The sequence below is a fragment of the Myodes glareolus genome, chromosome 8 (assembly GCF_982192425.1).
Source record: "Myodes glareolus chromosome 8, mMyoGla1.1, whole genome shotgun sequence".
Taxonomy (NCBI): Eukaryota; Metazoa; Chordata; class Mammalia; order Rodentia; family Cricetidae; genus Myodes; species Myodes glareolus.
In genome coordinates this window covers 110,179,368-110,323,546 of record NC_142033.1, presented here as the reverse complement: position 1 = coordinate 110,323,546, position 144,179 = coordinate 110,179,368, and the positions used below count along the sequence as shown (strand labels likewise).

Genomic DNA, 144,179 nt, shown 5'->3' with positions numbered 1-144,179 from the left:
TAGAGCTCCTCAGCCCTCTCTGGGAAGAACTGCTCAGCAGGGCAACAGGGCTAGCTGGTCTTCCCAGGACTCAGGAGACAAAGGGCCCGCAGCAGTGGGGGGAGGGGAGGAGTCCCTTGGAACACCAAAGACCCTGCTGCAGATGCTGGGGGGGGGCTGTGCTCTCTTCCTGGGCAGTGGTGAGCACCCACTCACCTCTCTGGGAAGAACTGCTCAGCAGGGCAACAGGGCTAGCTGGTCTTCCCAGGACTCAGGAGACAAAGGGCCCGCAGCAGTGGGGGGAGGGGAGGGGTCCCTTGGAACACCGAAGACCCTGCTGCAGAAGCTGAGGGGGGGAGGGCTGTGCTCCCTTCCCAGACAGGCAGGCAGGCTGCCCAGGCTAGCACCCACTCACCTCTCTGGGAAGAACTCCCACTAGAACTTTTATAAAGGAAAAAACTCTCAATTGAAGCTAGATTACAATTTCAGTGTTTTAATCCATTGTCTTCATGGTAGAATAAATGGTAGCATTCAGGCATGCTTGGTGCTGGAGAGGGAGTTGTGACTTCTATGTCTTTACCTGCAGGAAACAGGAAGTGAATGGTCTACCACACTGAGCATAACCTGATCATAGGAAGCCTAAAAGCCATCCCAGTGGTAAGACAGTTCTGCCGACAAGGCCAGAACTACTCTAACAATATCACACCACCTAATAGTGCTATTCATTTTGAGGGCCATTTCATTCAAGACAACAATAACACAGAGAACTGGAAGTAGAATAAATTGCATGATTTAATGTGGTTTCTGGGATCTGAATAGGTGTCTTCTAGAAGAGACGTCAATGTTCTTATTTGCTGAACAATTTCTTTCACCATCTCCAGAAAATGTTTATCTTTAATGCATAGATCTTTTACATCCAAAAACAATGTATTTCCTTCGGAAAACATTCTCTTTCCAGCAAACATAGTAAATGGATAATTCTCCATCATAAGATCTGGGAACACTCAGCGATGAGGGTGTGGACATCTCCCTGGAGTAATCAGAATTTCTGAAGTACTACTGCAGGACATGTGCATTGATATGATGCTTGACAATTACAGCAATCTAGTTTTTGTTGTTAATAATTCTCTTCTTGAGGAATTTCTGCTTCATCCACAGTGTTTACCTGCTTTGTAAACCATCTATAGACTATTAGAAATGAGGGAAATTCTGGTAATAAACATAACTTTTTAATGCTTTCTCCAAACACTTTTCTTTGCTCTCTGAAAAAGCAACCAATACTATTACGAAATGACCTGTGTAGTCCTCTTACACAGCATTTAATGAGAACTTCAAATTTCAGTGAATGTTAAACATTCAGAGCAAGCAGTTGCATGGTACTGTACTTTGTAACTGGAGTGGATTGATACTAATATCAGTTTAATCTTTACTTATGTCTGAAATTTAAGAAATGTAGAGATTTTACATAGAGAAAAATGGTTCTGATGAGCCTTTTTCTTGCTTTTGTTCATTTCATTTATGTATTTTTGAGGTGTATTCTCTACATTTTATTCCGGCAGCACAGGACAGCATGGCTTTAATCTTAGGACTAAGGAGGATAAGATTAGAAGATTGTTAATTTTTTGGCCAGCCTGGATTTGCATAATGTTTTATTAGATGAACAAATCTGTAAACTGTGGGTCTCTCTAAAACACAGTAAGGAAATTTTAAAAAGTCCACTTATTCTATAAATGATGCTATAGAGAGGTTTTTTTGTCGTGATTCATTGTTGCCCAATCATCTATTTTTCCCAACTTCTACAAGATTTTCAGTTGATATAAAAATGAGAAACTTACTACCATTCCTCAGTGTTAGATGACAGTTAGATTGCTACTAAGACCACATGTAACAATCGTGGAAGACAAACAGCCTCTGCAGAGAGCTCTGTTTTCAAGAATTCCTAGGTATCTCATAGAACTTAAGGAGACATCAGTTTTTAAACATCTAAATATGTTTCAATACCCATAGGTCATATTTTTTTGTTCTCATTTTCAGAGAAATATCATATATTGGGGAAATACATAAACATTGTAAATCAAGGATCGCAGGACATCATCTACCACTGAGTGAATATCCAAGAGAAGTCTTAAACTGAATGAGACTGACAAAATGGCCAATGGAAAGTGCTTTTATCTCTTATATCAGGCTAAAAACAATAATAAAACCCGTAGTGGACAGGTACCGTACAAGTGTAGTAAATGTGATAAGTGTTTTTTCCAGAAAGACCAACTTGTGACACATCAGAGAATTCATACAGAACAGAAACGTTTCAAATGTAGTCATTGTGAGAAATGCTTCGTATATGTCTCTCGTCTTAGAGTACATCAGAGAACTCATACAGGAGAAAAACCTTTCAAATGTACTGACTGCGGGAAATCCTATACAGGTCCAAACGGTCTCAGAGTACATAAGAAAACTCATAAGGCAGAGAAACCTTTCAAATGTACTGACTGTGGGAAATCCTTCACACGTGCCTTTTGTCTTAGAGGACACCAGAGAATGCACACAGGAGAAAAACCTTACAAATGTAGTAAATGTGAGAAATCCTTTGCACGGGCTTCATACGTTACACAACATAAGGTTATTCATGCAGGAGAGAAACCATACAAATGCAATAAATGTGAGAAATCTTTTGCACGTGTCCTATCTCTTAAAAATCATCAGATAGTTCATACAGGAGAGAAACCTTACATATGTAGTATATGTCAGAAATCTTTTGCACGTGACATAACTCTTAAAATACATCAGATAGTTCATACAGGAGAGAAACCTTACAAATGTAGTGTATGTGAGAAATCTTTTGCACATGCCTCAAATCTTAAAAAACACCAGAAAATACATACAAGAGAGAAACCTTACACATGTAGTGTATGTGAGAAATCTTTCACACATGACTCAAGTTTTAGAGAACATCAAAGAATTCATACTGAACATTAATGTTTCAAATGTTTGAGGAATACTTTTGACAGGTTTCAATTTTAAAAACATCAGATCACTCATGCAGGAGAAAAACCTTTCAAGTCTTTGACAAGATCAGATCATTCATATAGGAGAGAATATTGTGTGTGTAGTTAACGTGGCAAAGTCTCTGTCTGCCTCTCACTTCTAAAAATACTTGAAAAACTTCATACTGGAGAGAAAAGTTCCCATAGTAAATAATGTGACATGTGAGTTATCCAAATCTCTGTTTTTAGAGACCTTCATATCTCCTCTCCCTATAAGAGAAACTTTATGATCTTGAGATATTTATGAAATTGTAAATAATTTACTAATCTTAGAAAACATTGAATTTATGTTGAGAAAAAAATTTAAATTGTGACAGTGTGGGACAATTTTCATTAAAATATTTTACCTTTTCAACTTCAAAAATTGCATGAGTCAGAATGAAAGATGAAGAAGCCTCCACACTGCGCTGTGTTGTGCCAGCTCCCTGGAGACTGAAACCTTCCATCCTGAGTAGATGCTGACTCATCTGAGACTGAAACCTTCCATCCTGAGTAGATGCTGACTAATCAGAAAATAAGCACCTCTAACTCATTTCCAGAAGACCAAAAAACTGAAAATTCACTATTCTAAACTCTTCTGAAGAAATGGAGACAACCATGCTGGTTAGAGGAGGCACTGATGGACTAAGTCTCCAACGAAGGATGCCCTGCAATCTTTAGATACTCCTGAATGCTTGCAGTATATTCTGGGTGTCTAGCATTCATAAGCTCTTTCAAATGCAGGGTTGGAATTTCATAATGACAAGTATTTTTTGTCTGATTTCTTCCTGTAACCAACTTGCTTCCATGTGCCTTAAGGTAACCCCAATAGACTTACAGATTTAAGAAGACACACTTCACTGTATCCATCCTCAGTTCCGTTTTCATCCCACAGTTTGAGTGAGTAGATGCATATGAGCTTCACATCAGTTCATGAAGTTTCTATCAAATAAAACGAGTGGACTTCAGTAATAGTTCCTTTCAAACTGGGATACTTCAGAAAATTGATGTCAGAGAGAAAGCATTGAAACGTTTACCATGGTAGATATGTGCTTCCCTGTACCTTATAATTCTAGAAGTGAATTGATGTTGTAAACATCTATTGATAAAAAGGTAAAAGCCTCTGAAAATTGATCCTGAAATAAACCATCTCCACGATGATAAAAACTTACTGGTACCCACTTCACAGTGTTGATTCTGATAAGAATACTTACAAGGAGGTTATGAGGATTTTAGCATTCTATCCTGTAAGCTTGACAATGTTCACATGCATATGTATCTACAATATATTCAAGAGTGTGAAGGAAATTATTTTCTTAGTGCTCATTTCAGAAAACTAAATGAACCTAATGTGGAAAGTACAAAGAAATACAAAGACAAACAGATTTAGATATTATACAGTTAAGAATCCAATGCAGCATATGAAACTGTGACACATTTCAGTGAATGAGAATTCTTCTTTTTCAGTGACTGAAACAGTGTTTTGGGGCTATGTTCGTATTGTCAGTATTGGATTTGTTCATATGTCAGAATAGTTGTATAGTTAACCTATGTAGAACCTCTTTTAGTTTTTGATCTTTGATTTTCTTGATTGTAGCTTTTAATTCTCAGGGTTTTTTTTTAATCTGTAAATTCTCCTTTGAAATATCAATAATGGCCCTTATTACAGAATTCGTATTTTAGTTTAATTTTTATAATTTTTAAATGGTTTCCACTGAAATAGATTTACATAGCATCTCCCCTCACCTTCTTTCTCCCTGCCCCTCTCATATATCAACCCTTAATCCCAATTCATGTCCCCTACACACTGAAGTTGATAGAATTTTTTTCTATCATTATATTTAAAATGTTTTACTGTGAGTCTGATTTTTTTTGCCAGTTGCATATATATGGTATCAAGAAGACAAGTCTGTTTTTACTGGAAAACCATGTAAAAAGGCCCATCACTGTGAGATTCTAATTGTTGGAAGTCATGTAAGGAACAACAAGCAACCTTGGAACTCAAAACACAGACTGGCAGCCAGAAAAACCATGCCAAGAGAGCATGGAGAGACAGATCACTGAGGATATGTGTCCTGTTGACCTTCTGCTGTACACCTGAGAATAATCTCTGAATTGTATGAAAGCTCTAAGGGTATGTCATGCCTTTCATTGAATGGTGTTACTGGTACTTAAAAATTATTGAATGATTCAACCATCACTCTTAGAACTGAAGACATGTAGGTTGTTAATATAGTTACGTTGCTTTTATTAATGACTTCAGTGTGGAAACTACTGGGGAACAATTTAATAGTCAGAAAATGGTTTTTAAGACAGGGATTCCCTGTAGCTATGAAGCCTGTCCTAGAACTTGCTCTTGTAGACCAGACTGGACTTGAACTCAGATATTTACCTTCCTCTGCCTCCCCAGTATTGGGATTGAAATTTTTAAAAAGCGTAAAAGTTAGAACGTGATGCTTTCAGTGGTTTGACAAGAGAGGTGATTAATAAATGTACCCATTTTGCTCTCAACTTCCTGATACGATTTAATAAAAGTCTGTTCATGAGTGTATATGTAACCTAAAAATTCAAAAGTGAGACGGTTGACTGCTTTACATTTATAAAGATTAGGATTGTAATTTTTTCAGATTTTTTATAAGATTACCTTTTGAGATAAAAATAAAGTAATTAATGTTTTCTTTGTAACCATGAAATGAAGCCTGCCGGTAAAACAAAAACTGGCTAAGAACGAGACCTTGCTTACACTTTGTTAGTCTATAACAAGATGCTTAGACATGAATGTATGTGGGTCTGGAAGAATAATTTTTTTCACTAGCAATATGTAAAGCCCTGAATCATGTCAGCAAAATGAGAAATACGTTATTACTTGTATTCCTTCTATTCATTCACTTAAAAAATGCAATAACTCAACACTGTAGTTTTTATATTGCTTGAAAGGTTTTGCTGGGTTATGTAAGCAATCAGGGAAAAATTAAATAGTGAGGGGAGAAAAATACCAGGAAAGAATTAGAAGGAAGTCAGCAGGGAAAACAGGAAAGCAAGGCAACAGGAAGTGGTAAGGGTCTGAAGACAGACCCTGACATGTTGCAGATGTGTATGTGTGTGTCTATGCGTTACCCTTTTCAAAGTACCCAGAAAATTAAGTTCTGCATCCTCGGATATAGATCTCAATTGTGTGATTTGCTTCCTGAGCTGCTGAAAGGTGGACCTCACACCAGCAGCTCCTTCTCTGCCCATTCAGTAGCTGCTGGTCGTGCTTGACTTTGGTGGCAGGAACACGTGATATGGAAAATACCCTTAATGTCCCTGAATGAAGGAATAATGAATGAATGGATAAAATCACTATGTAATATTTTTTAGTTGTAAAGAAAATAAAATCTTGAAATTTACAGTTCAACGAGTAGAGTTGCATTAAAGTCAAATTGAATGTAGTAACCACGACCCAAAGGAACAGAGATCAAAAGTTCTTCTAGTTCTAAATCTTGAACACATATTCTGTAGTAACTGCAAAAACCAGAAAAGTAAAAAGAACTTCTGTGTGTCAGGTAAAACTACAGAGAGAACTAACAGGCTCTAAATGATGTGATCTAGGGGACGGGAAAGAGGAGCTCTATGTATGAAGAGGTATTGAAAGGAAATACCAAAAGGAGGGATCAGCAGGGATGTCTGTAAATCATAAGGAATTACACTATTTACTAATTCCCTCCTAAGAAACATAATATATGTAAGTCAGGGTATACATCCATATCTATAATTTAAACGACATTTTCTCATTTGTACTAACAATCTTCCACCCATGATTTAAGGGCCATTTAGTAAAAGTCACAATGTAAGTCAAAATAGATGCTTTTCTGAGTTTTTCGTCATGGCTGTCCAAGAGACTACGAAAATATTACAAAATATTGCTATTGCCTTGCTGGTCTCCAAGTGAAAGTATGAAGATGCCATGTACTTGAGGGGGATGGGACTTGAGGGCTCTGAGCTTGAATTGTCCTAAACATTTCCTTCTTGAAGACAAGGTTTAATAATTCCAGATGTAATATACAAATTTCAAAGGAGGTAAGCGAAAAGTCTCATCAATAAAACATAGCAACCATGGCACAACAACACAAAGGGTTTAGTGGTGGCTAACATAGCAGCTCTGTCACTGCACCTCAGACATTTTAAAGATGGGTAGCACCATGTCTGGGGCTAGTAAGAAGCCACCCACCAGGATTTGTAAGTCTTTATTCTTAAAGAAATACATGTAATTGCTTTTAAAGCAGCACAATCCCTAACTATATTGTAAAATAAAATATTTATATCCATAGAAAAGTGTATTCCATATCAAGCAAACTTCACATTGTAACACATGGAGACCATTAAATGAAAACAAAGCCAATGAAAATGTAGAGTTTTTGAAGCCAATCCAAATGGTTACGTCTCCCAATCAACTCCCACAGCTGGTGCTCAGGGATATTGCAGAAATTGTGTAGTAAGATTGTAAGAAGCAAAGTAATGAGAAGATTGCTGTGATATTGTTCCTTAGGGTAATTTGAAAGCGATTATTTATATAGTCCTATTAAATACTGGGTAAATGTGACATAAAAAAGGAAATAACAAAATCTATGCCGAGGTGAACTGGGAAGACAAGATGGCCTTGTCTCTTCAAAAACAACTGAGTTACTTTTCCTAAATGTTTTGTGTCCAAAAAGAAAATTAAGAAATAATCTCTCAAACGGAAAGTCCCTCCAGTTAGTCAATCCTATATGAAGATTAAGCGGGAAAATACACATACAAAAAACATTACATCAATTCAATTGCCCATATTTAGGAATATATTTGTAAGAATATTTATGGATACACGCGTAGCACAAATTAGTGATAAACAGTGCAGTTTGGAGTGAATTTAGGAAATGAATAAATGATACATAACTGCAAAAATATGAAAAATAACTTTTTTTAAAAAAACAATTTTCAGTCCCTGTTTCTGTGCTGAGATCAAATCAGACTGGTGAGTATGTGCCATCCCTGGACGGACAGTCAGGGAAGGGATCACAGGGCACCGCCAGCTCCTGCTGCAGTGGCTTCTTTGCTTCACACAACTCTGCCTCCCCCAAGCCTGCTCTATTGTCTGTGAGATCCTTGGCCCAGGAACAGCTCCGGCTCCTGCACTGAAGTTTTCCACCTAGAGGAGTGAGTTTCTGCCCGCTGGGCCACCTCCTGCTCCCGCTGCAGAGGATTCTTTGTTCCACACAACCCTGCCCCTTCCCCCAAGTTCGCCCTTTTGTCTGCAGGGTCCACAGACCACAAGGTGTCCCTGTTCCTGCACTGAGAAGATCCACCCAGAAGGTCAGTGACAGCATAGATTGGACCAAGATGCCAAGACTCTCCTGGCTGCATTTGAAGGAAGAGATGGGCTGTAGGGGTCGCCGTTTGTGCCACCCACCTCCCACGAGTTCCCTATTGTCCTAGGGGTTGAAACACAAGACGCACACACACAGATACAGAGTTCCAGTCATCCTCAAGAAGAGAATGCCCCATTTTATTCAACTTGATCCAGGGTTAAATACCTTTGGCCCTAGTAAAGGAAAACTCCTCCCACCCAGAGGGGGCTGGGGAAACCGGCCTCAGGCAGGTGGTGAGGGTGCAAGGCAATGTCAGACAGGTTAGATGGACCTTGAAGCCTGAGCTTCTTTCAGGCAGGTTGAGAAATTACCATTTTAAAGTAAAATGGATCCCTCAGGCTATTGCACCAGGCTGTAGCAGAAGCAAGGATGGAACTTAGCAGGAAGCTTAGCTGGTTAGCGTAAACATTACTTGCATCCTGTGTTTTGGCCTCAAGGAACAGGGAGGACAGGGCCTCACAATGGGCAGGTGCCAATACAAGAATTCCTCCAACATCATGAAAGGCAACATGACAACACCAAAATCCAGGGATCACACAACAAGAAGACTTCACCACCTTATTGCAGAAAAGTAGAAGATATCAACTTTACATGTAACATGAAAATAATAGAGGACCTTAAACAGGGTGTGAAAAACTGCTTTAAAGAAACGGAGAAGACAAACAAAAAGGTAGAAGAAATGAATAAATCTCTCAAAGATATCCAAGAAAACCAAGAAAAAGTGATCAAACAGGTAAGGTAAACAGGTCAAGACTTGAAAAATGAAATAGAGGCAATAAAGAAAGCACAAACCAAGGGAAGGCTGGATATGGAAAATCTGGGTAAATGAACAGGTACAGAGACAAGTATAACCAACAGAATACAAGAGATAGAAGAAACAATCTCAGACACTGAAGATACTATAGAGGAAATAAACTCATTGATTAAAGAACACAGAAAATGCAACAAATTCTTCACACAAAATATGCAGGAAATCTGGGACACCGTGAAAAGACCAAACCTAAAAATAATAGGTGTAGAAGAAGGAGAAGAATTACAGCTCAAAGGCCCAGAAAATATATTCAACAAAATTATAGAACAAAACTTTCCCAACCTAAAGAAGGATATTCCTATGAAGGTACAAGAAGCATACAGAACACCAAATAGACTGGATTAAAAAAAACCCTCACCATATAATAATCAAAACACAAAACATACAGAATAAAGAACAAATATTAAAAGCTGCAAGGGAGAAAGGTAAAGTAACATATAAAGGGAAACCTATCAGAATTAAACCTGACTTCTCAAGGGAAACTATGAAAGCCAGAAGGTCTTAGATAGATGTGCTGCAGAAACTAAGAAACCATGTATACTAGCCCAGACTACTATACCCAGCAAACCTTGCATTCACCATTGATGGAGAAAAGAAAATATTCCAGGACAAAAACAGATTTAAACAATACGGAGCCACAAACCTAGCCTTACAAAAACTGCTAGAAGGAAAAATCACAAGCCAAGGAAGCCAACAACACCCATAATAACACAAGGGTCTGACAACCCTCCAAAAGAACAACTCGAAGAAGGGAAACACAAACACTACCACCAGGAAAAATATCCGTAGTTAACAACCACTGGTTATTAATATCACTTAATTTCAATGTATTCAAATCACCTATAAAAAGGTACAGGTTAAGAGAAGGGATATGAAAACAGGATCCAACATTCTGCTGTTTACAAGAAACACACCTCAACCTCAAAGACAGACACTACCATAAAGTATAGGGTTGGAAAAAGGTTTCCCAATCAAATGGACAAAAGAAATAAGTGAGTGTGGCTATACTAATATCTAACAAAATTGATTTCAAACTAAAAGCAATCAGAAGAGATGGAGAAGGACACTTCAGATTCATAACAGGAACAATTTATCAGGAGGATTTTTCAATCCTGAATATTTATGCCCTGAATATAAAAGCATCCACATATGTAACAGAAACATTACTAGAACTCAAAGCATACATCAAACCCCAACCTCTAATAGTAGGAGATTTCAACACTCCTTTCTCACCAATGGACAGGTCAACCAAACAGAAACTTAACAGAGAAATAAGAGTACTAACATATGTAATGAATCAAATGGACTTAACAGACATCTATAGAATATTCCACCCAAACAGAAGAATATACCTTCTTCTCAGCATCTCATGGAACCTTCTTAAAAACTGATCATATAATTGGTAACAAAGCAAACATTCACAGATACAAAGAAATTGTAGTAACCATCTGTGTACTATTGAATCACCGTGGAACAAAGTTATAATTCAACAACAATTCTAACCCCAGAAAGCCTACAAACTCATGGAAACTGAACATTCAACTACTGAACCACCCCTGGGTCAAGAAAGAAATAAAGAAAATAAAGTCTTCCTTGAGTTCACCGAAAATAAAGACACAACATACCCAAACCTATGGGACGCTATGAAAGCAGTGCTAAGAGGAAAGTTCAGAGCACTAAGTGCCCACAGAAAGAAAACAAAGAAAGCTCACATAAGAGTCATAACAGCACACCTGAAACCTCTAGAAAAAAAAAAGCAGCAGATTCACCCAGGAGGAGTAGAAGACTGGAAATAATCAAACTGAGGGCTGAAATCAACAAAAAGAAACCCAGAAAACAATCCAAAGAATCAATGAAACAAAAAGCTGGTTCCTGGGGAAAATCAACAAGATTGACAAACCCCTATCCAAACTAATCAAATGCCAGAGAGAGAACATGGAAATTAACAAGATCAGAAATGAAAAGGGAGACATAACCTCAGAAATTCAAAGAATCATTAGATTTTACTACAAAAGCCTGTATGCCACAAAATTGGAAAATGTGAAAGAAATGGGCATTTTTAGATAAGTACCATTTACCAAAGTTAAATCAAGACCAGGCGAACAATCTAAATAGACTTGTTAGCTGCGAAGAATTAGAAGCTCTTATCAAAAACCTCCCTACCAAAAAAAGCCCAGGACCAGATGGTTTCAATGCAGAATTCTACCAGAACTTCCAAGAAGAGCTAATACCTATACTCCTTAATGTGTTTCACAAAATAGAAACAAAAGAGTCATTGTCTAACTCCTTTCATGAAGCTACAGTCACCCTGATACCAAAACCACACAAAGATTAACCAGGAAAGAGAATTACAGACCAATCTCACTCATGTTTTGCATGAACATTGATGTAAAAATTCTCAATAAAATACTGACAAACCGAGTCCAGGAACACATCAAAGAAATTATCCATTATGATCAAGTAGTAGTCATCCCAGAGAGGCATGGCTGCTTCAACATATGAAAATCTATCAATGTAATCCATCATATAAATAAACTGAAAGAAAAAATCATATGATCATTTCATTAGATGCTAAAAAAGCATTTGACAAAATTCAACACCCCTTTATGATAAAGGTCTTGGAGAGATTAGTGTTACAAGGTTCACTTCTAAATATAATAAAAAGCAATATACAGCAAGCTGACAGCTAACATTAAATTAAATGGAGAGAAACTCAAAGCCATCCCACTAAAATCAGGAACAACGCATGGCTGTCCACTCTCTTTATAGCTCTTCAATATAGTACTTGAAGTTCTAGCAATAGCAATAAGACAGTATAAGGAGATCAAGGGGATTCAAATTAGAAAGGAAGAAGTCAAACCTTCGTTATTTGCAGATGATATGATAGTGTACATAAGTGACCTCAAAAATTCTACCAAAGAACTCCTACAGCTGATAAACACTTGATTTTCGACAAGAGAGCTAAAATTATACAACGGAAGAAAGAAAGCATCTTTAACAAATGGTGCTGGCATAACTGGATGTCAACCTGTAGAAGAATGAAAATAGATCCATATCTATCACCATGCACAAAACTCAAGTCCAAATGGATTAAAGACCTCAATGTAAATCTGAACACACTGAACCTGATAGAAGAGAAAGTGAGAAGTAGTCTTCAACACATGGGCACAGGAGACCACTTCCTATGTATAATCCCAGTAGCACAGTCAATAAGAGCAACAATGAATAAATGGGACCTCCTGAAACTGAGAAGCTTCTGTAAAGCAAAGGACACTGTCATTAAGACAAAAAGGCCATCTACTGAATGGGAGAAGATCTTCACCAACTCCACATCAGACAAAGGTCTGATCTCCAAAATATATAAAGAACTCAAGAAACTAGACCTAAAACTCTAATTAACCTAATTTAAAAATGGGGTACCGAACTGAAAAGAGAATATTCAACAGAAGACATTCAAATGGCCAAAAGACACTGAAGGTCATGTTCAGTCTCCTTAGCGATCAGAGAAATGTAAATCAAAACAACTCTAAGATATCATATTACACAGTCATAATAGCTAAAATCAAAAACCCCAATGATAGCCTATGCTGGAGAGGATGTGAAGTAAGGGGAAGACTCATCCATTGTTTCTGGGAATGTAAACTTGTGCAACCACTTTGGAAATCAGTGTAGCGCTTTCCCAGGAAACTGGGAGTCAACCTACCTCAGGGCCCAGCAATTCCACTCTTGGGAATATACCCAAGAGATGCCCAATCATACTACAAAAGCATTTGTTCAACTATGTTCATAGCAGCACTATTTGTAATAGCCAGAACCTGGAAACAACCTAGATGCCCCTTAATAGAAGAATGGATTAAAAAGGTGTGGAACATATATACATTAGAGTTCTACTCAGCGGTAAAAAACATTGACATCTTGAATTTTGCATGCAAATGGATAGAAATAGAAAACACTTTACTGAGTGAGATAACCCAGACACAAAAAGAGGAATATGGTATGTACTCACTCCTAAGTGGATTCTAGCCATAAACAAAGGACATTGACTATAGTTAGTCATCCTAGAGAAGCTAAATAAGAAGGTGAACCCAAAGAAAAACATATATTTATCCTCCTGGATATTGGAAGTGGACAATATCACTGGGCAAAAGTTGAGAGCATCTGGGTGGGTGTGGGGTGGGTGTAAGGGGAGATGGGGATATAGAGGGGAGGATTGGGGGAATGGGATGTTTGAGATGGAGGAAGGGTGGATATGGCAACAGGGAAGTAGATATCTTAATTAAGGAAGCCATTTTAGGGTTGTCAAGAGACTTGGTCCAAGGAGAGGTCCCCAGATTGTTCCTTGGGCAGCAGAGGAGAGGGTGCCTGAACTGACCTTCTCCCATAGCCACATTGATGAATATCGTGCATATCACCATAGAACCTTCATCTGGTGACGGATGGAGATAGAGACAGAGACCCACAATGGAGCACTAGACTGAGCTCCCAGTGTCCAAATGAGGAGCAGAAGGACGGAAAACATGAGCAAGAAAGTTCGGACCACAAGGGGTGTGTTCACCCACTGAGATGGTGGGACTGATCTATTAGGAGCTCACCAAGACCAGCTGGACTGGGACTGATGGAGCATGTGCTCAAACCGGACTCTCTGAATGTGGCTGACAATGAAGGCTGACTGAGAAGCCAAGGACAATGGCACTGGGTTTTGATTCTACTGCATGGACTGACTTTGTGGGAGCCTGGTTTGTTTGGATGCTCACCTTTATAGACCTGCATGGAGTGGGGGAGGACCTTGGACTTCACATGGGGCAGGGAATCTTGACCTCTCTTGGGATTGGAGAAAGAGGGGGAGTGGGGAGAGTAGGAGGGTCATGGGAGGTGGGGAGGAGGTGGAAATTTTTAATAAACAAATAAATAAAAAGAAAAAGAATATAGACAGTTATAAAAAGAAGTACCTTGTCTATTAAAAAAACAGTCTTTAAAAAGACAGAGTACAGACTGTCATAGTTTAAAGGAATAAATATAATAAAATAAATACTAAAAATCAATAGATTTAAAACAAATAAGCTACAGAAAGACAGAAAATTCACAAAGAGTCTTGATTATGTATATTGTGGGGGGTTTTTTCACTTTTTTTTTACTGTGCAGGAACTAAACCAACATATATACTATAAAGGTATCTTGGCTTCAGAATTTGAGTCTAAAGTTATGTTGCTTTGAAAAGAGGTTCTTCTTTTGTTTTCCACAAAGGATGAGAACCTATGAATTCCACACTAATGTGGTTTGATGGACCAAAACCTCCAGAAAGGTCACCAAAACCATCCCCCAAAATTGCTTAACCCAACAAAAAGCAGGAAGCAGTTTGGATAGAACTATGCCCATATTCCCAAATATTGTTTATAAATGTTTCTTTACATTTAAAAGGGGATATGATTGAGATATGAATAATTTGCTTTGGTATGGATCTTGGTTTATTTTACATTTAAAAGGGGATATGATTGAGATATGAATAATTTGCTTTGGTATGGATCTTGGTTTATTTTACATTTAAAAGGGGATATGATTGAGATATGAATAATTTGCTTTGGTATGGATCTTGGTTTATTGACACAAATTTAACATCAATTTTGTTATATGTATATTTCTGCTCTTAATTAAGGTATTATGTTTATACTGCTCATTTCAAATTTAATGTATAATTAAGAAATATAAGTTAATAGATAATAATCTGTAATAGACAAGCTTGTAGTAATGTTAGTTAGATTTTTTTAGATAGATAGAGATATATTTTAGTTAGACAGGCATTCTTTAAACCTTTCAAAGACCTATGGAATATGGCATTTAAATATTTTAAGAAGTTAGGACTTTTTATGACTGTGAGACACATCTGCTTCTGGCAGTACCAAGCTACTTCAAGAGGATGATGGGCACCAAAGAGGCTCCTCATGGAGTCCGTTAGCCATTTGGGAAAGAAACTGCTCTTGCTTAGACTGCTTCATGATGTGGACATGCAGGACCCACAGAGAAATGACTGCTGAACTTGCTTAATGGTAAGATTATTCTTTGGGGTTCCTGATTCATGAAAGAGTGGGCCAGACATTCTGCAGGGTACAGAAGAAAATGACTGACAAAATGCCAGTATACATGGAACTGTCTTTGAAATTTCCTACTTAATGGAAAAGTCTGCTGGATACTATGGGCGTGTAGGTTGAAGATGGATGCCCCAACAGTACAAAAGAACTTTGTGTGAGTGTCCAGGCAGTGAGATGTTTCTGTCAATTCTAGAGTTTTGGAAGTTGCTTACAATGAAATTATTGCTTACTTAGGTAATATTATATCCTTCTGTAGTCTTTGATGGAGTGGAAGAATTGATAGTTATAGTTTTCCTTAGTTATGATAAAAGATAAAGTAGATATAAATATTGTAACTATAATTATTGCTTGATACTTGTTTGGTTATATGCAATTTTACTATGTTAAAGATAAAGCCTTCCCTTTTATTTAAACAGAAAAGGATACGTGATATGGGATTCCCCTCTGTATGATATAAATATCATTGGTTAATAAAGGAACTGCTTTGAGCCTATAGCAAAGCTATAAAAGACAGAACTAGGTGGGGAAACTAGACTGAATGCTGGGAGAAAGAAGGCGGAGTCAGGGAGAAGCCATGGGACTGTCACTGGAGACAGATGCTGAAACTTTAGCCGATAAGCCACAGCCACATGACGATACACAGATTGAGAGAAATGGGTTAAATTAAAATTTAAGTGTTAGCCAATAAGAAGCTAGAGTTAAGGGGCCAAGCAGTTATTTAAATAATATAGTTTCTGTGTGGTTTTTTGGGGACTGAACAGCCAGGAACCAACAGGTGGCCTCCTTCCAACAACATAATGATATTTTTCTAGAGTTCCTGGAGCATCAGCCCTTGTCTAGGGCTGTTTTCTTTAGATGAAAGTAGGGATTAACATTATGCATATATGTAGTGAATTCCAACGCAGATCTCTGCATACTTGAGAGCAGAGAAGGTCCTAGACATAGGCAGATGTATTTCTAGATGTCAATCTGATAATCATTCACTACTAATTATGTACTAGAAGCTTAGAAGTCTATATAAAACAATTCCTTTATTCTATATAAAATATCAGTTTTAAAAGAGGATGGGCTATTTTTACGTACTTTCCTAGAAAGAGTCTTATCATTTATCAGATCATGGGAAGACACACATGCATATATCAATATGTATAGTTGATGCAATCAAAAGGTGATTAAATGAAAATGGTAACTGTGATCATATGATCTGATATTATGATTTAATTGATTTCAGTGTTTTTCTTCTTAGTTTTATCAAGTCAGGAATAGTAGATTTCTTTTAATCCTGCTACTCAGAAGACATTAACAAGCAGAGCTGTGTGAGTTTGATGCCAGCCTGGTTTACTCAGGGAATTCTAGTTCAGGGACTCTTCAAAATCAGTCCTTGTTTCTAAACAAAGCCAAATGAACAATCCAGGAGCCATCTGACCAAGATTACAGACATTTGTGTAGACATGGAAGGCTGGCATTGGCTTTTATTATTTCAGCTGTACTTGAGGTCATTATGGGAAAGGTATGGATGCTTTACCCCTTTTCCTTAGAAGGCTTGTTAGAGTCTTGTGTGGCTCTATGACCTCCACCCATGGCAGACTACAGGCAAAACATCAATCACTTTGGCATGTACCTAGAAAGGCAATCTTATAAGGATTTTAATGGAATCACATATGTAATCATTTATATATGAAAACAGTGAACTGTATTTTAATTCTTCAGGGTGCATACCCTTTCATCAACCATTTTTTATAACAGGAAATTGAGGGCAGAAATGTATATAGGAATTAATCTTCTCTGATCACCAACCAATCCTAGCAAGAAAGTATATCAGCTAATAATAAGTGGGCTGCTTTGTTTTTGATCACTAACCTAACTAATCTACACCTCAGTTACGTGTCCTTGTGAACTACAAATTGTTTTCAAAGGCTTTTTATCTCAAAACTATTATCAAAACATCTTAATCTAACCCAAAGTCATTTTAAGGCTTTTGTTTAAGGGGTGATGCACACCAGAATCTGTGAATGCCTCTTTCCACATTAAGATTAAAGGAATTCCAGACAATCCAGCCCCTGGGACTCAGTTGTTTTCTTTCATCATTAACCTGAACTGTGATATATATAGCCTTTTACTTAATACTCATAGGCTCTAGCTATGTGACACTTCACTTATATTTTTAACCATTAAAAATCTACATATGAACTATCTCATAAGTGATTTTTAAATGTAAAGCAAAGAAAACTAGCCTACAAATCACAATCCCGGAGAACCTTGACAACAATGAGGAGGGGAGCCTGAGGGAGAGAAGGAGGTGACAGTAGTAATATGAAAGCTGGCCATGGCCAAAGGTCTACCCAAGTGTTTTCACCCTTCCTCCTTTCCTGCCTACAGCAAATACTTGGCCCACTTTTTACTGAGTAACCATCATGTGATGGGGGAAGCTCTGTTTACCAATCACCTTTAAGGAGTGCAACCTAGTTAAGGTGTGGCTACCTGGAACCCAGAAAGAAACACCGGAACAGACCAGGTCGTGCTCTCTCTGGATGATTCCATCAGGAGACAGCGGAACTTGGACTTCCCATTCTTATTCCCACTCTTGTGAGATTCCCCTTAAAACAATTAAAAATATAATTGTTTATCTTTAAGCTGGCCTGGTTATTTCCCAATTCGAGCGAACAGCTACAGTTGGCGCCGGGTTTGTGGAGCAACTTGAGTCTCCGGCAGTTCTGGCCAATGGTGGCTACGCCACACTCCTTTAGGCATAGAATTCCTGCACAGCGGCCCTGATCTGCCGCTACCGGCTGACTTCTGCGCTCATGGAAACCCAGGCAGTGCAGGTGCAGAGATGCAGGAGGCCAAGGCAGAAAAAACTGAGGACCTCGCCAGCCTCTGCCGGCAGTGGCAGCTGAGGAACTTGCACCCAGCTCCACCGCTGCAGCTGCAGACAACGCACCCTCTGTCCTGAACCGTATTTGTCCACTGACTGTCCCGTGGGGCTGTTGAACAGTCAAGGACCTTCACGGAGCACAGTCTGTGATTTATACTAAACAATTTCTTGATTTAAGCATATTTTTCAACATTTAGCCTAAATCAGAGCTAAACCAAGCACGTGGCTCCAAGTGCACTGTGACACCTACTGGCAGGTAATGGTTATTGCACCTACTCCAGCTAATTAAACCACAGGTGAGATTTATTATTCTAAATATAATTCATAAGTTATTGATTTTAAAAGGAAAATATGTCAGACAATCTAACCGTCCAGGGTTTCAATACCTTTTCACTTCCACCATGTGTGAGGTCTTACAAGATGCATGTGATGCCTCTTCCAATTCACTATTCTTGTTTCTAGGGCTTAGTTTTGTCCTCCATATTTTTTTTCTTAAAAATATGGTTTGACAATAAGAAAATGATGCAGTCTTTACAATCTGAAGCCAGGCTTCTTAGGAAAGAAGTTGGAAATCTGAAGAAGGACACGACCACCTTAACTAACAATTTTCAGTCAGCTAAGGAACTTTTAAACATGGTACAGACTGGTACAAAAATTCTTGAAAAGGAAGACTTGTATTATCTGAAAGAGAATACAAACACTTCGAATAAAAAAACTCTGTCGAATGAGGTGCTTTAAGAATTGGTACAGAAGGATAACAAGATTTTCAAAAAAGAGATTGCACATCTAAAGGAGGCTACTAAGACTTTCCTTAATAAGACTCGTTCGACAGAGATGCTTTGGAAAAGGTACAGATTAATAGTAATTTATCTAAAGAGAGATGCAGCATTCTGTAGGAGGAAACAGCTGACTTGACACATAAAACCAAGTCCATGACAGTGGGTGCTGAAACATTATTTGAGAGAATTCACACTGTTGAATATATTTATCATACTCTGTAGAAAGGGTATGACAGATTGACTGATAGACTGTCTCCCCAAGAAGGTAAAATGCATGCCATAAAGATTATATCCAAGGATGAGACATTATCCCTACTGTACAGACTTCATACCTTGGAATCCTCAATGAGGGCATTAGAGCAGAATACTGGACAGGAGGTCCAGACTTTACAAAAGGCAGTGGTAAAAGATTTGAAAAGATTGAGGAAATTATCGAATAGGTTTACAGAAAATTAGAACAGAAAAGGCACAAATTAGGAGAGACTGGTTATGGACTCTTAATGACTTTCAAAGATTGTTAGGAGACATTTCCAATCTATGACTGGCTGTTGGGATAACACCTGATCTAATAGTTCATTTAAACAAAACCTTACATGGTGATAAAGACTTGAATAGTCCCAGAGAATTAACAGCTGAAGCAGAAATGTAACTGACAATGGTTGAGGAAAAATTACAGGAGGCACATGTGGATAGGGTGATTCCAAATCTTAGTTGTATTCTAGTCGTATTGTCTTCCAGAATTTCTCCTATGGGAATTTTAATGCAGAGGGATGATACTATTTTAGAATGGATCTTTTAACTACATAAACCAAGTAAAAAACTAAAAACTCTGGAAAAAGTCTCTGAATTAATTATAAAAGGCAAATTGAGACTTCGTCAACTAGCATGTATACACTCAGCAGAAATTATAGTGCCTCTCACTACTGATGAAATAAAAAAGTTATGGGAAGACAATGAAGCATGGCAAAGAGCTTGTGCTATGTTTTGGGAGAAATTAATAGCAACTGCCCCAAAAGCGATAGACTTAACCTTATAAAGAGAACTTCATGGATTCTTCCTTGAATTGTACATGATCCTCCAATAACTGGAGCCTGTACATTTTATACTGATGCTAATAAATCAGGGAAGGCAGCCTACACATCAGAATAACTGAGTAAAGTAGAACAAAGCCCTTATAATTCTGTCCAGAAGACAGAATTATTTTCCATTTTTATGGTGCTAAGGGATTTTAAAGAACCTCTTAATATTGTTACTGATTCACAATATGCAGAAAGAGTTGTCTTGCATATTGACACTGCTGAATTTATACCACATGATACAGAATTGACTTCATTGTTTATCCAGATACAAGAAATGATCAGGAATAGCCTTTGTCCTATGTACATAACACACATCCAATCCCATACAGGTCTGCCAGGTACTCTAGCACAAAGTAATGCAGAAAATGATCAATTACTGATTGAAAGTGTGTTTCAGGCCTCTGAATTTCATAAAAAACTACATCAATAGCAAAGGTTTAAAGAAAGTGTTTTCTATTACATGGCAACAAGCTAAGGAGATTATAAAGAGATGTCCTTCTTGCTCTTTAAATAGCCAAACACGGTTACCTTCAAGGACTAACCCGAAGGGTGCTCAAAGGAATGAGATCTTGCAGATGAATGTATTCCACTTTGAAGAATTTGGAAAATTAAAACATGTACATCACATCATTGACACTTATTCAGGTTTTCAATGGGCAACTACTTTAAGCTCAGCAAAAGCTGATTCAGTGATCACATATTTATTAGAAGTTATGGCCATCATGGGTATACCTGTACAAATAAAAACAGATAACGACCCAGCTTATGTCTCTAGGAAAATGAAACGGTTTTTTGCTTATTATAATATTAAGCATGTTACAGGTATATCACACAATCCTACAGATCAAGCAGTTATGGAAAGATCAAATTGAACTATACAGGATATGTTAAACAAACAGAAAGGGGTGGAACATGCTCTCAGAAATAGATTGCATAATGCTTTATTAATTTGGATTTTCTTAATGCTAATGAGAAAGGGTCAATAGCAACAGAAAGACATTGGATAATGGAAAAGTCTGCTGAATTAAATCAACTGTTTTATTTCAATGATGGCGCAATGGAAGCCAGGAGATGTGCTGCTTGTAGAAGGGGTTTTGTTCTTGTTTCCACAGGAGAAGAAAAATTGTGGATACCATCAAAATTAATAAACATTCTGCTTAAAGAGGAGAAATCTCTTGGAAAGGAGAAATGACAGCTCATCCACAACGATGAAAATCATACAGGTGGTAAGAAAAGCATATAGGATGGGGGCAGCGTTCTGTTCTTATCTTTGCAGGAAAACACTCATCTTCAAAGAATTCAAGGGACCCTGGATGTTTGACTACTGACAGTTGGAAAAATAACTACCTAAAAAGGATCATCAAGAAAACCAAATATGTTCTGTAAGCATAAATATTGAGAATATGTGTGTGTGTACTTATGTTTATAAATATGTAGAGCTGGTTTTGGAGTTAAACACTGGCTCAGTCCCTCTGTAATTCCAAACTAGTTGTTAAGAGAAAAGCCCAGAATTTCTGTCTCATGTCAGGAGCCATGATATGGGGCAGAAAGAAAAAAGAATTTAGAAAAATATCTTTACTTTTGTTCATGTCTATTTCTGTCTTTATCATGCCCTTCATTGAATATATATGTTTGTATAGTCTATATAAATAATGCTTAAGTTTTCCACAATGAACAATTAATTTTCCTGCAGTAAGAAGATAGGGCCCCACAACAACAACTCCTCCTGATTGATATGATGTCATGATACTGATAGCACTACTACAAGTCTGTTTTGGGTAACAGCTGCACAAGATGGTTCTAACTTGGTTAGCTGAAATGGTGCACATCTTTTATAACGTTCTGGCCAGACCTTCACAAAATACTCAGAGACTATTTGTAATCTTACCACACATTATTCTTGAAACTTAACCATTGTTTTACTTTCACAGGATCCCGTAGAAAGAATGTTGCCCCAATGAAAGTTGGGAGTAATTCTAGAAGACAATGTCCCCTCTTCCAGCAAAGTTTGTCCTCAGGGTTAGGGACATCATCATTTAGGGGTTGATTATAATTGGTATATTGTTGAGGGTTGGGGAAATTTTATAAGCTCAGGGATCTTTTTGAAAAAAAAAAAAGAAAAAAGAAAAAAGGAAAATTGGATGATGGGATAGTAGATTCGTTTGTGAGTTATTATTTATGAACAATTATATTGGTTTAGAATCTTATATATTGATACAAATCTAAATAATATTGAATATTGTATGCATGCATGCTTCTACCTCTGTTTAAAACATTTTTATATATTGATCTAGATTTACAATATTACAGTGTACATTTCTACCTCTGATCAAGATACTTATACACTGTTTGCATTTGGAGGTCATTGTCTTCATTTATTGCACAGTCGTTTATTGTCTTAGTCGTTAAGTTATATAGGTTTTAAGAATTATAGATCAATAGTCATCTATGTTTGTCATACTTATAGTAGACTAATCAGGTCTCTAGATACATAGAGATTATATTCTGCATGGATAGATAATCTTCAACCACTTCAAAGAACTGCAGAAAATGGCATTTAAATAACCTAGAGTTCTGTTGACGTGAGACATAATTGCTCCTAGCAGCACCGATCTTTTCCCAAGAGAATGTTGAGCACCGAAGACACTCCACATGGAGCTTGTTTTCTTCTTGGCAGAACTGGCCTTTGGGCAAAGAAAGGCTCATGCCTCAACCACTGACAAAGATACATAGTATCCATAAGTGGATAAACCAGGACTGGCAAATCCTGCAAAGACAGGGTAAGATAGTTTTGAAAAGTTTCTTGCCTTTGAAAATGCTTTGTCAGTTATTTTAGGCCTTAGCCAAAGTTGGTTGCTTCAACGTTGCAAATGAGACTTTGGGTGATTGCCCAGATAGCCAGTTGTCTCTGTCATTTGTTGCACATTTTCGAAGTTGCTTGATTGCACTTCCTGCTTACATAAGTAATATTGTTTCCCTTCTCAGATCTTTCATGGGGTTGAAGATTAAATAGTCATAGTTACCTTCCTCATGATTTAGCTAAGCTTAATTCTGATGCAAGATTTAGACTCCTTGAAATAGAATATTTAGAAAAACTTTTGTTATGTGTTCCTTGCTTAATATTGCTTATGTTGTTTGTAATTTTCTATTTGGTATCTGTTCCTATTGTATATAGTTGTATTGGGTTTGGATTGATCTTGTTCAGACAAAAGGGGGAGGTGATAAGGGAAGCTCTGTTAGCCAATCACCTTTAAGAAGTGGAACTTAGTTAAGGCATGGCTACCTGGACCTCAGGAAGAAAAACTGGGACGGACCAGGTGCGCACTCTCTCTGGGTGATTCCTGCAGGAAACAGCGGAACTTGGACTTCCCATTTTTATTCCCACTCTTGTGAGTTTCCCCTTATAACACAATTAAAAATATAATTGTTTATCTTTAAGCTGGCCTGGTTATTTCCCAAATCAAATAAACAGCTACAATCATCCATAGTCCAGATAGAATTTTTATCCAAGTTGTTCCAAGGCAGTTAGTCAGATCTAGTCCATTTATCCCTAGCTGTTTTTTGTCCAACTTGATGTGGGAAAATATCAAGACTAGAATTCCTCATCACAACAGACTGGTTGTTCCTAGTTAACAAGTCTTGTCACCCTAAACCCCATCAAACATATTTCTGCACTACACAAAATTTCCCTTGGTGCTATACCTAGATGATTATTTCTTATCAGGTGCCACTAGGCCTGTGCAGGCTGAGGAATGGCCTTCTTGACTCCTGGGTAGGGCAGCAGTTCAATATGCCATAATGTCTCCTTTTTGCTTCCCTCCCTTGAAATGGGTGACTTACAGTTGCTGGAAGAATGACAAAACCTGATTCTTCCTGTCTTTCTTTTCTGGCGAGGCGGGTAGCTTAGCCTTAGAAACCTACTCCCTATCTCCCCAGCAGCTTTAACTTTATATCTGAGATAGAGATTACCTGGAAATAAATTGGGAGCATAAGGTAGCAGGGTGTGATCGAGCTGTCCAGAAGGCCCCTCTCCTATCTTCACTGTGCCCAATGACTACCCAGCCAAGACCTTCCATCAGGCCAGCCATGGTACTCCCACCTCCAGAATCCTGGCTTCCTCTGCCAACCCCTCATTTCCTGGACCAAAGTCCGTCTTACTGTATCTATTAGAGTAGGTAGCCGGAAATTTATGCATTCATTCACATCACACTACTCCATCGTAACTTCTTGGTCCTGAGCTGTGATGCATTACTTCTCCTGTTCAAGACTGTGACACATAGAAGTAATTGATGATATCCATTCTATTCTCCTAGTCTCCTCGTATTTTGCCTAAGGAAATTATGTACATTTATATCAAACTTTGAGAAGATTCTAGAGAAAGAAAAAAGCTATGTTTAGATACCTGTTTGTGACTGGTCTGTAACCCAGGCAATAAAATAAATACTAAAAAGTAATACAGTAAAAAAAATAAGCCACATAAAGATGGAGAATACACAGAGAGTCTGGATTATGTATATTATTGTGTTTTCTTTGAATTTTTTGACTGTGAAAGAGCTAATTAATCAACATATATACTTTAAAAGGTATCTTGATTTCAGAATTTGGGTTTAAAGTTATGTTGTTTTGGAAAAAACGTTCTTTTGTTCCCACAGAGGATAAAATATTTCATATCCATTCTCTTACCCTGTGTCTTTTTATAGGTGAATGAGTGCATTGATATTAAGTGATATTAATGACCAGTGGTTGTTAACTCCGGTTATCTTATGGTAGTAGTGTTTGTGTGTTTCCCTTCTTTGGGCTATGCTGGGGGGGGGGGGCTATCAGATGTCTGTGTTATTGTGGATGTAGTTAGCTTCCTTGGTTTGAGGTTTCCCTTCTGGTACTTTCTGTATGACTGGGTTTGTGGCTACGTATTGTTTAAATCTGTTTTTGTCATTGAATATCTTGTTTTCTCCATCAATGATGAATGAAAGCTTTGCTGGGTATAGTAGTCTGGGTTTGCATTCATGGTCTCTTAGTGTTTGCAGCACATCTATATAAGACCTTCTGGCTTTCATGGTTTCATTGAAAAGTCAGGTGTAATTCTCATAGGTTTACCTTTATATGTTACTTGATATTTTTCCTTTGCACCTCTTAATATTCTTTCTTTGTTCTGTATGTTTTGTGTTTTGATTATTATATGGTGAGGGGATTTTTTTTATTCAGTCTATTTGGTGTTCTGTAGGCTTCTTGTACCTTCATAGGGATATCCTTCTGCAGGCTGGGAAAGTTCTCTCCTATAATTTTGTTGAATATGTTTCCTGTGTATTTGAGCTGGAGCTCTTCTCCTTCTTCTACCCATGTTATTCTTAGGTTTGGTCTTTTCATTGTCTCCCAGATTTCCTGAATGTTTTATGTTAAGAATTTGTTGGATTTAGTAGGGTTTTTTTTGACCAGTGACTCTTTTTCATCAATAGTATCTTCAGCACTTCAGAGTCTTTCTTCTATCTCTTATATTCTGTTGGTTAGACTTGTCTCTGTAGTTCTCGTTCATTTACCCAGATTTTCCACTTCCTGAGTTCCCTCAGTTTGTGTTTTCTTTATTACCTCTATTTCAATCTTCAGGTCTTGAGCTGTTTCCTTCACCTGTTTGATTGCTTTTTCTTGGTTTTTTTTTTTTGAGGGTTTTATTAATTTTATTTCAGCTTTCTGTTTTTCCTCTATTACTTTAAGGGAGTTTTTCAATTCCTTTTTAAAGGCCTCCATAATTTTCATAAAGTTATATTTAAAGTCGTTTTCTTCTACTTCTTCTGAGTTAGGGTAATCAAGTCTTCCTGTTGTGTTTCCGCTGGGTTCTGGTGTTACCATGTTGTTTTTTAGGATGTTGGAAAAATTCTTACATTGGCACCTACCCATTTCTTCCTTTAAATGAGGCCAGCAGTATCTTGGCTTCTTGGTCTAATCCTTGCTGTGGCTCTCTCTTAGGTCCACTCAGTATTGGCACAGGCTGTGTTTTGCAGGGTTCCATGGAACTCACAGGGAAAGGCAGGTTGGGGGCGGGGTGGATTGAGAGCTAGCAGGGAAGCTCCCTACTGGCAGCTCTTATGTCCCCCAAGTATGGGTGTAAGATGTGTGGCAGGGTTCCATGAAGCTGACAGGGAAAGATGGGTTGAGGGTGGGACGGATTGAGGGTTAGCCTGCAAGCTCCCTGCTGGCAGCTAGAAATGCCTAGGGACCCGGGGAGGAGCCCCTGACTTTTCTCCCACATGGAGGTCTTAGGGAGTTGGTGGTTTGGGGCCACAGCCGCTGCCAACTCACTTCCTATATCCCCCAAGTTTGGGCGCAGGATGTATGCCAGGGTTCCACAGAGCTCGCAGGCAACCCAATTTGCCTGCGCACAACACTGGAGAGAAGACTTTCAGCAGTCTTACTATAAAGTAACAATTTCTTCCCAAATGAAAACTCTTAACAGGAAATCCCTGAAACTTACCACAAACACTAGAACCCTCCATATCCAAGTACATACAAGCCAGAAGGACAACTAACAGACAGACTAAGACAAGAGAAGCTACCTTTAAAAAGAAGAGATAAACCAAGATTCCTCAGACATTATGCAACCTGTGAGGTTTCCTTCATGTTGTTTCCCAAGTTTCCAGGTTTTGTGAATCAGCACCGTTACTTGACACAGACTTTGAAATGATGGAGTTTTATTTTATTTTACAAAAGAAAACAAAATATCATTTTTTCATTTTATATACCAAACCCCATTCCCACTCCCTCCCCTCCTCCCATTCCCACCACTTACCACTCCTTTTCCACTCCTCAGAGAGGATAAGGCATATTGCTTTGGGGAAGGTTCAAGACTCTCCCTACTATATCTAGGCTGAGAACGTTATCCATCCAAAGAGAATAGATTCCCAAAAAGCCAGTGCAAGCAGTAGGGATAAATCCCAGTGCCACTTCCAGTAGCCCTTCAGTCTGTCCCAGCCACACAACTGTCAACTGTCACCACATTCAGAGGGACTAGTTTAGACCTATGCTGCTTCCTTCCCTGTCCATTTGGAGTTGGTGAGCTCCGGTTAGCTCAGGTAAACTGTTTCAGTGGGTGTCCCCATAATGATCTTGACCTCCTTGCTCATATTGTCATTCCTCCCACACTTCAACTGGATTATAGAGCTCATCCCAGTGCTCCAGTGCAGTTCTGTAACATGAGGGCCTGCTTGTTGGGGTTTCTGTCCTGCCCATTTCCCACAGTCGGTGAATCCCAAAGAAAATACACAGAAGTCTATATTAATGAAAAAACTGATTGGCCCATTATCTCAGGCTTTGTATTAACTCTTATAACTTATATTAACCCATTATTCTTATCTGTGTTAGCCACATGGCTTGTTTACCTTTTTCAGCAGGACAGGTCACATCTTGCTTCTTTTGTGGTCTGGGCAGGACTGGGGAAAGAGTTTCCTTCTTCCCAGAATACTCCTGTTCTCATTGTTCTACATCTACGTCCTGTCTGGTTTTCCTACCTATACTTCCTGCCTGGCTACTGACCAAACAGAGTTTATTTAAAATGTAATTGACAGAATACAGACAATTCTCCCACATCATTTCCCCCTCTTATATTTAAAAAAAAACAAAGGAAAATATTCTATAACATGAGGAACAGGCTTGTTAGGGTTTCAGTCATGCCCAGTTCCCATAGCCAGCAAGTTCCAAAGAAAATCTCACGGAGGTCTGCATAACTTATAAACTGATTGGCCCATTAGCTCAGGCTTCTTATTAGCTCTTGTATCTTATATTAACCCATTATTCTTATCTATGTTAGCCACATGGCTCAGCACCTTTTTTCAGCGGGGCAGCTCACATCCTGCTTTTTTGGTGATCTGGGCAGGACAGAAGCCCCAGCAAGCCCGCTCCTCATGTTACAGAATCACGTCCACGTGGACAACTGTATCCACATAAAGCCTGACAGAGCTTGGGAAGTAATTCTGGGCAGAAAAGAATAAAGTGTGGCTCCTTGGTAGCAGCAATTTCTTGGGTCTGCTCTGCTTGCTAGAGGCAAACAAGCACTCTCATCTAAGAGAGGCTTCCTGACTCAGCTTTAACTTCAAAACCCTGCCGCTCTTTAAGAGCTTCTGCCACGAAACACTTAAATGGTGTTGATAAAAATTGACTGCATGCTTTTTGGTTTTCAGCTGTAGCAGGAAAAAAAGCCACACTGTTTTAAAATGCCGGCTTTCTGGGCCATCCTCTAGGGCAAACCCTAATTCTTTCAGGCAGGCAGTCTGACTATGGAACATTTGAGTGTGGTTTGTGAGTAGACTGCTGCAGCTTGCTTGTTGGCAGAGACCTTGAAATGCCATAGAGTTGTGGCAATAAACGTGGTTACAGCCAGGACCTCTGCCATGAGGCTGAAATCTCAAAAAGCTAAGAAATGGGCTGAATCTAGCCATCACAGCTTTAATTCTCTCCATATTCTGACATGGCCAGAAAAAGAAAGAGATATATAGTAAAGAGAGATTCAAAGACAAAAAAAAAACCCCTAAAACCTCTAAATGGTTTACACTGTGTTAAAAATATATGCAAGCAAAAGGTTAAAGTCCCTTAAAATAAGAGAGTAGTTGTGTTTGGCGGCACACACCTTTAATCCTAATGCCTGGGAGGCAGGGGCAGACTGATCTCTGAGTTCAAGGTGTGGTAGCACACACCTTTAATCCCAACACTTGGGAGGCAGAAACAGATGGATCTCTGTGAGTTCAAAGACAGCTTGGTCTACAGAGCAAGTTCCAGGACAGCCAAAGATATACAGAGAACCTATCCCTAAAAGTAAAAATAAAAGAAATAGAGGCTAAAAATAAAGCCACATAAAGATGAAAAATACCCAGAGAATTTTGATACTGTCTGTTATTACCTCTTTGAATTGTTTGAATGCTGAGGAAGGAGCAACAGCTGCTAAAAGATATTTGCTTATAAATGCTGCTGAATTAATCCAAGAAAGGTATTTTGAAAATACCTTGACTTGAAAATTGAAGTCAAAAGGTATGTTACGTTGGAGAAGAGATTTTGCTTTTGTTTCCACAGGAAATGAGAGGCTGTGGATTCATTCTGAGTTAAGAAAAATCAGGTTTGATCAAGGAAGACCACCTGAGAAATCTCCAGTAGGAACAGATGGCCCAGATGTCTGAGTTCTACATCCAGAACAGATTCAAGATGCTGCCTGAGATGATAAGGCCTCACAGAATACTCCAGTCAGGACTTGATCATAACTCTAAATTTTCTTTAGGTCCCCATAAGATTATCAGCTCCCCCAACCAGCCAGAAGTAGCCTGGAATACTATGCCCACATTCCCAAAAAATTGGACTATGGATATTTTCCTTTGTTTAAAAAAAGGGGGGGGGGGAAGTGGTGCAGGAGAAGTCTGTATTCTGTCAATCATGTTTTAAATAAATGCTGATTGACCAGACAGAAAGTATAGGCAGGTCAACCAGACAAGAAGCAGAGGTGGGGCAATGAGAACAGGAGAATTCTAGGAAAAAGAAAGCCCTTTCCTCCCAGTCCTGGCCAGATCACAGAAGAAGCAAGATATGACCTGCCCCGCTGAAAAGGGTACTGGGCCATGTGGCTATCATAGATAAGAATAATGGGTTACTATATAAGAGCTAACATGAAGCCTGAGCTAATGGGTCAATCAGTTTATCATTAATATAGACTTTCTGCGTGATTTTCTTTGGGGCCAAACAGCTGTGTGACCTGGTGGGAGGACAGAAACCCCAACAAGCAGGCCCTCATGTTACATAGGTCTCTGCTTCTGTTTCCATTGGTTACTGGATGAAGGTTCAATGGTGACATTTAAGATATTTATCAATCTGATCTCAGGGAAATGCAAATCAAAATGATTCTGAGACACTACCTCACACCCGTCAGAATGGCTAATATCAAAAATACCAATGATAGCTTATGCTGGAGAGGACTAAGGGGAACACTTATGTGTTGCTGGTGGGAGTGCAAATTTGTACAACCTCTCTGGAAATCAGTATGGCAGTTTCTCAGAAAAGTTAGGAATCAACCTACCTCAGGACCCAGCAATACCTCTCTTGGGCATATACCCAAAAGATGCTCAATCACACTACAGGGACATATGTTCAACTATGTTCATTGCAGCATTATTTGTAATAGCCATTACCTGAAAACAACCTAGATGCTCCTCCACAGAAGAACAGATAAAGAAAATGTGGCACATTTACACAATGGAGTACTACTCACCAGAAAAAAATAATGACATATTGAAATTTGCATGCAAGCGGATGGAACTAGAAAACACCATCCTGAGTGAGGTAATCCAGATTCAGAAAGATGAACATGGTATGTAGTCTCTCATAAGTGGATACTAACTAAAAAAGAAAAGGATATTGAGCCCATAGTTCATGATCCTAGAGAAGTTAAGTAACAAGTGAACCTTAAGAAAAGCATACATAGATCTACCAGGAAAGGGAAAATAGACAGGATCACTTGACAAAATTGGAAGCATGGGGGAGGGGAGAAGGGAGGGTGAAAGGGGAAGAGGAGGGGTAAAGAGAACTTGATGGAATGTGGTAGTCAAGATGGAGGAAGCACAGAGATGAGAGCAAGAAAAATGATATTTGGATTGAGGGAGCCATTAAGGAGCTAACAAGAAACTTGGCACTAGAGAAATTCCCAGAAATCCATAAGGATGACCCCAGGCTGAGATGCCAAGCAAGATGGGAGAGGGGCCTGAAATGGCCTTGCCCTGTAGTCAGATTGACAGAGCTTTTTGAAACTTGTCTTTGTCACTTTTTTAGTGCTGTTACAACAGACCATTTCCAAGGGAAGTTATAAAATAACGACTTCAAATTTGAGTTCTTGGTTCCGGAGGGGAGTAGCGTTCACAAACCCATGGCAGGAAGCCTTGCATTGCAGCTGGAATGGTGCTGGAGACATAGCCAAGACCTGACATCCGACTTCTAGCCATGAGGGAAAAAGAGAGACAGATACAGAGAGACAGAGAGATAAGGATGCATGGGGTAGTTTTTTGAAAATGCAAAGACCACCCCTAGTAACATACCTCCTCCACCAGTGTGCCATCTCATAAACCCAAATAATTTCAGCAGCTGCAGAAGGAAAATTCAGATATATGTGCCTATAGAGGCCATTCTCATTCAAACCATCATAAGTCATATCTTCTTCTGTAATTATTCTTGTGAGTGACCTCAGTAAAGTTCACTGGTTCAACAACTTAAGATTTTGGCGTTTTACTTTGCTTTGCTGTAAGTTCCTTACCTGGAGTGAGTAGACATTTGTTCATGTTTCCCTAGGAACAATGTCTCATATGCTTACCTATCTTTGAATCCTTTGAGCTTAAATAATGACTCGTACTGGAGAATATGCGCACTGATATCTAAATGCACTGATATCTAAATGCTATAGGAGCAACTAACCACACTCTTATTGCATTTAAAACCCACTCTACAAGAAACAAATTATGTCTGGTACTATTAAAAGTACCCAAAACTCATCGTTGGCTAGGTTCTAGGTCCTAGGGAGGAATGCAATAACATAATTTTGTTACATGAACATATTAATAATATTCTTGTTAAATTGTTATCTTTATACCCAAAGATTTGTACAACTCTCAACTTTCTTTGGAGATGGCCCAGTAAGGACAAAATGCTGACAAAGATATGGAAGTAATGCCCAGTTAACACTATGACAGGTATATGCATTCATATAGTTATTGAGAGGAGCATAGAATCTCCACAAACTGAAGGTATGGTTACCTTATCACAGCACAAGTATTTTTTTTCCCTTGGGAGACAAAACAGTCTACCCCCTCCTTACAAGGTAACAATAATAAACCAAAGTAAGACTTAACCAAAGTTCACCATGAGAACCAATAAATTTATTGCATGAAGGTTATTTACAAACATGTAGGTGACCTCAGAGTAGCAGCACTGGAGATACTTCGCCCAGAATGGATGGTTGCTTCCCCATACTTGCATCAATGAGTCTTTCTCAACCTTAATGCAGCCTATATACTAAAGCAACTCTGGAGACACCAAGGCCAGAATATTAGGGCTGAACTATGAGCAAACGCTTGAGAATTATGGCTTCTTTCACAGGTGAGTATCCAATCCCATCCCTGCTCTGTGACAGTCAAGAAGCTTGCAAGCAGTCATGGTTGATCTTAGGAAGACGACACTTTTTTTCTCAGGGAACTGTGTCCTACCACAGCATAGTTGAATTTATTGAGGTGCTATTCACTACAGCCATGATGTGGAGTCTGCCTTGTGTCCCTCAAAGAATAAAGAAAATGTGCTTTATATAACCCATGGCATATTTTTCTATTTTTAAAATAGAATAAAATCCTATTGTTTGCAAGAACATAGATGGCATTAAAAGAAGACATGTTATAATAATTAAGTGAGATGTAGCAAGAGAAATATTAGAATTTTCCATTGTGTTGAAAATTAATTATTGTGTACAGGAAAAGTGACTGAGTAAAGAGGGTCAGGTGAGGACAAGGGGAAAGAGGTGGACGTGGTCAAAGCTGCATGTCTATATGTATGTATGAAAAATTCCCAGTAAAATGCATCACATGTGCAATTCCTGTGCATTAGCAACCATAGCACGATTATTTTCAAAATGTCAATTGACATGGAAAAACAGGTGAGATGAGCCTAGTCCATGTGTGGCCACACGGCAGTGATGGTCCTTGGTTACGAAGTGGGAACTCAAGTTGTGAGCACTCTCTGTGAGTCAGTTCTGCTGATTTCCAACTTCCTCCTATAATAGATAGACATTTAGAGGTAAGCAGAAATTCATTCCTCAGAAAGTAAAGCTCTAGATCGTGTTGGGATGACAAGCTAAGACTTTCGGTAAGGTCTAAAGCTTAGAAAATTCATCCTAGTATCTGACTCTGGAATCTCTTGTCACTCCCACATCTGCAAATTTTATCTTACTTTATCTTTGCACATGGCAGTAGATTTACTGGGGTCCCTCGATCTTACTAGGTAGCATCATACATGTCATCCTTTAATCTTTGTGGTGAGATTGATATTATCTTTGTCTTACAGACAGGGACTGTGAAACAAAGACACATTAAATGTTTTGACCAGAGCACATATGCTAAAGGTGGGTGCTTGAACTTATGTGTTTGACACCATTTAAATATAACAATGGCAGGTCATTTAGATGCAACAGAAAATTTACTAGGATTATAAGGGTTGATATGGACCTTTTATACCAAAACATAAGATCTAACATAAGGGCTTCTGACTAGTTTTTTGGATCATTTTTATGTAGTTGGTTTCTGAAATTCGACATTAAACTATGCAGCAGTGACAGCATATTACAACAGAGCACAGTGTTCCCAGGATGTTACTCTGATTCTCACTTAATTACATTTTTATGATGAATTGATCAACGTTCAGACAGACTAACCAGTGTCTTGTCTTGAACGAGAATGGTACCCATATGTTCACATATTTGAATTATCGGGCCTAAACTGGTAGTAGTATTGAGAAGAATTAGGAAGTGTGATCTTGTTGAGGGAGATTTGTAACTGTCAGGAGGGCTGTGAGGTTTCAAAAGCCTATGCCATCTCCAGTGTCTTGTGCTTGTGGATCGGGATGCGATTTCTCAGCTACTCCTCCAGTGCTAAGCCTGCTCCCTGTCTGCATGCTTATGGCCATGCTCAATTCCAGAATAAGCATGGATTCCTCCTGTGAAACTGGAAGCTTCCAAACAAGCTCTTTCTTCTATCAGTTGCCTTGGTCATGATGTCTTATCACAACTATAGAAAACTAAGATACCTAATAGCCACAGGGACACAACGGTGGTCTTAGCAGATTCATCACTAAAACATCACTGATATACCTGTCTGAGCATGCTCAGTGTTCCATTAGTCACTATACCTATGATATAGAATCTACAGAAATGCTTACTGTCAGATGAACAATGAAAATATGGTTGGCATACACATTGAGTATTATACAGCCACAAACATTTCTCCCATATTTAGATAAAAAGACAGAAAGGATGCAGAGATGATTCAGCAGTTAGGAACAATAGATGCTCTTCAGAAAACCAGAGTTGGATTTATTACACCACGTGGTGGTTCATAACTGTCTGTAACTCCCGTTCCAAGTTATATGATTCCATTTTCTTACCTCTGAACACCCAGTACAAAGACAAAACCACCAATTTACATAAAATAAATTATGATTTTTCTTTCTTTTTTGAGACAAAGTTTTTCTGTGTAAGTCCTGGTTGTCCTGAAACACACTCTAGCCTCCAACTCACAGAGATCCATGAGCCTCTGCCTTCCAAATTCTGGGATTAAAGGAATGCAATACCACTGCCTGATTATAAATAACTCAGTGAAAGAAAACATGAATGAAGACGGAGGACATTAATTTCAGTGAAACGTATTATATACAGAGAAATTAACACAAGATAAAGAAAAGATGTGTATTTGAATGTTAAATGCCACTTAAACATTAACATAGAATAGAAACAGCTGGGGCAAGAGACACATTAAATAGCTGTATTTAATTTTAAAATGTTACCTGTATGATAGAAATATAACAGTGAAACTTATTGTTATTTACAATTGATCTGTTCAACAGTGAAAGCTGGGAAAGTGAGAAGTAACTAGAGAGAGGAAGGTTTGTTTTGGTTCACGGTTTAGGGCATAGTGTATTATGGAATGAAAGCTATGGTGGTAGGACCATTTTCATGTATGACAGTGTGAAGCTGACTCTCACATCTAGAAAGTCAGGAAAGGAGAAAGGGGATTGTTCACGCTCAGATAGTTCTCTTTTTCCATTTTTATTTGGTCTAATACCCTGTCCCACCAGTAGGTGTCACCTATGTTCAGTAGGTCTTCCCGACCCAATGATATCGCTTTGGAAACACTCAAACATAGAAGAACCAGATGTAACTCATTTGGGTGATCTTAAATTCAGGTAAGTTGACAGTGATTGTTAACCAGAAAATGGTAAAGAAAAGAGAGGCAAGGAGAGGTGAGAAGAGAGGGGAAGAGTAGGAAAGGCAAGAAAATGGAGGGAAAGGAAAGGAAAGGCAGAGGAAATAATCTCTGCAGAACAGTGCGTATTCCTCTGACCTGTCTGTTCTGATGGATCTCTCTAGCCTTTTGAATGAATTTGGGCACCTTTTTACACCTTCTTTAATGGAAGATTGAAACCACAACCATTGGCTTTTATTGTCATTTGCCAATGCTGCACATTGTCCTTCGCCCTCATTTGTCTTTTGTACATGCTGTATGGATTGTGTGTGTATGCGTTCATGAGTGTGGGTACAAGTGAACACATCTCTGTCTTCCACATGGATATCAGTGAACAGCCTCAGGCCTCCTGTCTTGATTGAGACGAGGTCTCGTGTTTGCTACTGTGTTTATCAAATAGTGCCTCTGAACATTTAGATATTCTCCTGGCTCTGTGTTCCATCTTGATGCATTAGCAATGGGATTAAAAATTGAGTTACTGTATTAACTTTACCTGGACCTTTGGGACATGAACCCAAGCTCCCACTTGTGCATAACAGATGCTTTATTTACTCACGAAGCCACTTCCCCACCCTTCTACTCTCAAATAGATTATCTGCACTAAGAGATCCAGTCCTCTCCTCTCAAATAGACTATCGTGCATATTAGCAGATCCATGAACACAGCACCTCACCATGGCCACACAGAGAGAAGAGTCCAGCAGCAAGACTCTCATCACCCAAGAGTCTATGGTTTCTCAATACATTGCTCTGTATAATCAGTTCACTTCAAACACAAATGCCAACAGATAATTTTATCACGTAGCACCTTGAGGTCTTTATAAATGTATACCTCTTATGGAGACTCATTGAGGTACTTTAGAAGTAAATTTTATGGGAACTAGATGGTACAAACATAAGGCAAATTACAGAATGTGGTGAAAACTGACAACTACATAGCAGTAGTTAAAGTGATTTAAATTTCATGTGTGTACACCAAGCGTTTGTATAGGTGCATATATTCATGGATCTGCACACAAATGAAGGTCACAGGATATCTACAAGTGTAGAATACATTCTTTTTTCAGAGGGTCTGCAACTGGTCAAGGGCTCACCTATTCATCTAGACCAGCTGTCCAGGGAGTTCAAGGGATGCTTTGACTCTGTCTACTCAGTGCTGAGGTTACAGGCATGTACCACCATGCCTTGTTTTTTTCTGTAGATACCAGGAATAGAAATTGATCTTCATGTTGGCAGGGCAAACACTATATGTACTATATCCCAAATTTTACAGACCTTAGTGCTTTTGGGTATGGTAGAGAGCTGGGTCTGAGTATGACTCTTCCTGTACAGAAAGTTAGCACAAGATAAGAACTCAATTCTATGGCTCATAAGAGCCCTATCAAACCAGAAAGAAGAACCATCTTCAGAAGTGCCCTATTTTTATTGGCCAGATTTTTCAGAGGATCATAATACTTGGAAAAATCTTGATTCACAGAGTCTATGGACAAACTCTCACAAATACAGAGACACAGATAATTACATAAGAAACTAATATATACGGAGGGATGGAAACACAGAAAGTCCATGTTCTGATACAGAATGAAGGGCATAGCAGAGCATGGTCTGGGCCTTAGTAAAAAGAAGGAAATTTATTTATATGTCTTTTCTCAAAGAAAAAAGGTTGGAGAGTGTCGAGGAAAAGCATGACAAATCTCCCAATTCTCAACTCCACCAGCTTCAGCAGCATATATTCTAAATTCGGAAGGATTCGGGGAAGATTAGCATGGCCTCTGTACAAGGATGACATGCAAATACTTGAGGTGTCACTGATGGTACCAGAGGCTGAGGCATCCTGTGCTGCTTACAGAGCTTTCATTGACTGTGTCTAATAGCACTGAGATGAGTCTTCTGAGGGGAATATATACCTACTCATGATAGTGAACAGAAAAGATAGAAGAGAGGAGGAGAGGGAGGAGGAATACAGGAAGAAATACTGAAGAGTAAAGACATGTGAGCGGGGTAGAGAGAGAAGATAGCATCAAGAAAAGAAGTAATGAATCGAGAAAGGCAAGGAGAAATAAGAGAATGAAAGCATGAATTTAGGTACCAAATCTAGAAGCTGTGGCTGTATACAGTATGTCATTTATTTATTTATTTTTCAAGGACTACAGAGAGGAAATCTGTTTGCACGACAAACAAGATGAGGTCACATAAAGCCTTTCTGGGGAGCTGAGCTTACCGTTTTAGTGTGGGTAGTAGAGTAAGACATCTCAGTGCTTTCAGTCTCCACCCCTTTGTGCATCTTACGAAACCACTTCTTATATTCCATTCGCACCTGAAAGTTTGAAAGAATGATTAAAAGGATGGCTCATATCCAGAACTTGGTGCAAGGTAAGGGAATCTACTTTACATGGGATACAAAAGACACAAATGTCAAATCCTACTCTCTATGACTCATTGTTTTTCTGTATGTATTTGACCATAATTGAATTTATTAATTTTATTTAAATTCAATTTCTTCCATTATAAATAGGAACTTATACAAGAAGAATTGATAATGCTGAGAGTGTGCTAGTAGTGGTGGTGATGGTAATGAAATGGTGATGATTGCTGTAACTGCATGGCTGTGATACTGCTGAGTGTGAGAGGAGTGATGGTAACGAAATGGTGATGATTGGTGTAACTGCATGGCTGTGATACTGCTGAGTGTGAGAGGAGTGATGGTTACAGTGAAGATGAGGACAGTCATGATGCCCGTAAAGCTAATTATTAGAACGCTGATGATAATAAAGGCAATGATAATGATCAGATAATGATCAGAGTAGTCCCAGTAGGGTTGATAAGGATGAATATGATGACTATGTGATATGGTCACAGTGACCAAAGTGGTAAAGATAGTGATATTGATGTGATGGTAGCAACTATAATGGTGATCATCATGATAATTATGGTGATGTTAATACTGAAAACTAAGATGATTGGCGGCAATGGTGGTTGGAATGGAATGATAGATATGATGGTGACTGTGATAATTATGGTGGTGGTGGTGGTAATAAGTACAACGAAGGGTGCATTAGTGATAGCAGTGACAGGAGTGGCAGTGTTGATGGTGGTGGTGATGATGGTGAGAATGAAGATAGTGATGAAGAGGATTGTGATAGTTAGAGTGGTGATAAGATGACTATGACGATGGATATGATAGTGATGATAAGAAGGACAATGATTGGTGATGATGATGATGATGATGATGATGATGATGATGATGATGATGATGGTGAAGATGATGAAAAAGCAGAGGGGGATGAAAGTGTGATGATTGTGGCCAAAATTAACTAAACAATAGATATATGCGAGGCACTTGATAAGCAGCATAATATTTACCTTTCACATAAACTGAAAATAAAACATATGTTTTTAATCTCTAATTCAGGTGACAGAATCTAAATACTGATAAAGTAACATTTAACAGTGCACAGCTTTACCACAAAAGGAAAGAAGAACCCTTTGGTCTATAAAACATCACACAAGCCTCATATCACCAGAGAAAACTTTTATTTCCCTATGATCATCTCCCAGCAGGGAAGAAGGAATCATTTGATCTTTAAAACACCTGATAAGTATCTTTCATCAGAAGAAGGGAGAAACTGTTTAATAACAAGGCTTCAGAGGGGAGGAGGTATGAGGTCAAAGTAACCTAACTTTTCCTAAGCCATTTCACTGTGAGGGAGAAGAACCAAACACAGAGGGGGCACACAATTAGGGAAGAGGAATTAATGAGCTATTATAATCATGGTCCATTTGTATTAGCAGTTTAACTGCTGCTATTTACATCCAACAGCAAACAAACAGGCAAACAAAAAGTTCACCAAAGACTGACATAAGTAGAGATTAAAGTATAATTACAGTAAGATGCACAAAAAAGCATGTGCACCAGACAGTGGTGCACACCTTTAATACTAGCACTCAGAAGGCAGAGGCAGGTGAGTCTCTGTGAGTTCAAGACCAGCATGGTCTACAGAGTGAGTTTCAGGACAGGTTCCAAACCTTGTCACAGAAAAACCTTCTCTCTCTCTCTCTCTCTCTCTCTCTCTCTCTCTCTCTCTCTCTCACACACACACACACACACACACACACACACACACACACACAAAATGTGTGCTACTGGATTATATTGTACTGTCTTATAGAATCCTAACTCTTCAAAATAAGGCACTGTAACACTTACATATGATAAAGTAGACTCAGAGAGAATTGGCATCCTCTTTGAGGTCACAAAACAAACTAATAAACACAAGAATAGAGTGAGGCAGATTGTGCCAAATATCCTAGTGTTATCCTGTTCAATATGAATCACAACAACCAATCATATCCCCGGTAAACTCAAATTTGGTCATTAAGTTTGTTTTGAATAATCAGAAGAGTGCAGAAATGTTATTTGTAACAGTTATGCATAAACTTTAAGACCTAATGTGAGATTTCCATAAAACCTCCTTTCCATTTGATACAAGACAAATATATCTATCCCCCATATGTCCATGATGCCAGGATAATTTACTGTCAAGTGAAGATCTTTTCATTTTATAAAGGCTAATTCAACCAAGTGACAATTGTACATCATGAACAAGAAAGAAATTCTGTTTTAAGCCACCATGTTTGAAAAACTGGAAAGAAAGTCATTTGATAATGCAGTATAATCCACCTTATCTTGCATGCCCTTAAGAGGTACACTTAGATGCTGAATAGATGCAAATCACAATGTGTGAAATATCTAGGAAAAACTTCAAAATATCGTAAACAAATGAACATTTGAAAATTGAAACGTGAAACTCCAAGAATATGAGCAACAGCTCTAAGAGAATTTTGGTGTTAGGTTGGTAAGAAACGAGACAGCCTTACCTGGCGATTAAGCAGACAGTGTACCACAAATATCAAAACCCCCTGTAGGACATTGATGATGGTGAATAGGTAGGCAATGATCAATTTCACTGTCTTCCCGAGTTCAATGACCATAAATAAGCCAATGCCCCAAGAACATCCCAACACAAATAGTTGAACAATGGCTTTAAATGTCATGATCCTGGATAAAAACAATGACAACAAAGTCATAAACTGTTCCTCAGGCTCTTACTATTTGTTAAGTTAGCATTGGTGTAAGCAATATTTTTATGTGTTATGATACTGCATTTTTGAAGCATTTTGTTAATTAAAAAATGTATCTGTCCTGTCCACAAGATGCACTGGGGCAATGTCAGTGCAGATCTTGTGGGAGTGGCCAATAAATTACTAGTACAACTTAAGGTCCACACCACAAGAGGGAGCCTATGTGTAATCTCGCCTGAATGTTCAGGAGCCAGAGGCAAGATAGCCCAGAACCCCCTGATAGAAACAAATACAACTAGAAAAAAAATTAGTCAATGAAATGATTCCTAATAATATCCTGCTGTACTCATAGACTGGTGCCTAGCCCAAATGTCATTGAAGGGGTATCATGCAGCAGATATAGAGACTCACATTCACAAAGTAGAGCCAGGAAAACCCTGCAGAAATGGAGAGGGAGGTTTGTAGGAGTCAGAGGGGTAGAGGATACCATAAGAATATGACACAAAGAATCAACTATGTGAAGCTCATTGGGGCCTCAGAGACTGAAGCAGCAACCACAGACCCTGTATGGGTCTAAGCTAGATTCTCTGTGTATACCTTACGGTTGCATAGCTTGGTGTTCTTGCAGCAGTCCCAACAGTGGGAGGGGCATGTCTCTGACCCTTTCACTTGCTCTTGGGACCCACTTTCTCCTAGTGAGTTGCCTCCCCTCACTTTGATGTGAGGTTTTCTGCCTAGTCATATGGTAGCTTGCTGACCGTGTCCAGTGGAAAGCCCTTGGAGTCCTACTCTTTTTTTTTCTGGAAGGGGAAGGAAGAGGAATGAATCTGAGAAAGCAGGGAAGGGGAGGGACTGGAAGGAGTGGTAAGAGGGGAAAATTCAGTAAATATAATATATGAAATAAGAATAAAAGAAAAATTATAGCAGCTCACACTTGAGGAATTTTAAGATGTTGAAAATGTTAATGCCCCCGTATGGCTTTGATTTAGACTACATGGATTTTCAATTATGAGATGGCTGTGAGCTTGTAAAAACAAGGAAAATAATGTAATGGTTAAAAAGTAAAGTGTTTGGGTATCAAGTTAATAAGGGATGGAGTGTGATACATTAATTTTTTCATTAGTAGGAGTTAAAGTCACCTAAATAGCCTGATTCTGAACACATCTATGAGGGAGAATTAAAATTAAGGTTGACCTCTGGGAATTTCTGTGAAGGATTGTTTTGATCACAGTAATTGAGGAAGGAAGCAGTGCCCAACATGGGCAGCAGCATTCCCTGAGTTGGGATGCTGGATTATATAAAGGGATCTGCATAATCGCGTGCATTCACCACTATCTTCTTTCCATTTATGAATGAAGTAGGGCCAGGTACCTCTAGATCTATTTGCCTTGACCTTCCTGTGACTGTGACTATACACAGTTCAAGACCTGTAAAGTAAAATAGATCCTTTCTCCCTTAATATGGATTGGTCAAAAACTAATTAATAAAAATTTCCTTAGTACATAATTGAAGAAGTATTTTTGTTTATCGGAAATAGAGAATTTTCTTACTTCTATTTAATGTTCCTGATTACAACCAGGTGGTAGATATGGAGAATTTTATTTTCTGCATTTGTATGTTTTTATGTTTTTGCTTGTTGGTCTTGGTATGGGAGCCAGGTCTTCCAACATTCTAACCAAGAATTCTATCTATGCACCACAGTCAGACCCATTGCCATATTTTTCATCAAGTGTTTCTCCCCTAGAAAATGTTGCAATGGAAAAAGCTAATTCTGTTACATTCTTACTTGGTGTCCTTAAGTGTAGAAACTTCTTTATTGAGGGAAGAAAGTTTGCTTCTCAAAATCCATATTGTTTGAAAGTAGAACACCAGGTTGATCTGTGGAGAGCCATGAAAAAATGAGTAAATGAGCTGGAGTTTTCTTTTATGACCCTTTCTTCATAAAATACAACTTTGATTGGCTCTGAGACTCATTCCACAGCCAATTCAGGCCCCACATAGATTCCATGCGTATTCTCTGAACAATATATGTGCAGTTGCCCCCACTTCTTATTTAGTTTCCTATATGTCTTTCACTCAAAATAGGACATTTTGAAAGTAGAAAGATTTCATTCCTGACTTAGGCAAAAGGCATTAATTATGAAGTTTCTAGAAAATAGGAAAACATCGTGTACAGAGTAGCTGAATGTTCGTTCAATGTTTCTGCATGTACAAATCAACTAATGAACCAACTAATCTAGAACTTTAAAAACAACCCATGGTGGGCTGCTATATTATATAATTTAAATTGCGATAAAGAGACCAGAAAGTATGTAAGAGATGAAGGATGGGGGAGGTGCTGGGAAATGTTGTCATCTGTGTACGACTTCCTTATCGTATTCATGGACTCACAGCCGTTGCCGTTATTCACACAAAATCAAGCCTCCAAAAGCTCTAGCATGGGTGAGAAAGAAACTGTGGCAACTAAGGAATGAGAGGCCTTGATAGATAGGATAGGAAAGAAACCCAATACTCCTTTTTGTGTATAGCCACTGATAGGCTTTGCCCTACAACCATGCACACATGGGCTCTCTTAGTTAGACTTATTTGGATCTGTAAATAAAAGAAGAGGATGTAAACTTGGGAAGAGAATTGGATGATAGAAATAGGGGATAAATAGAACCATAGTTCCTTGCATACTTGCATAAAATCCTCAACAATAAATTTGAAAAACCAGCTAAGGGAGATGAGCAAACGAGGGATGTGTGAGTGATGACACTACATTTGGGACACGGGCCTTCAGCCTGCGCTCTGGGCTCACACCTTCACTCAGTTCCACTTCAATAGCTAGGAATGCATTCTATCATTGACCGAGTAGAGGCACACCCACTAACAACAGAAACCTACCAAGATAATGGCTGCTACTGGCCCCAAGAAGCTCCAGATGAACGCTTTATGAAGGCTGAGCCAGCAGCTGTGGATAGGAAGTGAGAATTAGTTGTCTCTCTCACTATACGAGTTGAACACATGCCCTGAAAGTATGATCTAGCACTGTGCAAAACCATTATCTCCAGCCTGGATTTCAGAAGTTCTTGTCTGACGTGAACTGGGTGCAAAAACCATGAGCTTTCTCAAGTCTGAAGTAGGAAGTGATTAAATCTTTGGAAAGATTAAATGACTGGAGAAACAACAGGGTATTTAAAACTCAGTAACTGTCATTTCTTCATAGTTTTGGGTTATTAATTCAAGATCTTATTTCTTCTCCATTAGACTTTTGGTAATTTCTCCAGTATATACAAGATAACTCTCTAGGAATTCTGAATGTCAAATATTTAAAACAATTTTTGCAAATCATTTATCTTAGTAAGATTGACTCCATCTGTAAACATCTCTCTACAGTTCTCCATTTGGTCTGAACTTTTTTCCTGGACATTCCTGAATTTTCTCATCTACAAACTGAGAAGTAAGGGTTAAGTGGGATGAAACACATGGAAATTTGAGGGTAAAAGTCAAGACTCTATAGGTGTAGTTTTTATAATGACACTGGTAGCTATATTGAGGCAGGCAAATCAATAGTTAACTCTAGGCTAAATCAACTAGACAAAATTAAATACATTTCATATACAAAAATACAGTAAACATCCACTCTAAAGTTGTCTTCTTGGTTTGAAAATTACAACTATGTAGCAAATGCAGCCATCAACTACTCATATTTTGTATGTAGAATCTTACTGGGACTCAGTTGCACTCTTTCACATATCAATGACCGCTTTCACCAAAGCAGTGTAACATGAAGTGATTTCTCCAGAGACACTTTGGTCTATAGACCTAAGATATTTAGCATTTGGCCCTTTATGCAAAGAATTTGACTGCTCCAAATCTTGTACACCATTTAGTTGCCAAGATTATTCTGATTGTAGGGTTCTTCATGGAGTTATAGGAGAGACACACAAGCAGTAAACCAGCCTTTAGTACTTGGCATTTTTCTTCTCATTGTTATGGTCATTCAGGGGATTTCTGTTAATATCTACCTACTGTTTAAGGTTCTTGGAGAATATAATCCATGGGAATTTAGTGTGAGACTGTGGAATTACTTTAACCATTCCTTAATTTCATGAAGTTGGGTTCATTTTTTTATGTCTGTAGGTTCATTTGTTAAAGGAGCTCTCATTTTACCAAAATTCCTAATGTGATCAGACACCAGAGCTGCTGAGGATTTCCACTAGATTATGTTTTTAAGTACAGAAAATATGGGACAAAGGATATGGACCAGTTATGAAAGTGCTCTTGTTGCATACACAAAGAACCCAGGTCTTTGCAGAAACTTGGTGTACGGCTGAAAACCTGTGATTTCTTCACCCAGGAGATGGAGCCAGGAAGATGGGGAGCTCAAAGACATCCTTGACTACATAGTGAGTTCCAGGCCAACCTGGGATGCATGAGACCATGTTTCAAACAAACCAATCAAAAATAAGTAAATAAAACAGCATCTACTATTTATTTTGTCATATATGTTGGAATATATGTATATATATATATATATATGGCAAAAATTGTATCTATGAATGGACAACTTTCTATGTTATAGCCATGATAAATGTGAACTCAACCAACAATAACAAAACAAGACACTCAAAACCAACACTGCTGATGCTTGCAAAAGGCAGTAATATGCAGACAGACCGGTTTGAAGAACAATATAAAAAGAGAAGGTTAGTTGTCCAACAAAAAGTTTGATGTTTAAGTTACATTTACACATTTCCACCTTGCACACACGCTATACTTACTGGCTATGTGTTCCATAATTTTTGTGTCTGGCTATTGCAGACACAGCAACAATAAAGGCGGGGATTCCATAGCCTACAGGATACATGAACCTCTTCTTGAATCTTCCTGAGCTGCTGTAGTTGGCTACTTTGAGATTCCTCACAGTGAGAAAAAGGTGTAGCCCTTCCAAAAGCATCCACATGAACGAAGCCAAGTAGAGGTAGTGCAACATTCCTGCAATGAGGGAGCACAGCACCTAAGAGGAAAAAATGAGAGTGTGGGACAGATGCAGGCTGTACCTGTTCCAGTTCTCAGTACTGACTATTCACTGTGTGTTGACCTGAGATCTCAACAGGACTCTGTAACACTTTTCTTGAAGATAGTGCACATTGAGGCAGCCCTTTCTGTTCATTGAAATTTACTTTCCACATAAATCAATTATCAAGTCAGAAAATGCCAAGGAATAGATACTGTCAGAACATGCCTTAAATTGGTTTTGTAAATCCATACTCCTTTGCCCTGGAACTTTAACCAAAACTCTATGGCATGCGCTCTGTGATGCTTCCTGGAGGTCTTCAGGGGAATATACCTGCAATTGTTTATGCTGGGCACTTTCTTGAAAATAGACATAAAGCAAAGAAAACCAGCCTACACATCACAATCCCAGAGAACTTAGACAACAATGGCAAACCTAAGAGAGACATACATAGATCTAATTTACATGGGAAGTAGAAAAAGTCAAGATCTCCTGAGTAAATTGGGAGCATGGGGACCTTGGGTGAAGACTGAAGGGGAGGGGAAAGGCAGAGAGGAGAGTAGAGAAAAATGTAGAGCTCAATAAAAAACAATAAAAAAAGAAGATAGCCATTCATTGACTCTCCGTCCGTATTGGTATTATTTTCCTTGCTAGCTGAATATGTCTTACATAAAAGGCAAAAAAAAGTTAATCAACTCTTTGTTGCGGGATCTATATTTAGGGAAAATGAGCCCTCAGAACAACATTTACTATTTATTAGTGCTACATAATACAATAAATGTTCTCTCTGGATGAGATTTAATCATTTTCAATAGATGGATACCCAAGCTTACATGTCATAACTAAGATTATAATAGAAATAAATATTAGGAAATTGAGTTTTAAAATATATGCCTATTTGTGGTTCATAGGTATCACAAATACTTTGCAGTTGGAACTGTAACATTACTCCCCTGATCACTGTATGAATTCAGATCCTAAAATCAAAAACTGTCAAATACTATTTGCAAAAGGAAACATGAAATCTTCATCCTTATGGGGAAATATTAACAAGATATATAAAGAAAATAAATAAAAGCAAATACATATAAGAAACAAAACACTTCTTTACTAAGAAATTTTTATCATTACTGTGCAAGTGGAGACAGAGTTTTTACCTATTTTGTTTTATTTTATCTCATTTTTTGCTTTCTGGGTTTTCTTGTTGTTTGTGTATGTTTGCTTTGGGGTTTTGGAGAGCCTTAAACAGGTGAGGCAACTTCTCTATCAGTTTGCATCATATCCATCATTCAGAAACTGCTAAGGGTAGATTTCAAGTGTCCTTGTCTCAGAAGATGATAATCTTTAGAAAAATGAATATGCTAATTAGCTTGACCTGACCTCTGTTTATTCAGTGATGCAAAGAACCTTACCGAAGACCAGATATTTACTAATAGACAAATGTTTCTAGCTTCCTTCAACAGGAAGGAAGTCAAAGTTCAAAGGGCCACTTCTGGGAAGACTTCATTTTCTACATCAGCCTATGACAGAAAAGCACATACAATGAGAGTGAAACCCTTGTCCTTCTATACAGAAACAATATCAAAAATGAACAGTTGATGAGGACCACAACTTTTCTATATTGTTATTTATTTTGAGCTAGAGTCTCACTCTGTTGCCAGGGCTGGCCTCTGACTCACAATCTTCCTGTAGCTTCCAAAGTAGCTGATTACATGAACAAGCCCTTGCATGATTATTTTAATGGATGCCTATTAATTGAATATGGTCCTGTGGCATGTTACAGCACTTTAACATGTGTACACGCACGGGATGATCAAGTTAAGGTCATTAATATATTTATCACCCAGACATTTACCGTTTCGTTGTGCTGATGATTGAAATAGTAAAATGCATTGTTTCTGACTACTTTGAAGTATCCACTTAATATTCTGTCCCTCTATATTTTTGGGAACAACCCTTGTCATTATTATATTTGAGGTTAAGTCATTAACAAGTGAGGTTTGTGGTGCACATTCAAATACATGACCCATAACATAACTACCCTAAATTGTATATTTTTTATTACAGAATGTTCTAAAAACATATTGTTTATACAATCAGTTTGAACAAAATTATCCATGAAAACGGTGCAACAATTATATTTTCCTGCATTATAAAAGTGAGAAGTCACTTCAACAAGTTCAAACAGCAACCAGGATGAAAAATTCAGAATCACCCGCAAAGTGGGGAAAATCAACTGTCAGTCACTTCAAACCTCTAATCATAACCCTGATTCTGGAGTCTGGTGAGCTGTGAAAGAACTTCCCAACCAAGGGCTACATTACCCAGCATGCCATGTAGTTTGCTGTGGCCAAGTGGCAGGATTCTAACAAGCAGAGTATGAAAGGAAATTGTATGCATCCCTGGTTTGATGCATGTATGCTTCCCCTCTTAGCGGATATTTTATTTTAACCGTTTTCTATTGGGACTAAAGGGTGACTTCAAAGTTGCATATAAATAATGACAGAGGTATCACCGGAACACTTCAGATCTGTTTACCTGTACTCACAGATATTATGAAACTTAGCTGTGGCCTGGGGAGTGGCTCAGTGAGTAAGAGCACTTGATTTGCAATCATAAGGACATGAGTTCAAATTTCTAACAAACACATAAAAGTTGGACATAACCATAGATGCCAACAATCCCAACATAATGGGATTGGGGAGGCATGCACATCCCCAAAACTCTCTGGTCAGCCACCCCTGTCAAAATGGCAAGCTCCTGATTTAGTGAGAGACTGTATCTCACGGTAATAAGGGGATGCAATAGAGATAGGTGTCTGACAACCTGCTCTGGCTGCCATCACACCTGCTCACTCGGGTCCATGCACTACACATGTCCATGGTATTCTGGAGGGATGGTGCAGAAGAAAGGTGACAGACACCAGGAATAAGAACCACAGACACCAAGAACATTGTCAGGTAACATTGATGTTCGAAATGCTTTCAGTTCTGAAATGATCAAACATCCAAACTCCTTCAATTCTACACAGATAGAGAGCTGAAATTTTCATCATGCATTGGTATGGGAAGTCCTTCCGTATATATGTTGCTTTTGTTGGTTAATGAATGAAGAAGCTGCTTTCAGCCAATGGCTTAACAGGCAGGAATATGTATATATGTGTGTGTACATACATATACATGTACACACACATATATACATGTATATATACACATATATGCAGCACACACATATGCATATATTATATGGAAAGAGAGAGAGAGAGAGAGAGAGAGAGAGAGAGAGAGAGAGAGAGAGAGAGAGAGAGAAGGCAGAATCAGGAGAAGCCATGGAGCCGCCAGAGGAGAAAGACACAAGCCACCAGACAGAACCTTGCCGGTAGGCCACAAACCTTGTGATAAAATATAAAATAATAGAAATGGGTTAACCAAAGATATAAGAGCTAGCTAGCAATATGCTTAGGTGATTGGCAAATCAATGATTTAAATAATATAGTTTCCGTGTCATTATTTCGAGTCAGGACAACCGGAAATGAACAAGCAGCCTCCCTCAACAGTGCATTTCTTCCCAGGATCTCTACTGAAGAATCCCTCTTTCTTCGTGCTTGCCCAGGACAAGGCAGCTAAAACTCATAGGACAATGAAGTAGCTTGATTCAATCACCAACCTTAGGCTCGGTTCTGTTGATGCCGGTGAGAAAGAGGAGATCGGCCAGGAACAGGCAGATGGAGAGCTGCAGGTGCAGGGTCGTACTGGTATTCTGGATGGGCTGGCACAGGAGGAAGGTCACAGCCGCCAGGAACAGGCACAAGAGGGAGAGACTCAGTCCCACGTAGGTTATCACAGACAGGGCAGAAAGCACAGAGTCCTCCTGCAAGCCACAGAAGAACGCATCAGATTCTCCCTGTCTACATGACAGCATGAACATTGGGATACGCTCAGAAGCCTGGGTCTTGCCTTGTCTTGTTATCTCTTGTACCATCAAGGCTGAGATTAATGCTTAGCACATGCTATGCACTTAATAAATATTAACTAATTGGAGCATGCATGTGGAAGGACACGGCATGATGGACAGTGAATAATAAAATAGTTAGTAAGCACAGCCTAAAGTAAAACAGGGTAGAGGAAACTTAAATTATAGATTAAAAGCCACAAGTTTTAAACATTTTACAAGGCTGAGTTACTGACTGAAACCTGTGACTATGGAGAATTGGAACACTGCAGAATGGCTGTAACATTATGATAGCTGTCTTTAGCCTGTGTGTTGCTTGGCATCCTTCTGTATCTTCTGTACATCCTTTGGAAACACACACGCAGACCCCTAACTTCCACTAACCTAAGGTTCAAGATGTCATCAGCATCTCAGGTTGTAGCAGATTTCCACCTCTCTGATGTTCCACAACTGTGTTTGAATTGACTTTATCTATTATTTCCTTCGTTCTCTTACTATAAAAACATGATACTTAGAGTAATTCGAATTTGTTTCCCTGAGTCATTGCCAGCCCCAAAATAAGTATTTTTATTTCCTATGAAGTAGAAGCCTTGGTAGTTTTATTTCATGTTGATAGGAAGCCATTAGGTGAGGTTCCTTCACCTTACATTACCTGACACTTAGTTTACATCTAAAAGTCCTAGGGGCCGTGTGAACCTTTGATGATAACCAATTGCCTTAGTTAGGTTCAACCAGGGACATTTGGATATAACTATCTTGCAAGTGAAATGATGGTTCCAGTTCCAGATCCTCTAGGCCCCTACTATTTTGGGGTAGGCAAACTCCACTTCCCAACATTTGTTGGCTTTCCTTGATGGGATGTATTTACTCCAGACACACTTACGGAAGAGTCAGGATTTGCCCAGGTTTGCTTAACCCACCTACCTGATGTTTCCACTACTGTATTTCTTAAAATGATGATTTTGTGATGAGTGATGATTTTGCTTTCCTGTTGCTATGAAATCTTCAGGAAATATTATCACTGCACACAGCTGAAGTAAAATCACTGAAAAAGGCCATGTGTCGTATCCAAGTTCCACCATCCTTTAGTCATAGTAACTCTGAACCGTGTGTTCTGCAGTGATTCCAAGCATTTTCCAGGGGTGCTATAAGCCCCATATGCCCAAAATAGTAATTAACTTGCAAATACTGCCACCCAGACTGTCCCCATTTAACATTCAAAATCCAACACTGGTATTTATTGAGAATTTTTTTTGGCAATTCTATCAGGGGAGTGAAGCTACCCATGTACCTTTGTGGGGGATCCAAAGTAAAATGACCGCATTGGCTTGTGTATTTCATTATTCATTCCCCGGTTGATGGTGTACTTTGGGGATATTACAGAGCTTTTTGGAGGTACAATCTTTCCAGTTGATATATGTCACTCTGTAAAGGCGCTGAGGGTTTATAACTGTACTCCATTCCCCCTTCTTCCTTTTCTTTTTCTACTTCTTGTGTGTGAACAAAGTGTGAAGTCTCAGCTTCCTGATTCTGCTGTGGTGCCACACATTCTGTGCCATGATGGACTCCATCCCTTTGGAACCAGATGGCCAAATGAGCCTTCATCTTTAGATTGCTTTCAGTCACAGTATTTTATGACAGTCAGTAACGTAACTAATAAAACATTTGACAAAAATATGGCTCTCCTCTTTCATGGATGGACAGCATCTTAGACCAAGCACACAGTTTCAGGAGGGATGTACGTGGAAGAGTGAGGGACAAGGAGGGTGGAGGACACATTCCTAGACTGTTAGATCAGCTGACTAAGCATTGGAATCAGTCTTTCAACAGGACATCAGTAAGATAAGAGAGGTGGCAACAAGACCACACTCATTTTCTTAACATGGGTGTTTCTTGGAATCATCTCTCACCAAACTTATAGCCATTTAACTCCTTTTTCCAGATATCTTTTATAGACATATACTTAAGTGAAAATCACTTTCATGGTCAAGTTCTGTAAGACTTGATACCTCAAGGGACAGAGCCATGAGCACAGCAAAACTGGACAGGTGGAAGCACTTGCAGGTGGTGTAGGAGGTATTGGTGTGCACGTGAGAACAGCCCTGAGTAGACCAGCTGCCTCCGTCCTCTGATCCTTCCCAGTGGACACAAAGATGTTCTGCTCTTGGGTCAATGGGCTGCAAAGAAAACAGAATGAATTTGTTTCATAATTCAAACTTTATCTTTAATCAGGATATGTGACATTGACTTGCACATGTGATTTAATAGTTTTCTTTCTAATCTTCTTCTATAAACGTTCTCACTCCTCACCTTTCCTGTACCCTCTGTCTTTGCGGCACCTCCAAATTATAACTGCTCCACATAGGTTAATCTGACAAACACCAGGATGAGAAAACACAGCCGAGGACTTGTCACATAGATCTTGTTTCACCATTCACTTTCTGCCTCTATCTCGGAGCCCCGTGCATCGACTTAGAACTGATTTATCAGTTTCCTGTCAGTGACAAAATGACTGAGGGGCAAGAGTGAGAGATCACTGCTTGTAGAGAGATGTCAGGTGTCTTTTCTCAATCTCTCTTTCTGCTCCAGGCTCCTCCTGGAAAAGGCATGTCCCTCTTTCCTACCTCTGCCTCTCAGTGTTCACAGTTCCCATGACCCCATTGCCTACATAAGTTACAGCAGGATAATAGTTTCCCTTTAGGGAAGCACCCAGGCAGCTTAAAATTTTATTCCCCTCTTTCTTGAGGTACCATTCACAAAACATGAATATCTTTAAGTTGCAGGATGTCCCTGTAGATGCAGACAGTATGAAAGGAATATTAGAGCTGGTTATATTGACTGGTTTTGTGTGTCAACCTGACAGAGCTAGAGTCAGCGGAGAAGAAGGAGGTCCAGTGGACGACCTGCCTCCATGAGATCCAGCTGTAATGAATTTTTTAAATTAGTGATCAATTGAGGAGGGCCCAGCCCACAATAGGTGGTACCACCTCTGGCTGGTAGTTCTGGATTCTATAATAAAGAAAGCTGAGCAAGTCGTATGGAAGCAAGTCAGTAAATATCACTCATCCATGGTCTCCGCGTCAGTTCCTGACTCCAGGATCCTGGCCTGACTTCTTTTGGTGATGAACAGTGCTGTGGAAGTGTAAGCCAAATTTTATCACAGCAATTGAACCCTTACCTAAAATAAGAACCAAGCTATTAAGCATATCCTTCACATCCCACTTTAAATTTAGTGGCAATCTTGGAGATCTATTGTGTTTGAAATTAAAGAAAAAGAAACAAGGAATATGAGAAAGAGCAAAGATGGGATGTTTGGGGGGGTGTTGGAGTTATTAAAGAAGGAGGGAAATGAGGTAATTATATTTTATTTGAAAAAATGACATAGAGTGAGGATATTTTATGCTAATATCTTCTGAGTTGAAGCATTTCGTCCTTGAGATTCAGGAAGTATACAACTCAGAAGCCTCAGGAAATTCCTGAATCACAAGGCCCCATCCTTCCTTAAGGTTATAAAAGCTGTGAGGACTGTTGAGTAAAGGAGATTTTCACCTTTAGAACTGCCTAGAAGACATCTGGAGATCTCAGGCCTTCCAGGTTTCATGAATCCTCATCCATGCCCAGTTGGTCCTTTAGGTGAGGAACTTGTCTTTTAGACATCTACGCTCCTATGAGAAGCCACTCACCCTGATCCTAACAATTCATTGCTTCACTAAATTAGAATTTGGTGGTATAATTACTTTGCTCTGTTGTGTGTTTCCTATATAGGATAAATAGATGTTTATATTCATCTCTCTAGGAAATATGTCACACAACAGAATAATCAAAATACATTAACGTGGGGGCCTGATTGTAATCTTAATACATTATATAAATGCAAGAAATGCAAAAAAATTAACCTATTATCTTATATAGTTAATTTGTCTTAACAAAAACATTTAACCATCTCAAGATTCACTCCTATTATGCTAAGTCACATTAAGTATCCAAAATGTTATAACTTAAATTTTGTTTTTTGTGGTCCATGTTTTCCCATTTTCCACAAAAACACATCTCCTAGTAGGCTCTACTGTACAGAAACCATGATTTCTACTGTTTAGGCTTCCAGTGTGAGTGAGATCGTAAAGGGTTTATCAGAGCAGCCTTCAGGGCTGGCACTGAAAGGCAAGGTTATTTTCTTTTCTGCTTTTATGACTACTTTTGGAAGAATATTATAATCACACCATTTCGCCTGTGTTGACTTTCACCTTGATAAAACCCAAGCACTTGGGCATATGTATGAGGGTTTTTTCTTGATTGCGTTATTTAAAGTTTGAGGTCACGCCCTACATCAAATTTATTTGATGTCAGAAGACTTCCTCCTAAATCGGAACCACACCTTCTTGTGGCAGCCAACATCAAAAGGACATGAGAAAGGAAGACACTGCTTTCTGGTCGTTTACCTTCACTCCTGCTCATAATTTCACAATTTCATCTACCCCTTGCTGGTGTTATACAACTTCTTTATGATTCTGATGTAGACCGCAGACCACCAGCTCTTCAGGAAACTCCTGGGACTCTATCACAAACTGGGACTGCTGAGGCATCCAGTCTCATGGACTGAACAAGTAATTGAACAACTCCTTAGCCTTCCTATCATTCTATCATTTCTGTTCTGTTAAAGAACTCTGACTAATGCGTACCCTTCTCCTTTCCTCCCTCCAAACACTCCCGCTTCACCTTCCTTGCTACTTTTTGAATTCCTTTCCTTTATTAATATTGCCATCTCACGTCTGTATATATGTTTTACTAAATACAGCCTGTCAGTTTACATAATGCTGCTTGTTCGGTTATTTTCAAATCTGACCATATGATACTATATAACCCAAAGTAACTTGATATTTTATTAAATTTTTAAAATTTTATTTATGTGTCCTTCACTAAGGGGATGGAAGTATTTTACCCCTGATTGGCTACTGTGGCTAAGGTTACTGGAATCATTGAAGTACAGTTGTTTTCCGGAACATTGGTTTACATCCTTTGAATGCATGGAATAGGGGGGTTTATGGATTTCATTGCCATTTCTTTTCTTGTTTTCTCACGGGTTCAATATTGCTACACTAAATAGTTATATATTCCCAACTACTTTATGCAATGATTCTCTTTTTTCTACATTCCCATCAATACACACACTAGAAATCATAAAAATGTGTAACACATGAAATGTCCTCTTCACAATTCCATATGTGTGTAAAGTATATTCTTATTAGTGTGTTCCCTCACACGCTTTAATCTCACTCACGGCCCACAGACCCTAGCGTGTAATAATTCCTTTTCCAACTTTAATGTCTCTTGTTTTGTTTCAATTACCACTGAATTTAAACAGGAGCATCTGTGTGACCAAAGGCTTGAAGTACCCATTTGAACCAAGGGCCTAGTGAAAACATTGTCTTCTTTAATCGAGTCCTTCCACATTGGAAGATGGGCTGTGGGCCCTTTCTCAACAATGACTGATCAACTGTTGCTATGGAAATACAGATAACAGCAGCAGTGCAGTTACAAAGAATTGAAATTTCTCAACAGTTTGCAATTTCTTTTATTTTTTGAAGATTGCAGTTAGATCCCATCCCTTTATAGACATTTAATTAAATCACCTGTCACTTTGTATACTCCATAGACAGGATGATCTCCTAGAATTTAAGAGAATTAATTGCTATTACAGAGGACCCAGGTTTTATTCTCAGCCCCTACATTGTGTCCCATAACTGTCTCGAAGTCTAGTTATAGGAGAACTGATAATAATCTGTCTTCTTAGGGAACTATATGGCCTTGTACACAGACATCCGTGCAGGCAAAATATTCACACACATGCAATAAAAATAAACTTTTAAATTGTTTTTAAAGGATACTTTGAGAGTAAGCTCACCTGAGTATTTTGTAAGGTCAGGACTACAGGTTCAGATAGGACAGGTTTGACATCTGAACGAATGGCAGCACTCACAATAAGAGAGTTCAGTTTTACTTCCGTGACCCCTTCTTTGTTACTAAAATATGATCCATTCAGAAACTTCCCGAGGGATTGATATGCAATAAGAGCAACTGCGGTCTCATCTGAGAGAAAAAAAAATTACATTAGAGATTTTTTTTTACTATACAAAGAAAAAGGTATTTATTTTGTTTCCTGATTTTGTAAGGGAAAGACTTCGAATATGACCGCGGTGATGATTTCCCTGCTGTGGAGTCCTGAAAGTAAGGAGAGCATTGCATGTTAAAGATTTTTTACACAAATGTCTTACATGAAGTAAACACAACATGTTTTTGTAAAATTACCCATGGGCATCCATTAAATTCACATATAACACATTCTAAACAGTTTTAGGCATGGAATTTCACACAGATGATAGGGGTTTTAGCCAATCACATTCTGTTTGTGGGGCATGTCACCCTTAGGCTAAAGCTTGCCTATAAACCTGGCAAGTGCGCTCCCGTTAGCTCTCTCTCGCCTGGTTCCTGCTTCAGGACGGATCGTTTGGATTCTGGTGTAAACTGGTGTAAGTCTTACTTCTGATTATTAAAGCTGTATATTTTGTTTTAAGATAGTCTGGGGAATTTTCATTACCAATCGCCCTGCGGCATCACACAGAGACACACACAAATGTATATATGCACATATCTGTACACCCAGAGTAGGAGGGATTGTGAGGGGTGACACCATGTCCTGGCTAATGTTATGACAACTCGACACAAGCTACAGTGACTGAAGAGGTGGGAGCCTCAGATGAGAGAATGCCTCCAAAGCTGGACTGTAGGAAAGCCTGTGGGGCATTTTCTTAGTGATCTCTGTGGGAGGATCCAGCCCTTGATGGGTGGTGGATACTTGGGCTGATAATTCTAGGTTCTATAACAAAGCAGGCTGAACAAGTTGTGGGTTAGAAGCCAGTAAGCATCACCCTCCTTGGCCTCTGCATTAGCCTCTGCCTCTATGTTTCTTCCCTGTTTGAGTTCCTGCTCTGACTTCTCTCGGTAATAAATGGGCTGTTAACTGAAGTGGAAGTGAAACAAATCCTTTCCTCCCCAAGGTTCCTTTGGTCATGGTGGTTCATCACAGCATTAGAAACTTAGCTAAGACGATGTATGTGCATATAAAATCATTGTATGATGTACATATATATAGATATATACACACATATAGGTACAGATGTGTGTGGGTGTGGGTGTGTGTAGAACATGGTTAGCAATTGCTTGTGCTCCAAAGGACAATAAGACTAAAGGAAAATGAATTACCACCTTATACCTCAAGGTTCCTCAACGTTATCTAAGTATTCATTCTCACTCCCTCTCCACTGTTTTTCATATATACATTCCTTTCCCTTTTATATCTCCTTCCTTCCCTCATCTTTTTCTCCTCTCTCTCCTATCCCTCATTTGTTGTTCCTTCTACTTTCCTCTCCCTTATTCCTATGTTTCCATGGAAGTAGAAGTTAATTTCTGTAAGCTAAATACATAAACTCCAGTTGTCCATGTGTTGTTGTCATTTTACAGTGTGCAGATGTTACTGAATTATAGAAATCCTGTTTTTGATTCTGTGTAAAATTGAGGAAATTGTATGGGTTTATTATACAGATATTGTAGATAATGAATTGCTTCATAATCCCAGAATAAAACTGATTAACACTATAATTATTAAAGCTGAGACATTTATTAAAGATAATGTCAAACCCAACATGCTCTGTCTTTCCATAGGAAGTTGGTTCTTGATCACCATATCATCTATGCCTGTATCTACAAAAAAAAAAAAAACCAGCAAACTTGAATAGTTACGATGGAGCCCCAATCCTATGGTCTTTTTCATGTGGTCTTTTAAAAGCATGAGTTTGCCAGGAAAGAGAGAGCAACTGAATGACTGCTTTAATAAAAACAGTCTCAAAATCTAAAAGGCAGTAAGGTCAGGGCAATGATTGCCCGGCACCAGTGAATTGTAGGCTGACAGACTGTCATACTGAAATGTGACAAGCTTGCCCTTTGTCAGGAAGCACAGCAGGACAACTCTGCTCTTACTGTAGTGTATGCCGCAAAATACACTGTCCTTGGGAGAGTCCCTCAGCATTGGCTCCAGGCGTGCCTAGTACTCACGTGCCTAGTACTACTCAGCCAAGGAAGATCTTTTCTACCTACTGTTGGAGTCCCTCTCCTTTAGACAATGTGAGTGCATGCCCCTGGGCCCAGTTACTAAAAAGGAGAAACTCTGTAGTAAACCTACCACCTCTGTTCTTGGTTTCATTGAGAACACTATTGCAGTCAATCTTCATTGTGTTATTTCCAGCTTCCAGTAGAGTCATACTTTTGCACCTCTTGGTTTCATACACTGCAAGTAATAAAAAAGTCAGTTCTTCCACACGTATAGCAATAACAATAATAATAATAATAATAATAATAATAATAATGAAATACTTGCTGGGAAATTTGTGGTTTATACACTTTTCAACATTCAGGCAAAGTTGAAATCACTAAGAGGGTGATTTATTTGCAAATCATTAATCCTCTGTAAAATGTCTCCTGATAAATTCCACATGATGAAGACTTTGTCATTAGTTGATGGTTATTGAAAGGTGATTCACTGGATCATGAGAACTAAGTTATTCAGTTGATTTATGTGACAGGAGAATAGGGGCTGGAGAGAGCTACATCAATACCAGCATATGTAAGAAGCCAGATTGCAAAAAGGATTGGACACCTTTCCCCTTCTGGGCATTTTCCAAAAAAAACGTGCACTATGCACCCTTTGCACAGATAGGGTCATGCAAACATTCGACACTATGTTATGGGTCCCATTACTCAGGACTTTGGAGATTCTCTTTGAGGCCTCTAGCATCATTAGTTTATAATTGTATTCACAGATTAATAGTATTTTTATAAGATGTTAAAAACTAGTGGGTAAGTTGAAGGAGATAAGCCACTGTGGATTTGCATTTTAAAAGAACATCTTGCTGGGTTGTGGTGGCCCATGACTTTAATCCTAGCACTTGGGAAACAGAGGCAGGCAGATCTTTGTGAGTCTGAGGCCAGCCTGGTCTATAAAAGCTAGTTCCAGAACAGCTGAAGCTGTTACACAGAGAAACTTTGTCTTGAAAAAAAAACAAAATAAAAAATTTAAAAATTAGAAAAAAGTGTCTTGTCCCTTGTTCTTTCTGTCTTCTGCTCAGTACATGGTAGAGTCATGATATTCTGTCTCACTACACATGGACCCACGTCATATTGACTTTGTCAACAAAGCCAAATGGAAAACTAGGACCCAACCACACCCATCTCTGTCAGGTAAATCTTTCATACTTGAAGTGGATTTGCTCAGGTATTCTCTCATTTTGTTAAAACATGATTAATTCGCAGAGGGCCATCGGAGGGGTGAGTTTGCTTCGGGCCCACGGCAGGAGCCCGGCGAGGAGGAGCTCGGACTTTCCCCGACCCCATAGACTCCCAGGTCAGCCTGCACTGCTGGCTCCATCCTGCTAGCGCCCCCGCCAGCCATCCCAGCTTCCATCCAGAGGGTCACTGGAGGGGTGAGTTTGCTTCGGGCCCACGGCAGGGGCCCGGCGAGGAGGAGCTCGGACTTTCCCCAACCCCATAGACTCCCAGGTCAACCTGCAGTGCTGGTTCCACCCTGCTAAGCTCTACCGCCTGCCATCCCAGCTTCCATTCAGGTACAAATTCCTATATTTCTCCCTTCCCATTGGGGCCATAAAATTTCCCCAGCTCAGCTGCCTTGCACACTGGGCCTGCTCTGTAGGCACATCCCGGAAAGAGGGAGTGCCTGTGCTTCAATAGCCTGCCTGAGGAAAGGTAGGCATTCTATCAGTGAATTCCCTGCCCAACAAGGGAACCTGACCCGCTACCAGAAGTTCCAATAGAGAGCATTTGAACGAAGAGATGGGCAGACGCCAAGGCAAGACCTCCTCCAACAATCTGAAAAACAACATGAAAACACCAGATCCCAACGACCCTACAACAGAAGGACTTGAATACTCTAACCCAGATGAAGTGGAAAAAAGTGCCATTATGAAAGCAATAGAGTCCCTTAAACAGGATATGAATAACTCCCTTAAAGAATTGGACGAGAAGTATAACAAAAAGTTTGAATAAATGAGTATAGAAATGGATGAGAAATATAACAAAAAGTTTGAAGAAATAAGTAAATCCGTGAGTGATACCCTGAGAAACCAAGAAAAAACAATCAAACAAGTAAAGGAAACAGTCCAAGAATTGAAAACTGAAATAAAGGTAATGAAGAAAACACAAAACGAGAACCGGCTGGATATGGAAAACCTAGGTAAACGAGCGGAGACTACAGAATCAAGCATAACCAATAGAATACAAGAGATAGAAGAACGAATCTCAGATTCTGAAGATACCATAGAGAAAATAAATGCTCTGGTCAAAGAAAACAGCAAATCCAACAAATTCTCTTCACAAAACATTCAGGAAATCTGGGACACAATAAAAAAACCAAATCTAAGAATAATAGGGATTGAAGAAGGAGAAGAACTGCAGATCAAAGGCCCAGAAAATATATTTAACAAAATTATAGAAGAAAACTTTCCCAATCTAAAGAACGATATTCCTATGAAGGTTCAAGAAGCATACAGAACGCCGAATAAACTGGATCAAAAAAAACGTCCCCTTGCCATATAATAATCAAAACACAAAACATTCAGATTAAAGAAAGAATATTAAGAGCTGCAAAGGAAAAAGGTCAAGTGACTTATAAAGGTAAACCTATCAGGCTTATACCAGGCTGTAAGGAGCTGCCAGGATGTCGCCTTGGCGAGATAGTGCTAGCGGTCCTACAGCCTGGAGGTATACAAAATCCTTTGATGTTGCCGCACAGGCCAGAGTGTTTTGGGGCCTTGTTTTGCATTTCAGAGCCTTGGTTCCCTGGCCTGTCCTGTGGCCTTGGGTCCAAGCAGTATGGCATCAACTAATCAGCATTCGAACCTCTCACCCTAGAAAAGCAGCTGCCTTTGGGTTTTTCGCTCTCTCTCGTCATCCCTTTTCCCCATTCCCCTTTTCAATCGAGTGCTCCAATAAATTGTGATTGAGAAGGATTCTTGATTTTGTGATCCTTCCTTCTTGCTGGACAAGAAGTGCGTGTCGCACCAGACTTCTCTATGGAAACCATGAAAGCCAGAAGATCCTGGATAGAGGTACTGCAGAAACTAAGAGACCATGGATGCAAACCCAGACTACTATACCCAGCCAAGCTATCGTTCACTATCAACGGAGAAAACAAAATAGTCCAGGATAAAAATAAATTTAAACAATTCGTAGCCACAAATCCAGCCCTACAGGAAGTAATAGAAGGAAAATCGCAACCCAAGGAATCCAACATTGCCATCACTGCCTACAATAACCCAGACATCTAGCGACCCTTCACAACCACAACTCAAAGAAGAGAAACACACAAACTCTACTACACACACACACACACACACACACACACACATGCAAATAATAAACGGAATCAACAACCACTGGTCATTAATATCACTGAATATTAATGGACTCAACTCACCTATAAAAAGGCACAGACTTAGAGACTGGATAAGAAAACAGGATCCAACATTCTGCTGTTTACAAGAAACACACCTCAACCACAGAAATAGACATCTACTCAGAGTAAAGGGTTGGGAAAAGGTTTTCCAAGCAAACAGACCTAAGAAACAAGCTGGTGTGGCCATTCTAATATCTAACAAAATTGACTTCAAACTAAAATCAATCAGAAGAGATGGAGATGGACATTTCATACTCATAACAGGAACAATTAATCAGGAGAAAGTCTCAATCCTGAATATCTACGCCCCTAATATAAAAGCACCCACTTATGTAAAAGAAAAACTTTTAGAACTCAAGGCAGTCATCAAACCACACACACTAATAGTAGGAGACTTCAACACACCTGTCTCATCAATGGACAGATCAATCAAACAGAAACTCAACAGAGAAATAAGAGAATTGCTAGAGGTAATGAATCAAATGGACTTAACAGATATCTATAGAACATTCTACCCAAAAAGGAAAGAATATACCTTCTTCTTTGCAGCTCATGGAACCTTCTCGAAAATTGACCACATACTTGGTAACAAAGCAAACTTACACAGATACAAAAAAATATTAGTAATCACCTGTGTCTTGTCGGATCACCACGGAATAAAGTTAGAATTCAATAACAATTCAAATTCCAGAAAGCCTACAAATGCGTGGAAGTTGAACAGTCAACTACTGAATCACCCATGGGTCAAGGAAGAAATAAAGAAAGAAATGAAAGTCTTCCTTGAATTTAATGAAAATAAAGACACAACATACTCAAACCTATGGGACACAATGAAAGCAGTTCTAAGAGGAAAGTTCATAGCACTAAGTGCCCAATTAAAGAAAACGGAGAAAGCATATATTGGAGACTTAACAGCACACCTAAAAGCGCTGGAAAAAAAAGAAGCAGACTCTCCCAGGAGGAGTAGAAGATTGGAAATAATCAAACTGAGGACTGAAATCAACAAAATAGAAACACAGAAAACAATCCAAACAATCAACGAAACAAAAAGTTGGTTCTTGGAGAAAATCAACAAGATTGACAAACCCCTAGCCAAACTAATCAAACGGCAGAGAGAAAACACTCGAATTAATAAGATCAGAAATGAAAAGGGGGACATAACAGACACAGTGTTAATTCAGAGAATCATTAGATCTTACTAAGAGAGTTTATATGCCACAAAGTTGGAAAATGTACAAGAAATGGATTGGTTTTTAGATAAATACCACTTACCAAAGTTAAATCAAGAGCAAGTGAACAATGTAAATAGACCTGTTAGTCGCGAAGAATTAGAAGCTGTTATCAAAAACCTCCGCACCAAAAAAAGCCCAGGACCAGATGGTTTCAATGCAGAATTCTACCAGAACTTCCAGGAAGAGCTAATACCTATACTCCTTAATGTATTTCACAATATAGAAACAGAAGAATCATTGCCAAACTCTTTTTATGAAGCTACAGTTACCCTGATACCAAAACCACACAAAGACACAACCAAGAAAGAGAATTACAGACCAGTCTCACTCATGAATATTGACGCTAAAATACTCAATAAAATACTGGCAAACAGAATCCAAGAATACATTAGAAAAATTATCCATTATGATCAAGTGGGCTTCATCCCAGAGATGCAGGGCTGGTTCAACATACGCAAATCTATCAATGTACTCCATCATATAAATAAACTGAAAGAAAAAAACCATATGATCATTTCATTGGATGCTGAAAAAGCATTTGACAAAATTCAACATCCCTTTATGATAAAGGTGTTGGAGAGATTGGGTATACGAGGATCATACCTAAATATAATAAAAGCAATATATAGTAAGCCGACAGCTAACATCAAATTGAACGGAGAGAAACTCAAAGCCATTCCACTAAAATCAGGAACACGACAAGGCTGTCCACTCTCTCCATACCTCTTCAATATAGTGCTTAAAGTTCTAGCAATAGCAATAAGACAACATAAGGGGATCAAGGGGATTCGAATTGCAAAGGATGAAGTTAAACTTTTGTTATTTGCAGACGATATAATAGTGTACATAAGCGACCCCAAAAACTCTACCAAAGAACTTCTACAATTGATAAACACCTTTAGTAATGTGGCAGGATATAAGATCAACTCCAAAAAATCGGTTGCCCTCCTATACACAAAGGATAAAGAAGCTGAGAGGGAAATCAGAGAAACATCACCTTTCATGATAGCCACAAATAGCATAAAATATCTTGGGGTAACTCTAACCAAGGAAGTGAAAGACCTATTTGACAAAAACTTTAACTCCTTGAAGAAAGAAATCGAGGAGGTTACCAGAAAATGGAAAGACCTCCCCTGTTCTTGGATTGGGAGAATCAACATAGTAAAAATGGCAATTCTACCAAAAGCAATCTATAGATTCAACGCAATTCCCATCAAAATTCCATCAAACTTCTTCACAGACCTTGAGAGAACAATAATCAAGTTTATATGAAAAAACAAAAAACCCAGGATAGCCAATACAATAAAGGAACTTCTGGAGGCATTACTATGCCTGACTTCAAACTCTATTACAGAGCAACAGTATTAAAAATAGCTTGGTATTGGCATAACAACAGAGAAGTCGACCTATGGAATCGAATAGAAGACCCGGGTATTAACCCACAAACGTATGAACACCTGATATTTGACAAGGGAGCTAAAGGCATACAATGGAAGAAGGAAAGCATCTTTAACAAATGGTGCTGGCATAACTGGATGTCAACCTGTAGAAGAATGAAAATAGATCCATATCTATCACCATGCACAAAACTCAGGTCCAAATGGATTAAAGACCTCAACATTAATCTGACCACTTTGAACCTGATAGAAGAGAAAGTGGGAAGTAGTCTACAAGATATAGGCACAGGAGACCAGTTCTTAAGCAGAACCCCAGAAGCGCAGACAATAAGAGAAGCAATGAATAAATGGGACCTACTGAAACTGAGAAGCTTCTGTAAAGCAAAGGACACTGACAGTAAGACCAAAAGGCTACCTTCCGACTGGGAAGATCAGACAAAGGTCTGATCTCCAAAATATACAAAGAACTCAAGAAACTAGACACTAAAACTCTAATTAACCCAATTAAAAATGGGGTACTGAACTGAACAGAAAATTCACAACAGATGAACTCCGAAAGGCCAAAAGGCACTTAAGGTCATGCTCAACCTCCTTAGCGATCAGGGAAATGCAAATCAAAACAACTTTGAGATATCATCTTACACCTGTCAGAATAGCCAAACTCAAAAACACCAATGATAGCCTATGCTGGAGCGGATGTGGAATGAGGGGAACACTCGTCCATTTTTGGTGGGAATGCAAACTTGTGCAGCCACTGTGGAAATCAGTGTGGCGGTTTCTCAGGAAACTGGGAGTCAACCTCCCTCAGGACCCAGCAATTCCACTCTTGGGGATATACCCAAGAGATGCCCTATCATACCACAAAAGCATTTGTTCAACTATGTTCATAGCAGGACTATTTGTAATAGCCAGAACCTGAAAACAACCTAGGTGCCCCTCAGTTGAAGAATGGTTAATAAAGGTGTGGAACATATACATATTAGAGTTCTACTCAGCGGTAAAAAACAATATCTTGAATTTTGCATGGAAATGGATGGAAATAGAAAACGCTTTACTGAGTGAGGTAAGCCAGACCCAAAAAGAGGAATATGGTATGTATTCACTCATATGTGGTTTCTAGCCATAATTAAAGGTCTTTGAGCCTATTATTCGAGATCCTAGAGAAGCTAAATAAGAAGGTGAACCTGATGAAAATCATGTAGCTATCTGCCTGGAGATTGGAAATAGACAAGAGTCCCAGGTAACCTCGGGTGCATAGGGGGGTTGGATGGTTGTTGGAAGGGGAGAGGGTTAGAGAGAAGGGAGTAGGGGAGGAATGGGGAAAGCTCGGTGGACTGGGATGGGGGGAGGGAGGAAGGATGGATAGGAGATCAGGGAAGAATATATTTCAACTAAGGGAGTCATCTTAGGGTTTACAGGAGACTTGATTATAAATGGGATCACAGGTTCAAGGAGATCCCCAGATTGTTCTCTGGAAAGAAGAGAGGGTGCCTGAAACAGCCTAGGCCCATAACCATACTGATGAATATTTTGCTTATCACCATAGAACCTTCATCTGGCGATGGATGGAGATAGGGACAGAGACCCACATTGTAACACTGGACTTAACTCCCTAGGTCCAAACGAGAAGCAGAAGGAAAGAGAACGTGACCAAAGACGGCAAGATCAGAGAGAACCTTCATCCCACGATGGATGGCAATACAGATGGAGACACACATTGGAGCACCGGACTGAGCCCCCCAAGGTCCAAATGAGGAGCAGAAGGAGGAAGAAAATGAAAAAGGAAATAAGGACTGCGAGGGATGTGATCACCCACTGATACAAGGGGACGGATCTAATGAGAGTTTACCAAGGCCAGTTGGACTGGGATTGAACGAGGATGCAATCCAACCAGATTCTCTGAATGTGGCCGGATTCTCTGAATGATGCTGGCCGGAGTCTTTCTGAAAAGCCATTGACAATGGCACTGGGACTTGTTTCCTCTGCATATACTGGATTTTGCGGATCCAGTCCGTCTGGACACTCACCTTCCTGGACCTGGAGGGAGGGGGGAGGAACTTGAACTTCCCACTGGGCAGGAAACCCTGACTGCTCTTAGGGATGGAGAGGGAGGAGGAGAGGGAGTGGGGGGAGTGGGAGGGTGTTGGGAGGAGGGGCGGAAATGGAAACTTTTATAATTTAATAAAATTACAAAAAAAACTATGATTATAAGGTAAAAAAAAACATGATTAATTCATCCTTAACCTTCCCATGTGTGTGGAGAGTGCTATTCATGTAATTGATTCACATATTACGTATTCATTTCTGGGAAATAACAGATTCTACTCTTCATAGCCAACGAGCATATCAGAACCCAATTCTCTCTGTGATGCTGTAATAAGTCAACTTGATCTTCTTACCTATACCCAATTTAGAATTTTCACCCTTTGTCGGTGCCGCTGCATTTTCATTCAGTACGTGGAGTTCCACTTGGTGAAGTACTTTGGTAGCTGCTTTTGCAAAGTTCTTTTTAGATTCACGTCCAATCAGTTCTCCCTTTCAAGAAATACAGCCAATTATATTGATTCTTATCAAAACTTAAGGAAGACGGAATGTAAGTTTTGCTGACCGGTACCAAAACCCAACAACATTAACCACTGCGCTGTGGGATGACTGGTACATTTTTACACTTGCTGCAAGTCCTTGACTGTAAGCTGAGGTACTGTAAATCTACTCCAAAGTTTTTCCATTTCCAGGACATCCTGTTGTGTAAACCTCAGTGGTAGAAGGTTGTCTTGGACACGTTAGAAGGGTAAGGCATTTCACAACATTCCATGTTGTTAATGAATTAGTTGCAGGTGTGACTCTTCCACAGATCACAACAGCAAAAATTACTATGTATGTATTTCCAACTTTTACCTGGGATAGAGGCCAAAGCAGACTGTGGATGAGAAGTGGTCTATAATAAAACTCATAATGAGTGAGTGGTGTGCTCAAACAAGAGAAAGACACAGCAAGGCAGACTAGATCATTTCCACACCCAGACATCGCTCCACTCACCCATATATCTGCTGGGCTGTCTATGATCCCTGGTTTTCTCACTGAAAAATTAATCACATTTAAATCAGATATGGGGAACACCACATCTTGTTCACATTCATTTCCCAATCACCATCAAGTTGGTGATTGTCCTGGTAGCTCTTCAGCCCATCTGTGTTCTTACTGTTGTGTTTGTTACAGTCTATTTGTTTGGCTTCGGTATTTTTTCAAGTATGAGAGAGCATATAGTTGCATGGGTAAGGAGAGGAGAGGATCTAAGAGAAGTTGTAGTAGGGGAAAGAACATGATAAAAATGTAATCTCAAAACGAAATAAAAGCATTATAAAGAAGTTGAAAATGTACTCTACAGTTGAATTTTTTGGTCTTTTCTTTCATAATATGTATGTAAATCGTCTTTGTTTATATTCCATGCCGTTCTCCTTTCATATAACTTCCTACTTTTAACCAAACCATTTGTTATTCCCAAGCCCTTGTTACTACTGTGTTGCATTTTTATGTCTGGCCTTAGATGAGCTTTTTACTATGTTAGGACTTTAGAAGGGGAAGAACTTTTGCTCTGCAGCTGTCTCTTCTGAACTGACACACTCTGTTCTGGAGAAGGCCCACTAAAACTGAGTAAGTAAACAAAATCCAAAAGCCTCATGAAGTTTACAAAACTTAGAAGATCCCCAAGTCTCCATCCCCATGGTTATATAAGCAGTAACGATTGCTGAGGGAAGAATATTCTCCAATCAGATCAGATGAACTGCCTTAAAAATGTGTTAAGGGAGATTCATGTCTGTAGTGAGTTGTAATCCCTACTTGTGGAGTCTCTGATATAGCTCAAATTAGTAACCACTCGACAACACTCTTGTAAGTAACTCTAGCAAACTCACTGGCTCAGTAAGTTAGATGTGCATAGAATCGTTTCTTTGATTGGTCTATATAAGTGTTCTATATAGATATTCTATGCAGGATGAATAGATAACCTGTCCCTATTATCCAGAAAACATTATGCGACACCAAAAAAACCAGAAATGACATGGAAAGCAACAGTTGTCTGTCACCTGTGTTGGACTGTAGGACATGTAACAGTGTCTGCTCTTTGTGAGGATGGTTGTCTGCAGAAGCAATTCCAATATGGCTACCTTTCCTTACATAGTAGGGCGTGGTATGCCTTTCTTCTGGGGTAGTGGTAGTGTGCTCCCTGTGAGGGAAGGTAGGATATGCAGCTGAGGGCTGATTGATTGACAGTGGAGTGCCTGTGGGAGGAAACACACAGTGGCCATCTTCCCCTTGGTATGTGGTGGCAGGCATCATTTATGATTGAAGTCCATCAAGCCATTTTAGGAAAGCCCACCAACCTGATGATGGAGTAGAAAATATATTACGATCATTGAAATTAGCATATGTTGGAGGAGGCCATAAGAAAACTGTGGCATCCATTGCTTAGCCTTTGTTGTGTGCAATTCAATCAGAAGTACCCTTTGAGTAACTGCTCAAAACTAAGAAGAGTATAAAGACAGCTGGATATGCGCTAGTGAAAAACCAAGCATGCTAGTTTCCTGTATTTCCAGCCTGGAAGGAAAGCCTTAGGAAAATAATTTACAAGTCTAGGCATGTTGAAGCATGATTGAATCTCAACTGGGGTGGTGGTAGAGGAGAGCCGTAAGTTTTCTGGAATACTGGGTTACCTATCAACATCATTCCTAGCTACAAAAACATTAAACACAGATCAAACATGAAACTATCTTGTCAGTAACCATGTAAATATAGTAGTAGGTCCTGCTTTCAATTCAGGGTCCGGATGAAAGTGTGTTTTTGAGAATCATCTTGACTGAACACTAGAGACAGATGCAGACAGGTCAGTGAACTCACGTCTAGACTGTAATCATAGAAAATGTGCAAAAGTAGGTATATTTACTATTTTATTCTACTAAATTCTGGAATAACTTGCTATTTAGCAATGTGTAGGTAGCATAGTAAACTCTGTTGCTATTCCTATTTATAGATGATGCATTTTAGTTCACACTGTGGTCAAAATTGAGTTGCTAAAGAGAATATACCAGCACTAAGAAGGGGAAGTACATGTAATGTCGCAATTGTAACCAAGAAGTTACATGCAATTGAAACCTGCCAGGGAAGGGAAAAGCAGTTTTCTGTTTTCTCCAATGGAGTATCACATTCTTGTGTAAGACCCATATGTAGATAGAGTTGGTCAACACAAAACACACTATATAATTTGGGTGTGAGAGAGAGACAGAGAGACAGACAGGCAGACAGACAGAGAGAGAGAGAGAAAGAGAGAGTTTTGTTTCATTTCATGCTGCTATGTCATGATATATTGTTCTCTTTTCTTTTTTTAAGGCAGGCTTTCTCTGTGGCTTTAGAGTCTGTACTGAAACCAGCTCTTGTAGACCAGGCTAGACTCAAACTCACAAAGATCCACCTGCCTCTGTCCCCCTGTGCTGGGACTAAAGGCCTGTGCCATCACTGCCCAGCATGATAGAAGTTTTAGTCTTGGTTTTTGTTCTGATTTATTACTGTTTCTGGAAAGATAAATGGGGGAGACCTGCAGTTAGGAAAGTAGGAAAGAGAGGAGGACCTGAGAGAAGTTGGGGAAGGGCAAACATAAAAATTTATTGTATGAAAAAATTTAATAAAAAATTTTTTAAATTGTCCACTAAAACCAGTTTGTAAATGGAAGCACTACCTCTTCACACGGCATCATCTAGAGCATGATATTCTGTGTAACCTGAGCAGTAAAATACATTGTGAATCTTGAGAAGCTGATTGGCCATTAAGGAGTTGCACATGAAGGAAGGTTTGGGAGCATTAGTGTGAACTCAAGGGGTTTACTCTGCATCCAGAATGGCATGTGAATTGCATTTGATATTAGTGCAAGATAAAGAAGCTGTGAAGTTCTGAAGAAAATCAGAGATTTTCCAGTTTTAGAACTAGGAAAGAATTTTTGTACTGGAGAAAAATTTGGAATGTTTCAATTTGGAAGTGGTTATTCGATCACATGGATTAGTTGGCATTGCATTGCAAAAGATGATATACAGCAAAGGAATGATGGATGAAGGTACAAAAATAACTCTAGTATTCCAGCCAATGGAGGCATAGCTGTCACAAGCTCCACCCACCCACCTTCTTTAGCATAATGGAAAAAATATATGTACAGTCTTACCATAACACTCAGGACTATCAACATCAATAATGCCAGCAACCCAATTGAAGATGGGATATTTTACTATGCAACTGCATATGTAAGTACCAATTTTATTTTTACAGTATGACACATCTTTGCACACCAGTGGCTCCAATTGACACTCATTAATATCTGTAAATGAAGAAAAGTTATTAGCTTTTATTTTTATAGAATGTACTTGTTTCCTGTAGAGTCTCTACAGCTAGATTTCATTTGTAAATTTACCAAATAATATCCTTTGTTCTTTGTTACAATAAATCAATACGATAAAGGTAACAGTTCTCCTTGAATTAATTTATAAACAACACAATTCTCCTGCAGAAACTGTTTTTATTATGTCTCCGAACATATAACAATAGCAATTTAAGGAAAGAATGTCTTATTTTGACTAGTGCGTAAGTGTGGGAAACAGTCCTTGACCACAAGAAGGCACAGCCACAACTATGCACATTGCAGAAGTAAGCAGGCTGAAGAGAGAAACGAATACTGGTTCTAAGATGTTTTTCCCTTAGTTGTCTTTCTGCTTAGTCTGTAATTTAAGTCTATGGCGTTCTGCCATTCATGTTCATGGCGCATTGTCCTTCCTCATTTAAGATTCACTCTAAGGATCCTCACAGGTATGCCCACAGGCATTATTCCAAATCCAGTCAAGTTGACAGTGAAGAATAATTGTCACAAATATCAATAAGAACATGCATGTATTTTGTAGAGTAACACTCCCAAATAGTAATATCCAGAAAGACTATGAGGTCTTCTAGGCATTGAAGTATCCTATATAATGCTTAGAATGATGTTGAGGTACTACTGAAAGAATAAAAAAATGAATAGTGGACTAGATTATAATATGAGAAATAGATTCTAGGGCAAGGTGATGGTGGCAGTAATTTCTCTAATATAATATCACAACTCCAAAGAGAGAATTCTTTTGAATTTTACTACTGAATTCAGTAGCTTCTTTTAATCCTGATTCAAGTAGTTTGTTAAATTGACTTAAAACATACAAGTCAGCAGCAAGGTAATGGTAGTGGTTTAAATAATAAATGATCCCTACAGGTTCAAATATTTGAATAATCATCTTTGTTGGTATCACTCTTTAAGAAGACTGTTGGAGAAAGAATATCAGTGGGGTCTGCCTTTGGGTGTTTGTAGCCTTGTCACACTTCCTCCTAGATCCTTGGGATTCTTGCGTGTACTTGAAATGTGATAGAGGATCTCTGACTGCCTCATAATATTGCTTTCCACCATTGTGTACTTTGTCCCTGAAACCATAAGCCTTAACAAACACTTTATTCCACGAGTTACTTTTGGTTGTGTCATTTATAACAGCAACAAAACTATGACAAAAGTTGTGGGGCTAAAGACACGGATCAGAGTTTAGAGCACTGGCGACTCTTGCAGAAAACTCAAGTACAATTCCCAGACTCCAAATTGCAGCTTAGAAACATTTGTAACTATCGTCCCAATGGAGTGGGTCTATTGCCCTCTTCCAATTTCCATGGGCGCTACATAAATATGGTACAAAGAAATACATGCTGAAAAACACCCCTATACATAATATAAAACAATAAATGAAGCCGAAACTAGGAAGTGGAGTTAGTATTGTGATTGACCTGACCATTCTTTCCTTTTGAGGAAGATGGAAAACCTGGTTGACTCTGTACGTGGAGCTTTATTAACTATTATTGAAGGATCTCAAAATGCAATCATTAAAGATAGTCATCAGTGTGGCTATAGGTTAAGGCCAGTTCAGGCACCCTCTCCTCTACTGCCCACGGAACTAGTTGGGGAAATCCTGAGATGGATGGAGATAGAGACAGGGATACACATTGGAGCACTGAACTGAGCTCCCAAGGTCCAAATGAGGAGCAGAAGGTGGGAGAACATGAGCAAGGAAGTCAGGACCTCGAGGGGTGCGTCCACCCACTAAGACAATGGGACTGATTTAATGGGAGCTCACCAAGGCCAGTTGGACTGGGACTGATGGAGCATGTGATCAAACTAGACACTCTGAATGTATGTGACTGACAATGAGGGCTGACTGAGAAGCCAAGGACAATGTCACTGAGTTTTTATTCTACTACATGGGCTGGCCTTGTGGGAGCCTAGTCTGTTTGGATGCTCACCTTCCTAGACCTGGATGGAGGGGGGAGGGCCTTGGACTTCCCACTGGGCAGGGCACCCTGACAGCTCTTAGGACTGGAGGTGGAGGGGGAGAGTGGGAGGGAAGTGGGAGGTGGGGAAGAGGTGGAAATTTTTTTTAGATTAATTATTTTATTTATTTATTTATTTATTTATTTATTTATTCATTTACTTATAAAAAATTTTCACTTCCTCCCCTCCTCCCAATACCCTCCCATTCCCCCCACTCCCTCTCCTCCTCCCTCTCCAGTCCCAAGAGCAGTCGGGTCCTCCTGGCACAGAATTGAACTTAAAAACAAGTTACTAATTTACTTATCAGAGAACATTGCAAGGCAGCACAATGCTGAATCCATACCTAGTTATTACTCATTATCTCACTCACTTCTATAAGGAGAACCAGAAAGTGGGGCAGAAAAAAGCTTAAAGTGTGTATTATGGAGAGATAAGAATCCTAGAAAATAAAATAAAAACACTTTAACCCAGAGACTAATAGACAACTTATTTCCTGCTGAGGTCTCCTGTGCCTCAGGCTTCTAATGTCCTCATCACTTCCTGCATTATTGACACGCCCAATATTCACCAGAAAAGAGACTGTGAATATTGAAGCTTAGAAGCATCAAGGTTAGACCTCTCGCTCTGCACTCGAAAAATGGAAAGGAGCCCCGAGGACAAGGCTACAACCAGCTACCAAAATTAGGGAGAAAAAAGAAGGTCCAAGGAGCTTCTGCTCCTAGGAAGCATATCAATTAGGTTGCAACTGTGATCCATGGAGGAAGAGGTCTATCCTAAACTAGCAACCAAACCTGGCAAAGAGAGAGGCCAGTAGGATTTGCCTGGGAGACAGAGACAGACAGATCTCTGTGAGTTCAAGAATAGCCTGGTTTACAGAGGGAATTCCAGAACAAAGATATACAGAGAACCTGTCTCAAAAAGCCAAAAGATAAAAGGAGAAGTAAAAGAAAAAGAGGTTGAAATAAAGTCACATAAAGATGGAAAATACACAGAGAATCTTGATACTGTTTGATATTATGCTCTCTTTAAATTGTTTAAATGCTGCTGAAGGAGCAAGAGCTGCTAAAAGATATTTGCTAATAAATGCTGCAGAATTAATCCAAGATAGATATTTTGAAAATACCTTGGCTTCAAAATTGAAGTCAAAAGGTATGTTACTTTGGAGAAGAGATTTTGCTTTTGTTTCCACAGAAGACGAGAGACTCTGCATTTATTCAGAGTTAAGAAAAATCAGCTTTGATCAAGGTAGACCATCTGAGAAATCTCCAGCAGGAATAGATGGCCCAGATGTCTGAGTTCTTCATCCAGAACAGATTCAAGACTGCTGCCTGAGATGATCAAGACTCACAGGATACTTCAGTCAGTACTTGATCATAACTCAAAATTTTCTTTAGGTCCCCATAAGATTATCAGTGCTCCCAACCAGCTGGAAGTAGCCTGGAATACTATGTCCATTCCCAAAAAATGGACGATGGAAATTTTCCTTTCTTTAAAAAAAAAAAAAAGAGGGGGAAGTGGTGTGGGAGAATTGTCTGTATTCTGTCAATCATGTTTTAAATAAACACTGACTGGCCAGTCAGGAGGTGTAGGCAGGAAAACCAGACAGGAAATGGGAATGATGCAAGGAGAGCAGGAGAATTCTGGGAAGGAGGAAGCTGATTCCTCCCACTCCTGCCCAGATCACCGAAGCAACAGAATGTGATCTGCCAGCTGAAAAAAATACTGAGCCACATGGCTAAAATAGATTAGAAAAATGAGTTAATCAAGATGTAAGAGTTAGCTAATAAGTTGCCTGACCTAATGGGCCAATCAGCTTTATAACTTATGGAGATCTCTGTGTGATTTTTCTTTTGGGGCTAAACAGCTGTGGGGAACCAGGCAGGACAGAAACCCCCAACAAACAGGTCCCCCTCTTGTTACAGCCATGAAGGTAGCAGCTTTGGAGTCATGAATAGTACAAGAATGAGGGTGTTTTACACCCTTTTTCTGTGGCTTCAGGGATCTCTTGGGGGCAGGCAAAGTGTGCCAGGACTTGCATTCATGAGAGAAGGCTTTGGAAGCCTACTGTGTGCATTTGTAAAGGTGAAACCTGGATTGTGGTGGAGGTCTCAAGGTGTTGGAGTTAGCAGAGTTATGAGATACCTGCCAAGAAGGGCTTCACACAAGGAGTGGAAACAGCTCAAGAAGGAGAGAGATTTATGTTCCGGCAACAAACCCAGAGGAGCAGAGTCATCTAAGCAGAGTTATCTAAGCCTCGGTAACTAATGGCTCAGATACCATGTATAGAGCTGCAGCATTTGAGGCTTACCCTGTTGTGCTTCACTTGCTTTGGTGTGATCTTTCCTCACTAAGCCCCCATTACTCCCCTTTGGAAAGGTAATGTATGCTCTGTGCCATCATATGCATGAAGCATATAATTTGTGCTTTCCTTTTACAAGGATCACTTTAGTCTCAGAGTAGAATTTTAACTTTGGTTTTGAATACTGTCAAGACTGTGAGAGACTAAAGAGACATTTAAAGTTGGTCTAAATGCATTTTTTTCACATGAAATAGCTGGGAACCTATGGTAGCCAGGGTATCAAATATAACAGTTTAAGTAAAATACTGCTCCCCATAAGCTAAGGATTTTGAGCAATTTATCCCCTATTGTGAATACTGATCCTATAGGTTATATGAAACGTATAATGTACAGCTTTGCTGGAAGAAGTACACTGCTGAGAAAGGTCTCTGAAGGTTTATAGCCTTCCCCTATAAACCTTCTTGTTCGTTTGCTCATTTTCCTATTTGTGGGTGAGATGTGAATCTTCAGGATATTCTGAGATACTGTTAATATCTCAGTCAGATATGGCTGACTACTTGTAGTACTTATTATCATATCAAAACACATGCTGTCCTCTAGGCTCCCTAAGTGTCACAAAAACCTGTTACACATTTCAAAGTTCATGCCAGCATCCTTCTCACCTCCATTACCCTAAGTCCCCTCCAGTTTATAGGTTACCCCAACAGCTACTCATTCTCCTTAAAGCCCTGCCTCTCTCTCTGCTTTGCTCTAACTTCTCTCACTATGTTTTCTCGATTCTTCTTCTACTGTTATTCTCCTCTCTCCGGGACATAGCCCTTGCCAGGTTGAGTCTCCTGGCCATGTTAAGTCTACATTCTCTCTCTGATCGCAAATCTTCCAGATGTCTCTGGCTATTTTCTCATGTCTACAATAAAACTTTCCTCTTAACCATAAAATAAAGCAGCCATGTTGTCTGTTTATGCAGAGTTCTGATATCTATCCCCATCATTTTAGACTCCTTTCCTGGAACCATAAACCAAAGCAAACTATTTCTTCTATAAGTTACTTTTAGTCATGGTGTTTATCCCATTAACAAAAAATACCTAACAGAAGAATAAAGTTAGAATAAGTGAGCTCATTATTAGAAATTGGTAAGGCTGAGATTGAAAGAGAATACTCCTTCCTGACACAACACTCATACTTTCTCAAGAGATAGGTGGGAAAAGAGTGAAGCATCAATATTTACATATCAAAGAATACATTGTATATTAAAGAATTCTCTTTCCAGCAGGGATATATTTAAGAAAATAGTGTGGTAGCCAAGAAAAGATTAAGGAATTCACCAAGAAAGTATATGTTATATAAATGACCTACAAAGGACCAGAACTGATTTTTAGAAAAAGAAGAGCGAACTTCTGTCTTTGCTAAGTTTACCAGTCTAGTTATACCTTTAGGAGCACTATGGGCTTTTCTCTTTATAAACTAACTCTCTTGCTCACACTGTCCATATGCGCTGCTTCAACTCCAGGACATAAGAACCTAGGAATCACAGAATCACAGCAGGTTTCCCCAGGATTGTTATTTCTTCCCATAAGACATGACCAGTCCTTCTTCATGTCCATTTTCATTGCTGGCAGATACAGAGTTATCTTTAAGAGAGGGACTGAATAATCATCAGTTTTAATTGTCAAACTGATGCAATTTAGAGCTAGAGTTGTGGCCATGAGTTTTGTCAGCATGACAGAAGGTAGTAGAATGGCCGGGGAAGGGTGTCTTAATGAGAGAAATATTGTGGATGCTGTTGGCCTGTGGGCATGCTTGTAAGGGATGCCTTATATTGAGTTAACTGAGGTGGTAAGACTTCCCACCCTGTATGTGAACAGAACTCTTCTTTGATCTGGGCACAAGACTGAGAGAAAAGGAGCTAGCTGCTTCATATCTGGCCTCTACCCATTCATTCTGCCTCTGTTCATGACTGTGATTGTGAATAGCTGTTTAACATTTCTCCCCCTTTATTTTCTACAGTGATGGACTATAATCTGGCATATAGAGCTAAGATAAAAAAAATGAAACTAATAAAGATGACTACAGACCAAAGATTCCTTGATCCAAAGAGCCACATGAGTCCTGTGTGTCCAAAGAGTGTAATGTGAATATACTTTTTCAATACTTTTCTTTTGTCAATGACTCTTCTAAATGTCTCTGAAATCTATATGACATATCAATGTTTGATCAAGGAGCATAAGAATTTTTAATAACTATTAAACTAAAACTTTATGTTCTTTAGGTTTTTATCAATGTGGAACAACAAAGGGGTTTTTTTTTTGAAAGAGGAACCTCAATTGAAAAAATGCTTCCACGGATTTTTCAACTGTTGTAAAGAGGTCTTATGACAAAGGAAACTTAAAAATGAAAGCAATTGACTGGGGATTTATCATGGCATGAAGCGTGGCAGCAGATCAGCACACATGGTGCCAGGACAGTAGCTGGGAGATTACATCTCATTTGATCTACAGGCAGGAGGCAAAGAGAGGACTACCTGGGAGTATCATGAGCTTGAAAACCTCAAAGCCTACCCCTAGTGTCAGACCTCCTTCAACAAACCACAACTCCTAATCCTTCTCAAATTATTCCACCAACGGGGAACCAAGCTGGTAAATATATGAGCCTATGAAGACAGTACTCATTCAAATCACCATATTGAGTAAGCCATGAAGAACAATACAGTAAGCAGCACTCCTCCGTGGTTTCTGCTTTAATATCTATGTCCAGTCTCTAGCCTTGAGTTCCTGTCCTGACTAGCCTCTGTCTCAGAATGTTACCTAAAAGTGTAGGCTGAAAGAAACACTTTCTTTCCCAGGTAACCTAGAGTGTTAACCACAACAACAGAAAGCAAATGCGGACAGGCTTCCTTACCTTCACATCTCACGTGGGGCTCAACTATTATTCTATTACCAGGTTCTGACCAGAATCCATTTTTACAAATACAGTGGGAGCTGTTATAACAGGCGGCATTCTCACTGCATTGAGGGCAGGATGCTGCAGGGAACACAGAGTACATTTATGAACTGCCTCATGTCCTTAGGGAGATCTCTTTTGTATCCGTTCCACTTATTAATATAAATGCTCACAGTGCCTTCCCATATCCATATTCTTACATAAATTTCTATTTTCCAAACTGTCACATCTCAATTAGGAGAACTTATGTTTCTTTTCCTGTGAGCTTTCTTTAGTCATCATGGCCTCATTGATCAGCTAAGGACAAGCTGATAATGCCTTCCCATTAGGAGTAGCTCCTTACATCAATGACTGACAGGAATGAGTCTACAAATACTTGTCTTCAAGAGGTGTAGAGATGCCTCTGTTGCTAATTTAAATCAGATTTCAAGTAATATTTATGTGTAAGTATGATGACCTGAGTTCAAAACATGTTTCACAATGCCAGCAATGAAAAAGTTTAGGTAAAAAATGTAGGCTGGCATCTTTCAGTTCTGTAACTTTGAGTCAGCTCCTCCTCTAGAGAACTAATTATTATGTGTAGATTTCATCTTCTTCATAATTATGGCATCTTATCATAGCGATGTCATGAACATCAAATGCAATTGCATGTGTAATTATCCAGCTAAGTGCTGGAAACAAAATGGTGAAGATGGAGATATTAGAAATATGCAATGGTGCTTAAAATAAAATCATAAAATGTTTCACACTTAACAGTGACCCATTCACTTCCAGGAAATAAGATTCCATACCCTTTTATCTTTTCCCCAGGCTTTATCCATGAATAGACTCACCTGAAACATTCTGCAGTTGTGAGACTGACCAGACCAGCAGGATACCAAGAGCTGAAAAAGAAAGAAGAGGAAATAATCTAATTGGGTTCCTTTGGGGCTCTGGCTCCGCTTGGGAGTGTTATGGGCTTTACTAGTCCCATAGATAAGACTCTTGTACTTAGGCACATCAGTTCACTAGAGTAGTGATAGCGAATTGTGACGAGCGTGAAAATACTGAAGGAGAAAAGTACATCCTGTTGACCAGTGGATGTTCCTTCAAGACTTGCACACAGATATCATACTCACAATCTTTGTTCTATGATTATGGGGTCTCTCTTTCCAGCACAAGCCTCTAAACCCACATTTTGTATGAATCTAAATCTAATAGCCATGAAAAAAAGCACAATGTAAAAAGAATTCATATCTTTGGTGACTTTTCTGTTTGAATCTGTTTTTATTATTCTCAGAAGGAGAAGTATACCAGCTGATTTTTGTCGACTCAATGCAAACCTGACATAGCTTGGAAGAGAGGATCTTTACTGAAGTACTACTCCATCTGTAGACAACAACCTGGGTGTTTTCTGGATTAGTAACTGATGTGGAAGGGTCCAGGACACTGCTGGCAGTGTCACCCCGGGGAGGGTGGTCCAGGGTTGTGTAAGAAAACCAGCTGACCAAGCCATGGGAACAAGGCAGTAAGCAACATTCCTCTTTGATCTCTTCATCATGTCATTATTTGTGTTCTTGCCTTCTTTATAAGAATTGCAATTATAAGCTAACATAAATCCTCTCTTCCCCAGGTTGTTTATTTTTACAACAGCATCAGAAAGCAAACTAGGACAAGAATCTAATAAAAATCCAAAGAAATCACTACCTAAGTCTACCTTGGTGATCCAATTAGTTTAATTGAAATGACTCCCAGGAGCATGTGTGAGGTCTGACAGGCACATAGTCAGCTGAAGGACAGGTGTGCCACCAAAGAGTTTCTTTCCCAGTGCAGCATCCACTACTGCTCATTTGCATCTTGGAAAACAGGCAACAAATAAGCCCCATCAAACTTATCTCTATAAGAATGTTAGTGATCTAATGTTGTGGAAGTATTCGGTGAGCATCCACATGGGCTCTGATTCAAATGTTCCAGATGTGTGTCATGAAAAGAGGACAGAGTTACACAAGAAGGTGAAGTTGATTTCTACGCATTATTTTATATCATCCAAGAGCACTGAGATGTTAGCGTTCTACCATGTAATCACGTGTAATTAGTAAAACAGAGTGGTATGCAGATAATTTGAAATGCTCTACATTTTGTATGTATTCAGTCTCTATTCTAGTTTGCTTCAGAAATGTGGTTCATCTTCACTCACATTGAACACATTCCATGTGGTCATGTGATGCATGTGGTTTATGGGTACAGTGTACACAGCAGACATGTAACTTGCAGTGGTGTTGCTATTCTCAGGGGGATCAATGAAAAATAGGAAAGCATAGACTATGTGTGTTGGACTGCATACTTTCTAACTGATACAAAAAGCCTCACACACCATTTCACAAATGTCACAAGAGCTACGTCTCCTCCTTCCTGGGACCAGACATTTCCAGATAACAGACCCCCCAAGTAGAGAATGACTAAAGCCAGAAACATTCCATCGTGCACTAAAGAAGCCCAAGCTATTCCATACGCCCCTTATACAGGTCTGTACTCAGGACCTTTCCTTCACCCACACAAGCAAAAACTAAGCCTCTAAGTCTAACTGAAGTGTCCTGCTCCTGGATCTATTCCCCTGGGCACAACATTTTCTTCTCCCCACTCTCACATTGGATACCTTCCATTCATTAATTCTGTATTCTGTGAAGTAGGTGAAACCCCTATTTCACATTTCCACTCACCTGGATCCCTAACAAACCCTTTGCCTAAACACTGCTCTTTCTGTGTCTCTCTCAAACCCCATTTCTCCTCCCTCCCAAAATCCTACCAAGTTGGACCCTGAAAATCAAAGGACAGTAGCATATTGGGACTGAATAGCCAGATTCTGTAGATATCTGATTTTGCTGACATGTTTTTGAACAGACATTTGTACTGTTCGTGAAAGCAAATGTTAGAGTTAAAAGGAAAGTGATGGTTAAGAATGTGATGTTGTAAACCTTGAAGAAGATAAATAAGAGGGATTGCAGCTAAGTGTGAGATAAGCAAGCTGGCCAGATAAGAGGAAGTAGAGTGCTCTGGGAAACGGAAAACCAGCCCTGCAGGGCCCAGATGACTCTGGCGGAATCCCCCTGATTCACTTCCCTTTCTGAGGAACGTAAGCAAGGCTCTGTGGCCATCTAATCTATACTTACATCTAATTGCAGCAGACTAAATTCTGGATAAGGACAGCTTCTAAAATGTCTCCAGCTATTCTAAGAAGAATACCGCTCCAGCCAGCCTCACAGAGAAGGAGCTAAGCCTTGGGTAAACAAGAGACCCCACAACTACTCTTGGCACCTCTGATGAGAGGTAGCCACCCATGTTCAGCCAAGACAACAGTCCATTGAAACTACAAGCCAACCACATAAGTATGAAAACAAATAGAGGGTAGATTAATTGATGGATAGTTCAATTGACAAAGAGCCATGCCAAGATTGAGAGTTAGCTGATTAAGCAAAACCCAATGGATGATATGATGCCTGATTGTGGTTATCAAATAGAGAAAGAGAACCTGAATTGAAGAATTTTCTTTATTACTTTGACCTGAGGACATGAATGTAAGGCATTTTTTGATTGGTAGTTTGCACTGCATGGCAAATAGGAAATAAATATTCATCTTCAGGTGAAGCGTGCCTCCATCATCATAGGGCGTTTAATGGTGATTTTAATATTCATACTCACCTTCCTGTCTGTTATGACCCTTCCTATAAGACAGAAAAATCAAAAGTGGGGCAATTACAGAGAAGGAAGAGGGCCAAATTGAGTAGACAAGGGAGTTACAAACAAAATACAAAACTATTTGTTATACTGTAATGTACAATTAATAATTTTTATCTCATTTTTATGTCAGATCCAAAAACATTTTGCACAGTTTTGAACACTGAATGTCTATGATGATGATGAAAATTTTATGGATTTATATTTTCACTTAAATCTGTGAGCTTATCTGACAGTTTACTTTTCTGTGTAAAATGTCAGCTTTTGCTGAAAGTTTAAGTGTGTTCACTGTGCCTTTCATTTCCACGGATACTTATAGGCAATGTGTGAGGAATCTTAAACCAAAAAATGCAGAACAGAGATTAAATAGCACAGACACAAAACACTGTTGAGGGAGAAATTGACAATTATGGGTAAGTAAGAAACGATACAAGTAAGCAAAGCCACAGGAGATGAGAGAATCCTTTTCCACTTACCTGTGGCATGCAGCAGGCAGCTGATTCCCATATCTCCAGTTGCCACCATCAGAGATCTGAGAATCTATTCAACAGGGCTGGGTGAGAGGTCCTAGAATGAATGATTGAATCTATAAACAGTAATCTCTTGGTGATCAGAGAAACTTAGAAGACAAGCAATACACATCAAACTCATTGACTTTTGCCTCTTTTCATCAACAATCTTGAGGGAAATAACAGTAAAAGATGGCCAGAGTAACACTGGCTGGGGCACAAATGCTTTCTCCAAGAATCAGAATTCTATGTAGCTCAGTTCTGTTGAGGTTTAAAACCCAGTTCACACAGTGATGACTCCAAAGAAAGGTTATTCTAACACTAACTGCTGCTATTGCCTTTCAGGTTTTCACAACAATTACATTCATTTTGTGGTGGGCAATATTACGTTTACAGACGACCCTGCATAGTGAAATAATGTGAAACACAGAGTACGTATTGCTTCACAGCTGCATCGGTTTCTGTGAGTTCACTTACGGCCCTTTTCTGTAGCTGGGAATATACTATGCATAGGGTTTCTCCGTGTGGCTTTGGAACTTGTCCTGGAAATCCCTTTGTAGATCAGACTGGCCTCAAACTCACACAGAACCTCCTGGCTCTGACTTCCAAGTGCTGGCATTAAAGGTGTGCACCACCATTGCCTTGTTCAAGATTTTATTTTTTAATTATTAATTTTACATTTTCTTTATTTCAAAAAGTGTACAGCCTGGGCCTGAGAACATGGCACTCTGTTAAGGAGTGCTTCATGTGCAAGCAAAAGGAGCTAAGTTGGCATTCCTAACATCTATGTAAAAATACGGGGACAGCTACACATGCCTGTAACTCCAGCAGTGGAAGGTGAAGAAAGTTGGATCTTTTTGGCCAGTAACCCTAGACAAAATGTCAGGTTCCCACTTTCTATAGTAATACTGTCGCAAAGGAATAAAGAGGAGAGTGAGTGAAGTCAACTGACACTCTCTTCTGGTTTCTGTGTGAGCATGCACAACTATACACATGTACACACTCAAAAGCATGTAGCACATATGCGTACACAGACACACACAGACACACACATGTACACAGACCCAAGTGCAAGGAAGAAATAAAAACAAATAATAGACAACAAAGGCCATAAAACTCATCAGTAGTGCACTCTTTTTGCAATTTGGGGAGTTCTTTGTAGTTCATGGCTGCTGAGTGAAGAAGAGTCACTGTTCTTCGGGAATGTTGCCACTGGCAGATTGTCTATGCTTCAGAATAGAACTTTGTATTCAAGGACATGTATGTATAATTAATTCTAGGCTCTGTGAGTTATTAAACACACAAGAATAGGATATGAAGTTGGAGGAGTACATGAGAGTGGAAGTCTGGAAGGGGTGATTGGAAGGTGGACGTGATCAAGACATTTTGTGTGTACATGTATAAACTCTGAAAGAATAAATCCAAAATTAAAATGCATGCTATCTTCAAAAAGGAGTTACAAATATTTACATTCATTTTATATTCATGGGGTAATTCATTAAGATTCTTTATATTGCGGTTTATTTGACTATTTTAAAGAATGTATTAATATGTATCTGTGACTAAAAGGTGCCTTGTGCTTTTGGTGATATATACTTTCTTTCAGGTGATTTTACCAAGATTTGCTTCAAATACCTCTGTACTGGTGTGTTTTCTAAAGAAACAAGAAATAAAGAGGAAACAAAATTGTACAGGACTTAGTCACTTTTAAAGTTATTTTGGGAGAGACATTATACTATTATCTTTAAACATACATATATTTGAAATTTTACAGGATAAAAAATGGTGTGGGTGGGTATAGATGAGAGAACAAATTCATACCAATAAGTTAGTATTTAATAATCTATCAATACCAAAGGGCAGAAGTTTGCATGCTAACACATATATGAAGCAGAGAGAATGATCAGGTAATGTCAACATAGTATACAAAATCAGAAACTGTTAGATAGATCAAAGATATTATGAGTGGTTTGGTATAAAGGAAGCTAAGACAGATTGTATTTTAGAGGATTGCTTCATTAGAATTATCGTCGTAACGCACAGCCTGGCCTGGGTCCTAAAGGGAGTCAGGCTTCTCAGTTATGGATGACAAAGGGACTTGTTTGTTCTTACATGATTTGCAAGCTGGAGGATGTGGAAGGGGAGGAGTCACATACATATGAGCTAGTCAATATACCAGGAGTAACCAAGTAAGGAGGCCTATATGAACATTAATTTCTGGTTCGAAATTGTTTGGGGTCTGGCTAATGGGTGGTGCTTGCTTTAGAGCTTCAAGGGCTGGGCGATAAGGGGAACGCAAGGATCACGTTAGACTTGTTTAGCAGCTGCAGAGAAGGAGCTGTGAGGGAAATGGCCGATGCTATGTTCCAGTTGTGACAGTTTCATCAACTTGAGACATCATTGAGAAGTGTTCAGTTTGGAGAAAATCTACCATAGCTGTGCTTTCAGTGTATAAAGTACACACTAAGAAGGCATAAAATAGCATGAAACATACTTGAGACGAGGTCAGACATCAATGGCAATGAGCAAGAGAAGCTTCTCCTGGGTGATGCTGACCCGCTTCACCACAGCTATCTTTATATAGCAAGGCAAACAGTAATTAAATCTTTTGTCAGACATTGCCTGGGAATGCTTCATCTACCAGACATACTGTATATATTCTTTCTTCTTTCAAAGACATGGCGATTTTACTCTTGGGTTGTTTTGGTTGCTATTTCCCCTTTTCACAGGACAGGGAGTCCGTTTCATTCTTGGACAAGGGCCTTAGAGAGCACCGTAAGGCAAACATGCTTGGATCTAAAGTCAGGATTATATCTAGCAAGGACACCTTTACAGCCACCTTCTTAGTGAACACAGTACAATATACTATATAATATTTATTATAGGAAATGATACCTAACCCTTACGAGCAATAGATAACACTGAAAATATTTCATCAAGGCTAAAGTGAGGAAATACCCCAGTAGTCCTGCAGAAAACCTGTGATTGGTGTAAGTGCGGTGCTTTTATTGCATCAAAAGTCTGAGTCATGATTTATACAGACACCATTGTCACACTGTTCCTTTGGCCATCAACTGGATTCTTCAATTAACTTTCTTACCCAGATTGGTGACACCTGCTGAATCATCTGCTGGTATTGCAAAATTAAACCCATCAAGTGCTTTTATAACTTGTCTTTCCTGCCTACATATGTGTTTTTCTGTGTACATGAATGTGCACTTACGTGCATTCGTGTGCATGTAGGTGTACATGTGTGTACAGTTAACCTTGGCTTTCCCCTGGTTCACCACTTTTGCTCTTTACCATTGTCGGAATTGGGTGAAGTGGCAATGAGCAGAAGAGAGGGCAGGGGCAGCAACTATAATGAAAAGACCCCTGAAGGAAATCAGAGAAAGAAAGCAGAGGCAGCAAAGAGGATGAAAGCCACAAGAGATAAAGAAGTGGCTGCAATGACATCAACAGATCAGCAGGTGCTGTGTGGCTCCCAGATGGTGTGGGAGAATTGTCTGTATTCTGTCAATCATATTTTAAATAAACACTGATTGGCCAGGCAGGAAGTATAGGTGGGTCAACCAGACAGGAACTAGAGGTGGGGCGATGAGTACAGGAGTATTCTGGGAAGCAGGAATCTCCCTCTGCATTCCTGCCCAGACCACCAAGAAGCAAGATGTGACCTACCCTTCTGAGAAAGGAACCGCACCATGTGGCTAACATAGATAAGAACAATGGGTTAATATAAGCTACAAGATATAACAAGAAGCCTGTGCTAATGGGCCAATCAGTTTTATAACTTATGGAGATCTCTGTGTCATTTTCTCTGGGGATTGCCAGCTGTGGGGTACCAGGTGGAACAGAAACCCCAAAAAAGCAGGCCCCTTCATGTTACACCCAGATGCTGTCCACTTTTGTCTATTATTATAGCTCATAAGTGTTGGAAGCAGTGGGCTGCTATTAGTGACATTGTCTTCAAGCCACTGGTGGGGGTTAAAGTTCAGAACACTAGTCCACCATCTGAATGCCCAGGGTCATAGTCCAACACATTTCCAACCCTGGAACAATGTAGCAATAGCTCACAGAGCCTGGTGCTAGAAGCCTGCATATCTCTCAGTCCAATGATCAGACCTGAAGTACTCCACGGCTCTAGACTACAAACACTGGAAGAGTTTCTCATTGTCTACTTGTGATTTCTGTGTGGAGAGAGCAAAAGACTCTAGAATACCAGACAGCCATTGAAAAGATTGAACCAAGCCACAAAGACACTGCTGGCCTCATTTGAAGGAAGAGGTAGATAGACACCAATGCAAGAACTCATCTAACAACCTAAAAAGCAACAATGTATCACCAGAATCCATAGTCACACAACAAGAAGACTTGATCACCCTAACCCAGAAGAAGTAGAAGAAAATGATTTTAAATATAACTTTATGAAGATGATGAAGACTTTTAAGAAAGAATGGGCAGACCAGTGCCTGGCATCTAGAGGCTTACTTTTACTTTCTTGTCTTCAGGAAAGCTTTACTTATAAAACATAAATAAAATATCATTATACATATATACACAGAGTTTAAAGTAGCTAGGTTCTCATGGGTCTCCTTTGAGTTGAGCTTCCTAACAGTTCTCAGTAAAGAGTTTACACTTAAATTCTCTAACTTAGCTATTTCCTTAGTGTTAGTTAAAAGTAAGCTTGCACGATAAAATCCTCCAACTCACCCTGTGTGGGCGCCACCGGGACGAGGCGGTGAGTGCAAACGGGAGGGAGTTCCTTTGTTTTAATAACCTGCCTGCAGCAAGGTAGGACTGCAGGCAAAGTGATTCCTGGCCGGCAAGGGGCACTAATCCTGTAGCAGAAGACCCAGCGGAGGGAAGAGCCATTAGAGAGCATCTGAAGGAAGAGATGGGCAGGCGCCAAGGCAAGAATTCCTCCAACAATCTAAAAAACAACATGAAAACACCAGATCCCAGCGATCTTACGACAGAAGGACTTGAACACCCTATTCCGGAAGAAGTGGAAAACAGTGTCATTATGAAAGCAATAGAGTCTCTTAAACAGGGTATGAATAACTCACTTAAAGAAATAGAAGAGAAATATAACAAAAAGATTGAAGAAATGAGTAAAGAAATGGAAGAGAAATATAACAAAAAGTTTGAAGAAATGAGTGAATTCGTAAACGATACCCTGGGAAACTAAGAAAAAACAATCAAACAGGTAATGGAATCAGTTCAAGAATTGAAAACTGAAATGGAAGCAATGAAGAAAACACAAACCGAGGGCCAGCTGGATATGGAAAATCGAGGTAAACAGAGACTTCAGGAACAAGCATAACCAATTGAATACAAGAGATAAAAGAACGAATCTCAGATTATGAAGACACCATAGAGAAAATAAACGCTCTGACCAAAGAAAACAGCAAATCCAACAAATTCTCATCACAAAACATTCAGGAAATCTGGGGCATAATAAAAAACCCAAATCTAAGAATAATAGGGGTAGAAGAAGGAGAAGAATTGCAGATCAAAGGTCCAGAAAATATATTCAACAAAATTATATAAGAAAACTTTCTCAACCTAAAGAACGATATTTCTATGAAGATTCAAGAAGCATAGAGAACACCGAATAGACTGGATCAAAAAAACATCCCCTCGCCATATAATAATCAAAACACAAAGCATTCAGATTAAAGAAAGGATATTAAGAGCTGCAAGGGGAAAAGGTCAAGTAACTTATAAAGGTAAACCTATCAGACTTACACCAGACTTCTCTATGGAAACCATGAAAGCCAGAAGGTCCTGGATAGACATACTGCAGAAACTAAGAGACCATGGATGCAATACCAGACTACTATAACCAGCCAAGCTATTGTTCACTATCAACGGAGAAAACAAAATATTCCAGGATTAAAAACAAATTTAAACAATACGTAGCTACAAATCCAGCCTTACAGAAATATTAGAAGGAAAATCACAACCCAAGGAATCCAACATTCCCAACACTGCCGACAATAACTCAGACATCTAGAGACCCTTCACAAGCACAACTCAAAGAAGGAAAACACATACACACTACTACCCCCCCCAAAAAAAAATGACTGGAGTCAACAACTACTGGTCATTAATATCACTTAATATCAATGGACTCAATTCACCTATAAAAAGGCACAGACTTAGAGATTGGATACGAAAACAGGATCCAACATTCTGCTGCTTACAAGAAACACACCTCAACCACAAAGACAATCACCTACTCAGGGTAAAGGGTTGGGAAAAGGTTGCCCAAGCAAATGGACCTAAGAAACAGGTGGGTGTGGCCATTCTAATATCTAACAAAATCGACTTCAAACTAAAATCAATCAGAAGAGATGTAGATGGACATTTTATACTCATAACAGGAACAATTCATCAGGAAGAAGTCTCAATCCTGAATATCTATGCCCCTAATATAAAGGCACCCACTTATGTAAAAGAAACACTTCTAGAACTCAAGGCAGTCAACAAACCACACACACTAATAATAGGAGACTTCAACACACCTCTCTCACCAATGGACAGGTCAATCAGACAGAAACCTAACAGAGAAATAAGAGAGTTATTAGAGGTATTGAATCAAATGGACTTAACAGACATCTATAGAACATTTCACCAAAATAGGAAAGAATATACCTTCTTCTCTGAGGCTCATGGAACCTTCTCGAAAATTGACCACATACTCGGTATCAAAGCAAACTTCCACAGATACAAAAAAATATTAGTAACCACCTGTGTCTTGTCAGAACACCATGGATTAAAGTTAGAATTCAACAACAATGCTACCCCCAGGAAGCCAACAAACTCATGGAAGTTGAACAGTCATCTACTAAATCACCCATGGGTCAAGGAAGAAATAAAGAAAGAAATTAAAGTCTTCCTTGAATTTAATGAAAATAAAGACACAACATTCTCAAACCTATGGGACACTATGAAAGCAGTGCTAAGAGGAAAGTTCATAGCACTAAGTGCCCAATTAAAGAAAATGGAGAAAGCACACATTAGAGACTTAGCAGCACACTTGAAAGTCCTGGAAAAAAAAAGAAGCTGATTCACCCAGGAGGAGTAGAAGACTGGAAATAATCAAATTGAGGGCTGAAATCAACAAAATAAAAACACAGAAAACAATCCAAAGAATCAATGAAACAAAAAGCTGCTTCCTGGAGAAAATCAACAAGATTGACAAACCCCTATCCAAACTAATCAAACGGCAGAGAGAGAACACTCAAATTAACAAGATCAGAAATGAAAAGGGGGACATAACCACAGACACAGAGGAAATTCAGAGAATCATTAGATCTTACTACAAAAGCCTGTATGCCACAAAATTGGAAAATGTAAAAGAAATGGACATTTTCTTAGATAAGTACCATATACCAAAGTTGAATCAAGACCAGGTGAACAATCTATATAGACCTGTCAGTCGTGAAGAATTAGAAGCTGTTATCAAAAATCTCCCTACCAAAAAAAGCCCAGGATCAGATGGTTTTAATACAATATTCTACCAGAACTTCCAGGAAGAGCTAATACCTACACTCCTTAATGTATTTCACAATATAGAAACAGAAGAGTCATTGCCAATCTCTTTTTATGAAGCTACAATTAACTTGGTACCAAAGGTACCACACAAAGACACAACCAAGAAAGAGAATTACAGGCCAATCTCACTCATGAACATTGACACAAAAATTCTCAATGAAATACTGGTAAACCGAATCCAAGAACACATTAGAAAAATTATCCATTATGATCAAGTGGGCTTCAGCCCAGAGATGTAGGGTTGGTTCAACATACACAAATCTATCAATGTAATCCATCATATAAATAAACTGAAAAAAACCATATGATCATTTCATTGGATGCTGAAAAAGCATTTGACAAAATTCAATATGATAAACGTGTTGGAGAGAATGGGGATACGAGGATCATACCTAAATATAATAAAAGCTATCTACAGCAAGCCGACAGCTAACATCAAATTGAATGGAGAAAACTCAAAGCCATTCCACTAAAATCAGGAACACGACAAGGCTGTAAACTCTCTCCATACCTCTTCAATATAGTGCTTGAAGTTCTAGCAATAGCAATAAGACAACATAAGGAGATCAAGGGGATTCCAATTGGAAAGGATGAAGTTAAACTTTCGTCATTTGCAGACGATATGGTAGTATATATAAGCGACCTCAAAAACTCTACCAAAGAACTCCAACAGCTGATAAACACCTTTAGTAATATGGCAGGATACAAGATCAACTCCAAAATATCGGTTGCCCTCCTATACACAAAGGATAAAGAAGCAGAGAGGGAAATCAGAGAAACATCACCTTTCACAATAGCCACAAATAGCATAAAATATCTTGGGGTAACTCTAACCAAGGAAGTGAAAGACCTATTTGACAAAAACTTTAAATCTTTGAAGAAAGAAATTGAGGAGGTTACCAGAAAATGGAAAGACCTCCCCTGCTCTTGGATTGGGAGAATCAACATAGTAAAAATGGCAATTCAACCAAAAGGAATCTATAGATTCAATGCAATCCCCATAAAATCCCATCAAACTTCTTCACAGACCTTGAGAGAACAATAATCAAGTTTATATGGAAAAACAAAAAACCCAGGATAGCCAAAACAATCTTATACAATAAAGGAACTTCTGGAGGCATTACCATCCCTGACTTCAAACTCTATTACAGAGCGACAGTATTGAAAACAGCTTGGTATTGGCATAACAACAGAGAAGTCGACCTATGGAATCGAATAGAAGACCCGGATATTAACCCACAAACCTATGAACACTTGATTTTTGACAAGGGAGCTAAAGGTGTGCAATGGAAGAAGGAAAGCATCTTTAACAAATGGTGCTGGCATAACTGGATGTCAACCTGTAGAAGAATGAAAATAGATCCATATCTATCACCATGCACAAAACTCAGGTCCAAATGGATTAAAGACCTCAACATTAATCTGACCACTTTGAACCTGATAGAAGAGAAAGTGGGAAGTAGTCTACAAGACATAGGTACAGGAGACCACTTCCTAGGTAGAACCCCAGTAGCACAGACAATAAGAGAAGCAATGAATAAATGGGACCTCCTGAAACTGAGAAGCCTCTGTAAAGCAAAGGACACCGTCAGTAAGACAAAAGAGCTACCTTCTGACTGGGAGAAGATCTTCACCAACCCCTCATTAGACAAAGGCCTGATCTCCAAAATATACAAAGAACTCAAGAAACTAGACACTAAAACTCTAATTAACCCAATTAAAAAATGGGGTGCTGATCTGAACAGAGAATTCTCAACAGAAGAACTTCAAATGGCCAAAGACAGTTAAGGTCATGCTCAAAATCCTTAGCGATCAGGGAAATGCAAATCAAAACAACTACGAGATACCATTTTACATCGGTCAGATTAGCTAAAGTCAAAAACACCAATGATAGCCTATGCTGGAGAGGATGTGGAGAGAGGGGAACTCTCATCCATTGTTGGTGGGAATGCAAACTTGTGCAGCCACTGTGGAAATCAGTGTGGCGATTCCTCAGAAAACTGGGAGTCAACCTACCTCAGGACCCAGCAATTCCACTCTTGGGAATATACCCAAGAGATGCCCTATCATACTACAGAAGCATTTGTTCAACTATGTTCTTAGAAGTACTACTTCTAATAGCCAGAACCTGGAAACAACATAGATGCCCCTCAATAGAAGAATGGTTAAAGAAGGTGTGGAACATATACACATTAGAGTTTTACTCAGCGGTAAAAAACAATGACATCTTGAATTTTGAATGCAAATGGATGGACATAGAAAACGCTTTACTGAGTGAGGTAACCCAGACCCAAAAAGAGGAATATGGTATGTATTCACTCATATGTGGATTCTAGCCATAATTAAAGGTCATTGAGCCTATTATTCGTGATCCTAGAGAAGCTAAATAAGAAGGTGAACCTGAAGAAAACCGTGTAGTTATCCTCCTGGAGACTGGAAGTAGACAAGAGTGCCAGGCAACCTCGGGTGCATGGGGGGATGGGGGGATTGTTGGAAGGGGAGAGGGTTAGAGAGAAGGCAGTAAGGGAGGAATGGGGAAAACTCGGGTGATTGGGATGGGAGAGGGATGAAGGATGGATATGGGATCAGGGAAGTATATATTTCAACTAAGGGAGTAATTTTAGGGTTTACAAGAGACATGATTATAAAAGGGATCCCAGGTCCAAGGAGAGATCCCCAGATTGTTCTCTGGACAGAGGAGAGGGTGCCTGAATCGGCCTTGGCCCATAACCATACTGATGAATATTTTGCATATCACCATAGAACCTTCATCTGGCGATGGATGGAGATAGAGACAAAGACCCACATTGGAACACTGGACTTAACTCCCTTGGTCCAAAGGAGAAGCAGAAGGAAATTGAACTGGAGCAAAGAAGGCAAGACCAGAGGGAACCTTCACCCGATGATGGATGGAGATTGAGACAGAGAACCACAGTGAAGCACTGGACTGAGCCCCCAAGGTCTAAATGAGGAGCAGAAGGAGGAAGAACATGAACAAGAAAGGCAGGACCGTGAGGAGTGTGTTCACCCACTGATACAAGGGGACTGATCTAATGAGAGTTCACCAAGGCCAATTGGACAGGGATTGAACGAGCACGTGATCCAACCAGATTCTCTGAATGTGGCCGGATTCTCTGAATGTGGCTGGCTCGGGGTCTTTCTGAAAAACCATTGACAATGACACTGGGACTTGTTTCCTCTGCATATACTGGATTTTGGGGATCCAGTCTGTATGGATGCTCACCTTCCTGGACCTGGAGGGAGCGGGGAGTAGCTTGAACTTCCCACAGGGCAGGAAACCCTGTCTGCTCTTAGGCACAGAGAGGGAGGGGGAGAGGGAGTGGGGGGAGTGGGAGGGTGTTGGGAAGAGGGGCAAAAATGGAAACTTTTATAAATTAATAAACTTTTATAAAAAAATAAAAATAAATAAAAAATGGGGTACTGAACTGAACAGAGAATTCACAACAGATGAACTTCGAATGACCAAAAGGCACTTAAGGTCATGCTCAACCTCCTTAGCCACCAGGGAAATGCAAATCAAAACAACTTTGAGATACCATCTTACACCTGTCAGAATAGCCAAACTCAAAAACACCAATGATAACCTATGCTGGAGAGAATGTGGAGTGAGGGGAACACTCATCCATTGTTGGTGGGAATGTAAACTTGTTCAGCCACTGTGGAAATCAGTGTGGCAGTTTCTCAGGAAACTGGGAGTCAACCTCCCTCAGGACCCAGCAGTTCCACTCTTGTGAATATACCCAAAAGATGCCCTATCATACCACAAAAGCATTTGTTCAACTATGTTCATAGCAGCACTATTTGCAATAGTCAGAACCTGGAAACAACCTAGGTGCCCCTCAATAGAAGAATGGTTAAAAAAGGTGTGGAACATATATACATTAGAGTTTTACTCAGCGGTAAAAAACAATGACATCTTGAATTTTGAATGCAAATGGATGGACATAGAAAACGCTTTACTGAGTGAGGTAACCCAGACCCAAAAAGAGGAATATGGTATGTACTCACTCATAAGTGGATTCTAGCCATAGTTAAAGGTCTTTGAGCCTATAATTAGCGATCCTAGAGAAGCTAAATAAGAAGGTGGACCTGAAGAAGATCATATAGTTATCCTCCTAGATATTGGAAGTAGACAAGATTGCCAGGCAAACTTGGGTGCACGGGGTGGGGGGGGGCGGGTGGAAGTAAGGGGAGATGGTTAAAGAGAAGGGAGAGGGGGAGGATTGGGGATGGCTTGGGGGAATGGGATGGGGGAGGGAGGAAGGATGGATAGGGGAGCAGGGAGGTATATATCTCAACTAAGGGAGCCATTTTAGGGTTTGCAAGAGACTTGATTCTGGAGGGGTTCCCAGGCCCAAGGAGAGATCCCCAGATTGTTCCCTGGGTGGCAGAGAAGAGGGTGCCTGAACTGGCCTAGGCCCATAACCACATTGATGAATATTTTGCATATCACCATAGAACCTTCATCTGGCGATGGATGGAGATAGAGACAGAGACACATATTAGAACACTGGACTTAACTCCCTAGGTCCAAATGAGAAGCAGAAGGAGGGAGAACGTGAGCAAGAAAGGCAGGACCAGAGGGAACCTTCATCTGACGATAGATGGAGATAGAGACGGAGACCCACATTGGAGCACTGGACTGAGCCGCCAAGGACCAAATGAGGAGCAGAAGGAGGGAGAACATGAAAAAGGAAATCAGGACCACGAGGGGTGCGTTCACCCTCTGATACAAGGGGACTGATCGAATGAGAGCTCACCAAGGCCAGCTGGACTGGGACTGAATGAGCATGTGATCAAACCGGAGTCTCTAAATGTGGCTGACGTGGGGGCTGACTGAGAAGCCATTTTCAATGGCACTGGGTCTTGTTTTGTCTGCATGTACTGGCTTTGTGGGATCCTAGTCTGTTTGGATGCTCATCTTCCTAGACCTGGAGGGAGAGGGGAGGAACTTGAACTTCCCACAGGGCAGGAAACCCTGACTGCTCTTAGGACTGTAGAGGGAGGAGGAGAGGGAGTGGGGGGGAGGAGAGGGAGTGGGGGGAATGGGAGGATATGGGGAGGAGGGAAAGAAGTGAAAATTTTTATAAACAAATTAATTAATTAATTAAAAAAGAAAACATTAACTCCAACAAGTTCTTAACACAAAACATCTAGAAAATCTGGGAAACCATGAGAAGACCAAACCTAACAATAACAAGGATAGAAGAAGAACTGTAGATTAAAGACACACAAAAAAATATATTCAACAAAATCATAGAATAAAACTTTCCCAACCTAAGGAAGGATATTCCTCTGAAGGTACAAGAAGCTTATAGAACACCAACTAGACTGGATCAAAACAACTCCCCAAGCCATATAATAATCAAGACGCAAAACATACAGAACACAGAAAATTAAGAGTTGCAAAAGAAAAAAGTCAAGTAACATAAAAAGGTAGACCTATCAGAATTACACCTGACTTCTCAATGGAAGCCATGAAATCCTAAATGTCCTGGGCAAATGTGATGTAGACAATAAGAGACCATGTATGTGAGCCCAGACTACCACAACCAGCAAAGACTTCAATCACCATCAATGGAGGAATCAAGATATTCCACTAAACCAGATTTAAACAATACGAATCCACAAACCCAGTCCTACAGAAAATACTAGAAGAAAAACCTCAACCAAAGGAAGTTAACTGTACCCACAAAATTACAAGAAACAGATAATCTCCCACCAGCAAAACTCAAAGAAGGGAAACACAACCACTACTACCAAAAAATAACAGGAATTAACAATCATAGGTCATTAATATCTCTTAATATCAATGGACTCAATACACCTATAAAAAGACATGGGCTAAGAGAATGGATATAAAAACAGGATCTAGACTTCTGCTATATACAAGAAACATACCTCAACCTCAAAGGCAGATACTACCTCAGAGTAAAAGGATGGGAAAAGTTTTTCAAATCATACGGACCTAAGAAACAAACAGGTATAACTGTCCTAATATCTAATAAAATAGATTTCAAACTAAAATTAATCAGAGGAGATGGAGGAGGATACTTTATACTCATAATAGGAACAATCCTTCAAGATGAAGTCTCAATCCTGAACATCTATGCCACAAATACAAGGTCACCCACATATGTAAAAGAAACATTACTAAAGCTTAAATCACACATCAGTCCCCACACACTAATAATAGGAGACATCAACACTCTACTCTCACCAATGAACAGGACAATCAGACAGAAACTGACCAGAGAAATAACAGATATCATGAAACAAATGAACTTATCAGACATCTATATAACATTCCACCAAAACATACAAAAAATAATAGCTTCTTCTCAGCAACCCATGGAACCTTCTCTAAAATTGACCACATACTCAGTAACAAAGCAAACCTCCACAGATAGAAACAAAAATTGGAGTAACCCCCTGTATCTTATTGGATCACCATGGTTAAAAGTTAGAATTTAACAACAGCACTAATTGTAGAAAGCCTACAAACTCATGACAATTGAACAGTGAACTATTGTACCAACCCTGGGTCAAGAAAGATATAAAGAAAGAAATTAAAGACTTCCTAGAATTATATGAAAATGAAGGCACAACATATCCAAGCCTATGGGACACAATGAAAGCAGTACAAAGAGAAAAGTTCACAGCACTAAGTGCCCACATAAAGGAAGTGGAGAAAGCTCACATTAGTGGCTTAGCAGCACACCTGAAAGCTCGAGAACAAAAAGAAGCAGACTCACCCAGGAGGCATAGAAAACAGGAAATACTCAAATTGAGGGTTGAAATCAACAAAATAGAAACTAAAAAAAACAATACAAAGAATTCACAAGACAAAAAGAAAATCAACAAAACAGAAAAACCCTTATCCAAACTAATCATAAGGCAGAGAGAGGGAACATCCAAATTAACAAAATCAGAAATAAAAAGGGGGACATAACAATAGACACTGAGGATATCCAGAGGATCACTAAGTCATACTACAAAAACCTGTAATCCACAAAATTAGAAAATGTAGAAGAAATGGACAATTTCTGAATAGCTACCATATAACAAAATTTAATCAAACCCAGGTGAACAATTTAAATTGACTTATAAACTGCAAGGAAATAGAAGCTGTCATCAAAATCTCCCCCCCATAAAAAAGCATAGGGTTAGATGGTTCCAGTGCAAAATTCTACCAGAACTTCCAAGAAGAGTTAATGAGTTAATACCTATACTCCTTAATATGTTCCACATAATAGAAACAGAAGGAACATTACTAACTTTTTATGAGGCTATAGTTACCCTGGCACCAAAACCACACAGAGACTCAGGAAAGAAAGAGAATTACAGACCAATCTCACTCATGAACATAGAAGCAAAATTACTCAATGAAATACTGGCAAACCGAATCCAAGAACACATAAAAAAATCATCCACCATGATCAAGTTGGCTTCACCCCAAAGATGAAGAGATGGTTAAACATAAGAAAATGTAACAGTGTAATCCATTATATAAATAAACTGAAAGAAAAAAAACCATATGATCATCTCATGACATGCTGAAAAAGAATTTGACAAAATCCAACACCCCTTCATGATAAAGGTCTTGGAGAGATCAGATATACAAGGAATATATATAAACATAATAAAAGCAATATACCATAAGCCAACAGGCAACATCAAATTCAATGGTGAGAAATTCGAAGTGATTTCACTAAAATCAGGAACAAGAAAATCCTGTCCACTCTCTCCGTATCTCTTTAACATAATTCTTGATGTTCTAGCTATAGCAATAGGACCATATAAGGAGATCAAGGGGATCCAAATTGGAAAACAAGAAGTCAAACTTTTGTTATTTGCAGATGATAGGATAGTATATATAAGTGATCCCAATAACTCTACCATTGAACTCCCACAGCTGATAAATACCATTATTAATGTGGCACAACAAAAGATTAACACACACACAAAAAGTCAGTAGCCCTCCTCTATACAAACGATAAAGGGGCTAAGAAGAAATCAGAAAAACATCACCTTTCACAGTAGCCACAAATAACATAAAATATCTTGCAGTAACACTAACCAAAGAAGTGAAAGACCTATGCAACAAGAACTTTAAGTCTTTGAAGAAAGAAATTTAAAAAGATACCAGAAAATGGAAAGATCTCCTATCTTCTTGGATAGATAGGATCAACACAGTAAGAATGGTAATCCTACCAAAATCAATCTATAAGTTCAATGCAGTTCTCATCCAAATCCCAATGCAATTCTTCAAAGACCTTGAAAGAACAATAATCAACTTCATATGGAAAAAAAACAGAATAGCAAAAACAATCCCATATAATAAAGGAATCTCAAATGCCCAAAAGACTCTTAAGGAAATGTTCAACATCCTTAGCCATCAGGAGAATGCAAATCATAACTACTCTGATATACCACCTTACACCAGTCAGAATGGCTAAGATTAAAAACACCAATGATAGCATATGCTGAAGAGATTGTGGAAAAGGGGAACACTCATCCATTGCTGGTGGGAAAGCAAACTTGTCCAACCACACTGGAAATCAGTATGGTGGTTTCTCAGAGAATTGGGAATCCACCTACCTCAGGATCAAGCAATACCACCCTTGGGCATATACCCAAAAGATGTTTAATCATATTACAAGACTTATGTCCAATTATGTTTATAGCAGCACTATTTGTTATTACCCAGAAACAAGCTAGATGCCCCTCAACTGAAGAATGGATAAAGAAAATAAGGAACATATGCAGAAAATCTTATCAGAATAACAGTGAATTCTCAATGGAAAGTTTGAAAGCAGTAGAGCCTATAACAATGCTCTAGAAGTTCTAAAAGACTATGATGACCAAACAGCTAGAGAAATCCCCAATCCCATGCTTAGGATTTCAGCAAACACGCCAAGATCTATACAGGCTCCAGGGTTGCCACAAGTCTCTGTGCGATCTGGAAAGCCCTGCTTATTTGATTCTGTGGACCCTGTTCTCCCAGAGTTTTCAACCGATGTGGGATTCCCCTCTGTAGGCTATGAATATGTTTTACTACCATTGGTTACTAAAAGAAGCTGCTTCAGGCTACAGCAAGGCAGAATATAGTCAGGCTGGAAGTGACATACAGAGAGCAGCAGAGTCAAAGGGACACCATGTAGCCGCCGAAGGAGAAAGACCTCACGGAAAAATATAAAATAATAGAAATGGGTTAATTTAAGATACAAGAGTTAGCTAGCAATGCACCTAAGTGACTGGCCAAGCAGTTTTGTAATTAATATGGTTTCTGTGTGATTATTTCAGGCCTGGGTGGCCAGGAACAAATGAGCAGACTCCATCAATAGAATGCCAACACTCAGCACCTTTGGCTCCTACAATCCTTCCTCTCCTCTTCTGCAGGTTACCAGAGCCCTGCCCGTTGTTTGGCTGTGAGACTTTGTATTTCATCCCATCAGAGCCTGGAGGAAGCCCCTCTGACGAAAATTGAGCTAGGCACCTATTCTATGAGTATAGCAGAATAGAATTAGGATTTATTTCATTAACGTTTTGTTTTTGCCCGCTCATGGGATGTTTCTCCTCCCACAGGGCTGCTTCATCTAGACTTGATATGAGGATTTATGCCTAGTCTTTCTGCATCTTGTTATGCCATGTTCTTTGGCATCCCTGGGAGGTCTGCTCTTTTCTGAAGGGAAATGAAGAACAGTGAATCTGGAGGAGAGAGGAGGTATGGGAAGACTGGGAGGAGGGGAGAGAGGGGAGACTGCCGTCAGGATTACTATGTGAGAGAAGATTATATTTAATTTAATAATAATTTAATAAGAATATATTTAATAATAATTTTATAAAGACTATGACTGTCACCAAGAATAATATACCCAGCAAATTTTTTTATCAAAATTAAAGGAAAAAGAAAAACTTTCCATAATTTAAATGCCCTAAAAGATTTACATCCAACCAAACAAATGTAAAGAAAATATAAGAAACATTTCTTTTGGCTAGAGAGAAGATTTAACCTAAGAGAGAGACTACAGAAAGAAAAACAAAGCCATATCATTAAAATACAAAAATATTACTGAGAACACAAACAACACTACCAAAAATAAGCAACACAATAGCCACAACCAACTTATATATTCCAACAATGTCTTTAAATATCATTGGCCACAATTCTTTGATCAAAAGACACAGGATGACTGAGTGGATCAATACAAAGCTAAATTCAACTATCTGTTGTCTACAGGAAATACAACTTTAAAGATTAGAGTAAATGAACTAGAGTAAAGGAATGGATAAAAGTACTCCAATTAAATGGAAACAGTAAGCAAGCAGGCCATAATGTATAGCAAAATAGAGTTCAAACTAAAGCTAATTCAAAGACATCAAAAGGGACACTTCTTTCTATTGAAGAAAACAGTTATCCAAAAAGATATTATTATCTTAAACATATATGTATCGAACTCTGAGGTACCCAATCTCATGACAAATCTACCACTGAATTTAAAGATACTTGCTAACATCAATCCAAAGACAATAGGCTATTTCAACACCACACTTTCTTCAACAAATAGATCATCTAAACAAAAAGTAAACAGAAAAGCATAAAAATGAATTGATATCAAATATCAAATGGTTAACAACCTTCTATATGATATTCCCTAAAACACCAAAGGATCCATCTTTCTTGCAACAGCCCACAGAAGCTTCTTTAAAATAGACCACACCTGGTAGCACACACACAAAAAAATCTTTACAGAGTCAAAAAGTTTGAAATAATTTTATGTAGCTTATCAAACCACAATGCAACAAACCTTAAAATTGATAGCAAATAAATCTTACAAGCACAAACTTCAGAATACTAAAAGACTAATTATTGAATGATGAATGGGTTAAAGAAAAAAGTCAAGAAAGAAAAAAATTGTATAATTTAATGAAAATAAAAACACAATGCAATAAAACCTCTGGAATACAGAATTGTATTCTACGAGGGAATTTTATAGCTCTAAGAACTTACATTACAACATTAGAAAGAGCCAGGTGGTGGTGGAACTTTTAATCTCAGCACTCAGAAGGCAGAGGCAAGTGATTATCTGTGCATTCCACAGCCAGAGCTGTTACACAGAGAGATCCTGTCTTGAAAAACAAACATGCAAATAAATAAAAGTGAAAAAAAAAGAGTTCAAATGACTTAATGTTGTAATTCAAAATCTGTAAAAACAAGAACAAAACAAATAAAAAATCCAGTTGAAGCAAGAAATAAGACAACCAGAACAGAAATCAGTGAATCAGAAACAAACAAAAGAATCAAAGTTAAGAGATGGTTCTTTTAGAAGATAAATGAGAATGAAAGACCCTGGGCTTAATTAATCAAAAGAAAAATGGAAAGGACCCAAAGTAACAGAATCAGAAATAAGCAGGGAAAAATTACAACATATACCAGTGAAATTCAGAATGTTTTAAGGAACTACATTAAAGCACTGGATTCCAGTAAATTGGAGAACCCAAGAGAAATAGATTAATTTTGGACTTAATCAACCCATCAAAATTAAACCAAGAAGAAGTGGAAAAAACTAAATATAACAAAGACAAATGAGGAAATTGAAAGAGTAATAACCCTTCCAACTTAAAAAATACAGTATCCATAGAAATATGTATTAACAGCACAATTCTGCCACACTTTCAAAAATAAGGTTCCAGGCAGGCCTTCTTAACACTAGAAGAAGACAAAGAAGAAAGAATGGAGGAAAAGGAGAAAGAGGAGGAGGAGGAGAAGGAAGAGGAGGAGGAGGAGGAAGCAGAAGGAACACTCCAAAACTTACTCCAGGGGTCCAATTTTACCCCATTGTCAATTCTAACCAGGTAAAGACACAACAAAAAAAATTTAAAGTTCAATACTGTTAGTGAACATAGACTCAATGTATTTATTTAAAATGCATGCAAATGAAATAATATCCACCACAACTGACTGATGCAGGATTCCCCTATATATGCTTGTGAACATGATTTATGACCATTGGTTAATAAAGAAGTTGTTTTGGCCTATGGAAGCAGAGAATATAGCAAAACAAGAAACCCAAGCAGAGATAGAGGAGGGAAGAAGTTAGAGTCAGGGAAATGTCATGTAGCTGCCAAAAGACACCAGAACCTTACCAGTAAACCACAGTCTTGTGGCAATAAACAGCTTAATAGAAATGGGTTAATTTAAGATGTAAGCGTTAGCTAGAAATATCCCTGAGCCATTGGCCAAACAGTATTGTAATCAATATAGTTTCTGTGTTATTATTTGGGTCTGAATGACCCAGAAATGAAAGTGCAGTCTCTGTTTACACATGGCAAAGTCAAGTTTATCCCTTGACATTCAGGAATTAGTAAACTCATGCAAGTGAAATAAATGTAATAAACAACACAAATGAAACCAAAGACAAAAATCACATAATTGTCTCAAAAGTTCTAGAAAAAAAGGCATTTGACAAAATTCAATATGCCGCCTTTTTCGGGGCTTAAATTCCTCCATCTCAGCCGGGGTGGGCACCGCGGCCCGGGGCAGGCGGTGAGTGCAAAGGGACCGAAGTCCCTTTGTTCGGATAGCCGGCCTGCAGCAAGCTAAGACCGCAGGCAGCGAGTCTTCTGATCAGCGAGGGGCTCTGATCCTGTGGAGGGATCCTTCATCTGGCGAAGGACGGCGATACAGTCGGAGACCCACATTGGAGCACCGGAATGAGCCCCCCGAGGTCCAAATGAGGAACAGAAGGAGGAAGAACATGAAAAACGAAATCAGTACTGCGAGGGATGCTATCACCCACTGATACAAGGGAACGGATCTAATGAGAGTTTACCAAGGCCAGTTGGAATGGGACTGAACGAGGAAGTGATCTAACCAGATTCTCGGAATTTGACCAGATTCTCTGAATGTGGCTGGCCTGAAGTCTTTCTGAAAAGCCATTGACTATGATACTGGGACCTGTTTCCTCTGCATATACTGGATTTTGGGGATCCAATCTGCTTGGACACTCACCTTCCTGGACCTGGAGGGAGTGGGGAGGAACTTGAACTTCCCACAGGGCAGGAAACCCTGACTGTCCTAAGGGACGAAGAGGGAGGAGGAGAGGGAGTGGGGGGAATGGGAGGGTGTTGGGAAGAGGGGCGGAAATGGAAACTTTTATAATTTAATAAAATTTACTTTAAAAAAATTCAATATGCCTTCACAATAAATGTCTTAGCGACTATAGGACTCAATATATTAAGAGATATACTGAGAAATCAACAGCCAACATCATCCTAAGTGGAGAAAACTTAAAGCGATCACACCGAAGTCAGAAATGAGACAGAGGTGACCATCCCCATTCCTTTTCAATTCTGTGCTTGAAGTAATAGCTGGTGCATGAAGGCAAGGGAAGGAAATTAAAAGGATACAAATTGAGAAAGAGATCAAGCTATACCTGTCTGCAGATGAGATATTACTATACATTAGATATCCCAAAAATTTCACCAGAAGATTTCTATAACAATAAACAAATTTAGCAATGTAGTAGGATAGAGAATCAACTTGCACATACCAGAAGCTTTTCTTTACACTACCCACAAACATCTAGAAAAGGGGGCATAGACACATGTCTAGCCACAATAGCCTCAAAGAAAACGAAATATTGAGGAACAAACCTAACAAAAGAAGTGAAAGACTTTTACAATGAAAAGTTTAAACCTTTGAAAAAAGATATGAAAAAGACACTATAAAATGTGAAGACATCCCATGCTAATATAGTTATAGAATTAACATCATTAAAAAATGACTATTTTACAAAAGATATTTACAGACTCATTTCAATCCCAATTTAAAAATCCCATTTCATTCTCCATAGGTATAGAAAAGCCTACCATAAAATTCATATGGAATCACAAAAGATCCGCAGGAGCCAAAACAATCCTGAACAGAAAAGAATAATCCTAGAGGGATGATTTCAAATCTTAAGCCTTTTAACAGAGTGATAGCAATTAAAGCAATATGGTACTAGTTCCAAGAGTTGATATGTAGACCAGTGGCAGGGGGAACCCAAACATAAGTATAACTAATTTCATCTTCTTAATATTTGACAAACATGCAAAAAAAAAAAACAGAAAAAAAACAAGCTGGAGAAAAGAAAACATCTTCAAGAAATGGTGCTTGAAAAACTGAGCATCCACATGCAAAAACTAATTCCAAATGAATTAAAGGCCAAAGTATGAAACATTAAATGGCTAGAATAAAAAAAATCAATATCCTACATGATATAGGTAAAGGAAGTTTCTGTGTAGAACTCGATTTGGCCAAGAATTAAGGCCAGCAATTGCCAAGTAGGACTCAAAAAGCTCAAAAGCTGCACAGATAAACAGTCACTGAGTCAAGAAGTACTCAAAGTTTGAGAAACTCTTTGCCAGCTGTTCATCTAATAGAGGACTAATATCCAGAATATATAAAGAACTCAACACACAAGAAACAAACACAAATAAAAAATGGCTCTCTCACAAACTGGGCCTGGGCCTGAACAGATAGTTCTCAGTAGTAGGGAAAAATGGCTAGGAAATGCCTTTTAAAAATATTCATTGTCCTCAACGATTATGAAAATGCAAATCTAAGTAACTGTGAGGTTTCTTCTTACTCCAATCAGAATGCCAAAGATCAACAAAGCAGCAGACAGAAAATGCTGTGAGGGACCTAGGGAAAATAGAACCCTCACTCACTATTGGTAGGATTCTATCTTCGTTATGGTTTCTCTTGCACCATGACCATAATGCAAACCGGGAAGGAAAGAGTTTATTAGACTTACACCTCAGCATTGCTGTTCATTACTGAAGGAAGTCAGAACAGGAAGTCAAGAAGGGCAGGATTCTGGAGGCAGGAGCTGATGTAGTGTTCATGAAGGGGAGCTGCTTACAGACTTGCTTTCCCTGGCTTGCTAAGACTGCCTTTTTACAGAACCCAGGTACACCAGCCCCAGGATGGCACCACCCACAGTGGACTGTGCCCTCCCCATAAGCTTCTAATTGAGAAAACGCCTTACTGCTGAATCTCTCGGAGGCTTTCCTCAACTGAGCCTCCTTCCACTCTGATGATTCTAACTTGGGTCAAGTTGACACAGAAAACCAGCCAGTGCATATTCTAAACTGGTGCAAACATTATGGAAATCAATATCAAGAACTTTAAAAAGGCTAAAAATAAATCTACCATAGAACCCAGTTACACCACATTTTGACATTTGTATGAAGAACTTGACATCTGACAACAAAGATACTTGCTCAGCTCTGTTTATTGCTTCTTTACTCACAATAGCTAGGAAATAGCAATAAGCTAAATATCTTTTTCCAGCAAATTTTTTATTTTTTATTAAAAATTTCACCTCCTCCCATTTCCCTCCCCCTTCCTCATCCCCCTCCCTCTCCAGTCCAAAGAGCAGTCAGGGTTCTCTGCCATGTGGGAAGTCCAAGGTCCTCCCCCCTCCATCCAGGTCTAGGAAGGTGAGCATCCAAACAGACTAGGCTCCCACAAAGCCAGTACATGCAGTAGAATCAAAAAATGTGATATTACGTACTGTGGAATACTATTCAACTACAATGAAAAATAAAATATTGGAGTTTGTATGTAAAGAATGGAACTAGAAAAGATCATAAATGATCACAAAGAAATAACCCACACTCAAAAAGAGAAACCTCACATGCTCCCTATCACTGAAGGCTCCTTTCACCAAATCTTCAGAGTGTACACCCTGAAGTAATGGCATAATTCAAGAAATTCAAAAGCACCATTGCTGGAGAGCGATGGAGAAGGGAAGAACAGGGCTCAAATCTTCCCTTACCAGACAAGTAGCAAGATGGAGGCTGGTTTCTAATTAGGAAGGGGTAATGGTTATAAATATAGAAAGAAGAAAAGGGATAAAACAATAGTAGGTACATCTGAAAAATTCCTACCTAAACATGTAAGTTTGTGTGTGTGTGTGTATAATTATATATATATAATTTCATATATATAATGAAAATGTCCCATCTGTGCTAATAACGATATAAAAAGTAGAGAAAACCCAGAATATTCTCAACACCTATAAAGAGCAAAGATCCTTGTGCACACTGGAGAAGCCAGGAAAGTTAATCAAACACCTTACCTCTTCAATGGAATGAGGTACTAACTGCTCTTCCTAGAACACTAGGAATGATGTCCTTTACAACCTGGTGATCCTTTGCTTTCTGATGAAACAGGATTGCCTTATCTCCCCGAATTTATGCTTTTACTTTCCAAGACCTTTTTCCTAAATTTGAGCATTGCTTTTCGACCATAAAACCCACGTTTATGAGTGAGATCACTTGTACTTTGTAGCAGCCTGAGTATTTCCTATGTTATCTTATGGTCAGGCCAATCCTGCCACACAGAGCTGTGATGTGTACCTCAGTCAAACTCCCCAGACCCTAAATCTTGGACCATTCTTGTGAAAGGAGCCACATGCACTTTGTAAGGAATCTCAGTGTAAACATGTTTTCAGTTGTGCCCTAGGGACTGAGTTAATTGTAATCTGAACAGCTTTTTCAAAATTGTGCTGAACGTAATATGGCTGAAATGAAATGATCCGGGCCAGACTCTAGAAGTCCTGGTCTAGCATCAGTTACAACAAAGTTTCACTCTTGTCTCTTCATGGATCCATTTTTACCTGCCTACCTTAAAGCTGGCAGAAGAATCACCACAAATGCCAGTCATGAGAAGCCATCTTTTAAAAGTATTTGGTCAGGATTGTCCAACAAGACTTTAAAACATTCAGACTGTTGCTGATGTCTCTTGATTGCTCCCCAGAGGAGGAGGTAAATTCCTACTGAGGTACAACGTTCTTCAGAGAACAGGCCCAGAAAAATCCTGGTAATTGAGGTTCTTAACGCAACCTCCCTGAAGAATAGCTGTCATGTTTCCATAAGGCAATATGAAAGCTCCCAAGATAGGAAGACACCAACAATTGTACCCAGCTATGGCACCCAATATCCACAACAGTTATCAGCCTGTCATGATAGACTTTCTGGTGGAGTAGTGGCAATATTTTGGAGTTACTTCTACCAGCTCTCTAATTAGACTTAAGGACCCACTCAACAGAAGGGAAATCATGCCCGGTACTGGAAGTCTAACCAACTAACTACCTAGGGTTAGTTAAGTCATGGATCTTGTATGAGAACCTATAATCACCACTTTACTAAGCTAAACAAATTGTAAATATTTGTCCTTATACCCACAGATAAGTAGAGTCCTTACCCCTCATCAAGGGAATGATTTTTGCAATAGGTGTAGATGAATACAGAAAAACACAACTCATCAAAATGAAGATTTGGGGAGTCCAGTTCCAAAGGATACATCTCCAAACCACTCCCACGCCTCGGGCTAGAGGATCATTGAGGAAGCAGGGAAGAAGGACTTTAAGATTCAGAGTGTCAGCTAATATGCTGTGAGACTCAGTCTTCTAGTAATGCCAGAAGCTACACCCAGAAAGTCTCACCACCATGACTGTCTAAACTTAAGCTGAAAAGGGATAACAGTAGACATGTTAAAGTCTGGAGGAAAGACCCCGGGGCCTCAACCACATACAAAGCACTACTGGTGTCTAATGAATGCTGAGCGTGGGAGAAACTGTCTTCTCCAGGGAAAACACACCAACTGATTACCTAATATCAAATGATCAGCCTGAAAACATGCATCCCGGTGACGTTATACAGGCTGAGAAGGTTGCATTTAGAAATATATATGTATATAAAAATATATGCACATATAAATTTAACAACAATTAATAGAGAAGCCATAAGTTGAAAACAGAGCAAGGAAGAGTATACCTTAAGGATCAGAGAGAGGAAAGTGAAGGTAGAAATTATGTAATTATAATTTCAAAAATAGAAAACAAGATTTAGCATATGGCTCACTTTAAGCTTCTTCACACACCATTACTCACAAAAAGTAAGTGCGCTAATCAGCCCTGTTGGTTCATTCCGATCACAGAATTACACAAAGTCCTTGCCCAAGAAATGTGCAAGATGAACTTGAGATGAAGTAATGCCTACACCCCACCCTTCAAGAAATAAAGTGGATGGCGAGGAGGGTCTCCTTGCAAAACTTTCCAGTTAAAATAGATTTTCCTGATTCCAAATCACAATAAAATTTTCCTATTTCCTATGGCCAGTTGTTAACCCAGAAACTACTTACCACAGAGGTGGCGAATCTTTGCTTCTCACGGAGTTTGAAGCGTTCTCAGCGCTGTCGGAAGAGGAACTGCATCACTGCTTATCTTGTTCTCCCTTTTCTCAAAGAATAGAGAGGTCAGATGAGAAGCCTGATCATTCTGCTGAGGAGTTGGCTTAATGTATTCTAATTAGTTCTCTTTTCACCAGTGTACGAGAGATAATGCAATGCCTAGGGTGGGTCATTTTCAAGTGCATTGGAAAATGACTTTTCAAATGGTGGCTGTTTGCAGGCTGCATGGTGTCAACTCCTAGAGTTACACATTCAAAGTTGAAGAGGCATCTTTAGGTGAATTCTTAGTTTTGTTTGCACCCCCACTTTTGGCAGTGCTAAGTACTGGCTGCTGTGTGTCACATATGCTCAGCAAGTGATGTGCAACTGAGCCACAACTCCAATTCCCACTTAATTCTTACTGTGAACATAACTAGTCCATCCCCTAGGAATATGGGGGGAATGCAACCACAAAAGCCACGAATCTCTATTGTGTTGATGATTGTAGTTAAATGTTTTTCAACAAAATTTAAAGATAGTGGAATGGGAAGCAATCAGGATCTCTTCGTCTCACTGCATCCTCCCAACGGAACCCTTATGGTTCCACCACTTACTGGAAATACTTGTACATTTCTACTTATTCCGGAACACTAAGAAAGCCCCAGTCAGTGCAAATACGCTGACCTACTCTCCCAGGAAGAGTCTTGACTGGTCTTTAGCATGGTTCTCTGACACTGTGTCTTGTTTATGTTAGGAAACGCTTGTTAAATTCCACGATATTCCACAAAATAGCATTTATTCTAGTAAATCAAAATATACATCTTGTAACTTACCTCTACTCTCAGACAGTAGTCAAAAAATTAACATCATTTGCCCTGACATTAACTTTCATTTCTTAGTCTCCACTTATTTTAGTACATGAGGAAGTTTATGTAATGACAGATTTAAACAGTTGCCTCAAAACAGTTTTATACATTGGTCTATCAATAGCATTTAAATACTCCACATAAGAATCCAAACAAAGAAGCATTCGCTCCTGTCATAGTCAACGTTATTTAAGTAAAACCTTCTGAATACAATAATGAAATATCCAAACAAAGAGAAATTCCTGAAATTCTAAGAATTATGTATGATGGAAGCTCAGTGTTGTATTCCAGATATGTCTGCAGAAATGAATACACAGGTTTTCTATCTTTGTGTTTTTCCAGATATGGACATAAACCTTTGTCAGGTGGTTGGCTTTTGAAAGGAAAACAGCAATTAACGTGGTGTACAAAATAATCTCATGTTAGTGGTCATGTAGAAGAGATCTAGAAAAAAATGCTTCATTCTGGTTTCCAGGCTACCAACTACCATAGGTGTGAGTGGAGTCATGTTAAATATATAATCATTTTGATGGCCCAATATCTGCCCATAAATGCACAAGAGAATACTCCAGAGTAGACAAGTTGGTCTCATTATAAAAAATATCTGGGCAATAAACAATATTATGATTTAAAGGAAATGTTATAGTTTTGCATATATTCATCATGTACAATGATGGGTTTCATGACAGCAACTGTAAATATGTGCTTCAGATATTTTCTCATATTTATGCTTTTACTCTTTCTTCTCACTTACACCCATGTATTGTTGTTAGTTTTCTGTTTCTCAAAAATTCCCTTTCCTATTTTAATGCCATATAGGTATAAGGATGGTGCAAAAATGATAGATGCTAGATAGATGGATGGATGGATGGATGGATAGATAGATAGATAGATAGATAGATAGATAGATAGATAGATAGATAGATAGATGGATGGATGGATGGATGGATGGATGGATGGATGGTGGGTGGGTGGGTGGATGGATGGATGGGTGGGTGGGTGGGTGGATGGATGGATGGATGGATGGATGGATGGATTGTTGATAGAGTGACTACGCATTAGAGAGGAAATGTGTGATACGATTTAACACCGTGTGATGATATTCTGGTTCATCCATTTCCCTGTCAGTGTCAGCATTTTATTCTTCTTCACAACTGATTAAAGTTCACTGTGCAGATCCTCCCATGATTTATCTATTTATTTATTAGAGTATACAGAAACTGGTATTGTTGTGTAATGTGAGTGGTGACAATAAATTTTAGAAATAGCTCAGGCTAATTGATCTTCTTGACATACATGCTGTCGGGCATGGTACAATTTGACTTTCTCTGTGAACACAGCAGACTGAAACACTCCTTGATCCACATGGAAACCAATAACCCCAGAGGTAATGGTGTAGAGCCATACACTCTGGACAGTTTTTCTGTATTGGATGGTAACTAGTAAGGTCATTCAGTTGTGTCTTTTAGAATTTAAATGTAGAGCTTCTGCAAGGCTCACGAACAACAATTACAGCTCATAAAGAAACAAATAACAAGTCAAGATGCAATCAGACAGAATATTCTGTAGATGACCTTTTTGTACAATCTATATAGTATCTTACTTGATAGAGAATCAGCCTGTTGTGGAAAAAGAAACCCTCTACTCACCCCTTATAAGGTCCCAACAACAAATCAAAATAGATTCACTCTGAGGATCTGATGAGTTTATTGTGCTTATAGAGCACAAGTAAGGCTTACTTGCAGGAGTGAGGCTGGCCCCAGAGTAACTGCACTATAAATTCTTTACTTTCATGGAAGCTGAATTCCCCATAGCTGCTTAGAGTGAGATGTTCAGTTTATTTGCCCAACCTATATACTCTTCTGTCTCCATAGACTCCAAGGCGCTGAGCAATTTGGGCATAACTGCATATAAATGGCTGGGGGAGTAGATAGAACCATTAATTGTCCCCGCCATTTTTTCTATGGGGAAAACTCAACAGTCAACACACTCGATCATGATGTACACTCACAGGCAGTCACAGCTGATTGGATGGAGATGGCCACTGTTTGGCTTAGAGGAGTACATTTAACAGCTGAGTTTGTTACTATTATATCACTATAACAAAATCCCAATCCATTTCCAATCCTAAGGAACTAACAATCAGTCTAGAAACAATTTAATCTGGTATAATCAATACCAGGTGACAAGGATAAATAAATCAATCAATCAATCAATAAATAAATAAATAAATAAATATTGATTTATAAATAAATCAATAAAGGTGACAAGGATATCATAACTCCTTTCAGGCTGTTGTGAAATAAAATCTGCTCTTCTGTGGGATCTGCATCATTGATCCCTTGGACACATTGTCTTGCAGCATTACTTATCCAATGGTATGTCCAGCAATATAAAGAGAAAATTAAGGAAAAATATACAAGGGTTCATTTTCCCATCCACTCCTTCCTTGTGGAGATTTCACATTGAATGATGTATCATAATTAATGAACCTTCCGCATTTAAGTATTCTTTCCTCTAACACCATTAAACCAAGATTGGAACACCTACCCTCACCCGCCTACCACCCTCTCACACCATCCTTTGGCAAATTTTCTGTACTTGCACGTAACCAAAGCCATACATACTGCTTTCATTAAAAACTTCTCATTAAATGTTTTAGTAGGACAAGTTATCTTTTTACATAGTATGCTAAAATGCACACAATGTTGTGCAGGTAACCACAGCTTCATTGTGAAATCTGTGAATACAGTAGCCATGTCACAGTTAGAAGATGGCATTTTAAGATCTGAAATCAAAGCGTGAACCAGGAGATGCTCGTGATGGCTTTTTTTTTAAGGAGATATTTGCAGTTGACAGCTGCTGGAAGAGAGAAACTCATTTTTGGAGTGAGCGTCACCACCGTTATATTACCCACACTCCTTAGTGGATGGTCCCATGCTCATGCACTTGTGAGAAGCCCTAAGTGGATTCAGTCTGTCATTTTTAAAGAGAAGCCATGGAAGTTGAAAGAGGCTGTGTTAGATGGGTGTAATCTGCGTGAATAGTTTAGGGTAAATAGAAGGCAATGAATGTGGACATACTTGTTTTATATACACACACATACAATTTCTCAAAAATATTTTAAAAATAAAATTTAAAACTAAAGTGAATACTTAAAATCCAAGAAAAAGCACAACATAGAAATGAAATAAATTTCTCAAATTCAAATATTCTTATCAACTTTCACAGAAGAGAAAACCACATTTCAAAGAGGAGGAGATGACACTCCCTACCGCCATGTGGTTGCACAGCACAACACACAAGCACCACTTCCTTCTTTACTAGACTCTGTTTTAAAGGAATTGCTCCTCAGCAAAGCAACACAGCTCACAGTGGGCTGCTAAATAGATGCATTTCCTTAAATAAGCTTTTGGGGTTCTATACTGGAAGAAAAAGGAAAACATCCAATACAATCTGTTGTCCATGTCCTAATTCAGTAGTAACTTATACTGAAGGCAAAGTACTCCTTTTAAATGCTTCATACAAATGTGATTTCTTACTTGGCTCACAGAATGAGAGGTGATATATTCCATAAGACTGTACTATTATCATAGTTTAAAGCAATTCCCTTATGGCAGATGTGCTTAGTGTGTGATGCTATATTAAAACACTGTCACATGCATTCGGTTATTATTACTCCTACAACCAACATCTCTGTGTCATTAATATGGGCTTTGTAATATTCTTTATTTTTCATATTATTAAAGCAGTGTTTTATGTAGTACAAACGGGTCTTAATGTAAATGTATGACTTTAGATGACCATAAACTTCTGATTCTCTTTCCTCTGTGAAAAGAAAATTATCAGCTCAAGACCCCCAAACAAAGCATTCAGAACAGGGGAGATTTATTTGTCCCAGAGGGATAGAAGACACAGAATAAGAGACATAGCAGGAGATGGAGGATATAAGGAAGAAGGAGTATTTGTACAGGCAGGGAGAGGAGGGCACAAAGGACAACCTCTGGGTAGAGAGGAGACAGAGGTGGCCTATAGACAAATAGTGGTTTATTAAGGTAAAATGGGAAACTCTGTGTTAGGATGTGTTGCTTAATTTATATTGTTTTATTTTATTATTATTTGGGGGGGGTGTTCTAGACAGAGTTCTCTGTATAACAATCCTAACTGTCCTGCAACTAGTTCTTGTAGGCTAGACTGGCCTCAAACTCATGGTGATCTGCTTGCCTCTGCCTCCCAAGTGCTGGGATTAAAGGCATGAACCAACACTGACTGACTGAGTTATTTAATTTTGATGTCACATGTTAATCACATGAGCCACGAGGGGGTTTTAATTGCTGGTCTTCAATATTTTGATAGCTAGACCTTGGTAGTCAGCATCAAGAGGAGAAAATTGCCAAAAAGAGGGAATAGCCCTTGGTGGCTAGCTTCAGGAAAGTAATATAGCACCTTTTAACAGGGCAGAGGGATCTACGTAAAAAAGCAATGCCTGGCAGAGGCTCATGCTCCAGGGGGCTGGTGTCCCTTCAGCCCACTTCCCAGGTGCTGAGAGGATAGATGTGCACCATTACATCTTCTGTATTGGGTGCTGTGAGTAGAACCCAGGAACACAGACAAATGCTCTTCCCACTATGTTACAGTCCTGGAATTCACAGATCTTTTATAAGTAGACAATAAAAGTGATGATTCTGGACACTTATAGGTTGGGCTATCAAGAAACCAGTAATTTCTGCAGCTTTTCCTGCAGTCCTTGATGGAATTTTGAATCACAGTGAAAACAAAATTCTGGCCATATGTGTGGAGGAAATTTCTAGACTGAGACAATGGAGGTAGAAAGGCAACCATAAGTGTGGGTGGACCAATCTATGGCCTGGGGTTCAGAACTGAATAAGAAGGAAAAAGCCAGCTGAGCAGACAAGTACATAGTTCTCTGCTTCCCAACTGCAGATTCAGAATAACGAACAGTGTCACGCTCCTGTCATCATGCCGAGCACCCCAGAAGCACTGCACACCTGGAGAGGAGGGGAAAAGGACGCGTCCATCTTAAGTTAGTTACCTTTACTAATTTTTCTTTACATAACAGCATGAAAAGTCACAAAGCGTTCTCCCATCATGATTTTATCTAAGAAACGGAGAAATCCCTGAGTGAATATGTATTGTTGACGTGGGCATGGCCATGCCAAGGACTCCATGGCATCCAGGGATGAACCACAAAACAACTGGGAAGACCCTCAGAGGTGGATGAAAATGCCTTCCTCTGATCGATTTTGATAATGTGCAGACAATTTCCACCATAGCTGTCTCATTCTGGATGTCAACAGACTGAAGACTACCAAGATCATCTAAAAGGGTTCCCTTAGTCCAAAGTTGTGTGCAAACAAGGCCTTCTGGTTTACATGTATATAACAATCATCTTTTCTTTCGCAGTTAATTGAAATAACTTTGTCTTCTTGTTCAACTGTATCTAAAAAACTCAACAAGCTTCTGGGATACTTCGGAGAACCAAGACTGCCCCACCCCAGCCTTTGTCCCTTATGTGTGTCCCTGTCATTTCCTCATTCTCCTTCTGTCCCATGTCAGGCCCATTTGTGAGGAAAGGTGTGGAAGTTTAGGCAGGAGAAGTGCCAATAGTGAAGCGCTTTCTGAGGATGTTCAAGACTCTGGACTCACAAATAGACACTCTCAGGCTGTACTGATCCATGCAAACTATCAAGGTAACTACCACTGATCCATTTTTATTTGCCTTGTATGACCAAATAGCATTATGTATGTATATATATATATATATATATTACATATGTATACATATACTTTTTGGATATATTTATGTACTGTTTCTCTCCTTAACTAAATTTCAAAGGCATGTGATGTTTGCTTACTATAGATTTCAATTTTCAATCAGATGTCAAAGGTTAACATGATATGGTATTTTCCATATCAAAAATAATGCAGTTGGCCTTTTAAATGCTGACCTCAAGCAAAAAATACTTTCTTGCATGGGAAAAAAAGTACTCAGCAGACACTCAAGATGAAAATCTACAGAACCTGTATAACCTGATAGGAAATACAGACAACCAACTTCTTAATAGGTATATGAGATGAAGTCGTTCCGAGACAGCTATTAAAAATGAAAAAAGTTACTATTTCATCTCTGATTATTCCCCCAGGAAAAGTGTAAATACGTGTTCAACCAGGATCACACAAAGGCATATTCACAGCAGCATGGCTCATAACATCACAGTGTAGAAACAGTGAGTAATCAACAGACTCCATTCACAGAACACTGTGAAGCCTTTAAAGAATAAGGCACAATGAGTATCCCAGTGTGGATGAAGCTAGAAAATATTGTGTTCTTTGAAGAAGGCCAAGTGTAGAGACTGGGGAGGAGAGGGACCTCAGTCAGTAAAGTGCTTGCCTGGCAGAGAAGTGGATTTGAGTTAAGGTCTTATGACTCAGAAAAACAAACAAACAAACAAAAAACGTGCATGGCGGTGCCTGCTTGGAATCACAGAGCAGAAAAACACAGAGACGGATGTTTGGAGTTTCTTGGCCAGTCAGCTTAGCTTGCTTTATACGCTCCCGACCAATGAGAGTCATTCTCTCAGTTAAAACGATGGCAACTGAGGCCTCAGTAAGGATATCTAATACACATGTTTTGTTCCTGCAAGGCATGAATAACCCAGACACAGAGGGCCGTATGTCTTTTGTCATTCTACGGATAAGAACAATTCAAATCAAGAAATCCCCATAAGAAAAACTGTATTTAATGTTCACCACAGGTTTGAAAACACAGAGAGTAAGATGACTGTTCAACAAGTCTAAAATTAAATACAGTGAATTAAACATACTAAATGACTTAAATGCTTATGTATGACTTTTATCTTAATAATAAATCAAAAATGATTGCAACATGGAGACCTAAGCAGAACCTTGGTTTCCTGTTTTCATTTTGGAAAAATCATGTGTGTCATTGTCATAGTTTGCTGACTACCATTGACTTCCTGTGTTTAGAAAAAAACGGTCTTTCATTCTAAATTTATGCTGATCTAATAGAAAATGATGGTGTCAGAAGACAACATATTGAGACCAAAATCAGAGAACAGGTTTTAATTATAAGAACCTGTCATAAAACTCATGATTTCCCTTTTTAATTATTACCTTTTATATAAAATCAGAGCCTCATGACAAGCTTCAGATTTACATGTGATCCTGCTGGGGAAAGACGTGGATGAGTAGGAAGAAGTAATTCAGACAGTTGTTGCAGCTGACTATGTATGCTGGACTCCAGTATACAATCCTATCACCAAAAGGAGGAAACAGAAAGAGATTGAAGAAGTATCACACTGATTATAGTGGCAAACAGCTATCCTCCCATTGAAACCAAACAAGAATCTCTCCTTCTTCACATCCTGAACAGCATTTTCAATTTTGTCAATTACCATTTTAACTGGAGAGAGAGATGATTTTATTGTTACAAGAGCTCCAATTCATAATATTAACAAAAACCCAGAGCCAGATATCAGGAAAAATGCTGAAAGATCAGCAAGAGAAAGGAGTAAGCCACAGACAACCTTACCTTGCTAACTCCTCGGCTGAAAAAGGACTGAACTCATGTCTTCTCCCAACTCATTTTCCTCTCTCCACCCAGCCACACACTTTCTGTATCGACCTCCACACCTCTGTGCTTGGCTAGTGGCTAGCAACACTCTCTGAAATTCAAGAAAGTTTTATTTGTTGAAATACAAACAAGATATTACCACATTTCCCCTTTTCTGTGTGTCAGAGGCCAGTTTCGGCAAAAATACCACTTACCAGGGTAGGGGCTTGGGGATTAGAAGAGTAAATGGCACAAAGTCGTGAGTAAAAATAATAAAACAGAAACATTGGACAGTATGAGGAGGAAGTTCCAGTGAATACTGAAATCTGCCTGTGCTTAGTTTCCATACACTTTTGTACGCAACACTAGAGTGGGAAGAAAATAAAAGACTGTATTAACATGATACAAGGAAGTGAACATACCAGTTGAAGGCTGCAGGCTACATTCTTAGTTAAACATTAATTTGCTAGAACAAGACAAGTCATACTCACACCCTAGACCAAGACATTCTGTAGGCAAAACACTCCCTGGGTAGAATTCATTGTTACCTCCTTAAGGGAGCAGGGACTTAGTTGGATCCTTAGACTTTTGTTTGAGGTAAAAACATATCTACTTTTCTATTTCCTGAAATACAAGGTCTGGATATTATCCATACCTGTTGACAATAACATTGAGAGAGCAGAACTCTCTGATCTAAATCTAGGTGGAATCTTTGTTGAGTAGAAACAGACAATATCCTTGAAGGAATAGAGGTAAGTTAAAACTCTCTGACCTATGGTCAAGGTGGAAATAGACTCATATTTTTGGGCCTCTACATTTTTGTCCAAAATAAAAAGAAAGTTATAATACAAGAAAAATATATACACAATAACTATATACAGTATTTACAGGCAAGAAATATAACAACAATCTCTAGTTCAATAGCAAATTACAAATTTAGAGAAAATAATCCATACATATCCTATCTTGATGAGTCTAAAAGTTTGTAGCTAATTCACTTTCTAGTCTAACTTGCATTACCAAAACTATATTTTAATGTCTCTCTATCTTATATGCTTTATACCTCTTTAGTAAATTTCTTAGTCTGGTAACAAGGAAAACTATAGCTATAACTAGGAAGTCTTCAACTCTATCAGACACCAGAGAAGGAAATAATATTACCTGAGTAAGTAGGAAGTACAAGTAAGTGACTTCCAAGATATGTAAGATATGGCAGAAACAGCTGGCTGCCCAGACATTCACCCAAGGTTTCTCTGCAATGTTGGGGGATCCATCTTCACTTACAGACCTAGCATATCTGACAGACTGTTCCGTGAAGCAGGATATTCTGAAGGACTATCCTGCTTTGTCTTGGCAAAGTTTGACAATCATTTCCTTTATGTCCTTCTTGTCCAATTTGGACAACATACTGTCAGAAGTTGAGGCAAGGACACTTTTTTGCCCAGTGGCTTGCTTTTGCCACAAAGAACTTAAAATGCATGTGAATTTTCTTTGGTGCCCATCACCTTCTCTGAAGTACATTGATGCCGCCAGGAGCAAATGTGTCTCATTGTCTTAAAAAAAAGAACCTACATTATTAAAATATCTTAAATGCCACATGCTGTAGATCTCTGAAGTGTTTGAAGATGACCTGTCTATCTAAAATATCTCTCTATTGACCTTGAAAACTTGCCTAATAGGACTACAAGTTTAATTGTAATAGGTAACTAACTACTAACCTTCATTTCCTTATTATCCAAACAGTTAGTAATAATAACTTTCAAGAACTAAAAATATATATCTCATTGTTAAATGAGCTGTATAGATACAATATCTTGAACAAGATTAGAAATATTAAGTACAATCTGTTCAAACAAAATTAATCTCAAATTTTTATCACTATACAAAGATCCTATCAATGTAAAATATTTAAAACAAGTAGTTGCTTTTTGTTTAAAAGTAGATTATTTAATCTATTTTTATCCTATTTCTATATCCCCCCTTTTCTTTTCAGAGTAGGTTCAGTAATCTACCTTTCTATCTTATCATATCTATATTCCCCTTTTTTCCTTTCAAAACAAGAATTCTGAATCTTATGTTCTTTGTTCATTTTTTTTACTGATCATTACCACAAGTTGTAATCAACCCCCCTAAACAAAGACAAATAACTATAACCCAGTGAAAGACTGAAAACCTCCCACCCCACCTCTTGGGAATGTAGGCACTATGTTCTTCCCTCCCCCCCACTCTGGAGTTTATTAGAGGAGATGTGTACAGGCCTGGTGAAGTTGGTGTGCAGAGAGAGTGGGTCTTATATTCTTAAATTTACTTCCTGCTGTCTGGGATCAACAGCATCTTTAGGGGATCCTGAAAAGAAAATTTTGGATTAGTTGTCCAGTCTCTGTGTAATACATAGGTTCAGGGATTGTCTCAACCATGGCTAAAGTAGTCTGTGAGGCTGGATCATCTCAGTTATAAATCTCAAAATTGTCCTGAACAGTTTGGAGTCCTGAGTCAGTGTTTAGGTGGTGTTTTCAGCTTAGTAGCATTATAATCGTCCTGGGGAATCGTTATTGTGGGGCCCCATCTCCTTTTGGAGACTTCAAAGGTCACTGTTAGGCATGGTCTTGATTCCTTGCATAAAACTTAGACATTTTAAATGTCATATGCAGCAGATCTCAAAGAGGTTAAAGGACCATCCTTTGTTATGTACATCTGAAGTACAAAATTTAATTTCTAGTTACATGATAGACACTCAAATCTGATATCATGTACAGAAAGCTAGATAAAGCCTTTCTGTGGAAATAGTTAGTACTCTATATGAACATTAATATCATGACAAAAACTTTAAATACATATAGATTAATCTTATAAATTTTGATATAATATTTTTATCTTAAGAAAAATTTTAAAGACTCAAAATAAAACCAAACCAATGGATTTGAAGTAAGTGGCAAAACAATAGTCTCTAAATCATTGTTTTTCTTATCTTTCATATCAGCTGGCTCTTCTGCAATAAAAGAGATTTTGGATTTTGCATTCACAAGCATGCTAGTGTTTAGAGAAAGAGAGAGCCACACTCCAACTCCAAAGCCAGCTTTAGTTTTAATTAGACTGGGACTACAAATAGACCATTTGTATTGTATGTTTGTGAAGAACAGCAGAAAAACAATTATTTGTGAAGATTTATGAAGTTTTATCCTTTGGAGATGTGATATATCAATAGGCCAACTTATTCTTTTTCTTGGGACATTATCATTCTTTTTCCTTCAGTTGTCTCGCTTTTTTAGTGGTCTTCATATTCCTTAGGTGAATGCCTTCATTCTCCTGAAAATACAAAAAAACCCACAAAACAAACAAAAAAAACCCACTTCTCCAACCCAAATTGTTGGGAGGTTCCATTTGACAAGTTTTATCTAACCAAATAAAAATTATTTGCTAATAAATAATAATATGTTAATAAGTTAGTTTAGATTGAATGTCTACACTGTTTGATTGACTATCACCTCTTATAATCAAGAAGTTTCTCTTGTTTAAATCAAACCTTTATCAATTTTGATGGTATCCATAGCTTTTCTTCTCCTTTGGAAACAAAAGCAAAACCCTTTCCCCAATGTAACACATGTCCTGGTTTCCATTTTGAATTGAACATATCTTTAAAGTATATCAGGTGATTTAATTCTCTAGTTTTTTTATATTACCAAATGTCTCTTTGCAGCTATTGTTATTTTCTTATTAGCATATGGGAAATTTAAATTTACTAAAAGAGAATGCGGTGTAATCTTTTTCTGAGGGTCTTTATTACTCCTTTCTGTTTATTTAGCATATCCTTTTGAGTTCAATTTGATCTTTCTATAAGTGCTTGTCCTGTAGGATTGTGTGGTATATATACCTGTAATATGCTTTACATTGTAACAATCAAAACGTATTTTATTTTATTAGAGACATATTCTGGAGCCTTGCCAGTCCTAATTTGTACAGGTATACACAAGATGTCCATAACTTCTAGCAATGTGTGATTACCAGCCAGGTGGTGATGGCACATGTCTTTAATCCCAGTACTCAAAGAGACAGAGGCAGGCATATGTCTGTGAGTTAAAGGCCAACCTGATCTATAGAGTGAGTTTCAGGTCAGCCAGAGATACACAGAGAAATCCTGTCTTGAAAAAACCCAAAAAAAGTGTAATTACTTAATCAGCCTTTTCTGAACTTAAAGCTTTTGCCTATTGAAACCCTGAATCAATCGTGTGATATACATATTTTAAATTTCTAAGTTCTACAAAATTGAACACATCCATTTTCCAGATATCATTCTTTTGAGTACCTTTTGGGTTACTTTCTTTGGGTAGTGCAGTTTGGTTGTATAAAGAACAAGTAGGACATTGCCTTATAATTTCCCTGGCTTGTTGCCAAGTGATGAAGAAATCTTTTTAAAAACTTTTCGATTGGATGATGTTTTATTATGAAATTCTGAGGTGTCCAGCACATTTCCTATGAATAGTTGATCAATTTCTTTATTATCTCATGCTAGAGAGCCTGGCAGACACATACAGAATGTGATGTGTGTTATATCTATGGGATGATTCCTATTCTTGATTATTTCTTGTAACAGAATAAATAATAAAGTTTATTCTGTATCATCTGGTATAAATTAGGCAGTTTTAATATGCAAAATACCTTTTCCTGCATATTTCAAATCAGTAAATATGTGGAGAGGCTCCACAAACTCCATCAATAGCATGCGAATAATATCATAAGCATGTAATTCTGACTTTTGGACAGAGTCATAAGAGTTTGATCTAATTTGTTTAAATTTTGTGATTTGTAACCCACATTCTGATTTATTTGCATCAATGTAATATGTCAGAACTCCAGATTTTGGTGTTCACTGTACAATACAAGGAAGGATGCAGTTAATTGTCTACAAATTGAGTTTTCTTGTTTCTGGAATATTTGTTGTTAATATCTCAAAAAAATTAATGCAATTTTTTTTACCATGGTTCACTCTCTGCCCATAATTTGTCAGTTTCATCATTAGTCAAAGGTACTACAATTTCTGCTGGGTCTATTCAGGCTTATTGACGAAGTCTCAATTTTTCTTTTAGAATCATACAGAAACCTTTTCCACATAATTTTTAAATTTCTTACTCTGTTTATGTGATAAAAGGGTCAATTTTTAAGATAATATCTTCCCTCTGGTTTTTTTATTATTAAAAATTTCCACTTTCTCCCCTCCTCCCACTTCCCTCCCCTTCCCTCACTCCCCCTCCTTCTCCAGGCCAAAGAGCAGTCAGGGTTCCCTACCCTATGGGAAGTTCAAGGTCCTCCCCACTCCCCCCAGGTCAAGGAAGGTGAGCATTCAAACAGACAAGGCTCCCACAAAGCCTGTCCATGCAGTACAATCAAAGCCCAACGCCATTGTCCCTGGCTTCTCAGTCAGCCTCCACCGTCAGCCACATTTAGAGAATCTGGTTTGATCACATGCTCCATTATTCCCAGTCCAGCTGGCCTTGGTGAGCTCCCATTAGATCAGTCCCACCATCTCAGTGGGTGAACTCACCCCTCGCGGTCCTGACTTCCTTGCTCATGTTTTCCCTCCTTCTGCCCCTCCTTTGGGCCTTGGGAGCTAAGTCTGGTGCTACAGTGTGGGTCTCTGTCTCTATCTCCATCCATCGCCAAATGAAAGTTCTATGGTGATATGCAAGATATTCATCAGTGTGGCTATGGGACAAGTCCAATTCAGGCACCCTCTCCTCTGCTGCCCAAGGAACAATCTGGGGACCTCTCCTTGGACCTGGGAACCCCTCTAGAATCAACTCTCTTGCAAAACTCTAAAATGGCTCCCTTAATTAAGATATTTACTTCCGTGTTCCCATATCCACCATTCCTCCATCCTACCAATCCCATTTACCCAAGCTTTCCCAAAATCCCCCTTTCTCCCTTCTCTCTACCCATCTCTCCTTACATCCACCCCCACCCCCCACCCCGTGCACCCCCCACCCCCGTGCACCCAAATTTTGCCTGGCAATCTTGCCTGCTTCTAATATCCAGGAAGATAACTATAGGATTTTCTTTAGGTTCATCTTCTTACTTAGCTTCTCTAGGATCACGAATTATAGACTCAGAGACCTTTAACTATGGCTAGAATCCACTTATGAGTGAGTACATACCATATTCCTCTTTTTGGATCTGGGTTACCTCACTCAGGAAAGCATTTTCTACTTCCATCCATTTGCATGCAAAATTCAAGATGTCATTGTTTTTTACCGCTGAGTAAAACTCTAATGTGTATATGTTCCACACCTTCTTTAACCATTCTTCTATTGAGGAGCATCTAGGTTGTTTCCAGGTTCTGGCTATTAGAAGTAGTGCTGCTAAGAACATAGTTGAACAAATGCTTCTGTAGTATGATAGGGCACCTCTTGGGTATATTCCCAAGAGTGGAATTGCTGGGTCCTGAGGTAGGTTGGCTCCCAGTTTCCTGAGAAACCGCCACACTGATTTCCAAAGTGGCTGCACAAGTTTGCATTCCTACCAACAATGGATGAGTGTTCCCCTCACTCCACATCCTCTCCAGCATAGGCTATCATTGGTGCTTTTGAGTTTGGCTATTCTGACAGGTGTAAGATGGTATCTCAAAGTTGTTTTGATTTGCATTTCCCTGATCGCTTAGGAGGTTGAACATTACCTTAAGTGTCTTTTAGCCATTCAAAGTTCTTCTGTTGAGAATTCTCTTTTCAGTTCAGTATCCCATTTTTAATTGGGTTAATTAGAGTTTTAGTGTCTAGTTTCTTGAGTTCATTGTATACCTTGGAGATCAGACCTTTGTCTGATGAGGGGTTGGTGAAGATCTTCTCCCAGTCAGAAGGTAGCCTTTTTGTCTTAATGACAGTGTCCTTTGCTTTACAGAAGCTTCTCAGTTTCAGTCGGTCCCTTTTATTCATTCTTTCTCTTATTGTCTGTGCTACTAGGGTTCTACCTAGGAAGTGGTCTCCTGTGCCCATGTCTTGTAGACTACTTCCCACTTTCTCTACTATCAGGTTCAATGTGGTCTGATTAATATTGAGGTCTTTAATCCATTTGGACTTAAGTTTTGTGCATGGTGATAGATATGGATCTATTTTCATTCTTCTACAGGTTGACATCCAGTTATGCCAGCACCATTTGTTAAAGATGCTTTCCTTCTTCCATTGTATACTTTCAGCTCCCTTGTCGAAAATCTGGTGTTCATAGGTTTGTGGGCTAATATCCGGGTCTTCTATTCGATTCCATTGGTCGACTTCTCTGTTTTTATGCCAGTACCAAGCTGTTTTCAATACTGTCGCTCTGTAATAGAGTTTGAAGTCAGGGATGGTAATGCCTCCAGAAGTTCCTTTATTGTATAAGATTGTTTTGGCTATCCTGGGTTTTTTGTTTTGCCATATAAACTTGATTATTGTTCTCTCAAGGTCTGTGAAGAATTTTTATGGGATTTTGAAGGGGATTGCATTGAATCTATAGATTGCTTTTGGTAGAAATGACATTTTTACTATGTTGATTCTCCCAATCCAAGAGCAAGGGAGATCCTTCCATTTTCTGGTATCCTCTTCAATTTCTTTCTTCAAAGACTTAAAGTTTTTGTCAAATAGGTCTTTCACTTCCTTGGTTAGAGTTACCCCCAAGATATTTTATGCTATTTGTGGCTATCGTGAAAGGTGATGCTTCTCTGATTTCCTTCCCTGCTTCTTTATCCTTTGTGTATAGGAGAGCAACTGATTTTTTGGAGTTGATCTTGTATCCTGCCACATTACTAAAGGTGTTTATCAGCTGTCGGAGTTCTTCAGTAGAGTTTTTGGGGTCGCTTATGTACACTATCATATCATCTGCAAATAATGAAAGTTTAAATTCTTCCTTTTCAATTGGAATCCCCTTGATCCCCTTATGTTGTCTTATTGCTATTGCTAGAACTTCAAGAACTATATTGAAGAGGTATGGAGAGAGTGGACAGCCTTGTCATGTTCCTGATTTTAGTGGAATGGCTTTGAGTTTCTCTCCATTTAATTTGATGTTAGCTGTCTGCTTGCTGTAAATAGCTTTTATTATATTTAGGTATGATCCTTGTATCCCTAATCTCTCCAACACTTTTATCATAAAGGGGTGTTGAATTTTGTCAAATGCTTTTTCAGCATCTAATGAAATGATCATATGGTTTTTTCCTTCAGTTTATTTATATGATGGATTACATTGATAGATTTTCGTATGTTGAACCAGCCCTGCATCTCTGGGATGAAGCCTACTTGATCATAATGAATAATTTTTCTAATGTGTTCTTGGATTTGGTTTGCCAGTATTTTATTGAGAATTTTTGTGTCGATGTTCATGAGTAAGATTGGCCTGTAATTCTCTTTAAAAGATTGTGTCTTTGTGTGGTTTTGGTATCAGAGTAACTGTAGCTTCATAAAAGGAGTTTGGCGATGACTCTTCTGTTTCTATTTTGTGAAATACATTAAGGAGTATAGGTATTAGCTTTTCTTGGAAGTTCTGGTAGAATTATGCATTGAAACCATCAAGGCCAAGGCTTTTTTTTTTGGTAGGGAGGTTTCTGATGACTGCTTCTATTTCCTTGCGACTTACAGGTCTATTTAAACTGCTCACCTGGTCTTGACTTAATTTTGGTAAATTGTATTTATCTAAGAAAGTGTCCATTTTTTCCAAGTTTTCCAATTTTGTGGCATACAAGCTTTTGTAGTAAGATCTAACGATTCTCTGAATTTCCTCTGTGTCTGTGGTTATGTCCCCCTTTTCATTTCTGATCTTATTAATTTGCATGTTCTCTCTCTGCCGTTTGATTAATTTGGATAGGGGTTTGCCAATCTTGTTGATTTTCTCCAACAACCAGCTTTTTGTTTCATTGATTCTTTGGATTGTTTTCTGGGTTTCTATTTTGATGATTTCAGCCCTCAGTTTGATTATTTCCAGTCTTCTACTCTTCCTGGGTGAGTCTGCTTCTTTTTTTTTTCTAGAGCTTTCAGCTGTGCTGTTAAGTCTCTAATGTGTGCTTTCTCCATTTCCCTTATGTGGGCACTTAGTGCTATGAACTTTCCTCTTAGCACTGCTTTCATTGTGTCCCATAGGTTTGGGTATGTTGTGTCCTTATTTTCATTGAATTTAAGAAGACTTTAACTTCTTTCTTTATTTCTTCCCTGACCCAGGGGTGGTTCACTAGTTGACTGTTCAGCTTCCATGAGATTGTAGGCTTTCTGGGGTTAGAATTGTTGTTAAATTCTAACTTTATTCCATGGTGATCTGATAAGACACAGGTGGTTACCAATATTTTTTTTGTATATATGGAGGTTGTCTTTGTTACCGAGTATGTGATCAATTTTTGAAAAGGTTCCATGAGATGCTGAGAAGAAGGTATATTCTTTCCTATTTGGGTGGAATGTTCTATATATGTCTATTAAGTCCATTTGATTCATTACCTCCATTAGTTCTCTTATTTCTCTGTTAGGTTTATGTCTGGTTGACCTGCTCATTGGTGAGAGAGGTGTGTTGAAGTCTCCTACTATTAGTGTATGAAGTTTTATGTGTACTTTGAGTTCAAGTAATGTTTCTTTTACATATGTGGGTGCTTTTATATTAGGGGCATAGGTATTCAGGATTGAGACTTCCTCCTGATGAATTGTCCCTGTTATGAGTATAAAGTGTCCATCTCCACCTCTTCTGATTAATTTTAGTTTGAAGTCAATTTTGTTAGATATTAGGATAGCCACACCCGTTTGTTTCTTTGGTCCATTTGATTGAAAAACCTTTTCCCAACCCTTTACTCTGAGTAAATGTCTGTCTTTGTGGTTGATGTGTGTTTCTTGTAAGCAGCAGAATGTTGGATCCTGATTTTGTATTCATTTTCCTAACCTGTGCCTTTTTATAGGTGAATTGAGACCATTGATATTAAGTGGTATTGATGACCAGTGGTTGTTAACTCTGGCTATTTTTTTTTTTTGGTGGTAGCGTTTGTGTGTTTCCCTTCTTTGTGTTGTGCTTGTGGAGGTTGTTAGATGTCTAAGTTATTGTGGGTGTTGTTGGATTCCTTGGGTTGTGTTTTTCCTTCTATTACTTTCTATAGGGCTGGGTTTGTGGCTATGCATTGTTTAAATTTGTTTTTAGCTAGAATACCTTTTTTTCTCCATTGATAGTGAAAGAAAGCTTGGTTGGGTATAGTAGTCTGGGCTTTCATCCATAGTCTCTTAGTTTCTTCAGCACATCTATCCAAGACCTTCTGGCTTTCATGGTTTCCATTGAGAAGTCAGGTGTAATTCTGATAGGTTTACCTTTATATGTTACATGACCTTTTTCCTTGTCACTCTTAATATTCTTTCTTTATTCTGTATGTTTTGTGTTTTGATTATTATATGATGAGAGGATTTTTTTTTGATCCAGTCTATTCGGTGTTCTGTATGCTTCTTGTACCTTCATAGGAATACATCTTCTTTTGGTTGGGAAAGTTTTCTTTTATAATTTTGTTGAATATATTTTCTGGGCCTTTGAGCTGTAATTCTTCTTCTCCTTCTTCTACCCCTATTTTTCTTTGGTTTGTTCTTTTCATGGTGTCCCAGATTTCCAGGATGTTTTGTGTTAAGAATTTGTTGGATTTGCTGTTTTCTTTGATCAAAGACTTCATTTCCTCTTTAGTATCTTCAGTGTCTGAGATTCTTTCTATCTTTTATATTCTGTTGGTTATACTCGTCTCTGTAGTTCCTGTTCTTTTACCCAGATTTTCCATATCCAGCTGTCGCTCGGTTTGTGTTTTCTTCCTTACCTCCATTTCAGTTTTCAAGTCTTGAACTGTTTCTTTTACCTGTTTTATTGCTTTTTCTTAGTTTACTAGGGTATCTTTGAGGTATTTACTCATTTCCTCAAACTTTTTGTTATTCTTCTCATCCATTTCTTTAAGGGAGTTTTTCATTTCCTGTTTAAGGGACTCTATCACTTTCATAATGTTGCATTTAAAGTCTATATCTTCTACATCTTTCTGGATTAGGGTGTTCAAGTCCTCCTGTTGTGTGTTCACTGGATTCTTGTGTTATCATGTTGTTTTTCAGATTGTTGGAGGAACTCTTGTATTGGCTCCTGCCCATCTCTTCCTTCAGACGCTCTCTGATGGATCTTCTGGTACAGGATCTAGGTCGCTTGCTGGCCAGAGACCTTGCAGGCAAAAGGGCATGCTTGCTGGTTGCAGGCTCAGTGGGACAAGAAACTCCTGCAGCAGTTGCCCTCACCACTTTGTCCCCAGATCCTCAGCCCCATAGCAGTCTGAGCTGGGGAATCCTATGACCTCGAAAATGGATAGGGGTGCTTGGGGGGCAAACTTGGATGGGATAAGAAGAGTAAGGCAGCAGCCAGGGGGAAGCCCCCGCTGAATGGCCAGAAAGTTTAGAGGAATGTGGGGTACCTGAGCTCCCTCTTCCGGGGCATCAGTCCGGCCACTGGTTGGGTACTCACTCACCCCTCTGGAAGGACAGATCTTCTGGTACAGGATCCGGGCCACTTGCTGGCCAGAGACCTTGCAGACAAAAGCTGGGTTTTAGTCTTAAATGGGCCGCATTAAAATTGTATTTAGAAGTGTAAACACTACTACATTCTGGAATCTGTAATATTTTGAAAAACAGTGAAATAGTTTCTCAAGTCAAGCAAACAAACAAATATATTCATCAGCTTGCAAGGTTGCTTTTTAATGCATACAAAGTAAAAGTCTCATATAGTGCCAACGTAAAGGCTATCAATCATGACTATCAGCATTCAACAACTTACCTATAACTGTATCTCCAAGACTAATTTTTTCCTCAAGAGGATGGTTTAAAATATTAATATGCTGATTCTTTTCAAGGAAAATATTGTTTCATAATTTGAAAATTGAACAATTAAATAAAATTATGAAATTTCAGTAATCTTTTAAAATTCATTGGAACTTAGATATTGTAAATATTGATCGGTCTATAAGAATATTTTTAGAAAGCATCTTCCCTGACCATGTTTGCCACCAATAACTTCCTTTCTACTTACTTTCTTTTTATGTGTACATACACACAAATGTATATATTGTTTCATGTGTCAATATAAAACTATTTTCCATGAATTAATAAGCTGTTATTTTCTCTGAGTCTGACTTATTTCACTAAAATATGATTATAACCTGTTATGTCAATTATCTTGAAAATGGAATAATTATTTTTCTCTTTGTTTTGTGTTTGAATAATAAGTAATATGTTCTGTATACTGATGTAGGATGTCCTTTTGTACACTGGGAATATGTGTTGCTTTTATTGGTTGATGAATAAATCTGATTTGGCCTATAGCTAGGCAAAAATGGGAAAGTCCAACAATGCAGAGAGAAAGAACGCAGGGTTGAGGGAGACGCCAGCAGCCACCAGGCAAGATGTGAGGAAAACCATAGCCATGTGGCAATACGTAGATTAACATGAATGGGTTAAATTAAGATGTAAGAGCTAGTTAGTAATAAGACTGAGTCATTGATAAAACATTTCATAGTTAATATTAAGCCTCAGAGTGATTATTCAGGACCTGGCGGACAGGAGAGAAACCTCCAGTTACAAATAGCACCTACCATTTGGCATGGTCCACATAAGACCTAAAAAAACTTTTAAAAGGTTCTAAGCACAAAGAAACAAAAACACAATGGGCTTCCTTGTCTCTCGTGTTGGCCATAGTACAAAAACACATCTCCAGACAGCTGTCCATAAAATGGACATGGCTGACAAGGGTCATGAGTTGAGCAACATGGTGGACTCCCACGGTCTCTCATGGGATGCAGCACAAAGAGGCTTCTCCTAGCCACTGCCTGTGGTCTTGAGAACATAGCATTTTGCCTATGAGCCCCGCTGCATGCCACTTAATACTGCTTCCCAGAGTTGGGGAGACAAGCGTGTCTCTCCTGGGTACTTCCATCATGTTAAAAGGTAAAATGGGGTGGACCCAACAGCCAAAGTCACAGACATTGATCCTAGCCATGCCCACTTAGCATTTTAAAAACTGTCCTGGTCAGAAAATGATTACAGATATGCACTAAAAACAGATTCAGACAAAAAGGCCTCTAATTGGGTCACAAACTGTGTGATAAATACACATACGTTTTGTAGATAAAGGATAGACAGAGTCATAGATTAAAAGAATAATTTACAGATAATAAACAGGTTCTTAAAAATGAAATAGAGTAATAAAAATATAATAAGCCAAGAAAAGATGAAATTATCTCAACAACTAAAGAAATTTAGAGTGTTTATGAAAAAACATCTAGCCTCAGAAACATGTACGTTATTATTAGCAGCATACAATACATGCAATCAAATGAGTCATGTTGTGTTTATTTGATTTGACTAGGGTATCTGTGCTCTAGTCCATAGTGCAGTGATGTGAGGAGAATTCAGATTCACCTAGCCACAAAAACAAAAAACTCAGCTCTACAGATATTCTAGGCCTATAGGCTAAAGATAAGTGCCCCAACACTGCAGAAGAACTCTGTGTGACTGTGTAGGCAGTCAGATGTCTCTCTCATTTCTAGAATTTTGGAAGTTTCTTACAATGCACTTCCTGTTTACTCAGGTAATATGTACTTCTGGGATCTTTAATGGAGTTAAAGACCAAACAATTATAGCTATAATTTTCCATACTTCTGATAAAAGATAAACATAAAACTTTAGATTCACAAAGGTAGGATAGATAATAGACTATTTTTTAATTTTGCCAAATACAAAGAGACTAAATATTATAACTATAATTCTTGCTTGATAGCTGTGTATTATATGCAATTTTAGAATGTTAAAGTTAAAACTTTCCTTTCTAGTTAACAAGAAAAGGGGAGATGATGGGGGATGCCCTTCTATATGTTGCAATTATGTGTTTCTTTTTATTGGTTGATGAGTAAAGCTAATTTGTTTATTTTGAAATTTTACAGTTTGACTGTATATTATATTACAATAAAAGGAGACTTTAGCCAGGTGGTGGTGCACACCTTTAATCCCCACACTTGGGAGGCAGAGGCAGGCCTCCCTGAGTTCAAGGTCAGCCAGGTCTACAATAGCGAGTTCCAGAACAGACACCAAAGCTACAGAGAAACTCTGTCGGAAAAAGAGAGAGAGAGAGAGAGAGAGAGAGAGAGAGACTTTAGAGACAAAGACAAAGATTGTAAGGCCGTAGTTTAAAGGTGTTGGTTTTTCTGTTGTTGCTTTTTTGTTGTTTTTTGGGGGTTTTGTTTTTTGTTTTTGTTTGTTGTTGTTGTTTTTGCCAGAAATAGTGGCAAGCAAATAACTTTAATTCTAGTCTTCTGGAAACAGATTTTCATGTTTGAGGTCACGATGGTTCACATAACCAAGTCTAGGCCAGCCAGGACCAAATAAAAACAGGGATGTTTCCGTATCCTGTTGTGAAAGGTTTGGGAAGGACTGTTAACACTGTCAACTTAACACAACTTAGGATCACTTTAGCACAGAGTCTATTTTTCTCCTTTTTTATTAAAAATGGTTTTTCACACAATGTAATCTGATCACGGTGGCCCTTCTGTCCCCACTTCTTCTCCCATTGAAAACCACAGTTTCTTGATAAGAGCTTTAACGTCTACGCCGGGTCTGCCTGCGGCATGCTGTTTTAGTTAATTCAACTGATGTGACAACATTAAACCCATTCTGGGTGATGACTGATACTGATTCAAACATTAGCAAAGAAAACCGTCAAACATCTGTACATTCATTTTTCTCACTTTTGATTTCAGATGTGAAGGGAAGGGCTGTCTCAGAATTCTGCCAGTGACTTCCCCACAGTGATAAACTATACTTTGGAAATGCGACTTGTGAGTAGGCTGTTTCCGCTCTAAATTACTTTCTCTCAGATTATTTGTCACAGAAACTGAAATTAAATTATACCAATAACTATGAGTACTAGATATGTCTGAATTTTTTACTCAAGTTTTTTGCTAATTTTTCATTTCCTCATCCTTGGGTCCTTTTTTCTGTTTCTTGCTAGTTAGAGTTCTTTGCATATTTTAGAAATATACCAATCCTATGTTAAATAAAGCAAGGATTTCCCATTCAATATGATGGTTCTTAACACAGTTGCTTCCTTTTCTTTATTAAAGCTTTCTAATTTCAAACCATTTCATTTACAATTATTGCTCTTTTTATCTTTGCTATTGGAATCTCCTGGAAATATTTACCTGTGTCTTTGTATTGTGTTTTGACTATAATTTACTCTCTCACTTTAAGAACTTTAGGTACGACATTAAGAATTTTTACCTTTTTAGATTATAGTTCAGGTGCCTCCATACATAGTGCTAGCACATTTCTAAAAATTCCAGATGCCTGTGTCTCTGTGGTTTATTATTTCTCTGTCTTCTGCTCTATGGTTGATCTGTGTCTAGATGCCTGTGTCTCTGTGGTTTATTATTTCTCTGTCTTCTGCTCTATGGTTGATCTATGTCTAGATGCCTGTGTCTCTGTGGGTTTATTATTTCTCTGTCTTCTGCTCTATGGTTGATCTATGTCTAGATGCCTGTGTCTCTGTGGGTTTATTATTTCTCTGTCTTCTGCTCTATGGTTGATCTATGTCTAGATGCCTGTGTCTCTGTGGTTTATTTCTCTGTTCTCTGTTCTATGTGGTTGACCTATGTGGTTTTTGTCTGGTATATGTTTCTTGATATGGCTTTGAAGTATATTGAGAGCCAACAGAGTTCAACTCTTCTCTCCCTGCCAAGATACAGGTCCATTGCCTCGGCGTAGGGAAAGGATGCAGAAAATTTCTAGTGCAAGAAGTACAGAATAAGTTCATGTATGTGTTGTTTAAATCAGGTTTTTTATTCTTTTCCTTTTTCACTGAAAAGTTTTTTAACTTATATACACACACAAACAAAGGCAATTCTCTGAACTTGAATTTCTCAGGGTCAAAAAGCAGAGAAGAGCTGTGTAGATTAATATCAGGGCCTTCGATTCAGTTCCATTGGTCCACCTATCTGTTTTTCTGCCAATACCAAGTTGTTTCCATTACTATAGTTCTATAGTAGAGATTGAAGTCAGGGATTGTGATGCCTCCGTAAGTCCCTTTATTATAGGACTGTTTTGCTTGTCCAAGTTTTTTTGTTTTTCTACATGAAGTTGAGTACTGGTCTATCGAGGTCTGTGAAGAATTGTGCTGCGATTTTTATTGGGATTATATTAAAACTGTAGATTGCTTTTGGTAAAATTGTCGTTTTTACTATGTTGATCCTACCTCTTCAAGAACATGGGACATCTCTCCATTTTCAGATATCTTCTTTAATTTTTTTCTTTAAGGACTTAAGGTTTTTGTCATACAGGTCTTTTACTTCTTTGGTTAGAGTTATCACAAGATATTTTATGTTCTTTGTGGCTATTGTGAAGGGTTATATTTCTCTGATTTTATTCTCAGCCCCTTTATCATCTGTATATAGGAAGGCTACTGATTTTTTTTTAGTTAATTGTGTATCCTGCCACATTACTACAGGTGCTTATCAGTTGTAGGAGTTCCAGGGTAGAGTTTTTGGACTCACTTATGTATACTATCATATTATTTGCAAATAATGAAAGTTTAACTTCTTCCTTTCAAATTTGTATCCACTTGATTTCCTTGTGCCATTTTAATGCTTTACCTAGAACCACAAGTACTATATTAAATAGATATGGAGAGAGTTGACAGCCTTGTCTTGATCCTGATTTTAGTGAAATCGCTTAAAGTTTCTCTCCATTTAGTTTGATGTTGGCTGTTGGCTTGGTGTATATTGCCTTTATTATATTTAGGTATGATCCTTGTATCCCTGCTCTCTCCAAAAACCTTTGTCATGAAGAGGTTTTGAATTTTATCCAAAGCTTTTACAGCCTCTAATGAAATGATCTTGTCATTTTTTTCTTTCAGTTTGTTTACATCATGAATTACACTGATGGATTTTTGTATGCTGAACCATCTCTGTATCTCTGGAATGAAGTCTACTTGACCATGGTGGATAATTTTTCTGATTTTCTTAGATTCGGTTTGCAAGTATTTTATTGAGTATTTTTACATCAATGTTCATGAGGGACATGGGCTATGATTCTCTTTCTTAGTAATGTCTTTTTGTGGATTGGATACCAGGGTAACACTCATCTTGGAAAAAGAGTTTGACACTGTCCCTTCTATTTCTATTGTGTGGAACAATTTGAAGAATATTGGTATTAGTTCTTTGAAATTCTGGTAGAATTTTGTTCTGAAACCATCTGACCTTAGGATTTTTTGTTGTTGGGAGATTTTTGATGGCTGCTTCTAGTTCCTTAAAGCTTATAGGTCTATTTAAATTGTTTATCTGTTCTTGATTTAATTTTGGTATGTGGTACCTAACCAGGAAATTGTCCGTTTCCAATTTTGTGGAGTACAGGTTTCTGAAGTATGACCTAATGATTCTCTGATTTTTTTTCTGTGATTATTATTATTATGCCCTCCTTTTTAATTTCTGATTTTGTTAATTTGCATATTCTCTCTTTGCCTTTTGGCTAGTTTGGACAAGGGTTTGTCTATCTTGTTGAGCTTTTTTTTAAAAGAGTTTATTTATTTATTTATTTATTTATTTTATTACTTTAAAAAATACCAATCCAAATTCCCACTCCCTCCCCTCCTCCAACTCCCCTCCCATTCCCTCCACAGACCCTCCCACCCCACCCCCTCCAACCCTAAAAGAGTGCAAGGCACCCTGCCCTGTGAAAAGTCCAAGACCCTTCCTAGTTCATCTAGGTTGGGCAAGGTATACATCCAAAAGGAAAAGGATCCCAAGAAGCCAGTCCATGCAATAAAGACAAATTCCGGTGCCGCTGTCATTGGTCCCTCAGTTTGCCCCAACTATGAACCACATTCAGAGGGACTAGTTTGATCCCATGCTCGTTCACTCCCAGTCCACTTGGAGTTGGTGAGCTCCCATTAGCTCAGACAAACTGTCTCAGTGGGTGAACCCCTCATGGTCTTGACCTCCTTGCTCATATTCTCATTCCTTCCACTCTTCAATTGAATCTTGGGAGCTCAGTCCAGTGTTCCGACGTGATTCTTTGTCTCTGTTTCCATCAGTTGTTGGACGAAGGTTCTGTAGTGATATTTAAGATAATCATCAGTCTGACTACAGGCCAAGGCCAGTTCAGGCACCATCTCCTCTATTGCTTAGGGTCTTAGCTGGCATCATCCTTGTACATTCCTGGGATTCCTTGTGGATTCTAGAGCCAGGTTTCTTGCTAACCCCATAATGGCTCCCTCAATCAAGATATCTCTTTCCTTGCTCCCATATCTGATCTTCCTCCATCTCAACTATGTATTCCCTCAAGTTCTCCTCAAGCCTCCCCTTCTTCCCTTCCTTCTACCTCCCACCCCCATTCTCACAATTTTGTTAGGCGATCTTATCTGTTTCCAATTCCCAGGTGGGTCTACACATGTTTTTCGAACTATAGGCTTTGTTCTATAGGCAATGTCCTTTGTTTATGGCTAGTATCCACTTAAGAGTGCGTACATACCATATTCATTTTTGGGGGTCTGGATTACCACACTCAGGATAATGTTTTTTAATTCCATCCATTTGCATGCAAAATTCAAGATGTCATTGTTTTTTACCCCTGAGTTAGTACTCTAATGTGTAGCTGTGCCACACTTTCTTTACTTATTCTTCAGATGAAGGGCATCTAGGAACATGGTTGAGCAAATGCTTTTGTAGTATGATTGAGCATCTTTTAGGTGTGTTCCCAAGAGTGGTATTGCTGAATCCTACAGTAGGCTGATTCCCAGTTTTCTGAGAAACTGCCACACTGATTTCCAAAGTGGTTGAACAAGTTTCCATTTCCACCAGCAATGGATGAGTGCTCCCCTTACTCCACATCTTCTCCAGCAGAGGCTATCATTAGTGTTTTTGATCTTAACCATTCTGACAGGTGTAAAATAGTATCTCAGAATTGATTTGATTTGCATTTTCCTGATAGCTAATGAAGTTGAACATGTCCTTAAGTATCTTTTGGCCATTTGAATTTTTTCTGTTGAGAATTTTCTGTTTAGTTCAGTACACCATTTTTTAAATCGGGTTATTTAGAATTTTAATGTCTAATTTGTGAGTTCTTTATATATTTTGGAAATAAGTCCTTTGTATGATGTGAGGTTGGTGAAGATCTTTACCATTCAGTAGGATGCCTTTTTGTCTTATTGACTGTGTAATTTGCTTTACAAATGCTTCTCAGTTACAGGAGGCCCCATTTATTTATTGTTGCTCTTATTGTCTGTGCTTCTGGGGTTCTATGTAGGAAGTGGTCTCCTGTGCCCATGCGTTGAAGGTTACTTCCCACTTTCTCCTCTATCAGGTTCAGTGTGGTCGGATTTATATTGAGGGCTTTAATCCTTTTGGACTTGAGTTTTGTGCATGGTGATAGATATGGATCTATTTTCATTCTTCTACAGGTTGACATCCAGTTATGCCTGCACCATTTGTTGAAGATGCTTTTTTTCCATTATATATTTTTAGCTTCTTTGTCAAAAATCAGGTGTTCATAGGTGTGTAGATTAATATCTGGGTCTACAGTTCGATTCCATTGGTCAACGTCTCTGTTTTTATGCCAATATCAAGCTGTTTTCATTACTGTAGCTCTATAATAGAGCTTGATGTCATTGATGGTAATGCCTCCTGAAGTTTCTTTATTGTATAGGATTGTTTGGGCTATCTTGGTTTTCTTTTTTTTCATATGAAGTTGATTATTGTTCTCTCAAGGTCTGTGAAGAATTTTGATGGGATTTTGATGGGGATTGCATTGAATCTATAGATTGCTTTTGGTAGGATTGCCACTTTTGCTAATGTTGATCCTTTCTATCAAAGAGCATGGGAGATCTTTCCATTTTCTTGTATCTTCTTCAATTTCTTTCTTCAAAGCCTTAAAGTTCTTGTTAAATAGGGCTTTCACTTCCTTAATTAGTGTAATCCCAAGATACTTTCTGCTATTTGTGGCTATTGTGAAAGGTGATGTTTCTCTGATTTCCATCTCATCTTCTTTATCTTTTGTGTTTAGGAAGGCTACTGATTTTTTGGAGTTGATCTTGTATCCTGCCACATCACTGAAGATATTTGTCTGCTGTAGGAGTTCTCTGGCAGAGTTTTTGGGGTCACTTATGTACACTATCATATCATCTGTAAATAGCGAAAGTTTGATTTCTTCCTTTCCAATTTGAATCCTCTTGATCTCCTTATGTTGTCTTATTGCTATTGCTAGAACTTCAAGCACTATATGGAAGAGATATGGAGAGAGTGGACAGCCTTGTCTTGTTTCTGACTTTAGTGGAATGGCTTTCTTTGAGTTTTTCTCCATTTAATTTTATGTTAGCTGTCAGCTTGCTGTATATTGCTTTTATTATATTTAGATATGATCCTTGTATCACTAATCTCTCCAAGACCTTTATTATGATGAAGTGGTGTTGAATTTTTGTCAAATGATTTTTCAGCATCTAATAAAATGATCATATAGTTTTTTTCTTTCAGTTTATTTATATGATGGATTACATTAATAGATTTTCATATGTTGAACCAGTCCTGCCTCTCTGGGATGATGCCTACTTGGTCATGCTGGTTGGGGGGGGGGGGAGTATCAGATGCCTGTGTTATTTTGGGTGTAGTTATCTTCCTTGGGTTGTGGTTTTTTTCTAGTACTTTCTGTAAGGCTGGGTTGTGGATACGTATTGTTTAAATCTGTTTTTGTCATTTAATATCTTGTTTTCTCCATAAGTGGTGAATGAAAACTTTGCTGGGTACAGTAGTCTGGGCTTGCATCCATGATCTCTTAGTGTCTGCAGCACATCTATCCAGTTAATATAAAGTTATATTTAAGGTCATTTTCTTTTGCATCATCTGCATTAGCTGTTCATGTCTTGCTGGTGATGCATATTGTTCTTAATGTTGTTAAATGTGTTCTTACATTGCTGCCTGACCATCTTTTCCTCCAATAGGCACAGGTGGGGCCTGTGATTTAAGTGGTCACTCTTCCTTATGTTTCAGAAGATACATGCCTCGGGTGGATGTTAATGTGGCTCTGAAGCTCCTCCAGGTATAGGTAGGAAAAAGGGTCCGGTGGTTGCAGATGCTGTCTTAGGTGGTCAGGAGTGTGGGGAGGCTTCTCCTAGACCTCTGGGCCTTCACTGGGTGTGGGTAGTGTGCAGGATGTGCCTCTGGGAGCTAGGGTCTAAAATGTAGGGTCCTCCAGCTGGCGACCCAGGCACTCACCCCTGCAGGTGCATTCAGGGCCAAGGCTCTTTCCAAGTGGAAGTGGGGCCAAGGCTCTTGTGGCCTCAGATGCTCTGGGAGGAGGTGGTTTGTGGGACCCTGTCCTCCATGATCCTTGAGGCCAAAATACTGGATGCAAATAATGTTTACGCTAACCAGCTAAGCTTCCTGCTAGTTCCGTCCTTGGTTCTGCTACAGCCTGGTATATTAGCCTGAGGGATCTATTTTACTTTAAAATGGTAATTTCTCAACCTGCCTCAAAGAAGCTCAGGCGCCAAGGCCCATCTAACCTGTCTGACATTGCCTTAAACCCTCGACCACCTGCCTGGGGGAAAAACTCCCACAGAGGCCAGTTTCCCCAGCCCCCTCTGGGTGGGAGGAGTTTTCCTTTACTGGGGCCTTTATTCTCCTTCCTGCTTTTGTTGGGAGGAGGCTTTGCCCTTTTTGATCCTGGTTGCCCACTGGTATAAATACCCTACTTGAGTTTAATAAAGTGGCCATTTACTCTTGGTAAATGAGCAAAGGTCTCTTTTTTGTGTGTGTCTGTTTTTAACCCTCAGGACAATCGTCCATTCTCGTGGGCCCGAGTTCGGGAAGGCACGCGCCTGGGTCGGGTGTGGATATCCACTGGAAGGCGGGGTCTAACAGTGGTTGGGTGTGTGGGGAGACTGCTCCGGGTCTCTGTGGCTTTGATAAGTGGGGATTAATCATTGGATGTGCCTCTGAAGACTGTGGCCTAGAGAGTAGGGCTCTCCAGCCAGGGAGTCAGACACGCACTTCTCGGAGAGGTGGGGACAGGGCCAAGGATCCAGTGGTTGTAGATGATGTGAGGGTGATTGGAGGTGTTAGAAAGGTCTCTGGGGCTTCACTGTGTGGGGAGGGGCATGGGATGTCGTCTCTGAACTATGGCCTAAAGAGTCCACATCCTCTTTATTTAGAAAGATTCTGATGAAAAGATTTTGTAGTAAATGTAACAGTTCTTGTTTTATCGGTGACTTTACCTTTCCTGAAGCTTTTGGTGTCATGTTTCACTCTGTCTTTATTAAATATGGGATTTTCTTTTCTGATCCTCTGTATTTGGTGTTTGCTCTGCGGGCTGCTTGTTCATGGCTGGGCATCTTTTTAGGATTTGGGGATTTTGTCTGCGACGTCACTGAAAATGTTCTTTGATACTTATAACTTCTATTTTGCATTTATTTGTGTTACCTGGCTGGGGTTAGTTGGATGTAGCTACTTGTACCTCCACTCCCATTATTGTTTTCTTGTTGCTTTGCTTTCTTTCTCTTTTTTGTCATTACTACTCATTAATCATAGCCAGGATTTTTTAGTAAATATACATATAGGTCGTAAACTCTCTCCCACATGGCAGGTCACGCAAGTCACTCACATGTTAATGCTGATCTCTGAGTTCATTTGAATGACCATTGCTTTCTTCATACACTGGGAATCTACTTTGTTTTATGTTGTTCTGTTCATCAAACGACATCGGAATCTGTGCATCAAAATGGTATTTTCTTGTCATTGTCAAAGTAACCTGAATAATGTTATTGCTGTGGGTGGAGCACGGAGAAATGGAAAGACAAAATGCTAGAAAATCATTACACAGAGAAGAGAGGGACTCGTAATGATCACCCAGTAATCTATATTTCTTAACTGAAATGATCCACATGAGGTAGTATTGACAACCATGCTAGTTAAACCAACTAAAATTTTTTAGTCCTTTCATTAATGGCCAGACAAAGAGCAGGCTCAGATCTCTGAAAAGTCTCTTGCTTAATAAGCCCAGTGGTGCAGATTTTCAAAATTCAGTACCATGATACTTCAGTGCTGGAGGTCGAGTTACATCAGTGAGAGATATGGGGTCACCTAAAAAAAAGTCTGTTTTCTTGCAAAGCTCAACAGCATTTTCCAGACGCCACATGGCAATAATTTTTTATTTAGACTTCCTCTTAGTTATTTTAGATTTGTTTAAAATGCCAATTATTTTGGTTAATATGTCTGGACCGTGGTCAGAACTGTGGGCAGTCCCAAAAGCATTGCCTAGGAGGATGTGGCTGTTGGGGGATGGAAGGCTTAGAAATGTCTAGGTAGTCATGAAATAAAGTTGGGAAAAAGTATTTTTCCCTTATTTTTTAAAATAAAGTCCAGTGCCCTTAAGTGGTGATGCCAACCTGGAGTTGTCTGTCCACTACTTTGTCCTTTCTCAGTAACATCCACTGACTTCCAATCACTTAGCACGCAGTCTTCAGCTGAACACTGTCTCCAGGTCTTTCTTGGCTGTTATACCTTTAGTATATACTCTTCTTTCTTCATTTTCAAAATCCTCTATTACATTGCTCCTTATTTTTCCTCCTTCTGCTGCTCCTGTAATTCCATTAGCAATTGTTGGTGTCCCTCATAAAAGTAAGTCTCAGCTTACCTTTAACTTCAAGAACAGTTTCCGTGAGAAATTCTATTTACATAGCAGCCTCAAATATCTCTTCAGACCAGTTAGCAAGGATATATTTCAAGAAGAAACATTTTTCCTCTGCCCCGTAAAGTTCAGCAACAACTCCCTGCTAAATACATGTACAGATCGCACACTGTAAAAACACAAGACAAATAATAAAGTTTAATTTGTCTATAAATGAGAGTTTCGTAAAAAAAAAAAAAAACAAACAATACCATTATGCAGTTTTAAGGAAGGATGAGACTTACGAGAAATTGCTAGAAATCTAAAGTCCAGCAGAAGTAAGTGATAATATTTTGAAGCTTACACACTTTTCAACAAAATTTGATGCTTTATGGGTCAAATGAAGAAACAGAGAAAGATTTTGTGTGTCTGAAGGAATATTACTAAGACGGATGTACTGGTTGTAACTGGGGAATTGTCTTAAGTCAACAGAGTTTAAACTGCTTCTTTCCCACGAATCATCCATCATAGTCTACTGTACTTTACTGGGATTCAGTTACCTGTGTTAACACACATATGAGCTATGATTTATGTGACATATAATGGTTGTTCATTATACATACAGGACTAATTTTTTATAGTTTTTATTTAATTTTTCTTAAATTTTACATAGTAGCCCCAGTTTCACCTCCCTCTTGTTATCCCTTCTCCCACCTTTCCACAATCCAATCCCCATCCACTCCTCAGAGGAGGTAAGGCCTCCCTTAAGGACTCAACAGAGTCTGGTATACCAAGTTAGGGCAGGACCAAATCCCTCCCCCCGTATCAAAGCTAAGCAATGTATCCTACCACACAGAATGGAATCCAAAAACCAGTTCATGCACTCAGGATAAGTCCCGGTCCCACTGTCAGGACCCTCCAACAGATCAAGCCACAGATCTGTCACTCACACTCAGATGGCTTAGTTCGTCCCATGCAGGATCCCCAGCTGTCAGTCCAGAGTCTGTGAGCTGTCTCTGTGGATTTCCCACTCATGATCTTGATCCCCCTTGTTCATATGATTCCTCCTCCCTCTCTTCAACTAAGCTCCAGGAGCTCAGCCCAGTGCTTGTCTGTGGATATTGCATCTACTTCCATCAGTTACTGGATGTAGGTTCTTTGATGACAATTAGGGTAGTCACTAATCTGTTTATAGTCGAGGCCAGTTCAGGCACCCTCTCCACTATTGCTAGGCATCTTAGCTGGGGTCATCCTTGTGGATTCCTGGGAATTTCCCTAGCATCTTGTTTCTCCCTAGCTCCATAATGTCTCCCTCAATCAAGATATCTCTTTCATTGCCCTCCCACTCTCCCTCCCCCAGCTCAGCCAGCTTGAACCCTCATGTTCCCATCCCCCATCCTCTTCTTTCTACTCCCCTTCCCAGTTTACCCAGTAGAATTTAACTGTTTCCTTTTCTGGGGGCCTTCTATGTAAATCCCTCTTAGGGTGCTCCTTTTCACCGAGCACCTCTGGAGTTACGGACTGTAGCCTGGTTACCCTTTGATTTATGTCTAATATCCACTTATGAGTGAGTACATACTATGTTTGTCTTTCTGGGTCTGGGTTAATTCACCAAGGATGCTTTTTTCTAGTTCCATCTATTTGTCTGTACATTTCAAGATGTCATTTTTTTTAACACTGAGTAATAGTCCTTTGTGTAAATGTACCACATTTCTTTATCCATTCATTTGGTGAGGCACACCTAGGTTGTTTCCAGGTTCTGGCTATTACAAATAATGCAACTTTGAACATAGTAGAGTGAATGGCATTCTGGTATTATGGTCCATCTTTGGGTATATGCTCAGGAGTGGCATTGGTTAGTCTTGAGGTAGATTGTTTTCCAGTTTTCTGAGAAACCACCATACCGATTTACACACTGGGTTGGCTGTGTAAGTTTCCACTTCCAACAACATTGCAGGAGGGTTCCCCTTACTCCAGATCCTATTCAGCATAAGCTGTCATTGGTGTTTATGATCTTAGCCATTCTGAAAGGTATAAGATGTTGGTTTTGATTTGCATTTTCCTGGTATCTAAGGATTTTGAGCAATTCCCTAAATGTCTATTGGGCATTTGAGATTCTTCTGTTGAAAATTTTCTATTTAGTTCTCTACCCCATTTTAAAAATGGATCATTTGGTATTTTGATGTCTAGTTTCTTGAGTTCTTTATATATTTAGAAGATTAGCCATCTGACAGCTATAGAGTTGGTGAAGATTGTTTTCAATTCTGTAGGCTGCCATTTTGTCTTATTGACCACATCCTGATGGCGGAGTGATCGGAAGCTTAAAAGAAATTCCACACTAGCTCAGAACTGAGAGATATATAGTTATTTAGGGGGAAAACTTACAAATCAGGATTCTCTGCTTGAACGGTGGATGAAGAAGGGATCCAAACAATCCTAATGAGCAAACAGAAACCAGGGGGAAGGAGAGAAGGGGCAGACTCTGCAGGTATATAGTATAAGAGGCCACGCCTCAGTAAGTGGGTAATTACAAGCTGTAAACCTTCCCGCAGCAACATCCTTTGCCCTACAAAAGCTTCTTAGATTCAGGAGGTCCCATGTATAAATTACTGCTTTCAGCGTCTGCTACTGATGTAGGCTACTTTCCACTTTCTTTTATGACAGGTTAAGTGTAACTGGATTTATGTTGAAGTCTTTGATCCATTTGTACTTTGGTTTTGTGCATGGGCATAGATATGGATGTATTTGCTTTCTTCTACATGTCGACATCCACTTATGCCAGCACTATTTGTTGAAGATGCTTGCTTTTTTCCATTGTACAATTTTAGCTTTTTGTCAAAAATCAGATATTCATAGTTGTGTGGATTAATGTCAGGGTCTTCAATTCTATCCCATTGATCCACATGTTTGACGTAGCTGGTTTTGTTACTCTAGCTATGTAGTAGAACTTGAAATCAGGGATAGTGATGCATCCAGAATTCTGTTATTGTACAATATTGTTTTGTCAATCCGAGATTTTTGATTTTTCATTTGAAGTTGTGTATTGTTCTTTCAAGGTTTGTGGAGAAATGTGTTGGGATTTTGATGGTGATTGCATTGAATCAGTATACTGCTTTTGGTAAGATTGCTATTTTTATTGCAATGATCCTACCTACACAAGAGCATGGTAGATCTTCCTATTTTCTGATATCTTCTTCGAATTTTTTCTTCAAACACTTAAAGTTCTATCATATAGATCTTTCAATTGCTTGGTTAGGGTAACCCCAAAATATTTTATGTTATTTGCAGCTATTGTAAGGGTAATGTTTCTCTGATATCTGTCTCAGTCCATTTATCACCTGTATATAATAGGGCTACTGATATTTTTGAGTCAATCTTGTATCCTGACACATTACTGAAGGTACTTATCAGCTGTAGAAGCTCCTGGGTAGAGTTTTGGGCTCACTTTTATATACTATCATATTATCTACAAATAGTGATAGTTTGACTTCTTCCTTTCCAAATTGTTTTCACTTGATCTCCTTTTGTTGTTGTATTGCTGTGGCTAGAAATTCAAATCCTGTATTAAATAGGTATGGAGAGAGTGGACAACCTTATCTTGTTCTGATTTTAGTGGAATCACTTTGAGTTTCTGTCTTTTAGTTGGATGCTAACCGTTGGCTTGTTGTATATTGCCTTTATTATATTTTAGGTATGTCCCTTGAATCCCTGATCTCTCTAAGACCTTTGTCATAAAGGACTGTTGGATTTTGTCAAAGGCTTTTTCAGCATCTAATGTCATGTCATGTTTTTTGTCTTTCAGTTTATTAATATGATGGATTGCATTGATCAATTTTGTTACCATACCCTTTTGTGCATCTGTGGGATGAAGCCCACTTTATCACAGTTGATGACTTTTTCATGTGTTCTTGGGCTCTATTTGTTGAATTTGAGTATTTTTGTGTTGATGTTCATGAGGGGGATTCATCAGTAATTCTGTGTCTTTGTGTATTTTGGGTATCAGGGTAACTGTAGCCTTGCAAAAAGTGTTTGGCAATGTTCCTTCTGTTTCCATTGTGTGTAACAAGTTGAGAAGTATTATAATTAGTTTTTTTTAATTCTGGTAGAACTGCTCTAAAATCATCATGGGTATACCTGCACAAATAAAGACAGATAATGGTCCAGCATATGTCTCTAAGGAAATGAAACAGTTTTTTGTTTATTATAATATTAGGCATATTACAGGTATACCTCACAATCCTGCAGGTCAGGCAGTTATACAAAGATCAAATCGAACTATAAAGGATACGTTAAACAAACAGAAAGGAGTAGAAAATAACCCTAGAAATAAATTGCATAATTTTTTATTAACCTTGAATTTTCTTAATGCTAATGAGAAAGAGACAACAGCAACAGGGAGACACTGGATAATAGAAAAATCATCTGAATTAAATCAACTGCTTCGTTTCAAGGATGTGCTGACCTCACAATGGAAACCAGGAGATGTGCTGTTTTGGGGAAGGGGTTTTGCTCTTGTTTCCACAGGAGAAGAAAAACTATGGATACCATCAAAATTAATAAATATTCCATTTTAAGAGGAGAAACCTCTTGAAAAAGAGAAATGACAGATTATCCACAATGGTGACAACCATACAGATGGTAAGGAAACCTCATAAAGGTTGGGATAGACTTCTGTTCTTGTCTTTGCAGAAGAAAATTCAAGAGACCCTGTATGTTTGAATGCTGACAGAAGGAAAAATAACTATCCAATAAGGATCATCAAAAAAAAAAGGAATATGACTTGTAAGGATAGGTAAGAAAAACATATACATATATGTGGGACCCTGTCCTCCATAATCCTTGAGGCCAAAATACTGGATGCAAATAATGTTTACGCTAACCAGCTAAGCTTCCTGCTAGTTCCGTCCTTGGTTCTGCTACAGCCTGGTACATTAGCCTGAGGGATCTATTTTACTTTAAAATGGTAATTTCTCAACCTGCCTCAAAGAAGCTCAGGTGCCAAGGCCCATCTAACCTGTCTGACATTGCCTTGAACCCTCGACCACCTGCCTGGGGAAAAACTCCCACAGAGGCCAGTTTCCCCAGCCCCCTCTGGGTGGGAGGAGTTTTCCTTTACTGGGGCCAAAGGTATTTTAACCCTGGATTTAGTTGAATAAAGGGGCATTCTCTTCTTGAGGATGACTGGAACTCTGTATCTGTGTGTGTGCGTCTTGT

The 144,179-nt window shown here is 38.8% G+C and overlaps 1 protein-coding gene and 1 non-coding gene across 5 annotated transcripts; one reads left to right on the top strand and one right to left on the bottom strand.

Moving 5' to 3' along the window:
• Positions 1-31,891: 31,891 nt before the first annotated feature.
• Positions 31,892-115,429, bottom strand: LOC146893994 (adhesion G protein-coupled receptor E4-like). 4 transcript variants are annotated; one of them, XM_087909457.1, is made up of 19 exons: positions 115,312-115,429; positions 106,846-106,937; positions 81,033-81,123; positions 77,676-77,726; positions 76,801-76,923; positions 69,432-69,584; positions 67,309-67,503; positions 66,263-66,303; positions 65,623-65,758; positions 57,310-57,414; positions 54,976-55,160; positions 51,083-51,250; positions 48,789-48,992; positions 44,887-45,122; positions 43,007-43,073; positions 41,907-41,998; positions 39,917-40,097; positions 37,260-37,355; positions 31,892-32,797 (listed from the first exon to the last, which is right to left on the bottom strand). In XM_087909457.1, exons 3-19 carry the CDS (start codon positions 81,079-81,081, stop codon positions 32,771-32,773), a joined length of 2,109 nt encoding a protein of 702 aa, XP_087765583.1. In that variant the 5' UTR covers positions 81,082-81,123; positions 106,846-106,937; positions 115,312-115,429; the 3' UTR covers positions 31,892-32,770. The 4 variants fall into 4 exon arrangements, with proteins under 4 accessions (XP_087765583.1, XP_087765584.1, XP_087765586.1 ...); XM_087909458.1 differs by having other exon boundaries at positions 106,846-106,942; positions 115,312-115,406; XM_087909460.1 differs by lacking the exon at positions 67,309-67,503.
• On the top strand, positions 36,753-36,855 carry LOC146893995 (U6 spliceosomal RNA). Its single transcript, XR_015002912.2, has one exon. It is a non-coding gene; the product is annotated as a U6 spliceosomal RNA (small nuclear RNA).
• Positions 115,430-144,179: the final 28,750 nt, after the last annotated feature.

Bases quoted from the DNA above. Each gene is read 5' to 3' on its own strand.
- LOC146893994 (XM_087909457.1), bottom strand. From the start codon at position 81,081: ATGGTGGCAACTGGAGATATGGGAATCAGCTGCCTGCTGCATGCCACA. The intron at 77,727-81,032 runs GTAAGTGGAAAA...TTTCTTTTTCAG, and splicing joins CTGCCTGCTGCATGCCACAG to CTCTTGGTATCCTGCTGGTC. The intron at 40,098-41,906 runs GTAAGAATGTAA...GTTTTTATCCAG, and splicing joins TCTACACTTAAGGACACCAA to GATCATGACATTTAAAGCCA.